The following is a 127,004-nucleotide window of genomic DNA, read 5'->3' as shown; positions in this document are numbered from 1 at the left end:
GTGACCCTTTTCTATTCAAAATCCTCAATACTAACCTCATACAAACTATGAGGAAATGGAAGAGGGAAGACTGTAGTTCCCTATTTTATGACACAACAGCACTGTGATAACTAAGCCAGACAGACACAAAATAAAACTTATGGACCACTACCCTTCATAGACATACACGCAAAATTATTTTTTAAAAAAATAGATGCTAAATCCAGCAACACAAAAGAGTAACACATCATGATCAAGTGGCATATATTACTAAGAATGCAAAGGTGGTTCAATATTACAAAAAAAAAAAAATTCCATGTAACTCAATAGCCTAAGAATAAACGTGTAAGGAAAATTGGGGGACAAGCAGGGAAAGTTAAAGGTCCTTGGTGAAGTTTTTGGCAAATAAAGAGTTAAATTCCTACTCATGAAAGTAGCTAAGAAAAACAGAGCTGAAAAGGCAGCCTGACTCACTTCATGCCATGACAAAATTCCCTCCTTCCTCCATCTTCAACTAAGCACAAAACAAACAAGTGGGAGGGGGTCTATATTATTTAAAAAAACCACATTCCCAGACTCTTATACATCGTTCCATATAAATATATATTTCTCACCATAGTAATACACTAAAATGCACATGTATCTTTTCACTAATTCAGCCTTGAATGTAACCCTGCTGTAAATCTCACAAGATAAGCACCTGCACAGCACAAAGAGCCCAAAGAAGTGCTTCTCCAAAAATATACCTGTAGGCAAGGGAAGGGCAGTGGCCAAATCAGGTGTCTCAGACCCTGCAACAGCCAGTCAAGTTGTAACAGTTCTCAAGGGGGAAGAGTCCCTTTCTTGCCTTATAAAAGTGGTAGAGAACAAAGACACCCCCACCCCACCCCACCCTGTGCCTGCTCTGGGCTCTCTCACACCTTTTTAGGTGGGTTTACAGTGTCCTAAGTCTTGTCATCTGAAAATAACTGTGTCCAGTACAAAGGAGATACTACAGGAATAAACACTGTTTATCTGACAAGTGATTGTGAAACTTCAAACCTGCATACCTTTTCTTAGTGATGAATATGGAAAATCAGCAGACGTTTTAATTTTTTAACATAAGTAGCTAGGATTACCATTTATTACCTGTTTAGATGTATTGACATTCATCCATACAAAAATGCATAGGTCAGCAGTGTTTTACAGTTTTGACAGTTTATATTACTTTTGACTTAAGAGGCATAAATGAAACTTTCATAGCACACATGAGGTAAATACTAGATACACACAACATTCAGATTTTGATATTCACTGATAGAACTGTGGGGGACCAGCGGCGGCTGAAAAGATAAGAAGCATGAAATATAAATGACCTTTATTTTGAGAATGTGAGGAGAGACACCCCCAATCCCCTGGGGTGCAGCATCTCCACCCCAGGGTCGGCAATCTCTCAGTGGAACACATGGAGTGAGGCACATAAGTAGCCTTGGTTTGGGGTGGAACCTAAGGGGGCATTACGGATGCACAGGTAGCCCATTGGTCTTTGTTTGGTGCCATAGGTAAATTCCTAAGGGTGGGGGGAGATAGGAGCTCTTTAGCTTTACTGGCTACAGTGTCCTGTCTGGGCCAAAACTCTTTCATATCCTGTCTTATGATTATTATTATGAAAAGGGGCAAAGATTTCTTTTAATTGCTTCCTGCTGGCAGAGGGAACTGTACTGGGGTCTAGGGGAGTTGACAAGATGATGGTTGATGCCCAGGTAGAAGCTGGTGCCAGGTGTTTTAGCCAGGACAACTTCAATGGTGAATGCACATATGTTAGACTGGAAAAACAAAGAGACAAGATGTTATGAGGAGGCATGGCACTGTCATATTTAAGGAACCAGATGGGTAAAAAGGAAAGGTGCTTTTGATTTAGACATATCATTATATCAGGACAACGTTGAGGTAGAAATATTTCCACGGTAAGGCAGAATTCTGAAAAATAAATGTGGGGTTAGGAGGAGTGAAGTTATGAGAGGTGATTATTCCCCCATCTGAAAACATAAAAGTTAAAAGGGTAGATAGGTAAGGCTTGTCTCTGGTATGCATGACATTGGAGTCTGTAGGAAATACTGTTAAGAGTCCTACTATAAAAGAATAAGAAATTAGAAACCAAATTGGATGACAGCCTGAGAGTCGTGGCTATGAGGCCTTGGTAAGGCAGAGATAAGTAGGCCACAGGATGGTTAGATCTAGGGCCTGAGTGACGCGAAACCAGAATGACAGTCTAGCAACTTTGACTGCTGTTGAGGTTACCAAGAATATCAGGTATGGGTTGCTGTAACCTGTTTGTAGTTCTTGGAATGATTTGCTGTAACAGAGCTTTAGCAAGTATATCAGCAGTTTACCTGGTTGTGGGAAAGGCTTTTATGTATCCTGAAAAAGTATAAACAAAGTGAGAAGACAAAATGTATCTGTCAGCCTTGACCAGGGTTGCCTGAGAAATTGGTGAATAAGAAAGGAAGGAGGTGGTCTTATATCACTGAGAAGAGGCTTACTAGCAATAACGGGTGTAAGCTGTTGAGGCCTCAGTGTGTCTAAGTCAGCCTGTATAAAAGGCATTTTAAGATTTAGGACTGGGACCTGCATGAAATAGGCCCTGTTTATAAATGACAAAGGTTGACCTTTAATACTTCCTGGAGGTTGAGGATTTAATATAGCAGCCTGAAAACCCAGGAAGAACTCTGTACATATGGCCTGTATGTCCACAAATATAGAGAATATCTTACCTGGGAGTTTTAGTGGGACTTGGACTCTGAGAAGGACACCTCTAAAGGGGGCTGTGGGCCCTGAGCCCTGTCAGTCTTCAGCAGCAAATTTCTGGCAGTGCTGGCATTTCCTGTGAGGGCTAGAAGTTAGAATGGCTTACCCACTCTCTGGTGGCTAGGACAGTCCAGTAGCCCTGGAGTAAGGTCTCAAAGAATGCCAGGATGGGGCACTCTCTTGCCCAGTGTCTTCTGCATTTGAGCATAGTCCATGGGGGATCCAGGCAGCTCCACCTTGTGTCAGTTTACCGGTCTCAGAACTCCAAGTGTCACAAGTGTTATGGTCATCTCTGTTGTTGAAAACACGAAAAGCCATATTAAGATCTCTATAAGGTTTGAAGGTCAAGTTTTGGCCTTTTGTTGTGAGATCTGGACTAAAGTAGAAGGTATCTGTAGAATTAAGTAAGTATGCAGGAGTTTAATATTGGCATTTCAGATCAGAGAGCAGGCTTCATCTGGATGGCATACCACTTTTTTCAAGGTGCCATGTGGCAGGCCATCATTTTACTGAAATTACATACTTGACAAAAAGGCTTTAGCTTGCCCTCCCTCTTTTAGAGTATAATCTCATTTTAACGGAAACATTTTGCAGCAAAGGTTTACCAATCTTATCAATAAATCTACCCAAACTGATCTAATACTGTCAATTTCTGCTTTTTAAACTTGTTATTTGCAGTACTATGAACCAAGACAAAATTTACAACCTCTCCAGCTTTTTACAACTTTTTATCTTCTTTTACATAAAATTTACATCCTCTCAAGCCTTTTATAATTTACTATATACCCTCAGGTTACCAGTCAATTACCTTTGTTTTTGCTTTTCAGACAAAATTAAAACTTTTAACAAAACCCTTGTCTGGGAACAAAGCTAGTGGTTCCCAGCAAAAGGAATTTATAATTATCTGGATCTAAAAGAAAATGTTTATCATGGCTGGAACACACACAAAAAAAAGGCAGAAGAAACAATCTGGACTTTATATCTGAAAATGCAAACAGCATCAGATCAGCTCTGTAGGATCTTCACTCTCTTGGGCAGGAAGTGGGCTGTGCCCACCCAGCAGGCCAGTGAGTACCTGGCGTGACTGCAGTTTGGAACCGAGTCTGGCATGTTGCAGAGCAAGTCCCCTTTGGACCTAGGCTTACTGTAGGTGCCAGAACATACTCTTCTCTGTTAATTGTGTCATTCATAGTCTGTTTTATAATTTGACTCTGCCCCTACCCAGCTTCCCAGAATGGTGCTCTTGTGAGAGGCGTGCTCATCTTCAAACCCCACACAGCAACAGGAATGTGCTTGAGTTTACACACCTGCTCCCTGGGGCCAGGCTGTGTGAAGAGGCCCCCCAAGTGGGACGGGCTGCTGGACTTCCAGCTCTGACATCCTGTGTGGAATAGCATGCCTTGCCCAGATCAGTGTCCCCAAGTGGTGGCTGTGATTTCTTTTCCCAGAGAACCAGATTATTTTTCTGAAAGTGACATATTTTAATCATGTTGATCACCTGTTTTACATCACATTGTTATTTTTTCTGATGATTTTAGAGTTAACATTGGAAGCATCTCAGAATAAACACACCTTTTTAGATGCATTTACAGTGTCTTAAGTCTTGTCATCTGAAAATAACTGTGTCCAGTACAAATGAGATACTGCAGGAATAAACGCTGTTTATCTGACAAGTGATTGTGAAATTTCAAGCCTGAGTACCTTTTCTTAGTGATGAGTATGGAAAATCAGCAGACGTTTTAATTTTTTTAATATCAATAGCTAGGATTGCCATTGATTTCCTGTTTAGATATACTGGCATTTATCCATACGAAAATGCGTAGGTCAGCAGTGTTTTACAGTTTTGACAGTTTACATTACTTTTGACTTAAGAGGCATAAATGAAACTTTCATAGCACACACGAGGTAACTACTAGATACACACAACATTGAGACTTTGATATTCACTATTTTAAACCCATGGTGCATAAGGGTGCACTGCTGGTTCCTGCCTGTGTGAAGCTTTGTCCTGGCCCTGGTCATGCTGTTCAGCATGTTTACCTCCAACTGAAGTGACAGTGGCCCATGTGCCTCAGAGTTCTGCTCCACTCTGGTGCCCGTAAGGCCCCTCTGCTCACTGGGTGGGTGCTGACCAAATGGGAGGGCCTGAAAGGATTCTTAGCCCACTTCAGCCTTGCCTTTCCTCTTGCCTGGATAAACGGCAACCACTACAGTGATTCAGTGCATGAACAACTGGCCTTAATAAGTTGCTTTTTTCCACTCAGTTCTTAAACTCTCAAGTGTCTGCCGATCCCCAGGCTCTGGGCTCCTCGGGGTGGGGTGAGAGCCATCCATATTGTCTCCACATGCCCTCTGAGGAGCATGTTACAGTCTCTGCACTGTGGGGTCCTCACTTCCTTTGGTTTGATGTTGCTGAGACCTAAAAACATAAGCTTGGAAACCCACTATTAAAATGTAGCCCAATGGCCATGTCATGCTCCTTCATTGCGGGCTGCAAGGCAGAGTGCAGGGCTGGTTCCTGCACAGCTGAACATGCAGGGTGGGGCGGGGGCAGCATGTGCTCAGCAGAGCTGGGGTGCAGACAGCGAGGTGTCAGAAGGTGAGCACACACCACTGGGCACCAGAACTTGCACTCCAGCAGGGGCAGCCAGCCCAGGGTGCACCCTTAGCAAGGCAAGGTAGCAGGGAATCTCAGGAGCAGCCAGGAGCTGACTTCTCAGGTCCTGAGGAGGCGCTGCTGAGGTGGGTTGCTTGGCCTGCTGGGCCTTGCCTACCCTGGCATCCTTGGCCACACGGGGGAGGAGTGGGTGAAGGCCGCTATGAGGACAGGCTGGCCATGACTGCTGGGACTTCTAGGGACCCTAGAGCTGGCTGCTGGATGGGAGGCAGGATGAAGTACCCATAGGGCTTTGCACAGAAGGGTAATTCTGAATAAAAATGTAAATTTACCCCAATTGATATGTTTTGAAAAAAATTTTTTTCCGTGCCTGCTTCCCGGTCGTACACTCTTTACAGGCTATGTAGAAGTGGAAGTGGATTTGTGTGTCCCAAAGAGGTTGACAGATCACATTCAGAGGGCGCATTGGTGATTCTGTGCTGCTGTGCTCGGGTTGAAGACGGCCATTGGTGTTGTTGGCATCCGTGGTCTCTTGACATGAATTGAGATGGAGGCTGGTGGATGGCATTCTTTTCCTGAAGGATTCCTACATCACCTTCGAGCTGAGTCTCCCTGACTTCAGAGGGCTCACCTTTCCAAATACTATCTCAGGCAGTGTGAATGTTTGTGTGTGTGTGTACATGAGGCAGAGGTCTGTATCACACCGAGAGAGCTTCCAGGCCAGGCTCTGGGCTCCCCAAGGTCATCTCGAAATGAAGGAAGGGAAAGGAGAGTGTCACAGTAATCCAAAGCTCAAGGGGCCTTGTATAATCACAGCTTTCCCTGGAGCCTAACCTTAACATTAAGTGTGCAGTTTACACTACTGTGCTCCACAAGTGTTTTCGATCAGAAATTTTTTTTTTGAGATAGTATGTCATTATGTAGTTTATTCAGGTCTAGACTCACTATGGTAGCGTAGGCAAGCCTTGAACTCACCTCTGCCTCAGCTTCCCAAGCTGGGATTACAGGTGTGTGCCACCACATCCAGCTTAGATCTCTTTTTAAACTCTTGGAAAAAACAACAGCAGAAGAAACATTGGTTCCCCACACCCAGCATTCCCATCAAATGCCACTAGGAAACCAAACAGAAAATAGCACGCTGTGTAGGTCTAGGGTTCATTGTGATTTTGTTTTATGCAAACAAACATAAATTTCTGTTGTTTACAAAAAGCGCCTCTGGGCCGGGGATTTATAGCTTAGTGGATAAGCTCTTGGCTGGCAAGCAGGAGGATGAGAGTTTGGTCCCTGGTACCAAAAAAAAAAAAAAAAAAAAAAAAAGTGCCTCCTATCATTAGAGATCAGATGGATTCTCACCCTTCCCTTTTGACATGAAAATAAGTCTCTGAAGCAAAAAGTAAAAGCAGTATTTTTTTTCTTTTTCTCTTTAGTATATTGTTTTATAGCTCAGAAGCAAGGCTTTGAGCATCTTATGGCCTAAGTTTGGAATCAGCTCACTATCTGATAAGTTGTAAACTATTTTCTAGGCTTGCTCTTAGGTCAGAAAACAAAGCAGTAAAATTGATTCAGAAAGCTCTTTTAAAAATTACTGTGCTTAGGGTTTGCAGAGCAAAGCCTCAGAATTGTGCAGACAGTGTAGTGACAGGTCCCTGAATGGTGTGGCAGGCCCACTTGCAGCTTCAGAGACGTCAGGGGTTGATGCTGACACCAACCTCGGAGCAGGACCAGCCAGGACAGAATGGAGCTCAGCCCACAGCTGCGCAGCTGACCGCAAGCAGGGTAGAGGCCTCACGCTCCTCAATCACTTTTTCTCAGGTTATGTTATTATATTCTTCCTATTTTTTGGTTCCTATTCCTTGAAAGTCAGTCTTAGGATATGAGAAAGAGAAGACATGCATTTTATACAGAAATTTACTTTTACAATCATGACACAACTTTACTTTTGTTATACTCCTTAATGCAATCACGGTAAAAGGAAAATAATAGAGCCTGAGGTCAAACGATTGTTGTTTCTATTGTAAACTCTCACTCTTGCGCCCAGCAGTCACCCGTGGGGTGGGGGATCACGGGCTTTCCCTGGAGTGATGCAGCCTGAAAGCCATGGCACCTCCTGTCCAGGGAGCCAGAGTTCCAACAGCTCTCACAGCAAGCAATGAGCCAGTGGAGGCTGAGAGTATTAACAAACAAGTTTTTATTAGCTATTACTACAAAGGACATCACATGGGGCAGGAGGGGATAAGGGGTGATGTTTGAATAAATAAGTAAGTGATAGTCTTTTCAACCAAGATGGGGCAGGAGGGGTAAAGCTTATAAATACCACTACTCTATTCAGCTGGCAGGCATGGAAATACATTTCTTACAGCATTTCCACAGGAAATGGTCATTTTTATGACATTGTGAATCATTTTACAGTTACCTATGCTATATTAACTAAAATAAAGGGATTACTATTACACATTTCAGTTGGAAGGTCACTTGAGCTTAAGAGGCAATTTTTAGAGAGAAAGATGAGTCTTCTGAATTGTTTGGCTCAAAAATATGCACTGCTCAAGGGAGCTTAATACTAAAAACCTACTAAAATGAACTTCCTTTTAAAATGAATTCCAAATCCAATAAACTTGGCCCTCTGAGTAGTGGGGCCATTAAGGGCTCTGCCTCAAGCCTGGGCAGGTTCCCGGCTGCTTGGCGGTGAGGCTGGGGCCTCTCTCAGCCCTGAGAGCTGAGGCTCCCCTGTGGTAGGCGGCGGTGGGTAGTCCTGGTGCCTGGCAGGAGGTGGTGGGTAGTCCTGGGGCCCAGCGGGCGGTGGTGGCATTCAAAGTGCAGGAATGAAATACTCTCGGGGGCCGAGCGGGCCTGGAGGCCTAAATGGCACAGGTCCCGGCAAGAACTGGCAGGTGTGCAGCGGCAGGTCGCGGCATCCAGGTTGGATGCCAGGCGCATACTCTCTTAAGCCCAGTGGTGGGCCCATGCAAGGGACTGGAAAGCAAGAGGGACACACGGACACGTACTGAGGAGCAGCCCAGGTCTGTTCAAAGCATTTCCCTTCCCCCAAACCAGGAAGCTGAGTGATGCACTGGACTTCACAGACAAGGAAAACTGAGGCTCAATATGGCTCAACCACAGCCTGACCCTCCCTTCTCCCAATGCCACACACCCGTGGCGGCCCGGGTGACCACCCTGGTGGGACTGGCACTTCGGCTCTGTGGGAAGGGCCCTTCTGGTCCAAGCAGTTCTGGAGGCTGCACTGGGCTCAGAGTGCTGGGCCTCGTGCTCCAAGTCTGGAGGGCTACAGCTGCCCATCAGGACAGGAAAAGAGAGAACAGGCTAGGTGGTGGTGCTAGCCCAAGTGTCCTACGGAACAGTGGCGCTGGCCTAGGAGGCATCGGCCCAGGCCCAAAGGGCCTGCAGAACGGTGGTGGCTGTGGCGGCCCATAGCCCACAGGGGGTGGCATGGGGCCTCGCAGGAATGGAGGCCCTGGATAGGCTGGGGGCCCCTTCGTGGTCATGCTCACCTGAGAACAGAAGTAGGCCCAGTTCCGAACTCGGCAGTGACACCGGGTGCCCATCCCGAGAGGAGTCAAGGGATCCCTGGACACTGCCTGCCCCCACGTGAGCAGCACATCACGTAGCTAGCATGGCCCCTGTCCCCACTTGTGTGCAGAGAGATGAGCTCCGGAGGTGCCAGCGGGGCACTGTGCCAGCTCATTGCACTCCTGCCAGCACAAGTGTGGCCCTGGGCACAACAGGGGCAACACAAGAGCTCCCGGGGTCCAGGGGTCCTGGGGGAAAACAAGGAGCTGCCTCAGCCAGTGGCACTGCACAGGGAAGGGCTGGCGGAGGCGCCTGTGCCTGGGCTGACAGGAAGGCAGGCCAGTGAGCTCTGACCATCGAAGGCAGCCCCATGCAGTGTGAAGGCTGCAGAGGCAGCAGCATCAGGACCCAGGAGGCCCATCAGCCTGGGCCACCTGGGGTAGGGTTCACAGGTCCCTAGAAGCAGCTTCCCACTCCTGGCAGAGCTGACGCCCACCTTATTCCAATCATTGCAAGGGGTCTGCCTAGCACAGACCCTGAGGACCCTCACAGCTGCTCCCAAAAAACAAGAACACACAAGTGTGGCGACGCACACCGGTCATCCTGCACTCGGGAGGCTGAAGCCGGAGGACTGCTAGGGAACTGCAGATCTGTTCTGGGTATTGTGAGGTCAAGGCCAGTTTGAGCTGCATAAGGAAACCCTGACTCAAAATAAGTACCAAACAAAAGACACAAGGCAGGGGCGTGAGGTGTGCTTTGCCCCAGCACTCAGCACACAGCCCGAGCCTTAGCAAAGGCCCGAGTTAGATGGTGACTGAGACAGTGGGGTCGCCATGCCCAGGCCAGCTGGAGAACAGAGGGGAAACCGAGAGCGCATGGAGCAGCGCGGGCGCAGGCACGAGCCCCAGGCTCACTTTGCTGTCATCCATGTCCTTTTTCCGGGAGGAGCCGCGGGAGCTGCTGTTGGCACGGGGCCAGGGCCGGGATCTGGGGGCAGAGAAGGCACTCAGAGGACTCTCCCAGGACGAGGACGAGGACAATAAGAGGCCACGGGCACGCCCTCAGAAGTGCCCTCGGGGACAGGGCAGAGCCCTGCGACTGGCCCTGGAGGGAGCAGAGGCTTGGCTGCCCTGACAGGCAGCTGTAAGGCCCGTGGGAGGCGGGACGCCAGGGAGCCCTCGCACAGAGCCAGCAGGGCCCCTGGCTCAGGGAGCAGGCATCAAGTAGGAGTGGGAGGGGGGGTCGAAGGAGACCTCTGAGCCTGCGGGGCTCCACCTGGTCAGCACTTCCCAGACTGGGGGAGCCGGGAAGGCTGTGCTGCGGCAGCCCCAGCCAGAGGGAGGCTGCTTTAGGTCTCAGGTTGTGGAGGAGGAAAACAGGGACCCAGAAGACTGAGCCCACACTCTGCAGCCATGCGCTTTGGTAGCAGCACAGGGAACCAGCAACACGCAGACCTGTCTAGCTTGGGAGCGGCCCCTGGTGGCCCGGAGGTGAGTGGTGAAGAAAGTGCGCCCACTCATTGAACATTGTGCAGAGAGGGAGAGGGCTACACCGCGGGCCTCCACCATGCCACAGCCAGAGGCAGTTGGGAGTGACCGGGTGGGCGACGGCACCCAGGACCCTGCTCCCGCACTGCAATCCAGGTGGCCCCGCACGCAACCCAGGGCTAAGTGAAAACCCGAGCCGGGAGTGCCCAGGTTCTGTACCAGAGCTCAGGGAACCGTGCCCAGGCAAGGCAGCATGGTATCCCTGAGTCCGGGCTGCGAGGCCCCGGAGAGGCTCACCGAAGTCGGCTCTCAGAATGTTGCAACGTGCAAAGATCAGGCTCACAGAGGGCAGCCTTATGGGGGGACTCTGCGCCTGGGGGAGGGGAGCACTCGCCACCGCTCATAGGGGATGGGCCAAAGAAGCCATTCTGGCTCAGGGGACCTGTGGCAACAACGCACGTGCTGGTTACCACTTCTCTGCAGTGGCTAAGTTCCCCAAGTCACACTCAGAAGGACAGAGTGCCCACCTCTGTAGCCCTCCTCTGTAGGGCGCATTCTGCACTCCAGGCCAGTCCTGCATGGGCTTGATGATCTCAGGCTCCTCGTGAAGCATGGCCAGCTTTTGGTTCATCTCTACTAGCCTGCACACAGAGTGGGGCGGTGGGTGACCCTGAGCGGACGGAAACGTGAGCGCCACCCGTCGCGCCAAGCACTGCTAACCTCTGCTGCAGGTTGGCGGCCTGCCGCTTCTCCTCTGCCATCAGGCACTCTGCATTGCGGGCTTTGAGCTGTGGAGACACGGGGGGGGGGCCAGCTCAGCACAGCGGCTGGGTGAAGCTGGAGATTTCAAGGCAAGGAGGAGGCTCTTACCCAATTCTCGTGGGCTTTTTTCTCGTAAGTGCCAAGCTGCAAGAGAACAGGGCAAGACTCAGGTTGAGGGACGAGTCACCGGGGCTGCAGCCCTCCATGACGTCTGTGTGGGGGATTAATGGATGCTGTCACCACAGCTCACTCTATTCCTTACCTGGTTTTTAAATGAGCACTCTGTTTTCTGTACGTTTTCCTCCATTTTCTGGATTCTGTGCCTAAAAATAATACTTAGCAGTTAGAATCAAATAAATTCTGAAACAATCTAACCATGTCTGACCTTTAAAGGCTTCATCATACAGAAACATTTCATAACGTGATGAGTGCAGCGTGAACCTTAGTTTCCTGATTTTTTATTTAATGCCTAGAGATTATGAGTTGATAACTTGTAAATTTCCTTAACTGTCCTTGCAATAACATTTGCAAAATAATCTGGCTAAGGGTACCTTCCCCATAAAGGTTTTCACTTCAGGGGCTGGGGATTTAGCTCAGCAGCATAAGCACCTGCCTTGCAAGCAGGCGGTCCTGAGTGTGATCCCCGGTACTGATAAAAAAAAAAAAAAAAGGTTTTCCCCTCAAATTATAGCCACAAGAAGTGACCCAAAATGCTGCCCTTGGTCTGTCGGGGTCCTGAGATTCTGGTGGGTGTGGACATGTGACAGAAGCAGGCCGCTTTCCTAAAAATGGGCACAGGACACATCTGCAAAGGAGCTTCGCTGTTAACAAACTTCTGTCTATTAATGTAGAACCCCTCCCCATGTGAGTTAAATACATTCCATTCTTGGACTGTTCATGTGCTTCTGTGCCCATCTCTTCTATGTAACAAAGCAACTCAGCCCAGTTCCTCTGTCTCGGACGCCACACTCTGTGGCCAGCACCACCTCCTCATCTGCAGGCGACAGCCGCTGGTCTCGCTGCTGCTGTTCAAATTCCTCCGGACTCAACTTCCTAGGAGAAAGGCAGCTGCCAGGGGCAAGCTCGACCCACAGGCCACTTCCCCACCCAGCAGCAGGCACAGGGTCTCAGGAGGGAAGTCAAGCTCCAGGCTCTGGGCCATTTGCTTGTGTTCTTATATTCTCTCACCTCTACGTGTAATTGTCTAATCAGCAAACAGAACAAGCTAAGAGCACAGCATGCGCCAAGCTCTAGCTGCCTGTGTGGGAGCTGAGTGTACCCTGAGGGAAGCCAGGATTGTCCAGCAGAGCTGCTGGGAAAGCAAAAGGCGGAGTCTACCTCCCCCCTTCCCCCCCATGCTGTCTGGGAAGAGCTGTTGCTCTAGACATATGCCATGATAAGCACACAAGCAAGGCCAAATGGGTGGACGGGAGCCTGTGGCCCCAGCCACAAAGCAAAATGTGGGCCCCAGAGGCCAGTGCTGCCCTCCTTCAACCCACACATTGAGGACAATGCCAAAGATGCTGAACTGAGCCCTCCAAAAATCCCTAGGCTTTAAGAAACAAGCAGTGGAGCTGAGGCTAGAGAGGCAGGGACGCTGGGCCGAACTGGTAGCTGGATGATGGTGATGGCGGACAGGCAGGAGCACCCTCAGGTCACCATCACAGGAAGCCAGCAGCACCCTGGGCACCAAGTTTCCTCTATGATCACCGCACATCGAAGCTGCTAGGGAATCAGAAGTGACAGGAATGGCCAGCATGAGACATGGGGCAAAAATCTCTCGGACTCACTTCTGCAGCTCCATCTCTCTCTGCTGGCACAGCTCGTTCAGGATCTCCACCTTCTGCTGCAGCATCTTGCACTCCTCTTCCAACCCGGCCTTGGCTGCCTGCAGCGTGCCACAGTCCTCATTCAGCTTCTTGATCTGGTCTGGGAGGTGAGACACATCACCAAGAGCACTGCCAAAGACACAGAACCAGGCTCCCAGCATCCCTGCCTCATCCATGCCAGTGCTCAGCCTGACCACCATGTGGTCAGGGACCTACCTTCCAGGTCACATTTGGCAGACAGGGAGGCTTTCAGCTTCACTTGCAGGAGTTTGAGATCCTCCTGAACCACAGATATTTTGGCTTGTGTCTGAAAATTGTGAGAGAGAGGCACAGGCTTGAAAGTGAGGCACAGTCAGGACTCGTGGGCCCCTGAGGAGCTCTGTGAAAGGACTTAACCTGGGAGGCGTCCATCAGCTGGTTCATGCGAGTCTTCAGCTTACTCTCCTCACCTACAAAGAGAACAAGTGTGGCTGTTTCTTCCTGTGCCGTTTCTAACACTGTTGTCTTGACTTCCACAAAACTAAACTAATGCTCATCAAACACTGTAAAGAAAAACAATTCACCAACAGAACTGACACACTGACTTTCATGACCACTGCGCCCTTAGATTTTGTGAGCTCTTGCCAAGACAGCATGCCACCTGGGCTGTGGGTGAGCAAGCCTAGCTCTGCCACACGATGGTCTAGGGGGAGCTGGCCGGCGTGGGACCCTGAGCACACCCTGCAGCTGGGGCGGTGCCCTGACCACTTTTCTCATCTCAGACCTTGCTGCTCTCCAGCCTCTGCCCTCACAGCCTGGGCTGTGGCTCCCCCATCCCCATACTCTAGGTGACCCTGGCCAAGGGCCTGAGAACCGCAGAACAGCAGAGGCCGTGAGTGTGGACACAAGTGTCATCTCCAGGAAGCTGAGAAAGTTTCTTCTCTGGCACAGAGGCCAACACAAAGGCAAAAGGCTCCAGCGTATACATCCGGTTCTCAAGGGGTGGAAAAGCAGCTTTCCCCGCTTGCCTGCTGCTTCTGCACCCCAGTGACCCAGACATAAGTATGAATTATTCAGATGTTGGGAGCCATTGAAGCCGGAAACCGACCACACGTGCAGGGCCAGGGCATGGCTGGCCCAAGAACAAAGAGCCCCTGGGGCTGCCATGTGAAAAAGCTGCCTCAGCCCAGAGAACACCAAGCCCCAAGTCAATCTGAACAGTAGGCTGCTAGGACAACAGGGTGTCACGTGACATTAAGTTGCTAAAAGATATAAATAAACGCCCCTGCAGTGAGGGGCCAGTTCCTTTCTTCCCATCAGGAGGGTTAAGGTCTCCACATGACCCCAGATTTGTCTGTCTATTTTCTCATCCTCTTGGGTCCTTCACACACAAGAATTGTAACCAACAAAGAAGGAAACTGGGGCCTCCTAGAAGAACCTAAAGAGTTGCATGAGTCGGTCAGGGCAAGAAGAAACTCAGCTGAGAAGCGGTATCCATGTATGGAATTAAAGACAAAAATGCTTAGGAGACTGAGGTAGAAAATTTGCTGTGGGTTTGAGGCCAGTGTGGGCTACACAGTGAGTTCAAGGCCAGCCACTACATAGAAACCTTGTCTAAAATAACAATAAAGAGAAGAAGACAAAAAAAAGAAGGGCCCTTGAAGGGCTGGGGATTTAGCTCAGTGGCACAAGCCCCTGCCTGGTGAGTGCATGGTCATGAGTTAGATCCCTGGTTTAAAAAAAAAAAAAAAAAGGGCCCTTGGGCCCTCCCACTTCTCCATTGGCCAATTCACCTGGCTCACATCTGCCTGGACCTGGACCCTCAGATTCTGATCCACTCTCCAAATGATTCAGCTCCATGATGCAGTTGGGCAGAGCCTAGCAGAGAAGCGAGCGGCAGTTAAGAGCCTCTCCATCCTCACAGTGGGTTTGTTTCCTGAGTGTTCACGAACAGGCTGGATCAGCACGGTAACTTACACCTATGCTATCATCCTTATTAGGTAGAGTGGCTTCCAGATCCCGCTGAGACTTCTCCAAGGTCCTGATTTGCTCGCTGAGTTCGGCATGCAACTTCTTCCAGTCTTCAACTTACTTCACATGCAAGGGTCCCTGTGGACTGAGGACTCCACAGGACCATGCAAGTGGGATGGGGAAGCAGGAGTCGTGTCCCTCCTTGTCCCATCGCGGAGGCTAAGACTTGGCTCAGGACCCCAGAGCCCGGCTTCCACCCTGAGCTGTCAAGGAAGCTGACCCCACCCATCAAGTCTTTCTGAAAAATGCCTGCTGACTCCAATGTCTGACTTCCAGATGGCACACGTGGGCATGTATTGCTGGTGCTTAACAAATTCCCACTGGCATGAACCACTGCAGGGCATGCAGGACTGTCCATACCACCTAATGGGACTATCCTGTGTGTCCCCCCGCAGGACATGTGTGTCCCATTCAAATGGGCGCTGCCGGCAGCTAGCCATGGGAATTCTGGCCTCATTGTGGGTGTGTTGAACCCAGATCCCTGATCTAACCTTCCAATGGCCAATGTGAGGCATTAACTATCAGAGGAGGCTTAGCAAAGCCATCCACTGTTTTAGGTAAAATTGGGGTTCAATGTGGTCTAGGGAAAAAAATCAGCTTAAAGAGCTGAGGGAGATCCTGCAGCAAAGATGGCAGATAGATAACAACTGGCTACTGAAGCTCCTTGAGATAGTCAACTTAGAATTGAACAAAATACAGAGTGGGGAGCCCCAAAGAGAGGGAGATGAATTCTCTCCTCCCAAGAAGAAATTAACATGACTTGCAAACCATCTGAGGCCCCGCTATGACTGGCTGATACTGTGACTTATCGGGGTCGCACTGCACCCTGCCAGGGTCCCGCCATGACTTACCAGGATCCTGCCATGCACTGCTGGGTCCTTCCGTGCCTTGCCTGGTCCCTGCCACGGCTTGCCAGGTTGCTGCCATGCCTTGCCAGGTCGCCACCACACCTTGCCGGGGTTCCACTACCACTGGCTTGGGTCCCGCCGCGACTTGCCAAGCCATTGGAGTTCCCGTCGTTTCGACTCACTGGAGGCACAGTTATATTGATATGGAGGGTCTGCAAGCTGAAAGGAGAGCTGAGTTGGCGGGGAACCTACATAGACCTGTGGTGAGTGACAGGAGTGGAGCCATTCCATAAATAGGGGGGCTCTGGCGGACGACATTCTGGGACCTGGCAGGACTGGCAAGTACAAGGGGCAGCAGTGACTTCAGTCAATTGTCCCCTTCCTGAATGGGATTGGTGGAGTGAGGTAGGCCTGGGTCATGTGAACCAGCTGAGACCCAATAAGTTATCTGAGGTCAAGTCCCTGTAGCGGTGTCGCACTCTAACCACACTGGCCCAGTGGGGCCTCGGAGGTTTGGCTGGTCTGGAGGGGCCATGCAAAGTAATACAGTAGTGCAGGCCACAGCAGCTTGACTGATCTGGAGGGGAGGGGCCAGCATACGCTGTCCCTGTCTGCAACTCACTAGCACACTGCAGTGTGAAGGGTCATCTAGCTAACGTGCTTCAGAAGAATTGTAACCAATAAAGAAGGAAACTAGGGCCTCCTGGAAGAAGCAAAAAAGATGGGAAGATGAAGCAACAACAAAAAGCCCCCAGGCCCCAACCCTGAGAACACTGACCCAGGACAGGTAAATACAAAGGAGAATGAGAACAGCAAACACGCAATATCAGACACAGCGCCAGCGGACATAAAGAGATATATTCAGGACCTCATAGACGAGTTCAAAAGTGAAACGTTTAGCCAAATAAAGCAAGATATAAGAAGATTAATAAAAGAGATACTAAGCACCCCTCAGGCAGACACAGACAGAAGAAGGGAGGAACTCAAACACAGGAGAGAACCATTTGATGAAGAATATAAAAAAATATAAAACACATGAAGCAGATTCAAAGAGATCACTAGGAAATTAAAAACTCTATGGAAAGATGGCAAATCAGCTTGAAAGAAACTAAGGATAGATTATCCAAACTGGAGGACAATTTTGCAATGTGGGAGTATGAAAGGGGAAACTTTTTTAAAATAACAAGGAAACAAGCAGTAACGATACAAAGGCTAGAAGATGCCAGAAGGATCTATAACCTGAGAATAAAGAATGTAAGTGAAGAAGCTGGGATACAAACAAAGGAACTACAAAGGTTATTCACAGAAATAATCAAGGAAAACTTCCCAAACATAGGAAAAGGAAATGATATTCTGATATATAAGGCATACAGAACTCTAGTCACCTACAACCAAAACAGAGCTACACCCAGGCATATAATAATCAAGATCCCAGAAATTCAATATAAGAACAGAATATTAAAAGCTGTTAGAGACAAGAAACAGATAACCTACAGAGGAAGGCCCATCAGAATAATGGCAGACTTCTCGACATAAACCATCAAGTCAAGAAGAGCCTGGAGCAGAATATTCCAAGCCTTGAAAGAAAATAACTTCCAACCCAGATTGATATACCCTGATAAACTGTCTCTAGAAATTAATGGAGAAACAAGATTCTTCCAAGACAAAGAGGAACTTGGGAAATTTGCAACCACCAATACAACTCTATAGAGAATACTCCAGGGCATTCTAGAAAGAGAAAAAAGTACTAGGACTCTAGGAACAGTGGCACAGAGGCCTCAATGAATAGAGCAGAAAACAGAAAGAAGAAGATAAGCAGACAATGGATGGCAAAAAAAAAGAGCAAAACAGAAATGAGGCAGACAAGATTCTATTCAAAACTCATATGCTTGATAGTATCAAGTCTGAGAGTAGGCAACTATACTGAAGATGACAAGACTCAATGAAACACTTTCTGGTTTGATAACTGCCAGTTTTTGAAGTTGTATACTGCATACAAAGTTGTGTTTTTATTAATACTGTTATGTACTGACATATTCAATCGTACTATGTCTGATGATATAGCCAGTTCTATGGGAGATAACAAGAGACAACACAGAAACTATGGTAGAATGATTTGTACAGTGGTCTTATTTTTTTTTTGTTTCATGTGTTTATAGGAATATGTTTTGTTTTGCCTTGCTTTGTTTTGTATTTCTCCCTCTAATATAGAAAGGATAGAAATACATGTTAAGACTCATGCATGTGTAGAAACTATAAACAGTTTATGAGAACTGAACATTTGACACATGATGAAATGAAGAAAAAGAGACACTAAAATACCCAGTGCTGATCCTGAAGTGTCATAATGTGAAACCCAGCAATAGTATTATTCTTTGTTCAGAGTGATATTAGCCTGCTTGGGTTTATTCAATATCAACATAATTGAAGAGATGGATAACTGCATGTATGTTTAAGTGTGTAGGGTTGATAACCATATTTCTAAGTTTCTGTTGGATAGTTGAACAGAACTGGTTGCAATCTCACTGTTTGAATCCCCACTTTATAAGCTCCACTTTACTATCTTCAATAACTATTTGTAAGGAGACAATCTGTAATCATCAACTAGTGATTTCTTACTGTTTATTTTTTTCTTTTAAATTATGTATTATTTCTACCCATTTTCTGTTTTGTTTAGTCTTTCTTTAAATAAAAAAAAAAGAGCTGAGGAAAAAAACTGAAATGAAGAGTTTCATGGTACCCTCAAGCTTTGGGGTGACCACACAACATAGTATGAAGAAATGTTCAAGCAAACCACGGAAAATGAACAGCTTTTCTTGTAGCATGAAAACAAAAAAGCCTCCAAAGGGCTGGAGATTTAGCTCAGCAGCATAAGTGCCTGCCCGCCAAGCACTGGGTCATGAGTTCAATCCCTGGCACCAAAAAAAAGCTCCAAAATCACTTTAAGCATTTTCTTGTATGAATGGTAAGAATGCTGGGTGTGGTGGATGCCTGTAATCCCAGCACTTGGGAGATTGAGGCAGGAGAGGAGAGTTTAAGGCCTGCCTGTGCTACAAAGTGAGTTCACAGCCAGCCTGAACTGCATAACAAAAGCCAGTCTCAAAAAGACAAAACCAAAACAAAACAACACAAAAAGAGTGTTTCTGGGGGAACAGAAAAATCTCGTGTGCAGAATTTCTCAATATTTATGACAATCCAGGCTCAAGGGGTGACCCTAACCCACCGTTCTTTTAACTGCAGGTTGTGTGTCATGACTTCCCGCCAAAGAGCATGGTGCACAAAGGGCTGAAAATGGGCAACTTACCAGGTCTGTGCTGAGCAAAGGACCAGGCCACACAGGAGGCGGGAAGCATGAGAACTCTCCTCACTACATTTCCACTTAGCGGATTTTAAAACTATTCGAAAGGCACAGAGTCTACTGTGAAATAAAACCAGTTTACACAGACTACTCAACTGGACCAGTTTCTTAGTGACTCTGTGTGTTCTGGAGGACTCAGCTATGAAATTGTCCAAGATTCAGGATCAAAGCCCTTCCCATGCCTATAAAAAGGTCCTACTGGGTTAGTACTAAAAATCCCACAAAATGGGTACAGGCATGTTCAGTTCTGCTATTCCTAATCTTAAGGAGTTAACAGCATGGGAACAGTTCAGCTAATTCACGAAATAGCTAAAAATACAACTGTAGTAACACGCAGCAGCAGAACTCACCAAATCCTGATTTTTCACATTTCGCTTGCTCTCACAGTTGAATATAACATGAAGAGTTTTGGCAACATCAGTCAGAAATTTATAGCTTTCTTCAAGCATCTTGCTTTCAGCCTACAAGAAAAGATATTAAAAGTAACAATATGTTTGTTTTGATCAATTCTATTATACCTGATGATATAGACAACTCAATTTGAAAATAGCAAGAGGCACAATGATAACCACTTTTGATCACCTGGTATTCTATTTTTGCATCACGTGCTATGCCCACCCTTCTGTTCTAACTGACTCTATTTTGCTTAGTCACATTTGTTTTTATTCTCTTCAAAAAAGTAATAAGAACCTTGAGAGTAATAAAACCCTAAATGTCTAATTGTTACTGTAAAAAAGAGAGGAGAGTAAAGGGGACCAAGGGATATAACCGCAGGTATGTTCGAGAGTGTAGGATGGAAAACCATATAACTGAGCTTTTGTTGGATCACTGAACGGAACTGTCTCCAATTCCACTGTATGAATGTTCACATTATATGCTTTAATTTAGTGATATGGACAACTGTTTCTGGGAAGATAATGTGTAGCCTGTTAACTGGTGATTTTGTACTGTATATTTTTTTTCTAGAAATACTGTATTATTTGTACCCTTTTACTGCATTGATTTTTTTATGTCCTTTCTTTTTTTTTCTTTTTTTTTTTCTTCTCTCTTTAAATAAAAAAAAAGTAAAAAGTAACAATACGCATTAAGGCTTGCTTTTGTTTTTAGACTATAATCCCAAAAACAGAAGGACTTTTACCTTGTATTTAATTGTTTGATGACAAGGAATTGATTTTTTTTCCTTGGTCTCCTGAATGAGCTTCTTATATTCCTCAATCTATGTAAAAAACACATTCAGAACTAAGTAACAGAAGTCACTGTGCTACTAAAACCTTGGTCCAAGGAAGCAAGCAGAGCATTCGCTTTATACATGATGGTGAGTAAGATCTGGAGGGCTCAGGGGAAATGATGAAGCGAGAACATAGGCCTTCAAAATACCATAATAACTGAGCTACACCACAGACACGCTAGAGGAGGGGCCGTGAAACAGGTTCTACCTTCTGTTTATAACTTGACATTTTTTGGACAAGTTCTGCATTGTCCTTTGTGGTATTCTTCAGCTTCTCAGCAATCTGCTGTTCAGTGACTATAAAAAGAGGAAAAAGCCAGTGTTAGGAGCACTAAATGGAACTGAGTTGCACAGTGTCTCAGCAGCAAGGACTCGTGTGAGGCTCCGTGAGAGACAGAGCTTCGCACAGCTATCTGCCTTTCCAGAGAGACCCGCAGCTAACAGCAACAGTGCACAGGACACTGTTAATCTTTAAGAAAACTATAGTAACACTTATTTTGATGAGATAGCAATTTACTGCAAATGCAGGAGATACAGTAAAGTGTTACATAGTTGGAGACACTCCCTTCACAAAAGGCACTTGTTCTCTGAAAATGGAATTACTTCAAATGAATGTCATTTGCAAAGAGAAATAGCATCTTCAGGCTACTGATCTACACTGCTGTCTCTCGAGCTCCTGTGCTGATAAACCTATAGGAACCGAGGTGTCCCTAGCACAGACACACTGTCCTCTCTCCACACCTGTGTGGTCCAGCCATGCTCGGTCTGCTCCATGTAAGCAGTCACCCCCCTGATCCCACATCTCCTATCTTAGACAGTACCATCATCCTCCCCGCTATACCATGGTAAGTAGCAACAGTAAAATGTGGAGCAGTTAGTAGTCAAATCAGACACCAAAGTCACTGTCTCCCCTAGCCTCCCAAACACCAACAGGAAGAGATTTACCTTGGTATATTCTCTCCTGGACCTAGAAGAGAAAGAGAGAATTAAATTTGATGTCAAACATTTGATTAAAAGAAATACATAGTTCCTAACACAAGTCAGGATCATAACCAAATGAAGTAACTGTTTGGTTCAGGATAAATCCATATAATTAAAAATGTATTATAAATAGCCTCTGATACAGAAGAACAGTAAGGAGTGTGTCTTACTTCACAGCTACACTCAGGTTTATGTGCCAGTACCAAGTGAACACCAAGCTTATGAGATGAGCCTTTGTCTTCAACAGTGAAATGCTTGTTTTTATAATATGCACATTATTGATTTACTTACTCAGAATTACTTGAAAATCCCGAACAGCAAGCATGCAAGTCTAGAAATGGTGACCATATGGAAGACTGGCGAGCGAGATTACCAGCATAACCTTTGCACTAAGATATGCCTCTCACTCACTGGAAGATATCTCAGAAACCCTATTTCAAGTGATCTATTGACTCCATTAAGAAGTAATCTAATACACCTCATCATCTGATATCCCCAGACCAAAAAAACAGTAATAAATCTAAGCAGAAGGGAAGATACCAGAATAACACAGAGAAATGACAGCTAATGGCTTCCAGGAAGAGCACAGACCCAGTTCTTCCTCCCAGTGACTTCTGGGGCCATAAATCCTAAACTGTAACTAATTAAATACCACAGCAGGGATCACTGCACTTCTCTGTAACACAGACTCTGTCTTTTCTTTCTGAGTGCTATTTAAAAAGTGTAGGACAGCAGAGCGCAGTGACCACGGGGGAGGCGGGGACAACTGTCCTCTCCAGGATCAGGAGTGGTGCCTCAGAGGCATGCGACCTCAGGAAGTGGGAGGAAGTGAGCCCAGGTGCAGGGTGTGAAGCTGCAGGGCTGAGCCTGAGAGCCCTGCTGGGGAGCAGCTGCAGGGGAGCAGAAGGAGGGGAGCAGGGGAAACAGCACGTTTTCACCCCCACACACTTCTGCTTACCCTTCCAGGTGTTCTTTCATGCAAGAAGCTGTTCAGTGAGATTCTAGAATTCCTTACAGGAATCTTTAATAAGGTGCTGTTTTAGGGTTGTTTTTGGTACCGGGGACAGGGCCTTCACAATGAACTACATTCTCAGCCTTCCCATTAATTCTTGAGACAGGCTCTTGGTAAGTGACCAAGTTTCTGAGGCTGGACTTAAACTTACAGTTCTCCTGCCTCAGCCTCCCTCTCTGTTGGGCGCAGGCGCTCAACATACTCCGCTCAGGACCAAGAGCCATGTCAGCTTCCGCAATGCGTTATGTCCCTCTCCAAATAAACTTCTCCGCGGCAACTAGTGATGTTTACTCCGTGGCAGCTTGTGATTGGCCACAGTCAGATAGGCAGCTTGTGATTGGCCACAGTCAGATATATAAGCCAGAACCCGCCTCAATAAAGCGGCAGTTACCTGTTACCCACAAGAGTGTCTCCTGTCTCATTGGGGGGCTGCGCCGGTCAACTGGTAGCCTGTACGGGGAACGCTGAGACCCTCTCTCCGACAGAACGGAGACAAGAACAGGTAAAACCGTCAAGCGCTGATAGCGGAGGCTACGCGGCGGGCGGGGGCTGACAGGTTAAACTGCTCAACGTTGGTAGCGGGGGCTACGCAACAGGCAGCGGGGGCTGCCGGGCCGGATAGCGGGGGCTATCGGGCAACCTTGGGCGGACGCGTCACAAGGGGCGTGGGGACTAAGCTGTCCCTGTTAAAAAAAAAAAAAAAGGAAATAAAAAGAAACTCTTGAAATTCCCGTTAACATGGGTAACAACACTGTTCAGCCGCTGTCAGTCGCTTTAAGCGACTTACTGAGAGAAAAGGGATTACAAATGAAATGAAAACAAATTCAAAACTTCCTCGATCAGGTCGATAAGGTAGCACCTTGGTTTGGTCCCACGGGGGTCTGTTACCATCCCCAGCTGGGATAAATTAGGGAGAGATCTTGACTTTGCAGCAGAAAATGGCCTCCTGGAGCCAGGAGTCAGACCCCTTTGGGCAGTAGTGAGGAGCTGCCTCGCAGACGCCTCTTGTCATGACCATATAAGGGCTGGCGCCATGGCGCTTGGTTACCATCAGGCAGAATCCTCCCGCGAGCAATCTCGTGAGCCCAGTGTCGCAGGCGAGGCGACCGCACCCAACCCAGAGAGTGAGGACTCGTCAGATAGTGAAAAGGAGGAAGAGGCACACAAAATGGCGGATGCAGCGGCCGCCGGAAAGGAGGAAGTTAGACACCCAAAGTCAGGCAAACTCAATTAACAGAATTGGTAACTATTTGCACCTGATCAACCTCAATTATCAACCTCAATTATCATTATAGAGGTCTTTAAGCAATACCCACAACCCTTTAACCTACTCTCAGACTCACATTATGTCATCAATGCCCTACAAGTGTTAGAGATCTCGGGCCCTATCAGGGAATCCTTTTTCTGTTGTTTGAAGCCACCACAAATATAACTTTTCTAAATTGCTCCACCGCAACCTGTTATATGTTACAATGTTGGGATAACACTACACTTTCAGCTGTCGTTATGCAGGTACCCCAGTTCGTACCGGTTCCAGTTATGGCAGACCCAGACGAGTTTCCTGTGATCCAGCTAGTGCACAATAAAAGAAATAGGCAGGAATAGGGGCTCTGGCTGCCATGGCTACACTTGCCACATTCGGCAGTCTACTTCTGCTCTGTCGGATTCGCAGACAAAGGAATAGGGACGAAGTATCAAACAAGCATTGCTGGCCGTGGAATCTGATCAAAGCCCGGCAGCATGGCTCGCCATGCTGTGATGCAGGTGTGGAGGAAAGCATCGCAGGGGGTGTCGTCCTTGGCCAGGAGACACCCCGGTCTCCAAGTCGATGAGCATGCAGGTTGGGCTCATAAAACAATACTCCCGCCCCCTCCAAAAGAGCACCAACGAGTAGTGAGGCACTGTCATGACTGCAGCGTGACACCTCACAAGGGGCACCGACCCCTGGAGACCCTGCGTCAGTTATAAAGAAAGGGGGAGATGTCGGGCACAGGCGCTCAACCTACTCCGCCCAGGACCAAGAGCCATGTCAGCTTCCGCAATGCGTTATGTCCCTCTCCAAATAAACTTCTCCGCGGCAACTAGTGATGTTTACTCTGTGGCAGCTTGTGATTGGCCACAGTCAGATAGGCAGCTTGTGATTGGCCACAGTCAGATATATAAGCCAGAACCCGCCTCAATAAAGCGGCAGTTACCTGTTACCCACAAGAGCATCTCCTGTCTCATTGGGGGGCTGCGCCGGTCACTCTCCACCAGAGCTGCAGGAATACACACACCACTATGCCTGATCTTGCCTTGACATTTCTACCATCTTACTGTATTTCTTGCCCTGTATGTTTCTACAACACAGTTTATCAACACCACAAGTCTGTTTCCACTTTTCCCACTTCACATTAAATTGTGAACTACCCAGGAACAAACTAAGCTAAGAGAAACCAACTGGAAACGCCATCTCGGTGCTATAACAGGAACAGATAAAATCTCAGCATGGAAGCTGGATCCTGCAACATTGAAAGCTGTGATTTCAATTTCCTGCTACCACTGCTGCATCCAAAGTGGCACTGCAGGGAGAGAGACATGCAAAAACTCTGAGAGTGGGAATCAGCAAAAGGAGTTGATAACAGGACTGGCAGGGTGCCCTGCATCCACCTGCAGTGAGTGAGCTGAATGGGCACCCTTCCATAGAGTAGGAGGCTTCAGCAAAGGGCAAACTGGGACCAGGCAGACTTGCCGGAACAGGATGTTGCATATTTAGTCGCATATTCTCCTCTGAAGCGGGATTGGTGGGGAGTGCCTGGCCTGGTGACACCGCTGACTAAGACCCAGTAGGCTAGCCCAAACCAGGTCCCAGTGCCTGGAGGTGCACCCTAGCAGTGAAGCCTGTGGTAGGTTGACCTGGAGGGGCGGGCCCTGCAGAGGCTCTTCAGGTCTGTGTCTCCCTACTACACTGCAGTGGGTGGGAACACCTAGCTGGTGCAATTCAAACAAACTGTAACAGACAAAGAGGGAAAAAAAAACCTGGGCCTCCTATATTTGCTTGTATGGAAGGAACAAAAAGTATGGGAAGAGGAAGCAACAAGAAAGCGTCCTCAGTCCCCAATCCTGAGAACACTGATCCAGGAAAGATGAACGCAAAGGAGAATGAGGAAAGAAAACATGCAATATCAGACACGGCACCAATAGACATAAAGCGATATCTCCGGAGCCTCATAGATGAGTGCAAAAGAGAAGTTTTTAACAAAATAAAGCAAGATATAAGTAGAATAATTAGAGAAATGCTAAGCACTGTCCAAGAAGAAACAGAGGGTGGACTGGAAGAACAGAAAAAAAGGGGAGAATTGTTTGATGGAGAAAATAGAGAAAACATAGAAAACATGAAGCAGGTTCAAAGAGATTACCAGGAAATAAAAAACTCTATTGAAAGCTGGCATAACAGCTTGAAAGAAATTAAGGATAGGTTACCCAAACTGGAGGGCAGATTTGTAATATGGGAGCATGAAATGAAAAGCTTTTTAAAAATAACAAGAAAACAAACAGCAATAATACAAAAGCTAGAAGATGACTAGAGGATCTATAACTTAAGAAGTAAGAACATAAAAGAAGAAGTAGGGACAAAAACAAATGGACTACAAAAACTATTCACAGAAATAATCAAAAAGAATTTCCCTAATTTAGCAAAAGGTCAAGATACTCAGATGTATGAGGCATACAGGACCCCAGTCACCTACAACCCAAACAGAGCTACACCCAGGCATATAATAATCAAAATTCCAGAAATCCAATATAAGAACAGAATGTTACAAGCTGTCAGAGACAAGAAACAGATCACTTACAAGGGAACACCCATCAGAATTACAGCAGACTTCTCGGCACAAACCATCAAATCATGAAGAGGGTGGGGGAAATTATTCAAGCTTTGAAAGATAATAATCTCCAGCCAAGATTGATATATCCTGCACACTGTCCCTAGAAATTGATGGAAAAACAAGGTGCTTCCAGGATAAAAAGGTAGCTCCACCAATTCAACTCTACAGAGAATACTACAGGATATTCTAAAAAAGGAAAATACCAAGATTCCAGAAACAGTGGCAGAGGCCACAATGAATGGAGCAGAAAGCAAAATGTAGAAGACAAACTGACAACAAATGACAGAAAAAGAGCTCAACAGAAATGAGGCAGAGAAGATTAGATTGTAGGAACAGCTATTTTGGAGAAAACAAGACATTATAATAGCTAGTGCTGATTTTATATCATCTTGTTTTGAAGTCCCATCAAGATTTTATTCTTCTGTCTCCATCGGCTTAACAGGTTGTATCTTATTGGATTTTATTATATGTGACAATATAAGCAAAAACTTTTGTAAACAAGGAGATTATATAGAAACCATTGTTCACTTTCTGATAGGTGGTTCTAAATACCCTGTAATACTGTCATTCTCTTGAATGGTTTTACATTGTCTTGATATGTTTGGTGCTGCAGTATACAAAGTTATACTCTAAGATTTCAAGGAAAGAAACACTATGGTAAATACTTTTATGTTAGGATATCTTGTGGTGAAACACTACTTTGCTTAAATGGTTATGCTTTGAACTGTGCTGTTTTGTTGTTATGCCCTCTTTTCTCTCAATCTCCTTTTTAGATTATTTAACTTTTCTTTTTTATCTTTTTAATTAAGGGAAAAATAAATAAAATATAGCAGGATATATTATACTAACCCATTTTGATTTCCTAGTAAGTTGATTTGAAACTCTGTATTGCCCTCACCATCTTGTTTTGACTCATTTTCCCCTATTCTGTTTTGCTTGATAGTACCAAGTTTGAAAGTATAGGCAACAACTATGAAGACAATAAGATTCATTATGGCACCCATTCTGGTTGACTATTATCTTCTTTTAAAGTCCTGTAATGTCTCCAATGTTTTGGTTTTATTCTTTACTGTTTTGCTCAATTTTATTATAAATGATGATATAGGCAATTCTTTTTAAGATAGCAAGTGGCAGTATGGTAACCATTGTTGATCACCTTGTATTTTGTTTTTACATTATGTATTATGTCCATCCTTTTGATTTGACTGACTCTGTTCTGTTATGTCACATTTGGTTTTACTCTCTTCAGAAAAAAGTAATAAGAACTGTGGGAGTAATAAAACCCAAAATGTGTAACTGTCATTGTACAAAAGAATGGAAAAGAAAGTGCTCTAAAGGATATAACTGCATATATATTTAAGTGTATAAGATAGATAACCATATTACTGAGTTTTGTTGGATCACTGAACACAACTGTTTGCAGTCTCACTGTTTGAAAGTCCACTTTATATGCTTTAATTTTGTAACTTGAATAACTATTTCTAAGATAACAATATGTAATCTATTAACTAGTGATCTCCTACTGTTTATTCTTTCTGAAATTCTGTATAACTTGTACCCTTTTCCTGTTTTTATTCTTTTCCTCTTTAGATAAAATTTTTAAAAAAAGAAATACACACAGCAATTATTCTGTTCTGTGGGTATAAATAAGGGCCAATGATAATAGAATGCTCGATGTATTCAGAAGTCAAAGAACAAGTTAATTCACTCACAGCAAGGACTGTCCTCCAGAAGAAAATGGCCAACGAAACGATTCCCAAACAGGCAGTGAACAACACAGGCTTCCAGGGGAGCCCATAAAAGTCAGGCCCGGGCTGCACATGCTCAGGCAAGGTAGCAGCCAGCTGAAAAGGGCGGGCACAAATAATGGAAACCTTAACAAAACTGGCAGAGCAATCACAAAGGATCATCACAGATACTCACAATCTCCTCTCAGTAGTCTAACCCAACTTCCAGGTGCCCTGATGAAACTGCGGGAAAGGGGATACCGGCAAGCTCGCGTTCTTGTCCGGTATGTGGTCTCTAAACTTAGGGAGTGAGTTGAGCCTATTTCCAGGTTGGCAACAGGCCCTTCTTCATCGCGGTGTCTCACACATGGCCAGAATGTGTCCGGATCATGCTTAGGTGAGCTGTTTTCTATTATTGCACACACACACACACACACACACACACACACGCACACGCACACGCACACACACACACACGCGCGCACACACACACACACACACACACACACACCCCACACATTGTAAATACATGACAGAAACGATCGGTTTATGCGGCTGCAAACAAAACCACAATGACAATGATCGCCACAAATCAGGCATCACTCCTCCAGGATGCTGTGTCTCAATTCACTGCACCCTTAGGCGCACACACAGGTGGCGGCGTGAACGAGGCTCCCAAGGCGATCGCTGCCTTCGCCCCAGGCCGCTTCCTCAGGACAGCCCGCCCCTCTGCCTTCCACACCCGCTCCTGCCTGCTGGTCGGGTACCTCTTCCGAGGGGACCCGCAGCCCGGCTCCCACCAGAGGGCGACCCGCGCCCCTCGCCCGGCCCTGGTTCCCGGCCTCACCCTCAGCAGCCGGGCTTCGAGGGCCGCGTACACACCTGCAGAGGCTGCAGCAGCTTGAGGATGACCGAGGACACGGTGACCGCGAGCCCAGTGGCTCACACCGCACCATCGCGAAGAACCACTCCCTGTGGATCAGGCTGGACCCGGCCAGAACCGGCTGTGGCAAGTGGTCCTTCCCAGAAGTGGCAGGGAGCAGGACTGCACAGCTACACCTTCCGCATCCTGCTGAGTTATGAGCCGTAAACCTCTGATGGGGAAGTCATCAGTGGATGAGATCTGAGGGTAGCAGAAAATGCCCCCGGACAGTCTGTTAGCTGCTTAGGTAAAAGTTCCTGTTCCAGTTCCTGTTACTACTGTCTCCTATAAACAGCTGGTCACTGTGATGCATACTGTAAAAACATATGATCAACATATGGCATTACAGCTGCCTTGTCCCCTCCATGTGAGCAGTGTCACCAGCTCAGTGTTCAAATACCCTCTAGATGAGGGGCACCCACCATTTGTCCATCACGTCATTATTCAGGGGTACACAACACATGTAGAAAGCCAGAAATCAGAACTAATTAATCAAAACTCACAGTCTCTAACTGCAGGAAAAAGGGCCTTTCTGAGACTACAGAGTTTAAAATGAAACCAAACAACTCAAACAAATAAAAGGGGAAAAAAGGCCCATTCTTCCTGAGAATTCCACTTCGGCACCTTTGTCTGCTACCACAGTCCCTGCCAACACTTTCCACACATCTACTGCCAGCCAGTTGAACTGGTTGCAGTTTGATCAGTCATTTCCTGTGCTTGTCCATGAACCCCTGCTCCAGATGGGCCCATCCTGGTCACATGACATCATCTAATGCCCACTTGAGATGACTGTCAGCAACTCCTTCTGAGTTACACATTTTGACAAGGGAAAAGTGGAGTGTCAGCCCTCATGAATGAGCTCCCATGATCTTTGCCAAAAATTGCCACATCTAGAAGCTATAAATCAGTCAAGTGTGTTTCAAGAACATCAAACAGGGAGAACAAGAAGCCCATCAATATGTCAAAAGTTACCAGAGTTACCCAGAAGCCTGGTATAAGTACTATGGACACTAAAAAATAATTTCCCTTTCTGATTGAGAGATAAAGGCTCTCAAAAGCTTCCATGTCTGTATTTGGTATCAATCTATGACTTTCGTGGTGATCCATATAACTGAGCTCCCTGCATTCAAAAGTCCCTTCTTTCAAAAATTCACCATCATAAGGGCTATGAGACCCTTGCTTCTTGTCTTTTATGCCAAGCACAACCTTGGAGCCTGGCATACCAAACATGAATTCTTATATCAGAGAGTCCTCTTACCATCTGAGAAGAGACCTCCTCATCAAATTAAAAGTGACCATCTCTTTGCAGCAAGCCAGTCAGCTTCTCTCTTTTTCAACCCCGCACTTTCTCCAGGAGGAAGCTGATGCTTGCATCAGCCTGAGGCAGATAACCATAATCCTGAAATTCTGAAAACTCTCCTTCCAGAGATAGAGATCAAAGACTCACCTCCCACCTGGACATCAACTCCACCACCACAACTCTGCACTGTGTTTCCCAACCCATTATACTCTTCTTGAAAATGAAAAGAAAAAAATAATGCCTTATAAAAATACCAACTCATCTGAATTCAATTGCTACAAAGGTTTGGGGAATTTCCCATTATTTTCAGGGAGGTTCTAGCAACATTCAAGCCACCAGCACCTTTTCCTTGAGATGGCCTGGCTCTCTGTCACTTCCAACACCATCATGGTTACCCAAGAATGAAAAAATAAATGAGGCTTCATGCATCTACAAGGTGGAACTGTTAAAATGAATCCCTCCTATAAAACCAGTTCAGGACCTCTGAGCTGCCAAATGCTACCATGATTGAATGTTTTCTTCTGTCTTCAGTTGGCTCCTGTCAGCCAACCCTTCTTCACCTTTAAATGGCAAGATCCCAGTTCTGAACTCAAATCTCAACTGGTCTGGACTGAACCTCCCAGGGTTCAAAAGCTTGTTTAGCCTCTTTGGAGAAGCCCTTACAGCCAACCTCACTAGTTTCCCAGCACAAAATATTCCTGCACTTATGATTAATGACACCCAAGGTGCCTGCGGGAAAGGCACTAAATCTCTGCTGTAATATCTGGCAGAAATTGATTACAAGAAAGAACCTCTACAAATTTCTTGGAGCTCTGGCTTCCATAGAATCTGGACCCTGGGTTTCACAAAAACAATGGTGCATATGCAGACTGTCAGCCCCTGTGAGTGCCCAGTGGCTCCCTGTGCAAATACCTGGATCAGATTGTAAGGGCTACTGCCCACCTTTGCCCGCACTCTAGCAGCCATATCCTTCTGATCAAAAAAGCTGACAAACTCATCTTAGGCCAAGACATGACTGCTCAGGTGCCACATGCTGCACTGAACCTCCTGAGTAACTGAGAACCACTTGATCCTGCCATGTACCTGCACACAGCGCTGGGACCACGAGACCACAACAGACAGGCACTGACTGACGAACCTCTTCTCAAGTGACCAGACTTAAACATGAATCCACTGACAGATGCTGAGGATATTCTGGCAGGCTAGACATGCAATGGTTGCCTTGGACAAAGATATTTTGGGCAAAGCTTCCCTGCTACTGTTTATACTTGCTGTTTGGAAATCTGTTACTGGCAACTTCAAACTTGCACTCAAAAGAGTTTAGTTCAGAGGCCTAAGTCCTTTCTGGAAATTTGATTGGCTGAAACATCAGTTCCAGCCAGAAAACCTTTACCCAGTACTCCTGGAAGATGCATCTTAATCAGAGCCAGAGCTGCCCCACCACAGGTTCTGCAAGCTCAAGTCACAATGCTGGCAGCTATATCATCTGTGTCATGAGCCCTGACCTCCAACGGATGGGCAGAGAGACTTAGTGCCCATCTGCATTCCTCAGTCTGACCTGAGGCATTCCCTATCTGAGCTGAGAGAGCAATAAGTTTGTAGGGTCCTGCTGAAAAAAAATCATCCCTAGATATGGCCTTGATCACTGGCAGCAACAATAGCCCTGCATTGGTAGCAGACATAACCAAATAGAAACTACACACAGCATACAGGCCACAAAGTTCTAACAAAGTTAAGAAACATAACCTTAGCCGGGTGTGGTGACACACGCCTGTAATCCCAGCACTTGAGAGGTTGAGGCAGGAGAATAGTTGCAAGTTCCAGCCCAGCCTGGGCTACAAACTGAGCTCAAGGCCAGCATGAACTGCATTGCGAGCCCCTATCTCAAACACACACACACACACACACACAAGAAACTTTACCCTACAGAAATAGCTTCATAAGTATTTAGCTAAAAGACATGTTATACCCAGAGACATGCTGTAGACACATGGAATCCACGTACATATTCATTACCTCTGCAACTTTCAGAAACCTAGCCTTAATCCACCATCCCAGAGTCCTGCTGAATTTCTGGAGAGTTTACCTGGACCAGATAGCTACTCTGAAGTGCACCCAAAAGAATCAACACACTCACATCCCTGCTCTGGTCACTCCAAACACTGACCAGGCCATGCACAACTGAAGCATGAAGCCACCATTCTCAGGATTGCTCCACACCTCCATGTATTAGTCGCCTTGACTTTTCTGCCTTTTCCGGCTGCTTACACCAGCCCTTGTTTTCATTGCAGACTGCATTTTTGCCTTAGCACTATGATCTTCAGAGAATAAGAAATAACCAGTAAAATTTTCCAATCTTGTGGAACTTGGCTATGGCCCATCCTGGGATCACTGATAACTCTAATGTTATTGCTTCTAGTTGGGACTTGTCTCAAAATATCACATGTAACACGCCCAGAAGAAATTTGTCAGGGAGACTAAAAGAGGGTAGAAATGTAGCAGGAAATGCCCTGCCCCGGCCATTCTATTAGTTGCCAAGGTACTATTTTCCTTTACACTTCTGTCACTAGTGTCTCCTGGAAAAGACAGTTCACTGGGATACATACTGTAAAAACTGATTAAATACAGCAAAATACTCTGCTTCTTGCTTGCAACCCCATAAAACCTCCTTCCCTGAACCTTTATCATCTGACATTATTTTTATTTTTTCAGTGTATCTTAATTATTATGTACACACCCATATACATATACTGTCCCTTTCATCTTCTCACATTAATGAGACAATCCGATGTTTACACATGGATGCCTGGTTAATTTCACTTATGAATATGGTCTGAAATTGCATCCATTTCCCTATAAAAGTCTCAAGTTTGTTCTTCCTCATGGCTGAGTAGTACTCCATTTTACAAAATTACATCTTTTTTTAAATCCATTTCTCAGTCGATAGGCATTTAGGTCATTTCCAAGATCTAGCTATTACAGAGGAGATTGAATGTATTCAGGGTGGGATGAGTAAGAGTGTTGATAGTGGACATGCTTATCTTGTTCATGATTTTAGAGAGATAGCTTTCAGGTATTGCCCATTTAGCATGATGTTAGCTGTTGATTTGTCATAGATGGCTCTTATCAAAATAAGTTAAAGACCATCTATTGTAATTTTCTGTAGGATTTTTTATTATGAATGGGTGCTGGACTTTGTCAAAAGCTTTTTCTGCATCTGTTGAGATGATCATATGGTTTTTGTCTTTGATTCTGTTAATATGCTGTATTAAGTTGTTGATTTCTGCATGTTGAACCAATCCTATGTCCCTGGGATGAATCTCACTTGATCATGGTGTATATAAACTTGATGATTTGCTGCATTCTGTTTGCCAGTATTTTATTGAGGATTTTTGGATGTATGTTCATCAGGGAAATTGGCCTGTAATTCTTTTTCTTAGTTAGATCTTTCTGTAGTTCTGGTAGCATGGTAATGCTTCCTTCCAGGAATGAATTTTGGAGTATTGCTTCATTTTCAATTTAATTAAAGAGACTGAGAAGCAGTGGTATTAATAGTTTTATAAATTTCTTATGGAACTCAGCAGTGAATCCCTCTGGGCCAGAATTTTTCTTTGTTGATAGACTTTTAATTACATTTTCAATTTCCTCTATTGATATTGGGTTATTTAGGATTTTCACATCTCCTTGATTCAGCATTAGTAATATGTATATAAGAATCTATTACTTCTGTATTTTTTTATTTAATTAGAATACAAGTTCTCCAAATAGGTGTAGATGACTTTCCGGATTTGTCAGGGTCCGCCATGATTTCACCCTTTTCATTCCTAATTCTGCATTTGAGTATTTTTTTTTCTTTTAATGATTTTGCCTGAAGGTTTTTCAATTTTATCTAATCTTTCAAAGGACAAATGCTTTGATTCATTGATTCTTTGTATTAATTTTTTGGTCTCCAACGTATTGATTTCTGCTGGATATTTTTGTTGTTGTTAGTTATTCTTTTTTTTTAACCATGGATTGAACTCATGACTTTGTTCTGGCCAGGTATATTGGGAACCCGCCCAAGAGTCTCAACTGTCAATCTCAAAAATATCATGAAAAAATAAAAAAACAAAACAGAGACAAGTATCATGTTCCAACAATGGCGGGGAAGCCAGTGTCCCTGGATCTGACCTCCCAACTCCCAAAACAGCCACTGTTTATTTTTCTGTAAAAACATAGGTGGGGCTAGCAGAGGATTATGATTCATCCCAAGTCTCCCCTCCAGAGGGTATAGATAATCTTATTTTAAAGCATTTGATCCCAGCATAATCCTCTGGTGATTTAAAAAGGCAGAGATGAACCAGGCATGGTGGTTCACGCCTGTAATCGCAGCACTCGGGAGGCTGAGGTGGGAGGATCCTTGCCAGTTTGAGACCAACCTGGGTACAAAGTCAGCTCAAAGCCAGCCTGAACTACATAGTGAGACCCCGTTTCAAAAAACAAAAAAATAAAAACATAAAAAATAAATAAAAATAAAAAGGCAGAGATGGATATTCTGCTTAGAACTATTTGTCCTTGAGTATAATTTTCAAATGACTTAAGAGGGCATAGATGATCTTGTGCTTGGAAGAGTCAATGTGAAATCTCAGGTGGGTGGTACCAATAATCCCAATTCTTCCTTTTATTTCCTACCGAGATATGCAAAACCAGTCACTGTGACTTTGTGATCCCCAAGAAGGTACTTTGTGGTCCCCAACAAGGTACGTACTATACCACTGAGCTATGTCCCTTCTCTGCTCTGATCTTTATGTTACTGCACAGTATGAGCTTTTGATTTAGCCTGCTTTTCTTTTTCTAGAAGTTTGAGGTCCACCATTATGCTGTGTATATGTGCTTGCTCTATTTTCACGATATGGTTGTTTACCACTATCACTATCAATTTCCCACTAAGGTTGTTTTCATAGTGTCCCATGAATTCAGATATGTTGTAATGTTATCACTCAACTGTAAAAATTTGTCTAATTTCTTCTTTAATTTCATCTGTGACCCATTGGTTGGTTGGTAAGGTGTTACTTAATTTCTATGTATTTATGAAGTTCTTGTGGTTTCTTTTCCCATGGATATCCAAATTCATTGCACTGTGCTCTAATAATGTTCTGGGAATGATCTGAATTCCTTTGCATTTACTTAAGCATGTTCTATCGGCCAGTATGTGGTCTGTTTTGGAGAATGTCCGATGTACAGCTGAGAAGGTATATTCTGATTGCGTGGGGTGGAACACTCTACAGACAACTACTAAATCCATTTGTTTGAAAGTTTGGCTCAGTTCTAATAATTCATTATTAATTTTATTATCTAGTTAATGTGTCTTTTTGTGACAGTGGGGTTGTGATATCTCCCAGTACAGTTGTATTTGGGTTTATTTGAATTCTTGTCTCTGTAATTATTTGTTTTATACCATTGGGTGCATTGGTATGAGTTGCATGTATACTTATGATTGGTATCCCTTCCTATTGGATTGTTCCCTTTATGAGGATATAGGAATTTTATTTATCTCTCTTAATCACTCTTGGCTTGCAATTCACTTTGTCTGCAGATAGAATATCTACACCTGCTTTTTTGTCTGTTCCTATCACATGGAGTATTGATTTTCATCCTTTGATTTTCAGTCTATGGATTTATTTTTGAATTCAATGTGTTTCTTGCAAGCAGCATAATGTTGAATCTGGCTTCTTGATCCATTATGCCAGTCTGTGCTTTTTGATTGGTCTATTGAGACTGTTAACATTGATAGTTGTAGCTGATATGTATTTATATGTATTCATTCTTGTTATTTTCCTATTGTCGGCTACCCCCTATTTTCTGTCCCACTAATTCTTAAGATTCCCTGATGGATTCGTTCTGTCATGACTCATGGAGCTGTAGCTCTTATTATCTCTCTCTATGTCCTTCAGAACACTTGGGAGTATGGACTGGTGGTTACAAATTTCCTCAGGTATTAAATGTCTTGAAAGTGTCTGATTTCTCCATCATATCTGAAAGATACTTTTGTAGGGTGCATCAGTCTGGATTATCAGTTGTTTTCTTTAGAGCTTGGATTACTTCATTGCAAGCTCTCCTTGACTTGAGAGTTTGTGCTGAGGAGTCATTTGTAATTCTGATGTGCTTTCCTTTACAGGTGATTTGTTTCTTTTACCCCCCAGCTTTTAAGCTTCTATTCTTGTGGTGAATTTTTGGAATGTTCACTATGATATGCCTGTCTATAGAATTTTTTTGACCATGCTAATTCGAGTTCCATATATGTTGTTTATCTGAATATCAAATTGTTTTTCTCTGCCAAAGAAGTTTTCAGCCATGAAGTCTATGAACATCTTTTAACATCATCTGTGTTACCTCTGGCTTTTTCATTTACTCCAACCAACCTTAAATTGTTCTGCTTTGCCTCATCTAGCAGCTACTGCATTGATTTCTGATGGCCCCTTGCTATTTTTGAGAAAATGTTTCTTTTCTTGATCACTACCTTGAAGCCTGTCTTTAATATCTGAGATCCTGTCCTCATATTGGCCCTATCTGCTTTTATACTTCCATTGCAATTCTTATTCTCCTGGATATCTGCGTAAATCTGTTTTATGGATTCCATTTGTTTCATATGTTTCTCTTCATTAGGTTCTTGAACCCATCTATTTTTTTGTTTGTATGTGCTCTGACATAACGAAGTATGGTCTTTATCTGAGCGATTATTTCTGATTTCATTTTTTCTAGAATGTCATTCAATTGCTTTGCTGTTATGACTTCATGGAGGTTTTTGGATTTGGGATTTGGCTTTTGATTTTCCCACATCATTGCCTCCTGGATTTGCTTTTGGTGAACCTGATGTCTGGAGTTGCATTCTGTTTAACTGTCTTCTCATTTTTCCCTTCTTTTTAAGTTTAATTTCTTAGGTGATGATTGTGAGTTGCCTATGGTGGGTTGCTTTATTGTTAATGTTTAAGTCCCTGGATGATGGCTACTTTCTGAGCTATCTTCCAGGTACAGCTGGTTTTTGGGTTTGAGTCTGTTGGAAGACCTCACCTCTTCAGTTTGTTGGAGAGGAGAAGCTGTTGCGTGTGTGGCCCAGTCCCTGGTCCTTCGGCACTGTGACACAGTATTTTCCATGAACCTTAGTCAATCTCAGTCATGGAATATAGGACGAACATTGTGAGCCAGTGCAGTCCCGCATGTCTGCTACTCCCCTCCACTGCTGTGTCTCTCTGCAGAGGCCCCTGGCATCACCGGCTGTCACAGTCACTCTTGGTCTGCAGATTTGTACTGCTCCTCTCATGCACTAAGTCCCATCTCTGGGAGAAGGCGCTGCTGGGCACTTCTGTGTTTGCTGCAGGGTCTCTCTGCGCTCTCTCCATGGCTTCAGTTACCACCTCAGATGTTTTCTGCTTCTTGTCTTCTTCATGATGCTATATTCCAGTATCTGGTGGTGACTCTCAGAGAGGCTGTTATTTCTGCTGGTAACTGCTCAGCTATCTTGGTCTCAACTCTGGTTCTTTGTTTGTTTGTTTGTTTGTTTTGTGCCTGACATTTAAAGGAAAAATTAATTCCCTGTCAGTATCTATCTAAACTTTTAAATATCAGTCTACAAATCAAGTGTGTCACTGTGGTATTTCTGCATGCCTTCAAATGAGAAGTCCTTCAAAGTAGGTGGCAGGGGAGACAGGGAGTTGCTGGGTGCGCCGGGCTAGCATCTAAGTCTCAGCTGCCTCAGGCTTCTAAGTAGTGGAACTCAGGCCTGGGGTGAGACGCTCACCTCCTAAGTAGGATCTTAACTCACATTCTGGAAAATCATTGAAGGAGACAGATTGAAAGGTAGGGGCAGATGGATCAGGCAGGGGGAGGACGCTGGGGAGAACAGGGCCAGGATTCCAGGTAGAGCAGCTGAGATAGGAGGCTCACCATACTTCAGATGGCCCGCACAGTTTCTGCCTCCGTGTGTGTCCGTGGGTGTGAGTGTTTGTATGCACACACGGGTGTGAGGCTGTGCTACTTGCTCATTATCTGAGTTCCAGCATTTCCAATATGATCGTAGGAGCAGCCAGGTATGACCGAACACACTGGGACTGCCAGGACCCTGGGAGGCTGAAGCTGGAGGATCCCAAGTTCACACTGAGGCTGGGCAATTTAGCAAATGAGGAAGAACTGGCCTTACAATACAGTTTTTCATTTCATATATCTCTCTGTCCGTGGGACAAAATTTTGCTTTGTAGTTTAGGCTCGCCCTGAATGTCTTCTATGCCTTAGGCTGCCAAGCAACTCAGTAATCCTGCCCCTCAGTATTGAGAGTGCTGGGATTAAAGGCGTGAGTCCACGCCCTGCAGTCTCAACCTTCAAGAAAAAGCCAGAGCCATTGGTGGTGCCAGCCAGTGAGCAGAAAGCTGAGGCAGGAGGATCCAAACTCCAGAGCTGTGGGCCCTCTGGCGCAGTTCCAGGTGATAGAGGGGACAGAAATAGAGCGCCCAAGCTGCTAGTCGTCAGAGAAGTGGTCCAGTTTGTGATCCGGAAAAGCGACAAAGGAATCCTGAGCGAGAAGGGAGGTGAAGACTGAGAAAAGTGTATTGAGAGACAGAGATCGAGCTCCTGAGAGAAGAGAGGGAACCTAAGAGTGGGTCGCCCAAGAGCCCCCTGGTCCAAGGACATTTCCCAGTACAAAGCTGAGAGGTGAATAGAGGGGGACAAGTTGGGTGCCAGGTGGGTCCGCTCTGGGCTCAGGGAAATGACAGGGAGCAGCGCTGGGGGAGGAGGGATGGGAAGGGGAGGCAGATCCCCAGGGAGAGAAGCAGCAGGCAGAGTTGGGTGCCTTGTTGCCTGGTCCCTCAAGTGCCCTGAGGGCCGAGCCTGTCTGACCTGCTGCCCTCCCTCCTCTGGGTCTCTGTATCCCCAGCTCAGCCATGGCGAGCAACGCTGGCCTGGGCGAAGGTGGACGCGCCTGGTGGACGCAGCCCCAGCACTTCTGCAAGCCGCTGGTCTTCTACGTGGACGCGGAACAGGAGGATCGTGTGTTTGGCGCAAGGGACAGGCACGGGGACAGCCAGCTTCGGCGCCTGGAGGAGCACAGCCACACGCTGATCCAGCTAGAGGCCTGGGCCACGCCAGACGGCCACACCCGCGTGACCGTTGTGGGGCCAGCGGGGGCGCGGCGCTGGCTGCTGTCATTGGTGCGCAGCCTGGGCAGTGGGGAGCCGGGGGCCCGAACCCGCGACCTTGCCATGCTGCGGCTGGTGCACAGCCGCCCACTCCACAGTGAAGACCTGGCCTCCACACCCTGGGAGGTGCCACTGCCCGCCGACCTGGCCCTGGCCATCATCCTGAGCAGGCCCGGGTCCCTGCTGATTCCTGGGGTCCTTCTGCTGCTGTGGATTGGCTGGATGTTCTGGAATCTCAGGTTCCCTGCAGCTGTGAGCAGGGCCCAACTCCCCCGTGGCAGAGCGGGCACCCAGAGAGAGGCACGGAGTGAGAGCCTGGCACCCGGATCCTCCTCTGACAGCTGCGGGACTGAGTGTGTGGCAAGAAGTCGGTCTGTGGGAGAACGGCCTGAGGTCCGAGACAACAACACCGAGAACATCAGCTACTGACCCAGGCCTGGGAGCAGCGAGGTGCTGCCTGGGCCCTGCAGTGAGCTGGAAGCCTGGCAAGTGCCTTGGGGACCTCCTCCCCTGGCTGAGGACCTGTTCAGGGCAGGGTGGCCCACAGTGAAGTGGGCGGTCAACATGTTGATGGGCTCAGTATGTGTCCACAGTCCTGCTGGTGAGGGTCCTCAAGGGTTGGAAGGGCTGGAGATTTAAACAAAACAAAACACAAACGTGACGTGTTGATGTCATGGATTATGTAACATGGAATTTATAAACAAAAAATGTAATCAAGTACTAGGGCTGTGGATTTGTGCCTAGGCTCTGTGTTCAATCTCCTTTATTGGGAGAAAATTAAAGAAATAAATACTGTAATTTAGTTCCACGGTTATCTCTTCACTTTTGTATCTATCTTAGTTATCTATTTCCATTGGAGACAGGGTTTCCTTTCAATTCAGGCTGGCACTGGCTCACCCTGGAGGCCAAGCGGGTCTCCCACTTCTCACAACCCTCCTACCTCGGCCTCCACACTGCTGCCTTTACAGGTCACCACAGTCACCGCCATGTCCGCCTCTTTCTTCCTTTGCACACAGGCTCTCGACATCCAGTGCGCTGGCCTGGACATTGTGGCCATGCTCTGGCCTCAGCCTCCCAGCGTGCGGGGAGTAGAGGCCAGCTCTGTCACTGCTGGCTGCTCACCTTTCCCTCTGTAGAGCCCCAACTGCTGGCCACCTGCTTGGACTTCCACAGCTTGCTCTGCTTCCATGAACATGAAGGTCCGCCCCACGCCCTGCAGTGCTCAGCTCTCCCCCAGGGGGCTGAGTAGGGAAGCCCCTTCTTTGAGCACACCCAGAGCCAAGAAAGGGAAAGATGGAAAGGCTGGCAGGGAGAGCTCTCACTGGCTTCAACTCACCAGCCTCCCCTGGCCTCCAGCACCCAGCAGTCCTTGGGCCTCAGCATCCCAGCGCTGGGGTGACACCCATCAGACACCTTGCCCTACTTGAGTGGGAGGAAAAATCATGCTTGGAGCTGGGCGTGCTGATCCAACCATGGAAACCCAGCTCTCAGAGGCTGAGGCAGGAGGAATTCGCTGTTTCAGGCCGGCATGGACTCCATAGTGACTTCCAGGCCAGCCTGAACTGCATAGCCAGAGCCTCTCTCAAAGGAAGAGCGCCATCAGCCGGGGGGTGGGGGGGCAGTGGGTAGGCGTGGGGAGAGCCACTGCTCTGGGTGTCCTGCCCTCCTCCAGCGTGTCTGCCATCTCCTTCAATCTCCCCACACGCACAGGAAACGCCCTCCATGAGGCTCTGGTTGCCTCAATACCTCTCAGGATTACCATTTCTTCTCTAGATTTCTCACCACACAGAACCAGGGAAGATGCAGACTTCTCCCCCGACCCCCATGGAATCTGTTGGTGCCCTTCCTGAAAGAAAAGCCATTTCAAGGCACATCAGTGAGAGGCATAGGCAAACTCAGACAATAAGTAAAAGACAGGCAGCGTGGTCCTTGCCTGTGATCCCAGCACTCCGAGAGGCTGAGGCAGCGTGGTCCTTGCCTGTGATCCCAGCACTCCGAGAGGCTGAGGTAAGAGGATCACTTTGAGTTCCCAGACAGCCTGATCTATATAGTGAGACCCTGTCTCAAAACACAAAAGAAAGTCCAACAACCAAATGGAGGAGCTGAGCCTTTTTGGATCTGGGGTCTGCTTGGTCCCTCTCAGTTCTGGGAGGCAGTCCCAGAGGATTTGTCATGATCTGAGGGCCAATTTGGTTTCTACACGGTGCACAGTCTTGCTCAGAGGTGCATTCTTGGTCTTCATTATTGGTGGATGTGGTGTGGGTGGGGGTGTGCTCCCATTTTGGGCTGAGCTCCTCATAGGCTGTTCTTTCAGACTTTGCTTTGTCTAGAATCCAAGAGAGTTCAGGACAATGAGTCAGGACTTCTAGGCAAAACGCCAAGGGACTGGGAGCTGGACATTGAAAGCTGACAATCAGGTGTCCCTGCAGACCCTGAAAATGACATCAGTTCCTTTCAGTGTTGAGAGGGGATGAAGGTAGACATTTTACGGCTAAGAGACCTGGGAAGGCAGGTTTGCCTTTACAGACCTTCACGCAGAGCCAAGCAAGAATGGGACCCATAGTCACTGTTTACTGTCTTCTGTTGTGGCACTGGGTATTAAATATGGGCTTCAAACCAACCTAAATCCCAACTGTTGTACTGTGTTTTGTTTCATTTTCCTAAGGCATTTTCTTGTTATGTAGTTCAGGCTGGCTTTGATCTATATAGCCTAGTTTGTCTTCAAATTTGTGTTGATCCCCTGCCTCAGCCTCCCAAGTGCTGGCATTACAGATGGGAGCCACCCCACCCATGTAAGGATGGGTTTTGCTGGCAATTTACCTCTCTTCATCCCCCCAGAGCTATTCCTTACTCACACTTCTCCAGGTGGAGTTCTCTGAGGCTTAGCTATTTAATTTGGAGATTTCCCAGATAACAGTGTCATTTGAATCAGCTGGATGTTTTAATCTAGAGTCTTAGTCTCCTCTGTGAGTTTATGGTTTCAGCAGGTCTCGCATTGGGCTTGAGAATTCACATTTCTGGTGCTATCGCCTGTGGCTGCTGCTGCTGGTCAGCAGATTGCACTTGGAGTATGCACGGGCCAGGAGCACATCTTAGGGGACATCAGGAAACAGGTTCTGGGACGTCCGTGTGTCAGTCTGGGCACTCTCTGAGGTCTCCAACAGGTGAAGGAGAGTCTACTGCCCCAGCTTTCTTCCCGGGGTCCACCCTTGGCGGGTCACGCCCTCAGTGCCTTTGGAGCATGGAAATTCATTCCCGTTTCCCTTTCCTGCTTCTTGGTTCTGCCTCCTCCCTCTGTGGATGTGGCTGTCCCCTCTCCTGAAGATGCATTCTCTCCAGACTGCAGAGTCCTGCTGTCTTCTGCTCTGCTCTCTTCTCTGAGAATCCACCCTGCAAATAAAAGTGAGCATATCTATGGGTTCCTGTTTCTCTGTCTCCCTGTCCTCAGTAACACACCAGGCTTTGCACATCTCCAGGACGCTGTTTTTGGTGGCAACAACCAAGAAACCAGCTTGATACAAAGAGGAAATGGTTTCATCTCACATCTGTCTCACTCCAGGGAGGAGTGACATGGTTCTCAGTCCCGTGTAGTGCTGTGTCTGAGGCAGCGCATGGAGACAGTTAAATATTTATTTTGCCCCTGCATCTGCAACTTGTGCAGGGCTGTTGGGGACAGCTCACTTCTGCCTTTGCTGTGGGAACTCAAGCCTGCAGATGGAGTTTTCGGGGCCTCCCAGTGGCTGCTTTGTCTTCCTGAAGCAGGTGGGTTCTGTTAGAGACTGGACAAGAACTCAATTCCAGTAGGACACGGAAGCAACTGTTAACCCATAATGATGACTCTTGTAGGCCCACTGATTCACATCAGATACATGCTCCTCATTAGAAGCAAGAAACCAGGACCATCTCATATTCGGAGAGGAAAGTTTTTATATCCAGATTTTGGGAGGTAGAGGCAGCGACAGGATTGCTGTGAATCCAAGGTCATTTTGGGGTGCATAGCAAGTGCTAGGCTGGCCTGGCCTCTTGGCTAACCACCAACTGCAAAACATCTCTGACCTCAATGGAAGGGAAACAAAATTCCTGCTCTGTCACATCTCTCGGTTAATGTGCTATAAAAATCTATCAAAATTCTGACTCAGTTGCACAGCTTTGCAAATTCCATCTGAACTGTGTCGCTGGTGCCAGCTAAAATAAAAGTGCTTCTTTTAAAAAAGACATCGTCTCGCACTGTTTTTCATCTTGGAGGCCTTTTTGGGGTACAACAAGAGCAAGACCCTGTCTCAAGAAATCAAATAAAATCCAGTTGTGGTGGCACATGTCTCAGGAGGCTGAGGCAGAAGGATCACCATGAGTTGCAGGTCAACCTGGCTTACAAACTGAGTTCAATGCCAGCCTAAACTGCTAGGGAAAGCCTATCTCAAAAAGACAAAATAAAATAAAATTTAAAAAATCAAATAAATAAAGAATTTTAACCAGACATGATAGCACACACCTGCAATCCCAGCACTGGGAAGGCTGAGGCAGGAGAATCACTGCAGTTTGAGGCCAGTGTGGTCTACGCAGTTAGAATTAATCTTTAAAAAAAAATTGAAAGCAGGTCAGGTCAAATGCTCCATTCTTAAATTACTATTAGTTTTTACTTTTAGTTTTGGTTTTTTGTTTGTTTTATTTTTGGTTTTCTAGAAAAGGTCTCTCTATGTAATGTAGGTTGACCTTGAATTCACTGTATAACCAAGGTTAGCCTCAAGCTCACAGGGATGCTCCTGCCTCAGCATCCCAAATTCTGGGATTACAGGCATGCACCCCACCCCACCCCAGCTTTAAATTTGCCTCTGAATATGAGCTGGTCCTAGTTTTCTGCTTCTAATAAAGAGAAAGTAGCTGATGTGACACAGAGGGCCTCCAAGGGCCATCCTAATGGGATGTCAGCTGCCTCCTGGTCCCACTGGGCTACTCGTCCTTGAGGAGTCTCAGAGAAAACCCACCTGCTGCAGGGAGAGTAAGCAGCCCCTCAGAGGCCCCGGCAAGTCCAGCCCCAGTCTCGCGTCCCCACAGCAAAGGGGGAAGTGAGCTGTCCCCGCCAGCCCTGCATACGTTGCAGATGCAGGGGCAAAATTAATACATTTGCTGCATAATCAGCCACAGCCCTAGCATGGGACAGCCCACCCTGCAGTGAGACAGATGGGAAATGAAACCATTTCCTCCTCTGGTCAAATGGGTTTTCTTGCTCGTTGCCACCAAAGAAGCCTCCTGGAGATGTGTGCAAAGGCTGGTGAGTTCCTGAGGACAGAGAGACACAGAAAGAGGAACCCACAGCTGTGCTATTTTTAGCAGGGTGGATTCTAGACTGTGAAAAGTGGAGCAGAGACAGCAGAGCTCTGGAGTTTGGAGAACTTGTGCACCTTCAGGTTAGGGGACAGCCACACCCACAGAGGGAGGGAGGCAGAAGCACAAACCAGTAAGGGGAAACAGGAGTGAAGTTCCTTGCACCGAAGGGGTTCAGGGCATTACCCTGTGAGGAGGGTACCCAGGAAGAAAGCCTGGGTGCCGGACTCTTCTTCACCTGCTGCAGACCTCAGAGGATGTCCAGATTGACACATGGAGGTCCCAGGACCTATTTGCTGATGTCCCCTAAGATGTGCTCCTGGCCCAGGTATTCTCCAAATGTGATCTGCTAACCACCAGCAGTCACACAGGAGATTGTGCCAGAAGCATGAATTCTGAAACCCCACCCAAAATCTGTTGAATCCATAAACTTGCAGAGACCAAGACTCTTTATTTTAAAATATCCGGGTGATTCTAAAGACACCATTATCTGAGAAATCACTAAATTAAATAGCTAAGCCTCAGAGAACTCCACCTAGAGAAGTGTGATTTAGGAATAGCTCTGGGAGGATGAAGAGGGTAAACTGCTAGCAAAACCAATCCTCAAATGGGTGGGGCAGCTCACATCTGTAATGCCAGCACTTGGGAGGCTGAGACAAGGGAATCAACACAAGCTTAAAGACAAACTGGGCTACATAGTTCAAAGCCAGCCTGAACTACATAGCAAGACTCTGCCTCAAAAAGCAAAAAAGAAAAAGAAATATCCAATTGCAGTGGGTAAAGCAGTGACATCGGGGTGTGGGAGGAGTAGGGGGACCCAGGGTTGTCCTCTAAGCAGATTGAACACAGCGCCTTGGCAAGGATTTACATTGCCAACACCTTTTTCCCTTTTTATAAATTTTATTTTGATTAATGAACAGTGCCAACACCTGATGACGACCCTCACTGGCAGGACTTCGGTACAGGTACAGAAGCCCTCAAGCATCTTCACCGCCCCACCCAACCCCACGCCACCCAGCACTGAACACTTGCTCAGTGTGGGACATGGTTTCCCAGGCACTCAGGCTGGCCTCCAGCTCGCTCTAGAACCCAGGCCACACCTCATAGTTCCCAGGCCTTGGACAAGGGGGCTCTTGGGGGACCCACTCTTAGGTTCGCTCTCCTTTCTCAGGAGCTCAGTCTCTTCTCTCTCTCTCAAGAGTTTTCTCACTCTTCACCTGTCTTCTTCCTAAGGATTCTTTCATAGCTTTGGGAGATCACGAACTTGGCTGCTTCTCTGAGGACTAGCTTCTTGGGTGCTCTATTTCGGACCGCTCTAGCAGGGGGCCCACAGCTGGACGGCTCAGCAGCTCTCCAGCTTAGCAGCTTTGTAGCTGGGCAGCACTGCAGCTCTGCCTCCTCCTGCTTCAGCCTCCTACTGGCTGGCCAACACCACCACCACTTCAGCTCCTTTTGAAAGGTTGGCCCTGCCAGGCATGGTGGCTCATGCTTTAATCCTAGCACTCTAGAGCCTGAGGAGACAGAGATTACTGAGTTTCAGGACAGCCAGGGATCCAGAGATTACTGAGTTTCAGGGCAGCCAGGGATCCAGAGGACTTTCAGGCCGAGCCTGAACTACAAAGCACAACACTGTCTCCCACAGACAGACAAACAGACACAGAGATGAGGCAAAGGAAAAGCTGTATTTGGAGGCTACATTGCCCAGGCTAGGCATGATTTGGGGACCTCCCGCTTCAGCCTCCAAAAGTGCTGGGAGTAGTAGTGTGTGCCATCACAGACGGCTCCTCCCAAGCACATTTTGGAAAAACCAGACCCAGAATAAGGGCAAACAGCAGCGCCTTGCAAATGGGCATGCACGCACTTGCGCACAGGCCACTAGAAATCCAGGGGGCGGTGCTGAGCTAGCCCTACCTGAGCTGATTGGCCTCCAGTGCTGGGCCTCTTCTCTTCTCCCCTCCTACAGCCCTGTGCCTCATGCCCCTGCCTGTGCCTCTTCCTCCTCTCCTACAATTCTGTTTCCAGAAGGAGGGTCCAGAAGCTATGCAGCAGCTTTGTGCAGTTCCAGCGCTTGGAAGCCTGAGGAAGGAGCATCCCTGACACATAGAAGCCAGCCTGCATTTCATAGTGAGTGACTTCGTGGCCAGCTGAAGTGCATAGCAAAGCTCTGTCTCAAAACATGAAGAAATCAATAAAATAAAATAAAATAAAGTAAAATAAAAAGTTGAGGATGCAGGTTGTCTTGAAGCCTGCGTTCAGTCCCCATTACTACAAAACTCAAAATAAGTGTGAGTCCAATCCCTGCTAGACTCTGCTTGAAGGCATGTCAAGGAGTTTCTGTCCTCTCATGTCTCTTAGCCCTAAAATGCCCAGCTCGTCTTGTCCCCTGTCAAGACCCAAAGGAACTGGCATCATTTTCAGGGTCTGCAGGGACAACTGACTGTCAGCTTTCACAGCTTCCCATTCCCACTGCCTAGGGCCCATGCCTCCAACCCTGAGTCTTTGCCCTAAACACCCTTGGATTCCAGCAAAAGCAAAGGCTCCTAGGCCAGCACTTGAGCAGCTCATCCCACAAGTGCGAGCACACACACACCTACCCCCCGACACACACACATCCAGCAAGGTTCAGGACCAAGAATGCACCTCCAAGCAAGATTGTTCAGCTCCTGGAAACCAAATCAGCCCTCAGACCATAAGAATTCCTCTGTACTTGGGCGACGGAACTGAGAGGCACCAAGCAGAGGCTACATCCAAAAAGACTCAGCTCCTCCATGTGGTTTTTGGCTTGGCTTTTCTGCTTTGGGCATGCACCACCATGCCTGACTCCTCCTTTCTGCTTTCTGCAGTGGTGCAGTGTGGATCTCTTTAGCAGAGGGCCTGAGCAGAGATATTTCACACCTGCTGAGACAACCACATGCTCCTACCTCAGGCTTGCAAATGCCTGGACTGCAGGCTCTGGCAGCCACACCCAGCTCCTGCATGGATTCTGCACCCTCTCTTTGGAAACAGCATTGCAGGAGAGGAGGGAGAGGCAGAGGCAGGTCCATGAGGCACATAAGGGAAGCAGGAGAGAAAAGGGCCAGGACTGGAGGCTGAGAAGCTCAGGTAGGGGGCTCCCCCAGCTCAGCACTGCCCACTGGATTTCTAGTTGCCTGTGCGCACCTACTCACAGGTGCAAGTCGCTGCTGCTTGCCCTTGCTCTGGGTCTGGCTTTTCTAAAATGTGCCTGGGAGGAGCCGTCTGTGATGGCACACACCACTACTCGTGGCACTCTGGGAGGCTGAAGCGGTAGGGTCCCCAATTCATGCCTAGCCTGGGCAATGTAGCAAATGATAAAGAAGTGGCCTCCAAATACAGTTTTTCACTTGACCCATCCTGCATCTGTCAGACTTGTCTGTGGGAGACAGTGCTATGCTTTGTAGTTCAGGCTTTGCCTGAAAGTCCTCTGTATCCTAGGCTGCCATGCAACTCAGTAATCCTGTGCCCTCAGTCTCCAGAGTGCTGGGATTAAAAGCATGAGTCAGCATGCCCGGTAGTGCCAACCTTTCTAAAGGAGCTGAAGCAGTGATGGTGTCAGCCAGCCAGCAGCAGGCTGAGGCAGGAGGAGCCAGAGCTGCAGAGCTGCCAAGCTACCAAGCTGCCAAGCTGCAGAGCTGGAGAGCTGCTGAGCTGTCCAGCTGTGGGCCCTCCTGGGAGGTTCCCAGTGATAGAGCAGACAGAAATAGAGCACCCAAACCACTAGTCCTCAGAGAAGCAGCTGAGTTTGTGATTCCTCAAAGGTACGAAGAAATCCTTACAGAGAAGGCAGGTGAAGAGTGAGAAAACTCCTAGAGACAGAGAGAGAGAGAGAGAGAAAGGGAGAGAGAGAGAGAGAACAGATCAGGCTTCTTAGAGAAGAGAGGGAACCTAAGAGTGGGTCACTAAAGAGCACTTTTTTCCAAGGACATTTCCTAATGCCAAGCTGAGAGGTGAGTAGAGCCTGGCGAGATGGGTGGCAGGTGGGTCCGCTCTGGGCTCAGGGAGATGGCAGGGAGAGGCGTTGTGGGAGGAGGGATGGGAAGGGGAGGGGGATCCTCAGGGAGAGAAGCAGCAGCGAGTTGGGTGTCCTGGGGGCCAAGCCTGTGTGACCTGCTGCGCTCCCTCCTCTGGGTCCGTCTCTCCCCAGCTCAGTCTGTGAGCCAGGCACCCATGGCAAGCAGCACTGGCTTGCAGCAAGGTGGATGTGCCTGTTGGAAGTGCATACAGCATTTCCGCAACCCGCTGTTCTTCTACTGGGACACGAAGCAGGAGTAGCAGGGTTTTGAGCCTGGAGGTGTACAGCCACATGCTGATCCAGCTGGAAGCCTGGGCCATGGTAGATGGGCACATCCATTTTCAAATTACCACCAGTCTAGGTGCTGTGAAGATGGGCATCTTGTGTGTTGCAAGTCTGCCCTTATAGCTGGAGGTGTGCAAGGAAGTGTTGAGTTGGCAATGAGTCCAGGGGGGTGGGGAGGACTCAGCTCCCTTGGGACTGTGGAGAGCCACTTGTTAAGACACATTTGAAGAGCTGGGATTGTCAGATGCCAATAGGCTGCACCTGCTGCTTTGTTTTTGAGGAAGGGTCTTTCCATTTAGCCCAGCCTGGCCTTGAACTCAGGGCAGTCTTCCTCCCTCAACTTCCTGACATTGCTGAGATTATAGGTGTGCACCAGTGCATCTGACTTTTAGTCACATCTTTTTGTTTTCATTCATTCCATCTTTTGAGATGAGGTCTCACTATGCAGTTCAAGGTGGTCTTGTACTCATAGCAATCCTCCTGTCGCTATGGGAGGCTGGGATTAGAGATGTGTACGTGTGTGCCTGGCTCTATTTATTCATTTAGTGATGTGGAGGTGCAAGCCAGGGTGTCATTCATGCCACACAAGTGTTCTACCACTAAACTGCTCATGCAGTGCTCCTAGTTTTGCAGAATAGTCGTAAGATTCTGCCCACCACAGAACCTCAATAAAATAAGTCACCTTTTGTTCCCAGTTTTTTTCTATTTTGTTTGGTGTACAGAGGATTTGATCCAGAGTGTTTGCACTGAGCTATATCACCATTCATTTCTTAATTTTTATTTTGAGACAAGGTCTCCCTAACTTGCAAAGTAGTCCAGGTTTGGCTCCAACTTTTTGATAGGTTTTTCCATGGTGCTGTAGAAAAGCAAGAGCAAAGAAAGCACAAAAGAAAAAGGCCTTTTTTGTGGACAAGGGACAGCTGGGGGAGAGTGCACGATTCCCAAGAGGGCAGACAAGAAGCTGAAAGCTTTTATTCAGTTTGACAGGCAATGGAGTTTGAAGGGGCAGGCAGTGTGTGGTTTTCACACAGGATTGTGGGAGTGTTACAACACATGAAAAAAGTGGGGAGGCCGGTTTTCTAGTTTGGAAGAAGCACCCTGAAGTCAGTGTTGGAGGGAGCTGCTGTCCAGTACCATGGTGGGCAGGCACCATGCTGAGGTTGGCAGTGCTTCACATGGGCAGAAATTTCTTTTGATCTTCCTGCCTCAGCTTCCCTGAACCCCAGGGTTTTACGTGGGTGCCATCAGGTCTGGTTTGGTGCCAGCTTTCAGTTCTAGGTTTGAAGAAGTCTCAAAAGCCAAAAGAAACAAAAATGCAAACATTTGAATTTTCTTGGGCTTGTACTCTTTTCAAAAAGAAAGTTCTCAACATCCAGATATTTTAAAGTGTAGCACTATCACACATGGTTTCATTAATGACATTCACTGCCACAGCCCTCGAAGTTCTAGATGCTCCCAGGGCGACACAGGTGAGAGTATCTAGAAAAAAGGGCAAGAGTCAGTATGCAGAGAACTGAGGCCACAGCGAACCCTCTCTTCTAATGGAAAGGAAGGAAGGAACAAGAGAGCTCCAATGGCTGCAGTACCTTTAGTAACAAAGTCGGGAGACTGACTATTGGCTGGAACCTCTCCACCTAAGAGATTACCCTCATGCCTCGTCTCAGGCACCAGTGTTCTTGAGATTGGAGCAGCTTATCCGTGTGATTTGCCTCAGGTGCTCTGATCTTGAGACCAGCCTTGCTCCAGCCCTGCCATGTTGGTGACTGATCATCAGCTGTTCCCCACAGCTCCCCGTTTTCTATTTTATACTTGTAAGTGACGGGAAGTTAGTTGAGGCTGGAGGAGCTGTGTTTGGAAAATCTGTAGATCTTTTTATTCTTATACATTTTTATTTTGAGTGAACTTGTTGAAGCTAAAGATTTCTAGTCCAAAGATTTTGAGTCCCTGCATTTAGTAATTTAACCTGGTACAGTCCGTTAATCCACAGCAGTAATCAGTGAGTAGTGTGGCTGGCAATTGTCACAAGGGATTAGTGATTTAAGTTTCTTTTTGGCATTGTTTTATACTTCTTGTGGTATTGTTTTTCCAAGACATTCAAGACCAAGTGAGAGTGAGACTTGTATTGATTACAATCAATCTCTTGTTATTTATCAAGGTCACTTAAGTTTCCTCAAGAATTACCTTGGTATCATGCACAGCACTTTCTAGGCCTTTTGTCACTGTCAGCCATCTGGATGAGTCATGGCCATTGGTTGACCAAGTTGCCTTCTGTGAAATCTTGAGAGAGCTTTCTCTCCTGGTGACTCTCTTTAGACATACTATACACCACAGATCTTTAACCTCTGTGGTCTTACATCTCCTTGATCAGGAGTTTGTAGTACTCACCAGAGTTTTAGGATGTTGCTGAAAAGGTTCCTTCTTGCCCTGTGCCCTTATAACCTCTGAGGGCTGGGGCCAAAATATTGGCTGCCCTCTTAGCCCATCTATCTTTCTAGTTTCTTGTCTCCATACCTTGGTTGAACATCCAGAAGAGCAGGTTAATGACATGGCATTTTGTAATGAGGACACAGCTTACTATTACTGTGTTATCTGAATATTAAGCACTTTAGAACATTACATACAGCATCACATTTTAAAAACCCTGGGTGTTCTAAAGGTTGAATCTCTTTAGAATGCTAACAGGCAACAGTTATATAATTTTTACCCAGAAAATTTAAAAATAAAACCATAGATGATAATGAAGCATGACAATCATGATGACATTTTTGTGACATACTTAAATTTCCTTTTGACATAGTATAGTTCTTTAATCAATCATCTCTATCATTAAAAAATTTAACTTAACTTGTAAACCTTTAATGGGATGTCACTGAAGAATTCTGTGACCTTGTCTGGACTAAGGCATCTCTAAAATATTGGCATATATATAATATATACATAATATAATTTTGTTGTTATTACTGACTGGTGACCTCATTTTGGACTGACATGAACTTCCTGTCGCAATTAATTGCAGCACAAAAGAAAGCAAATGTCTGAATCTGAAAGAAGATGTCTATCTCCACAAACAATCAAATTTTACATTTTTGAAGCCCAGTAGATCTAGAAGCATAAATAAATTTAATACACATAAGATTAATAACAATCAAATGTCATAGTCATATGGAAACCCTTGCATCAGAACACTTTTAAATCAAAAACTGTGTTGTCTAAATAATTTAAACATGACAAGGACCAATGTGAATCTATCACAATAAAATAGTTTAATATCAATTTTGGGCATATCTTCCATAAGGCTATGGAGATTACTGGGGTCTCCCATTAATGAACAAGCACTGGTTAATGTTACCAGGCAGCTGCTTTTTTATTCACCAGTTGGAGTGTTTTTCATTCATCTCTCCCCACCATGGTCTTAATTTGGGGGGAGGGTAATGGGGATCAAACAAATGACATCACACTTGCCAGACAGTTGCTGTACCTCTGGGCTATGTCCACAGCCCTAACTCTCTTAATTTTTGATACTTATGAAAACCCAGTCATAACTTAGTACATTATTTTTGAACAATGAGAGACTCTCAAGTTGAAATAAACAATATTATGTATTACATTAATATAATAAATTTTAGCATCATTTTGAACAGCAGGCAACCCAGGTGAGACGTGCTTTTTAAGTCTATAACTCAAAGTAAACTCTGATCAAATGCTCCAAAAATGCAAAAGAAAAGAAAATATAGTTGAGCTCAAATTAAAAAAAAAATATCTGCTCACAGGACAAAGAAACAAACATCATCCACAAACAATTTACTTACAATATCCAAGTACACTCAAATATATTTATGGGCAAATTAAATTATAACAGTCTTCTATAATTTTAGAAGTTTGTAATTATAAATAGACTAATTTTTAGGTCAGTTAGCAGAGAACTACTACAAGAAAATTTTATAGGAACAAAAAATTTCCAAAAATGATATATAATTTTATATCTTTTATTGTAACAGCAGATTCTGTTTATTGAAACAAAGCTTCTTCTGAGAGAGAGGCAGAAGGGATCATATCTTATTCTGTCTTAAGAACGCTGGCAATTTTCATCTCTCTTTCTTTTATGCCCCTTCCTAGTAGAAGGTTCTGCTGAAGGGATGAATAATGGCTGTGGTGCCCTTACTGCTTCAGCAAAGCAATCTTGGGCAGAAGGTCCCGCATGTCCACAGCTGGAACAAGAACCCTTGTCACTTTTCTGCTCAGCTGTGGAGGAATAGCCTGAGTGACAGCTGCTGCTGAGGCAGCTACTTGTTTGTACAAATGGCCAGCACTGGCGCAAATCTGAGTCATCTCAGACAGCGTAGCACATGTTTTATAGGCTCCTAAGGCCTCTTCACACCATTTGTTTGCATCGTTAAAGTTGAGTTGTTGAATAGTTAGTTGCTGATAATCCTCTCCCTAACCTGCAACAGGCATGTGGCAAAGTCCTGGAAGTGTTCATCAGGACTCTCGTGGATGGAGGCCAGATCAAGGTCACCCTTTGAAGGAAGTTCCCTCCAAGCCCTTGGGACAATGATTTCAACTTGTTCATATACTTGCAGTTTAAAAGTAATCTATTTACAGCGATAAAGTCACCTTCTCCAGGTAGCATATTTTTGTAAGTTGTGAGTAGTTTTGCTCATAGCCTGATTCATGCACAATTCCAAAAGCTTTTCCTTCCACAATAAATAATAAAATAAATAAGACTTAAACATGCTTTAGTGATTCCCTTCAATCATTTGGGGTCACAACTTGTCCTCTAAGTTCTATTAAACCTAAGGTAAAGGAGGCCATGGTTCCATAGGAAGCAGTAGCTTCTTCTAGGGTCTTAAAAGGTATGGCTTCATGGAACTGTGAGTTGCCCCAATTATTAGGGATCTGGAGTTCAGCAACAGGGCAGCCATGTTGAAATCCCTCCATGGATTCCCCTGCCCATCCAGCTGCTTTTAACGCCAATTGTAAGGGAGAAGGAGAAGACGATTCTACTCGATGAGAGGTAGAAATTTTGACTTGGGATACAAGACTTTTTGGAGCTGAAGAGGTAGAAGCTGCTGCTTGTGGTGCAGTTAGTGTTATCAGTTTTGCCTTGGGCAGCTGTGAAAGTGAAGCCACAGTGAAACACTCCTCTTGCAGGAAAAGATCTTGGCCGCCTCCCACCATGGCTCCTTCCTCATCTGTCTGAGCAAGGCTTTGAGCTCTATTGGTGGGCTGTTGCCTTCCTACTCCTCATCTGCTCAGGACTTGGATTCAAAACAGTGCCCTGGGAGAGAACCAGGCCTCGCCAGAAGGTGATCCCTGCCTGGAAACGATATCATTCTCATTGTCTCATTGGGTTAGGTTTATACTGGTTTATTTTGATTGGTTTTATTCTGTTTTATTTCCTTGGTTTTATCCTTTTTTAAAAAACGGTTAAAAAAAAATGGTGCTCTGACTTGGGGATGAAAATGTGCAGTGTATGTACCATTGCTGCCCCTGATTAAGTATTTTGAAATTTTGTCTTGGTTTATCCTTCTTCCTTTTTGCTCGAAATAAAATGGATTTGAAAATAATAAATAAAAGGACTAGGGAATACAGAGCTCATTGGTACTGCACTTACCTAAAATGCACTAGGCTGTGGGATAAAATCCTATACCAAATAACAAGCAAATAAACTCTAGCTTCTTAGAAAAATAAAATAAAACAGTGCTCTGAACAGAATCATCTGCGGTCATCTCAACAGGTGCACAGCTGCTGAGACACTCTCTAATCCAGTTCCACAAAAGAAAAGTATGGGAATTTACAGTAGAATAAGGATTTCTATAAAGAGCTGCTGTTTTTGAGAACCTACCTTTGTCATACTTAATATTTGATAAAATCAACATACCTCACTCTCTTTGGCCTCCCTATTTCTCTCTCTGTGGTTTCTTTGAGCCTATTTCTCTGCTTTTGGCTTATGTGGTCTATTTCTCTTTCTGTGCACACAGCTAGAAATCACCTCTTATCTATTATCTTATCTGTTTCCTTGTCCCTCAGTCCCTGTTGTGGCACTATTTTCTGGGTCTTCTTGTAGCTCTCAATGTTTCCAGGGTGAGGACTATAAGAGGATCTGAAAAAAGGACAAGAGTCAGTATACAGAAAATTGAGGTCATGTGGAGCCCTCTCTCCTGATGAGAAGGAAGAAAGGAAGGAAGGAAGGTAGGAGAGGAAGAAAGAAGAGGACTGAGGAGGAACAAGAGATCTCCAATGGTTGCAGAACATTCAGTTCTATGCTGGGCAGATTGAGCATCTTGTGGAACCTCTACACCTAAGAGCTTATCCACGTGGCTAGTCTCAGGCACCAGTGTTGTAGAGATTACAGCAGCTTATCCATGTGATTTGCCTCCAGTGTTCTGTTCTTGAGACCAGCCTTGCTCTAGCCCTGACCCATGTTCAGCTTTGGCCATTCCACATAATTCACTGGCACACATATGACTAAAGTAAACGGCGAGGATTGCCATGACCAATGTGACTTCTGAGGTCCTGAGGGTTAAGGACAGTGAGAGGATGAGAAAAACAAAGAAGAGACAAAGCTGGGGTCAGGTGGAGCCCCACTCCCTTGATGGGAGGAAAGGTACTGGCTCCTCCCTGCAGGGGTGTTTATATAAACCTTTTGGCAACTTCATGACACCCCATTGTCCTAGGAACCCACAGTTCAGATTTGGGGCTCGGTATTCTCTGGGCTGAAGCAGCTTCTTCACGTGGTTTACCCCAGGTGCTCTTTGTTCTTAGAATGATAATATTCCAACCTTGCAAATGTGGTCAATCTCCATCTTCAATGGCACCAAACAGAGTGTGTCTGAACGTAAAAAGCAAAAAGGCTCAGTGAGCAGAAGAAATCAACACTATCAGAAATCCTAGCAGTGTTGTCCAAGGTGCTGACTCCTAAGGAGCAGGCAGATTTCCCAGGGAATGGAGACTACCCATCCTTTGTCACAAAATATCTAACCATACATTTACTGCAGGTAATTTGTATTCTACCAAGTAAAACAAACAAATACCAGGTGGGCAAAAAAATATTGTCAATTATCACAGCAGTTGCTAAACAATATCCAGAGTGTGTGTGAGTTAGATGTGGCTTTCCACGTAGAGGCCCCAAATCAGCAGCATCCGAGTTACCCAACAACCTGTAAGAATGTGGGTAATGTCACTCAAAAAGGACAAAATGTGATGTTTAGGAGGCTATAAATAATCCACTCTTTGTATGTAGAAAAGCACAATATATAAGCCACTATACTGGACATTTCTATTAAAACTCCATGGGAAGGACAGGGGGACAGGGAAATAATTTTTCTAAAGTGTCCTAGGGGACAGAGAAGCGACAATCTTGAAAAAGGACAATCCAAGAAACAGGGGGAAAGCACAAGTGATTCCCAGTCAGGCATGGTGGGGGACACCTGTGATCCCAGTACTTGGTAAGGCTGAGAGGCAGGACGATCATTACAATTTCAAGACCAGCATGGCCTACAAACTGAGCTCAAGGCCAGCCTGAATTGCATAGCAAGACCGTGTTTCAAAACAACAAAAAAGAAGCAAATTCCAACTACAAAGACCCACATCCACTCAGCTACTGAGGTGTTGACCCTGGCCACTGACACCCACACACCTCCAGCAGGGCACTGTTAAAGGACTAAAAATTGGGTGTGTAGAATTTAGCTTGTGAGGTGGATAAGTCTTCCATTATGACCAAGGGGAGCCCACAAAGGCCCTGTGTGGTGCCCATCATGGAGTCCGTGGCTCCTACATTGACCTGGATGGGCTGTGTCTGGCGAGAAGGAGCAAGGACACCAGAATGGCCCAGCCACGGCTGGGGATTTAGCTCAGTGGCATAAATGCCTGCCTTGCAAGTGTGCAGTCGTGAGTTCGATCCCTGGTACTGATTTAAAAAACAAGATTGTGTTTAAAAAAAAGAATGCCCCAGCCAACATGCTGGGCAGAAAGCCAAGAATTACGTAGATCACTTACGTGGGAACTTCTTGTCCTGGAGCCGCTGCACAGCCCGGCTCAGCTTATTCTTGAGGTCCACGGTGGCCTGGCAGATGTCCTTCATCAGCTCGTCCCCCACCCTGGGAATGTAGACTGGCTTTGTGGAAATTTCTCGCAGTTTGGATGCTTTCTGGAACAGGCAGGGAGTTAAGGTAGGCAGCTCTGGGGAAGTCTGGGCCTGGCTCTGTCCTTTCCAACCCATAGCAACTCCTGGGACCCACAGGTGCTCAGGTCAAGGAGCCAGCTCAAGTTTTAGGCCTGATGTCACCAGGGCTTACAGGGCCCTTCCAACAACTCTGCCAGTCTGTGGCACAGAAACAGGTGAGACACGGGCCCCTGCTCTCCTCCAGTGATGTCTAGGACAGTGCAGGAACACAGGGCCCTCTGTAGCTTCCCTTGAGCAATTACCCCTGGGCCAGCACCCGGGCACATCACACAGGAAGGGCGGGTCTCACAGAAGGTCTCGGTTTTGAGCCTAACTGGGGTCCAGTCTCATGCAGAAGCTGGACCAGGAATCACTTCTCAGAGAACTCAGCCCTGGCATGGGCAGCATCATGCAGAGAGGAGAGAGGATTCCCCCACCCTGAACTCCCAGAAAAAGGACACTGGGTCTCTGGGGGTGGCAGCAGCCCCCGTAAGCCAGGTATGAGCTCCTCATGGGGCACTGCAGGAGGAAGCAGCAGGAGCCATGGATGGGCTTTTGGGCATCTGAAATGTCATCTAGCACCACAGTGAAGGCAGCAGGACATGATTTGGATAACAAGTGGCACAATAATGGGGCCCTAGGAAGATGGTAGCTGGCCCTGGACACAGGACAGGATCCACTGGGCAGAGGGCAGGGGGCCTGGATGCCTCAGGCCCACAGACGGTGTGTGCCTCCCACAGTTAGGGCACGGCATGGACCTGCAGGTACTGGAAAGAGACAAGGCTGCAGAAAAGGACCTGAGGCAAAGGTAAAGGCTGAGGCCTGGCACCAAGGTCCTCACAGGCAGGAAGACAGAAAGGGCAGAGCTCGAATGCTTCAGAAGGTACTTTCAGGGTCACACAGAGGGAGGACGGGAGGAGGAGGAGGAGGCTCATGGGAGGTGGCAGTCTAGGATGGCCCCACACTCCTGCCCCTCATGGGCCTAATCCCTCACCATGAGGACATGGGATGGCAGTGGGCGGGGGCATCGTTCCTGACTGGCTTACATTACTCTGCAAAGGGGAAGGAACACTGCAGGTAAAATCCAGACTCCATGTCAGCTGACTCTGAATGAGCCAACAGGTGATTTTCCCACAGGAGCCAGACTTAAACAAGTCAAACTGCTTCCACAGAGAGATGGAAAAACACTCTCCCCTTGGCTTCAGAAAATAAGCAGCCAGGTCCACAGAACACCTCAAGCAATGGCCAGCAAGAAAGTGTGTGTGTGTGGTAGGGCTGGATCCCACAATCCTAGGAACTGAATCGTGCCAAAAACCAGCTGAGCATAGAGGACAGGCCTGAAGTCGGAAACCAGCACAGTCTACCCAACTCTGAAACAGCCTTATAAGACCCCAGACACACAACCCAAGAAGCTGTGCCCTGATCCTGGGCCAGGGAGACAGAGAACACAGTTATGTTTTCCTAAGTCCCTCTAGGATCAGTTTTTGCACTGCACACAAAACTAATACAGTGTGCATATTGCTAGGCAGTTCAGGCTGATCTTGAACTCACAATATAGCCCAAGCTGGTCTTGAACTTGTAGTGATCCTCCTACCTCAGCCTTTCAAGTGCTGACATTATAGTCTGTGCCACCACACCCAGCTGATCAGGGATGCTTTTAATGCCTCCTCCAGTCCCAGGTCTGCGAGGACAGAAAGTACTCAGTAGCATGATCCTCAACACCCACCTCCACAAACTCGAACTTGTCCTTCTCAGCCAGGTTGAGCTCGAGCTCATCCTTTAGGATCTGGATCTCATTCCTCTTCTTGAGCAGAATGTGATAAGCACTGTCGAACTCACTGCTGACCCTCTTCTCCTCTTCCTTTATCTTGTGAATAGTGTTGGATTCGGAGGAGTCAATCAGCACCTTCATTTCCCGGTATTCCTGTGTCACCTGCTCAATCTTCCGGCCTACAGCATCCTAAAGGCCAAGGCAAGAGGGTTCCTGAGTGTCCAGGAGAGGGGGCCGAGGTCCTGCGGCTGAACTCAGTGGCAGCAGGGACTGCATGGTCACTGTGGCAGCCATGTGCAACACCCAATGAGAGAAACTGGAGGTCCTCCCTCTGCCCCCCAGGGATTCCAACCTCGGCATATGCTCTACCAAACCTCTCGGACCTCCTTAGAGACACAGCTCAAATATTCATAAGCAGCACTGGCTTTCATTTATTTATTTTATTTATTTTATTTTGTTTTCTGTGATAGGGTCTCACTACATAGTCCAGGCTGGCTTCGGACTCTTGGTGATCCTGCCTTCTTGCCTTCCTGAGTGCTGGGATCACGGGTATGACTAACACACCCTGTAGAAGCAACACTGCTTGAAAAACAAACTTCAAAACTGAGCAGGACATCTATCAACAGGAGACCGGAACAGAGATGGCACAGGGAGGCAGTAAGAGGATGAGACAACACACAGAATGGACGCATTCAGGAGAGGCTGCTTCAGGAGGAGAGGAGGGGGATGGGATGGGGGCGCAGTGCCAGAACTTTCCATGCCCTTTTCCCTGTGGTACTAGGGATTGCACTGGGCTGCGGACAGCCCCAGACCTCTTCTTACTGTTTTTGTGGTCTTTCTTTGTTTCTTTTACTTTTATTTTTTTGAGACTGTCTCACTACATAGCCCAGCCTGGCCTTGGACTTGCGGAGATCCTTCTGTCTCAGTCTCCCAGGAACTAGATTATAGGAATGCACCATCACACCCAGCTGAGACACTTTATTTTTTAAACTATAAGCTCTTCCTAAGTAATTATTTTATTAGGGGGTGGGAGTTGGATTTTTCAGACAGGGTCTCAATATGTAGTTCAGGCTGGCCTTGAACTCCCTAAGGATCCCAGGCTGGTCTACACAGCAGATTCTCATGCTTCAGCTGCACCTGGGTCTACAATGTGTCAAGACTGTATCTCCCTACCATCTCACTCCTGAAAGAATGGCCAGGATCAAGAAAACCGACAACAAATGCTGGAGAGGCTGTGGGGAAAAAGGAACTCTCCTGCACTGCTGGTGGGAGTGTAGACTGGTACAGCCTTTGTGGAGATCTGTCTGGAGATTTCTCAAAAAGTTGGGAATGGAAATCCCATTTATTCCAGCTATTCCACTTCTAGGCATATTCCCAGAAGAACTGAAAGCATCATACCACAGTGATATATGTGCACCTATGTTTATAGCAGCACAATTTGTAATCGCCAGATCTTGGAAACAACCCAAGTGCCCATCAACTGAGGAATGGATAAAAAAGTTGTGGTATTTCTATACAATGGAGTATTATTCAGCTATAAAGAAGGATCACATTGAGATATTTATCAATAAATGGGCGCAGCTTGAGACCATACTCATTAGTGAAATAAATCAATCTCGCATGTATGAATACCGAATAGTTTCCCTAATGTAAATAATGATTCAAATATATAAAAATATGTGGTAATCATGATTCTCCATTAGGTGGCCTTGAAGCCTTATAAAGTTTTCACGCATTAATTAGAAAGGCTTTATTCTGGGCTTCTTGATATGAAAATATTTGAAGCTAGAGTATATGAAGTTTTATCCAAATATTTCAAGGAAAAAGACACTATGGTAACTACTATTAAGTCAGGTTATAAGGTGGTGAAGTACTAGGTTGTTGAAACAGTCATGCTGTGACCTCTATTGTTATACTGTTATGTCCTGTTTTATCTCAATCTCCCCCTTATTGTTTCAAAAAAATTATTTAGTCATTTCTTATGTTTGTCTTAATTAAAGAAAAAATTCAAAAAAATTAGGATATATAAATAGTAACTCTTTTCGATTTCCTATTAACTTGTTTTGAAGTCCTGTAGTACTCCCATGATCTTGTTTTGACTGATTAGACTCTGTTCCATTCTATATGATAGTATCAAGTTTGAAGACATAGGCAACTACTTTGAAGACAATAAGATTCACTAAGATACCCATTCTGGTTTGACTATTGTCTTCTTTGGAAGTCCTGTAATGTTTACAATGCCTAAGTTTTATTGGTCTTGTTCTCTACTGTTTTGTCCAACTTTATAATATCTAATAAGATAGACAATTCTTTTTAAGGAAACAAGGGACAACGTTGATAACCATTGTTGATAAACTTGTACTCTGTTCTACACCATGTGCTATGTCTATCCTTGGTATTGACTGACAGCTTTGTTTTGCCATATTTGACTGTATTCTTCCCCCCCCCCAAAGAAAGTAATAAGCACTAAGGAGTAATAAAATCCAAGATGTGTAAATTTTGTTGTAAAAAAGAGAGGGAAAAAAAAAAGAAAAAGAGCTCTAAGGGATATAACAGCAAGTGTGTTTGGGGGTGTTAAATAGCTGACTTTATCAATGTTTTTGGAACATTGAACACAGCTGTTTGCAGTCTCCCTGTTTGAATGTCCACCTTGTGTTCTTTGATACTGTGATTTGAGGAACTATTTTCAAGAAGATAGTGTGTAATCTACTAGCAGGTGATTTCTTACTGTTATGTTTTTTTGTTTTGTTTTGTTTTGTTTTGTTTTGTTTTGTAGTTCTGTATTGCGTGTACCCTTACGCCGCTTTGGTTTGTTTTGTGTTTTTCTCTTTTTCCTCTTGAATAAAAAAAAAAAAAAAAAAAAGACTGTATCTCCCAAATACTGTGCAGCTAGGCTCTGGGGTCTGACTAAGCAAATCCCAATGCTGAGACACAGCCAGGAGTGACAGATGCAACACTATCACTTGTGCAAAAGGAAACTGCTAGTCAGGAGTGGTGTATGCTGTACTCCCAGCCCTCTGGGAGGCTGAGACAGGAAGATCAGGAGTTCTAGGCCAGCCTGGGCAATTCAATAACTTAGTGAAAACCTGACTCAAAATAGAAAATGTAAAAGGGGGGAAACTAAGCAACCAGCTCACCACCCTGGTACTTGTCCTTGATCCTACTGGTGTGTGGGCTGAGAATCAAACCCATCCTCCCCGCTTTCATTAGCAAATGGGAGTCAGAGATCTGAGCATCTCTTGGGATGTTGACCATATGCATATAGCAAACAAGAGGAATTTCCTTCTACTATCTCTTTGAAGGCAAATATTTTTATCACTGTTTTGCTTTGTTCTGATTAATAGTATTGCTCTGTTCAATATTGTTTCAATGAATTCTATAATGTTCTTGTTGTAGTCAGTGGTTGTACACAGAGTACCACTAGGATTAGCACATGGAGTTTATAATATTTTTATAATGGTCACCGGAAGTTAACACAGGAAAATGCAGTAAATCTATCCGCAACACCAAAGACATAGATTATTTAGTCAAGAGCCTAAACCTCACAGCACATGTCTCACATGAGTCCAGATAAAAATCCAGAGCTCGGGACAATGCCTCCACGAGTCCAACTAGAGGTCCAGATCCCACGAGAAGGACTCACCCCAGTCTGTTTTACGGATCCATGCCAAGAAGACCCAAGGGTCAGCGATGGAAGCAAGAAAGTCTATGCCAGCAGGACGAAGGAGCTGTGCTAGTGGGATGAGGGTTCTACACTGGAGCTGAGAAGTCACACTCACAACAAAGACCAGGGCTATCCTGAAAGGCACCACAGCTGTCCTCAGCAACACGGCGGCCCCGAGCTCCTCCGGCGACAAGCACAATGAGGTACGTGCCAGGAATCAGCGTGACGAGTTCATCCTGGAGACCAAGAAGCACGTGTCTTCCCCTCCGGAGCAAGGAAGCAATGCTCAATGTGAGGACCGAAGCTTCTCCAGGAGAACCAACAGCTCAAACGGCAACTTGTAGGAGAACCCACAACGTCTCCTTAACACCTCAACACTCAACACTCAACACCTCCCTTCTTTTCCTGTATTTATCCTGGCAACTTCCCTCAGGTGGAGCATCTTGACTCAATGCCATGCTGATGTAATCCAGCTGGCATTAAGTTGACCACCAGTTCTTAATCCATAACAGTTCTTTATTTCATTTATTGTTGCTATACCTGATGGGAAGAGCAACTATTATGAAGATAACATGATATACTATGGAACCTATTACCCTTATGCCAGTAACCTGCTGTGAGGTTCTGTACCAGTTTCACTACACAGTCTAAATTGGCTTTGTTCCATCTTGTTCTGTTGTGTTTTACTACATTCAAAATAATTTTTTAACATAAACTTATTTAAAAATAAAATTTTTTTAAATAAAAAATTAAAAGCGCTGGGGATGTAGCTCAGTGAGAAGGTCCTGGGTCCCATCCCCAGCACCACAAGGAAAAGAAGAAGGAGAAAGAAGAGGAAGACAAGGAAGAGGAGAGGAAAGGATAGAAGGAAGGAAAGATGGGAGCAGGAAGGTAGGTAGGAAGGAAGGAAATCATTGTTTTCCTTCTCACCTCCTTTTCACAGCTAGAACAAAGATGTAACACTGAGCCAGAAAAGAAACGCAGCCTGACACGACTGCTGCCATCTTGGTCATCACTTAGGGTCCACTTTCCAGGTCCCCCGGGCACACATCCCAAACCCCACAGGAGAAAGAGTCACTAAGCCGGCCAGCGAGTGTGTTATATGAGCCACTGAAGCCCGGACACATTAACAGGTATCAAGAAAGGCAGGCGCATGCCAGTTGGCCGTGGCCGCAGGTCCCTCCTGCTTTGATGCCACTCTCGACAGGTCTCTGTGCCAAGGTCCTGACACCTTGCACATTGTACAACCCTGATGGATCTGCCGCTTCCTTGATCCGCTGGCCTGTTTCCTTTGTGGTGAAGCTAGAAAACACCCAGCTTGAAACAAAAAGTGAAAGATATTGTGACATGGAGCAGGAGTATGACAAGAAGGAAGGGGGACTGGGTCCCTGAATGATCACGGGGAACACAGCCACCCCACCAGGCTGGGTGATTCTTGTGGGGGCTGTGCTGTCTCCATAAGCACAGTCATCTTCTATCTGGCTGCAGTCTCTGAATTGGGGGGCACTTATCTTTGTAGCAGTTTAACCAATTACATGTTCATCCCACCCTCTCATTCAGCCTCAAGATCCCCTTCAGAAAGGAGGTGAGATTCCACTGTGCGGAGGGAAAAACGAAGGCTCTGGACCTGCCCAGCTGACCACAGCACTAGAGCCTTACCCAGCAGGCATCCCTGAGTAAACCACAGCATGTTAAAAAAAATCCAAGCTTCTTTAAACTGAAGAGAATTCAGTATTATAAAAAATTTTGAAGCCAAGCTTGGTGGTGCATACCTATAATCCCAGATCTCAAGAGGCTGAATCAGGAAGACCACTGTGAGATCAAGGCCACACTGAGGACTACATAGCAAGATCCTGTCTCAAAAGACAGACAGAGAGAGAGAGAGAAAGAGAGAGAGACAGAGAGAGAGAGACAGAGAGAGAGAGAGACAGAGAGAGAGAGAGAGAGAGAAACAAAGGGGGAAAAAGTAAAAACCAAAAACAAATCCAGAAAACCATTTCCACCCTTACCCGAGAAGACTTCTGCCCAGTGTTTCCCTACACTTTCTGGAATGGTTAATGCTGACCTCTCAAAGACAAGTCCACAATCCAGAGCCTGTGATCTTAATGTCAGAGAGAATAAGAGTCTTTTGGTTGTTTGCTTTGGTTTTGTTTTTGAGACAACGTCTCACTATGTCGTCCAGGCTGACCTTGAACACACTACATAGTCCAGGCTGGTCTTGAACTCATGATGATGCCCCTACCTCAGCTTCCAAAGTGCTGGGATTACAGGTGATCAGCTAGAATAAGGGCCTTTGTAGAACTAACTAAATGGTCTTTAGGTGAGGCCGTCCTGATTATCCAGGTGGGTCCTCAATCCAAGGACATAAGAAGAGGTGCAGAAGGAGAGGAGGTGACCACTCAGAGATGGAGAAAGGGACTGACACAAGGCAGCTTCAGGCCAAGGAGCATGCAAGGCCCGGAAGCTGGAAGACCCGGGCAGAGGAAATGTGGCCCTACAACACCTTGGCTGGGGACTTCCGGCCTCCAGAACTGGGACAGAATCTAGATCTGTTCTTAGAAGCCACACAGTGTGCGGCAACTTCTCACAGCAGCCTTGGGAAACAACTGTGTGTCCTTTGCACAGACAGATGCATCCCCAGTGGGCATGAACTTTGGCCTCCTAATTCTGCCTCCTTCATAACTATAAGCATCTTTCTACATTACGGTAGTTTTGGGTGTTTTTGAGTCACAGTCTTGCTATGTAACCTAGGATGGCTTTGAACTCATGGTGATCTTCCCACCTCAGCTTCCCAAGTGCACCTACACGCCTAGCAAGGTTGGGTTTCCAGGCGGCTTTCAGTTTGGTCTGCAATGCATCTTCCTTGGGCACAGGGCCTTCCGCATGCTTTGGCTGGATCCCCTTCATTGCTGAAGCTTGGAGAGCCTCAGCTCCCTCCAGGTTCAGCCTTGTCTGTCTGGCTTGGAGGTTGAGGAGCTGTGGGGCAGGGAGGGCACTCACCTGAACTCTTTGCTTCCTGGCTTGCAGGTCCTCCAGTGCTAGGGATGTCTTGCTGATTTCACTGTTCATGATGCTGAGCTTCTGCCTCAGCTTGCTCTGTGGAGGAGGCAAACAGTAGTGAGATGCCCCTGCTGGGCTGGCCTAGCCCCACCCACACCACCCTTGAATCTTTCTCTCTGGTGTTCCTGATGCCCTGACTCTGAGGCTAAGTCAACAGCACAGGTGTCAGTGCCCTGGTCCACAGTTATTGCCAGCTGGTGTGCTGGTGGTGATTGTGCTCATCACTCCGCCTGTGACAGCTGCTGAAATCAAGGCACAGAGGACAGTGAGGTGTCTGCCTGCACCAGGACGGCTATTTCCACCATGGCAGACCCAGCCACGGGGACAACCCTTCCGCTGCACAGCAAGGCACCAGCCAGAAGCCCCAAAAGAAAAAGACGCAGGAGAAGGGGACCCTCTTAGACATGCCTGAATCCGGGACGCTTCTCCAGGGGCCATACAAATTCAGAAGAAGCTGGGAATCACTTCATCAGCCTCAGGAGGGCAGGGAGCAGAAATCAGGGCCCTGGACTCATCTGGCCACCCAAGGCTGGGACCTGCAAGCCCTGGAGGTAGGACGAGCCAGGCCACAGGGGCAAAGTCCAGCTGTGAATCTATTCGGTCCCACAGCTAAGGTGGCTCAGGCTCTTTTGGCTCCTAGCCAATCCAGAGACACAGGAAAATGAGGCAGGAAGTTAACATCATCCTGGGATTATTTCTCCAAGATGTCATGTCAAGCCGGGAGACAATAAGCCCAGCATTCTGGGAAGGTTAGGCATGAAGAGAGGTTCAAGCAACCTGGCAACTTAGGGACACGCTGTCTCTGCATTTAAAACTAATAATAATAAAGGGATCAAGGGCCATGGATGTAACTCATGTCCTGCTTTCAGTCCCCAGAAATAAACACACAAACACACACACACACACACAAAGTCTTATCAGTATTTGAAGCTCCAACATCCATGCTCCATGCTCTGTGCTGTGCAGAGAAATGAGAAGGGCAGTGCATTGTTTTCACATGCTTATTGTGTGCCAGGCATGGGCTTGGTGCCTTGTACATATTAATTTATTTAAAGCAAGCTAAGACCGATGCTGTGGGGATGAAATCTTCCAACCTTTACAGAAAAGAACACCACAGCACAGAGCAGCTAGGTGCCTTGTGTAAGACCATGGTGCTGTTTCCTGGCACAGCTAAGGTTCTAGTATTAATCCTGTAATCCCAGCACTCAGCAAGCTGAAGCAGGATGATTGCATGGGTTTAGGCCTGTCTGGGATACACAGTAAGTTCAAGGCCAGACTATAATGAGATCCCATTTCAAAAAGTAAAATTATAGCCATGTGACCAAACTCAACATGCTGGAAATTTCTAAGGAAAAAAGAGAAAGAAAGACATTTCCTCTCTCTAAGTAACTGGCTAACGTGTTCTGACCTTCCCTTCCACTTCTCTCCTTCTCCCCCTGTGCCAGAGACAATCAGGGCTGACCCTGACCTTGAATCTGCAGTTGAAGAAGCCACTAAGTCACGTGTCAGGGCTGAAAGCAGAGCCCAGGACCACAGGTCCTTGATCAGGAAAGCCCAAGTCACTGCTGAGGTTTCTGACTGGACTTCTGTGATGCTGCCTCTCCCCTCCAGCCCAACAGGGGGAACCCTGGTACAATGATTAGGAATCAGGAATGGTGACACCCAGAGCTGCTGCAGAGGCTGCAAGGAACAGAGGTCCTTCAGGTCCATGCAGGCCTCTCAGCCCAACAGGACTGAAACCCAAGAGGAAGAACCTGAGTGTCCCTCCAGGAGCCCAGGTGCCTTTCCCTGTCACTGAGCTGCATCCCAGCCCTTTCTAATTTTTTATTTTGAGACAGGGTCTCACTAAGTGGCTAAATTTCTACAGCTGGGCTTCATTTTGCAGTCAGTCTGCCTCAGCCTCCCAAAGGCCTGGAATTACAGAAATGTCCCCACACACCCAAGGTGTTGCCTTTTTATCAGTTTGAGAGCCAATTTAAGATTCAGGCCCCTGGTCCAATGATATAGCTCAGCTGCATAAACACCAGCCTGGCCAGTGCCAGGTCCTGAGTTCCATTCCCAGTACCAAAAAAAGATTCAGGGCCCCTCAGACTGAAGTCCTGGTAAAGCCCTGGATCCTGCCCTAGAAGTGCTTCCCCAGAGCCCCTAATCTCCCCCGCTAGAGGTGGGGTCCTCAATAAGGAAATGCAGGGTGAGACTGCAGGGACTCAATCAAAAGCCAAGCTCTATGGGGCAAAGCAGGGCTGCAGGTCCCAAAGGCTGGGCGGGTTCTCTCCTGGAACAGGCAGCAAAGATACAGTGAATGCTCCACTCTGCCAGGGATAATCAGGGCAGTAAAAGACATATTGGTATTAATCCCCCAAAATACACCCCTTCCCCTTGCACACACGTCTCCCCACATTCTTGCCACTTTCTGAAGGAGTTCTGAGTCCTCTTTCATGACTGTCTCCAGGTGCGCAGTCCTGGCTGCCTTGCTTCCGAATCTGTTCTCGGTGTTTACCTTTCACGGTTCTTTTAACTTTGGGGAAGGTCCAGAAGTCACACAGTGTCACATCTGGCAAGTAAGTTGGACGGAGATGCACTGCTGTCATGTTTTACAAGTCTGCCTTTCTGTTGGATGGCACTCAGCAGCAGCAACCACTGAATTTTGATCACACCTCACTAAGACACTGGTGAAAGAGGACTTCCAGAACTGCTCCAGAAAGTGGCAAAGGTGATGGGACAAGTGGGTGGGGGGGCAGTGGGTGGTGGCAATATTCTGAGGGGGATTAACAGCAATGTGTCTTTTGCCATAATAAAATGTTTGCACATTCATCCATTCACCACTTTTTTGGATCATGCTGTGTGTGCCCAAGTTGCGATGACCACAGAGCTCAAAGGACTTGCCCTGAAGTCCAGCTGTTGAGACCTCGGAGAAAAGTCTCAAGGAGCCCAACTCAGCCCCAGAGAGCCAGGAAGAATTGGACAGGCCAAGGCAGAGGGAGCAAGGCCTGCACCCTGGTCCTGGTACCACCGCCCAACACTGTGACCTCCCCCGGGCTTAAGTCTGCTGTGACAATACCCAGACCAGACTTTTGTCTCCCTGCTATGCTGGCTTTGGGGCTGGCTACACCTCTCCAGCCTCCACTTTGAACCCACAGGGAAAGTACGTGCCCCGAACCACCACAAGTATCCCCAGACCTCCAGACTCTTAGGACTCCAGCTAGCCCCCATCCTCCCTCTACTCAAGTCCCCGGGGCTGAATCCCATGCTCAAAGGCACACACCAGGCTGAGGGCACTATGGCACAAGAGCCCAGCTCTCCTCGGTTCCCATCTGGGTATTCCTGGGCTCTGCCTGCCCTCCCTGGCCACCACAACTCTTTGGCTCCACAAAGCCTTTTGCTCAAGAATGTCCCACGTTCTAGACTCTGGTTAGAAGTCAGCTCCATGAGGGGAAACTGCAGTGTCTGGGCCCCAGGGTTCCCTAGGCCATTTAGTGCATTAGCTCGGCTACATTAGCCTCTCTGAACCTCAGGAGCCATGAACTATGAAATGGAACTAATAGGAACCTCCTGAGTGGCACCAGGTTTTAAGGGGGCATGGAAGCCTAAACACCATCAGACAAGCACAGGCTTGGGGCAGGCAGCTTTACCTCAGTCCTACAAAATGAGCATGTGGGGAGCAGGCAATGGATGAGGTGGGGAAGACTACCTAATCTCCCCTCTGCTCTGTCAATGTGATGCCCATCCTCCCAGTGTCTCCCAGAGCCCACAGGAGGCCTGGAAGGAGGCTAATCTAGGCCAGCAGAGCCCTTCTCCCCAGAAGATCCCAAGCTGGCCTAGTGGTTCTGGAGCCCCCCCACCAGCCCTGGCTTACCTCCAGGTCAGCGCTGGCCTGGCTCAGGGTTACTGGTGAGCAGACCTTGTGCTCCACCAGGCAGCTCTGGCAAATGCACTTGCTGTGCTCAGGGCAAAAGAACTCCTGCAGATGGTAGTGCTGGGGGCATTTGTGGACATGCAGGTCAGGCATAGGGGTCTGTAGAGGGTGGTCCCGGAAGGCCGGGTCGTTGAGGTGCGGCTGCAGGTGCACAAGGCAGAAGGAGGCCATGCACTCCAGGCAGGTCATCACGGCCTTCTCCCTGGGGCACTGGTGGCAGGGCACCCAGTCCTGGTCCTGGACGCAGCCAGTTGGCTTCCTGTCACAGGCCTGCGCGTGCGCCTGATTGGCCTGCCTGAACTGCTCCACCACAGCGCACAGCACAGTGTTCTTGCGCAGCAGCGGGCGCGTGGTGTAGGAGGCGCGGCACTGGGGACACCGGTAGGGCTCGCCCTGGAAGGCCCAGGTCTCGTCCAGACACGACATGCAGAAGTTATGGCCGCATGGGATGGTGACCGGGTCCTTGAAGAGCTCCTTGCAGATGCAGCATGACAGCGCCTCGGACAGCGGACACAGCTCGGCCATGACAGCTCCTCGGACAGCAGACACAGACTCGCTCTAGGAATCCCAGTGGGACGCGCAGAGCAGCTGTGGAGAGCCAGAGACTGGCGACTGTCCTCAGCCCACACCTTGGAAATGAATCCCAGGGGGCGGGGCATTTAGGTAGTCACGTGGGGCAGAGCCACAGGGGCCTTCTCCTTGGTCACCTGCACAGCCTGCTAGCTGGCACTGGGGACCAGGACTGTGACCTGCACAGCCCTGAGCTCCCCTGGGTGAGGCAAGGCGGGGCGAGATGGGGTGGGGCGAGATCCTCAGCTCTGTGGCCCCTGGACTCCCAGACCTGCAGGCAATGCTTTCCTGTGGCCACTGCTTTCCTCCAATCTTAGTCTCCCCGAGGTCCTGGGTTGCTGGCCAGCAACACCAAGCCTGGTTTAGAACATTTCTATTTTGCTGGGATTTGGGGTCACTAAAGTTGAACAAATGTTCACTTTCTCTTACATACAACTTTGGAAATTAAACTCTTTTTTTCCTCAAAATTGTTTAGACGTATCTTTTATTTTGTTTTTGTAAGTTCTATTTTCCCCGCTCTGACCTAGGAGCAGGATTTGTGAACTGCAAGGAGAAAGCTTTTGGAGTGGGTTCCTTGGAATTTGCATTGGAGGACATCACCACAGGGTGATTAACAGACAGGAGCACAGAGCAAATGTCCTAGATTATGTACGACAGCTACTACTTCAGGAACACCTTCTGTGTGCTAGACCAGGCATGCATATTATTTCTTACTGTATCATTGCATCAGCTTTACATTTGAAGTCTCACAATATTTATAAGCAGGGCAGAAATTCCAGATCCACTCTGCTGAACTCAGCATCCTGACTCCTGGTCCCCCAAGTCCTGCCATGTGCTGAATTGAGGATTTAACCCGCCCTTTCGCAGCAGTCCTGGGTTCACTGACTCCATCGGGAAATGTCAGCTAAGCATGGACTTACTAGGCAGAGATTTAGGGCTCACTGAGGAGAGAAATGTGGATAATGAGAGAAAGGAGACCAGCTATAGTTCACAGCTGGGAGCCCCAACAGGACAGGCACAGCAGGGAGTGTTATGTTTTTGGCAGTGGAAATCTGAGGCATTTGATACTCTATAGCAGAAAAGCCAGCTCTGCCAAAAGTGTCTGGGCAAGGAGGCGGGACAAGATCCCAGCACATGAACAGGGCAGATCCCAAGGCCTGCACTGTGGACATCTCGGGAGAACTCCAGCAGGTTGCCGGTTTTCTATATGCAAGCGGAGATCTGACCTCAATCTGAAGAGTGGGTGGCACTGAAAGGACGGTCCAGGCTGAGGTTTGGCACTGTGCTCTCCTGCATGGTGGCCCCCCCTCACGCAGTAGGGTGTGCTTCTTTTCCAGCTTTTATTTGGCACAAACTCATTGTGCAGAGCCTGTTTCTTTTCCTATCTCTAATAAAACTTTGCTGCCATTTGTGATTTTCTTGACCAAGCCTTTTCTCAGCAACAAAAGAACCTAGAAATCATCTCAGGAAGGAGACCCCTGCACCCCAAAACCCGGTAACACAAAATCACCTGGGTGGTTTCAATGGTGGTGTAACGGGATAAGCAGTGTGTTCATAGGAGAGGGTGGAGTATTTGCAATCCAAAAGGGACTACAGGGACTCATTTCAAGGTGGAAGGGAACCACCAAGGCTTATTGTGTTCCAGGAAAAGAGAGAAAATAAACAAACTGGACTTGTGTGCTGACACTGTAGCTAGATTTGAATTCAAGATAACCCTCCTGCCTCTGCCTCCCAAGAGCTAGGATTACCAGGGCTGTGCAGCCCCCACCAGGTTTAGTGTGGACTTCTGACCTCCAGTCACTGGCCTGCAGCAGGCAGGGAGTTACCACTCCTGCTTCTTTCCTTTTCCTAGAAGCTGCTGGTTCCTGCAGGTGGGTGGTGGTGCCCAGCGCTGCTGATTACTGTCTGGCTGCCCACCAGACAGCAAAGCAAAACAAACTGCCAGCCCCACAGATGGGACTCCTGCTAACATCAGGAAGTACAAAACTGCAGAGACCACCCCTGGGGAAACAAATGCTGATGCTTTCTTTTTATTGACTTCACATACATTTCTATCCTTTCTTTTCTTTCTTTCTTTTTTTTTTTTTCTGTGAAAAGTGCTACATTTTATTCTGCACTTGAAAAAAATGTCAGTAACAACTCCTGATCTCCTAAAATTTAAAGCACACATGCAAATAACACTCAGCCCACTTTCTATGTGGTAAAAAAAGCATTCAAGTGAGGTGAAATGGTGCAGCCAGTAGGCGTGGTGGACTTTTGCTTTCTCTTCTCTTCATGTCTCTTCCCGTGTCATCTCTTTTCTTAATCAGAATCATTTCTTAGTCTTGCATACTGAAGGGAGCTGATACCAGGGAGAAAGAAGTGACTGCGGCCTCAGAGCACATCTTGTCACTTGGCTTGGGAACATGGATACTGGGAACCGATTGTAGTAGGCACAGTGTACAGGTTGAGTCATGCATTCTCCAACCACCACCACTGGGCACGTGGGCATCAGCGTGGGCCAGAGGACCCAGGAGTGGGACTCATTGGGCAGATCCAGAGTCAACTCCCCCTATATTTTTCTCTGCCTTAATTTCCTTGTCAAGCAGATGTGAACTTAGCTCCGTGACCTTTAACTGCCCTGGGAGCCAACTTTTATCTAAGAGCAGCAGGTCCAGATAAAGAGAGTACCACTCGCCACTTTACACTTCCCAAAGGCGAGGTCACAGTAAAGCCTGGGCACGGTCGTGAGTTCGATCCCCGGTACCGATAAAAATGAAAAAAGACCAAAAAAAAAAAAAAAAAAAAAGCCTGGGCACAGGTGCTCTGGGGAGGAGTCTTAGTCCTTCAAGTTGGAACCTTACTCTCAGGGACTCATGTGTTTACAAGGATGCGTGACTGTGAGACCATAAAAAGTCTATATGCTCTTTGGGTTTTGATCCCAGTTCCTGGCCCAGAGCTTTGAACTCCTTGAACACTCCAGAGCAATAAGAATGTCATTTCCTTGCCAATGAGATGGGGTGGAGAGGGAGGCCTTAAGAATGAGAGCCTGTGATCAAAGACCAAAGAGACCAAGGAATGATTAGAGCTTTAGAATTTCAAGCCCAAAGTACTGACCTTCGAAGAGAGAATTACTAGAGTTAAGTTAATCACCAGTGCTCATAGCTATGTAATGAAGCCGCCCTGTACATCATAGAAAGGGAATTTAGAAAGCTTCTATGTTGGTAAGTATATGCCCATCTCCACCTCCACTTACTTCCCCCTATGCATCTTTCCCTGGGGTCAATTCCTGAGTTATATCCATTATAACAAACAGACATAACAACAAGCTCCTTGAGTTTTGTGAGCTGCTCTACCATGTTACTGAATATGAATCAAGCTGAATGTGGGAACCTCCAGCTTTGTAGCTGTTATGCTAAATATATTGTGTCAATTTGGGAAGTCTAGAAGTTTAACAAAGTGACTCAGCAGCTGTACTTGGGGGAGAGGGGTTACAGAGGACAGACATTACCATCCTAGGATATTGTTCACTGTGTCAATTCGAGAAGGTCAGAAATTTAACCAAGTGACTCACAGGAGGCCTTAGTGTAACATCCTCAGCCTTTGCAAGAGGAGGGGCCAAAATGGTGTGAGGGCTATGCCCACCAAGGGGAACAGCCTGCTTACACTAAAAGGCAAATGAGGAGGGGCCTGATTGCTGGTCCTTCAGAGGAGCTCAGTGTTTGCCTTCAGCTTGGATGTCTCCTGGCTTCTGGCACAGACTACTCAGATCCCCTTTGGGATTCTCCAGCCTTCTGTCATAGACTTTTCAATGTTCCATGGAAGACCCATCAGCCTCCTGATGCGGACTGCCACGGGACACTGCAGTGAGCTCCAGCCCTTGAGTTGGACCCTTCAGGCTCCTGCATACAGACACCCTGTGCACTTACCCTCATCCAACTTTGGAGCTGACTATGGTAAGCCAATGTTGCAATTTCTTACACATTTGTGTATCTTGTGCTATATCGGTTTCTCTAGTAAACCTTGACTGATACAGTGGCCAAGCAGAGATGAGTGTGGGTACACTGGGTATGCAGGCCTGTCTCAGGTCATGTGGCACCAAGCCTTTGAACCTATGGCGTCTGCCAGGCACTCTCGGTAGCATCACAAGTGATTGGACTGTAGGATGCCCGTCTGGTATCTGGAGAGTTCCAAATTGGGTTGTTGATGTGGAAAAACACACACAACTGATTTCAGAATAATTGAGAGTAGAAATTGATCAGACGGATATATTCTGATGTCGGCCTGGAGGCTATTTAACCAATCCTTCAATTGCTGATTTGGCTCTCAAATTCTAAAAATATTCATACTGCTTCATCATCAGGGGCACTAGGAATGTCAAATTCACACATTTGCCCACTTTGCCATATTTTCCACATTCCTCCTTGGTTTCAGTTTCCAAGTCTTCATAGATCTCTCGTGCACCATCTATGTTCCTCAGTAGACCACTTCAGTAGGACACTTAAGTTTTGCAGTTAGTGGATTGGAATCTGACTTCTTTGATGCATCTTGAGACTCACCCTTCTCAGTGGCATCACCCACCATGATCTTGCCATCATGTTGCTGGTCTTCTGCACCAACAACGTGTTGCTCAGTCCCTCTCATGATTCCCTAGACCCTCACCTTCCGGGAAGCCATACTTCTGCGTGATTTCATGTGCTACTGTGCCATGCGTGTCGGCAAGGAAGCAGTTGCTGGGCCCAGCTGGAGATCTTAGCCGATCCTGTTTCTCATATACTGTAACAACCAGCTGCAGCTCCAGAGGTTTCTGGAGTGAAGGACCAGGAAAGGATGAGAAAATAAGGAAGAGACCAAACCTGCAGTCAGGTGCAGCCCTTTCTCCTGATGGGCGAAAAGGAACTCCTCAACCACGGCAGCATGTTTATTGATACACTCAGAGCGAGGATGTTGGGTTTAACCCTGCTGCCTAGCAACTTGTTTGCCTGGCTGGCCAGGGCCCTTTGCCTTGGAACAGCTTGTTTATGTGGTTCATTTTGGGCTCACTATGTTTGCAGGGCTGGCCTTGCTTTAGCCCCACAACTGTGATCAGTCTAGAGCATTAATGGCCAGGGGAGGTCACTTTTTTCACCTGCAACTGAGTCACCTTGTGCAGCTATCACCAGTTTCCATTCCTAGGTCATCAAGTAGAGACATCTTCTTCTTGGTTTGATGTTCCAAGTGAATTCTTCCATCAGAGAACTCAATGTTATCAAAAATGCCAGTGCTGAACTAATGAGGTTTAATGAGGCCATACAGCTGATATGATGGAACATGGTGGTGGCAGCTCAGAGCCCAGGTGCACACTGCTGAAAGCACCAGACTACAGGAGTCAGCGGTGGTGCCCACGCTCTGCTGAGTCTACAGGGTGCTCTGCCTCTTTTAGGTTCTTTTGAGACTGGGTCTCACTGTGTAGTTCAGGCTGGCCTTGAACTCGCCATGTATCTCAGGCTGGCCTGAAATTTACAGTGATCCTCCTGCCTCAGAGTGCTGGGATTACAGGCACCCAGACTGACACCTTTTTAGGGAACTAATATTAGTAGCATTAGTCCATTGTCTAAAAACTGACACAAGGCAAATAACAGAATTCTCAACCTGTCAGATGTCAGATGCGCCAAGTTCCTGCTCCCCAAAACCGACAAATGAATTCTAAGGAGCAACACAGGTTAAGAATAGGAAAATTGAGAGAAATAGAGCGAGCTCCTAAAGGAAAGGAGGGAGCCCAAAAGTGGTTGGCAAATGATCCCACTCCCCAAAGGAAGGTTCCTTTCTATTTTAAAGAAGATATAACCAAGGAAAAGAAAACCAATCAAAACAAACCAGTGTAAGTGATATAGAACTTCAAAAAGATAGGAAATGTTTACTGTAATGCTTCTTATTGTCTTCAAAAGAGCTGCAGATACCTTCAGACATAGTAAATATCAAACAGAACAGAATAGAATAGAGCCAATAAAAACAAAAACAATGAACACAATAAAGGACTTCAAAACAAGACAATAGTAAATCCATAATGCCTATCATAATGTATCTTGATATCTTTGAAATAGCCTCTCATACTACCCGATATAACAAAATCACACAAACATAATAGAAGAAAACCCAACCCAAAAGAAATTGATACAGAATTTCGTAACAAGAGAAAAGGGCATTAACAATGGCCACCATCCTCAGAAGGAGATTCCCCCAGATGCCACACTGCATACTGCTATCCTCTGAACAGATGATCTGACCACTGGCCCTAGACCTGCAAGGTCAGTGAAACACCAAACACCACAAGCATCAAACTGCATTTCACCTCAATGGCTATCATCACGGCCTGTGTTTTTCCAAATCAGCTGGTCACTTATGGGGTGGGGGAGGATTGGTTCTTCTCGTTTGCCAGCCTGCGTGCTAGGAGACGCTGGGGTCTGGCTGTCCTCCCACTGGCAGCATGGCACTGGTTCAGAGGGAGGGCTTCCTTCTTGGTGAGTCCTTGTTCTCTCTCCCTCACAGCCTACAAATGGTGCTGACTCACAGGGAAAGGCTTGGGTCTGGCTGTCCCCACACCGGCAGGGCCTTGTGCATAGCAATGGTTCGTGGGACAGGGGCCTTGCTTCTTGCTGAGTCCTTGTTCTCTGCCTGCACAGTCCATGAATGGCTCAAAGAAAGTTTTATCAAGTAAAATCACAAGGTGAATACACTGTGGGTCAAAACTATGATCAACCAATAAGATTACAATTAGATCCACCCAGGTAACCCTGATCCAATGGGAAGCAGGTCATGTAACAAGTTTCCATGGAGAGAACAAAGGCCTTTTTAGGAAGGGGTCGGTGGAGAGGAGGTGGTCTCCCACTTGGGTGACTGATGCCTAGAGTTTGTTGGACCAGGTGACACCAATTATCTTACCCCTGGGGAAGTACGAGGCTTAGTCCTTCCGTCTTAATTGGAGGACTGACTTTCGACAGATGCTCTTCCAGCCACAGCTGTAATGTGCTGTCACCCTCTGCACTGACTCCCTCGAGGTCCGAGTCCTGTCAGGCTGCCTACCATATGTGTACCTGACTTAGCTGTCTCAAATAAAACTGCACAGCGGGGCCAGAGCTGAGGGCACAAGTGCCTGCCTTGCAAGCACAAGGTCCTGAGTCTGATTCCTGGTCCCAAAAATAAGCAAATAAAACTGCATAGAAAATGATCATTTTTTAAATAAAAAAACTTTTACTTAAGCCTCAGTATTTAAAATCCACATGCTCACTCACAGGTGATCCATTGAGAAATGCTTTTCTAAGCAAAGTGCCTGATTCCCCTTAGACAGCCAACGGTGTACACATGGTCATTTTGATACAGGAGAAATGCAGCTCCCATCCTGCTAGCTGTTCGATGTGCTAAGTTTGTGTTCCCTCAATTGGAGGAATAAATCCCAAAGGACAAAGGAGGTTAAAAGTAGGAAAGTTTAGGGCCAGGGATTTAGTTCAGTGGCTCAAACCCTTGCCTGATAAGCACAAAGTCATGAGTTAGATCCCTGTCTTAAAAAAAAAAAACAAAAAGAGCAGTAGAGCTTTCCTGGGGAATAGGAATGGCTCCTGAGAGACAGGAGGGTCCTCAATGGGTCGCCCCCAAGGCCTTTTATCAGGAATAATTTATATAGCAAAGCCACAATGTGGGTTCAGTTATAATTCACCAATAAAGGGCTTTAGCTCAGTGGCTTAGGTGCCTGCCTTGCAAGCGGGCGGTCATGAATTCGATCACTGGTACCGATAAAAAAAATTAAAAATTTAAAAAAATATATAATTCACCAATAAGATTACAAGTATAGTTACTTAGCTGCTGTTGATCCAGTGGGGAAGCAGGACTCTTGACAAATTCATAGGGCTGGCATCCTTAACCTTGGTTTATCTAGCATCCCAAAATAGGAACATTGATGGGAAGGGGTGGGTCTGGATACTCTGGTCCACACACCTAGGTGTCTGATGCATATCTGGACTTAATGGGCTGGGTGCAACCGATGACACCTCTGTGTCACAAAATCCAGTGAATTACTTATTAATCAGTTAACAAAACTCCACAGCATTACAGAGACTCAGGTAGTGGAGACTGTTCTAAAACAAATGGAGGGGTTTTAGGAGAGGTGAGTCTTGATGGATGTCTTCGAGTAAGGACCTTTGCACAAAACTGCAGAGACCCTGAAGTACAGGATGTAAATGGGGGTGCACGGAGACAGATGCAAAGTGTCCTAGCCTTACCAAGTTCCATTCCAAACTCAAGTATCTGACTTAGATTCCTGTACATGGATAACAAACATGTCTCTCAGATCTCTGAGTGAGGGGAGTCCATGGCCCCAGCAACCAAACAATTCTTGGAGAGACTAAGGGTGGCATTCAAGCACTAGTGAGAGGCTTTGGGGGCTCAAGGCTGTATGCTTAAGAGGCTGCATACGGCTAGAAGATGAAGCTCTCAGTACATAGGTGCACCTTGTCCTGAGTGGTGGCTCCAAACTCACAAACTTACTTACCGACTGCAGGTGAAGGTCTCACTGCTACTTGCAGAGGGTGCTGGAGGCTCTGGTGCCTCTGTGCTTCTGAGCTCTCCGTCACAGATGCCATCCTGAATGCCCTAGGTCAGGACTGCCCTCAGCTTACAGTATGAGAAGTCACAAGATGTGCTCAGGTGACAAGTGTGGGTTTCACTCTTCAGTTTGGCAGGGAATTGCCATCAGCTTGAAAAGATGGACTCGAGAGAACGCACTCAGATAAATGGTGGCACATTACTCGACCTTTCCACACACTGTTCTGGACTTTAGATACAGAGCCTGTCCCACTGTAAGCTCACCACAGACTACAGTATCCACCACCTGAGGAACCACCCAGCAGGAGGTGACTGAGCTGGACCACTGCCCACTCATCACAGATGCGTTCCTGGAGTACCCAGAGAGCTGCCACAGCCCGAACCGGGTGAGCTCTGCCACGGTCAGCAGATCACTCCCGTGGGGATGCAGAGACTCAGGACTCACTCAGCCAACATTAAAGCCCACATCTGCTTTACACCTGTCACTCCACCCCAGTCAGTCCAGGGCAGCAGAAGGCGCCTCTGTGGTGCTGCATCATCCACTCACACTGGTGGGAGGCTGAAGCTGGAAGATCAAAAGTTCACCACTAGGGTAGGCAATCTGGCAATGTGCCATTTTGAGGGGGACTCCCCTCAAAATGTGTGTCTATCTGTCTGTTTGTCTGAGACAGTTGTGCTTTGTAGTTCAGGCTCGCCCTGAATCTGCTCTGTAGCCAGGCTGCCATGCAACTCAGTAATCCTGTCCCCTCAGTCTCCAGAGTGTTGGGATTCAAGGTGTGAGCTGTGCCAACCTTTCAAAAGGAGCTGAGGCAGTGGTGGTGTGGGCCAGCGAGCACAAGGATCCAGAGCTCTGGACCCCTTTCCCTGTACCAGACATTATGGCTGGTGGCGGTGAGTGGGCCGTGGACAAAGCCTGAGCACTTCCGCACCCCAGTGATCTTCTACATGAAGCAGAAGGAGCACGTGTTTGGGGGCAGAGACAGCAAACTTTGGCTCCTGGAGGAGCACAGCAACACGCTGATCTAGCTGGAGACCTAGTGCACAGTTGGGGCAGCAGAGAACCTGGGGACCTTCCCGAGGGCTTCGTGATGCTGCAGCTTGTGCACAGCCCTTCGATGAGCTCAGCAGACTTGGCTGTTGCTGGAGGCAGGGAGCCGCTGTCCAGAGACCTGGCGTGGGCAGCCTGAGGACTGTGATGCCCCTGCAGCTGCCTGCTGTTCTCCTGGTCTTATGCATGTTCTTCTCTGCCTTCTGTGGGAGTTTAGTGCACCCGTGGGCAGGGCTGGAGTCTGCTGCGGTCCAGTGGGCACCCAGTGAGAAGCAGAGAGTGGAGGCCTTGGATGGGGCGTGGATACCCCATCTAATAGCTCTGGGCCTGTGTGTGCAGGGAGAAATCTGCCCACAGGAGAACTGCCTGCTGCCCATGACACTGAGCACTCCAGCTACTGACTGAGGCCTGGGAGCCCTGTGGTACGGCCTGGGCCCTAGCGCAAGCTGGAGGTTGCTCAGGCGCCTGGGGGAACTCATCCCCTCGCTGAGGAAGTGCTCATTGTGGGGTGGGGAGCAGGGGTGAACATAACTAAGGTGCTATGTCCATGTATCAAGTCCTCCAGTGAGGACTTGGCATCACAGATGATTGAACACAGAATTCATCTTCTATGGTACCAGGAATTGAACTCTGGACCTTTCTCTATCCTGGCCCCACAGAGAATTTATAAACAAAAAATGTAATAAGGTGTTGGGAATGTCAATTCGGCCCAGTCTCTGTGTTCAGTCTCCAGTACTGGGAGACAATTAAAGAAATAATTGCCAATTCAGACACACTCATCTCACTTTTGTATATATCTTTTTATGTTGTTGTTTTTATTTTTTCACACAGGCTCTCACTCTATAATTCAGGCTGACGTTGAACTCACTATGTAGTCCAGGCGGACTCAAACTTTCACAACCCACCAGCCTCAGCCTCAGATGGCTGAGATTGCAGGCCTGCACCCCACACATCCACACAACCTCCTTTGTACTTGGTTCTCCCTTTTCTCGGGGTGTTCCCTCTCTTTCGCTACTGCTACTTTTGTCCCCTTAACCTGGCTGAAAGTGGAGCCGACCAGGTGGCTCCCCCCAGCAAGGCCACTGCCACCTGCTGTTTCTGGACCAGCTGCTCCCTCCCACCCCACCTCACTCCCGTGCCTCTGTGGGCCCTGCTGGGAGTCTGCCTGCCTCTGCTTGGGAAACATCGCTGTTAGCTCCAACCTTCAGTAAATGGGCCTTGAGGAACAACTCTGAGCCTTGTGGGGTTGGCACGCAGGGTCCAGAGCCCAACCTGGGGCCTGTGTTCTGCAGGGAACACACGGTGGGCATCTAAGGACTCACTGGGGGAGAGGTCCGTAAAGCAAATAAAGCCAGGCAGGAGTGTAGTGTGCATCGGGCCTACTGGCACTCTGGGAGGCTGAGGCAGGAGCGAGGCAAGACAAGAAATAAAAGGTTAGGTGGAGAGGAGACTAGAGGGAACACAGGTCAAACCCTGTTTTCAAGAAAGACTGCCTTCTCCCCAGACAGCAAAGCTGGGCAACTGCCTTTCAGCACACAACGGGTCTGCCAGCTCCCTTTAACTCTCCCCTGGGGTCTCTTCCACCAAGGGGACTCTGCTTTTGGCATTTGCCCTAGGGATCCCTCACCCAGGTCAGGCCACCCTCTCACCGTCTGAGACTGAGAGTGAGACAGACTCTAGATCACTGGTTTTCCACAGGTTTCCACCTCTCCAAACCCATAAAGGATTCCCAGTTTCCAACCATATGCTGTTTGTTTCCTTGTGCACCCACACCCTACTCTTATGTGTGCCCAGGATGCCCTCTAATGAGTCCTTCTCTGTCTCTTTCTTGGGACACATCCTCAAAATCGTTTTTCCTCAACGGTGATCAGTGCCCTCCACATATATTTGGAAAGGGGTGGGCTAAGGTGTTTATTTTAGCATCCGGGACACTCACACACAGCCTGTGACAGGAAGACGGAAAGTTCAAGTCTAGCCTGGTCCCTTAATGACTTAGCAGGAACCCCTGTCAAAATTCAAAGTAAAAAAAGCTGGGGGTGTGGGGTCTGTTGTGACAGCCCTGGCTTCACTCCCCAAATGGGGAAAAGCAGGAGTGTGATCGATGTGTGAGCTGGTTTAGCTGAGGTGTTCAGGGAAGACCTCTGATGGGGAAGTCATCAGTGGATGAGATCTGAAGGTAGTAGAAAATGCCCCCAGCCAGTCTGTTAGCTGCTCAGGTAACAGTTCCTGTTCCAGTTCCTGTTACTACTGTCTCCTATAAACAGCTGGTTACTGTGATGCATACTGGAAAAACATATGATCAATATATGGCATAACAGCTGCCTTGTCCCCTCCATGTGAGCAGTGTCACCAGTCAGCATTCAAATAGTCTCTCGCTGAGGAGCACCCACCATTTGTCCATCACATAATTGTTCAGGGGTACACAACACAGGTAGAAAGCCAGAAATGAGAACTAATTAGTCAAAATTCACAGTCTCTAACTGCAGGAAAAAGGGCCTTTCTGAGATTACAGAGTTTAAAATGAAACCAAACAACTCAAACAAATAAAAGGGGGAAAAAGGCCCATTCTTCCTGAGAATTCCACTTCGGCACCTTTGTCTGCTACCACAGTCCCTGCCAACACTTTCCACAGATCTGCTGCCAGCCAGTTGAACTGGTTGCAGTTTGATCAGTCATTACCTGCATTTGTCCATGAACCCCTGCTCCAGACGGGCCCATCCTGGTCACATGATGTCATCTAGTGCCCACTCGAGATGCCTGTCAGCAACTCCTTTTGAGTTCCACATTTTGACAAGGGAAAACTGGACTGTCAGCCCTCATGAATGAGCTTCCATGATCTTTCCTAAAAATTGCCACATCTAGAAGCTATAAACCAGTCAAGTGTGTTTCAAGAACATCAAACAGGGAGAACAAGAAGCCCATCAATATGTCAAAAGTTACCAGAGTTACCCAGAAGCCTGGTATAAGTACTATAAACACTACAAAATAATTTCCTATTCTGATTAAGAGATAAAGGCTCTCAAAAGCTTCCATGTCTGTATTTGGTATCAATCTATGACTTTTGTGGTGGTCCACAGAACTGAACTCCCTGCATTCAAAAGTCCCTTCTGTCAAAAATTCACCATCCCAAGGGCTACGACACCCTTGCTTCTTGTCTTTTATTCCAGGCACAACTTTGGAGCCTGGCATACCAAATATGAATTCTTATATCAGAGAGTCCTCTTATGAACTGAGAAGAGACCGCCTCTTCAAATTAAAAGTGACCAACTCTTTGCACCAAGCCAGTCAGCCTCTTTCTCTTTCTTCCCCAGGAGGAAGTTGGTACTTGCATCAGCCTGAGGCAGATAACCATAATCCTGAAATTCTGAAAACTCTCCTTCCAGAGATAGAGATCAAAGAATCACCTCACACCTGGACATCAACTCCACCACCACAACGCTGCACTGTGTTTCAAAACCCATTGTATTCTTCTTGAAAATGAAAAGAAAAAAATGATGCCTTATAAATATACCAGCTCATCTAAACTCAATTGCTACAAAGGTTTGGGAAATTCCCGTTATTTTCAGGGAGGTTCTCACAACAGCCAAGCCACCAGCACCTTTTCCTTGAGATGGCCTGGTTGTTTGTCTCTTCCAGCTCCAACATGGTTACCCAAGAATGAAAAAATAAATGAGGCTTCATGTTTCTAGACTGTTGAGCTGCTAAAATGGATCCCTCCTCCTGTAAAACCAGTTCAGGACCTCTGAGCTGCCAAATGCTACCATGATTGAATGTTTTCTTCTGTCTTGAGTTGGCTCCTGTCAGCGAACCCTTCTTCACCTTTAAATGGCAAGATCCCAGTTCTGAACACAAATCTCAACTGATCTGGACTGAACCTCCCAGGGGTTCAAAAGCTTGTTTAGCCTCTTTGGAGAAGCCCTTACAGCCAACCTCACTAGTTTCCCAGCACAAAATATCCCTTCACTTATGATTAATGACACCCAAGATGCCTGCGGGAAAGGCACTAAATCTCTGCTGTGATATCTGGCAGAAATTGATTACAAGAAAGAACCTCTACAAATTTCTTGGAGCTCTGGTTTCTATAGCATCTGGATCCTGAGTTTCACAGAAACAATGATGCATATGCAGACTGTCAGCCCTGTGAGTGCCCCGTGGGCTCCCTGTGCAAATACCTGGATCAGATTGCTAAGGGCTACTGCCTACCTTTGCCCACACTCTAGCAGCCACTAGCCTTCTGATCAAAAAAGCTGACAAACTCATCTTAGGCCAAGACATGACTGCTCAGGTGCCACATGCTGCACTGAACCTCCTGAGTAACTGAGAACCACTTGATCCTGCCATGTACCTGCACACAGCCCTGGGACCACCAGACCACAACAGACTGGCACTGACTGATGAACCTCTTCTCAAGTGACCAAACTTAAACATGAACCCCCTGACAGATGCTGAGTATATTCTCTTCATAGATGGAAGTATTTCTGTTAGGAATGGAATCTGGCAGGCTAGACATGCAATGGTTGCCTTGGACAAAGATATTTTGGGAAAAGCTTCCCTGCTACCATTTATTGTTGCTGTTTGGAAATCTGTCACTGGAAACATAGTTGCACTCAAAAGAGTTTAGGTCAGAGGCCTAAGTCCTTTCTGGAAATATGATTAACTGAAACATCAGCTCCAGCCAGAAAAACTTTACCCAGTACTCCTGGAAGATGCATCTTAATCAGAGCCAGAGCTGCCCCCACCACATGTTCTGCAAGCTTGAGTCACAATGTTGGCAGCTATATCATCTGTGTCATGAGCCCTGACCTCCAACAGATGGGCAGAGAGACTTATTGCCCATCTGCATTCCTCAGTCTGACCTGAGGCATTCCCTACATCAGCTGAGAGAGCAATAAGTTTGTAGGGTCCTGCTGGAAAAAAATCATCCCTAGATATGGCCTTGATCATTTGCAGCAACAATAGCCCAGCATTTGTAGCAGAGATAACCAAATAGAAACTACACACAGCATACAGGCCACAAAGTTCTAACACAGTTAAGAAACATAACCCTGCTGGGTGTGGTGAAGCATGCCTGTAATCCCAGCACTTGGGAGGCTGAGGCAGGAGAATTGTTGCAAGTTCCAGCCCAGCCTGGGCTACAAAATGAGCTCAAGGCCAGCCTAAACTGCATAGTGAAACCCTATCTCAAACACACACACACACACACACACACACACACACACACACACTCAAGAAACTTAACCCTACAGAAATAGCTTCATAAATATTTAGCTAAAAGACCTGCTATACCCAGAGACAAGCTGCAGACACATGGAATCCACATACATATTAACTACCTCTACAACTTTCAGAAACCCAGCCTTAATCCATCATCCCAGAGTCGTGAGAAATTTCTGGAGAGTTTACCTGGACCAGATAGCTACTCTGAAGTGCACCCAAAAGAATCAACACACTCACATTCCTACTCTGGTCACTCCAAACACTGACCAGGCCATGCACAACTGAAGCATGGGGACACCATTCTCAGGATTGCTCCACACCTCATGTATTAGTCCCCTTGACTTTTCTGCCTTTTCCAGCTGCTTACCCCAGTCCTTGCTTCCATTGCAGACTGCATTTTTGCCTTAGCACTATGATCTTCAGAGAATAAGAAATAACCAGTAAAATTTTCCAATCTTGTGGAACTTGGCTATGGCCCATCCTGGGATCACTGATAACTCTAGCGTTATTGCTTCTAGTTGGGCCTTGTCTCAAAATATCACATGTTACATGCCCAGAAGAAATTTGTCAGGGAGACTAAAAGAGGGTAGAAATGTAGCAGGAAATGCCCTGCCCCGGCCATTCTATTAGTTGCCAAGGTACTATTTTCCTTTACACTTCTGTCACTAGTGTCTCCTAGAAAAGACAGTTCACTGGGATACATACTGTAAAAACTAATTAAATACAGCAAAATACTCTGCTTCTTGCTTGCAACCCCATAAAGCTCCTTTCCTGAACCTTTATCATCTGACATTATTTTTTATTTTTTCAGTGTAAGTATCTTATTATGTACACACTCATATACATATACTGTCCCTTTCATCTTCTCACATTAATGACACAATCCGATGTTTACACATGGATGCCTGGTTAATTTCACTTATGAATATGGCCTGAAATTGTATCCATTTCCCTATAAAAGTCTCAAGTTTGTTCTTCCTTATGGCTGAGTAGTACTCCATTTTACAAAATTACATCTTTTTTTAAATCCATTTCTCAGTCGATGGGCATTTAGATCATTTCCAAGTTCTAGCTATTACAGAGGAGATCGTATGTATTCAGGATGGAATGGATAAGAGCGTAGATAGTGCACATACTTATCTTGTCCATGATTTTAGAGAGATAGCTTTCAGATGTTGCCCATTTAGCATGATTTAGCTGTCGATTTGTCATAGATGGCTCTTATCAGAGTGAGTTAAAGACCATCTATTCTAATTTTCTGTAGGATTTTTTTATTATAAATGGGTGCTGGACTTTGTCAAAAGCTTTTTCTGCATCTGTTGAGATGATCGTATGGTTTTTGTCTTTGATTCTGTTAATACGCTCATCAGGGAAATTGGCCTGAAATTCTCTTTCTTAGTTAGGTCTTTCTGTGGTTCTGGTAGCATGGTAATGCTTCCTTCCAGGAATGAATTTTGGAGTATTGCTTCATTTTCAATTTCATTAAAGAGACTGAGAAGCAGTGGTGTTAATCATTTTCCAAATTTCTTATAGAATTCAGCAGTAAATCCCTCTGGGCTGGAATTTTTCTTTGTTGATGTTGTAACCCACCCAAAAAGAAGGCCCCATGGGATGAAAAATGGGGCAAAACCCCTGAGATGGAAAAGGTGGGCAGAATGACATCGTTTTTAGGGAAAAGCGCTTTTATTTTAGCTGGCCCAGTGACACAGTGCAGATGGAATTTGTAAAGCTGTGCAACTGAGTTAGAGTTTTGACTGAATTTTATAGTTCATCTATGATTAGCTCATTGATCATTAAGTACATAGTGATGAGAAACAGAAATAAGGTGGTCCTTTGTTCCCCTTTGCTTGAGGTAAGAGACATTTCACAGTGAGTGGTTAGCCAATTCATAGCCCTTGGTCTGCCAATTCCAGGAACATTTGTCTCTCATAAAGGGAACAATGTCATTTGTCTCTTACAACGTTGATACAACGTCATTTGTCTCTTACAAGGGGGAACAAAGTTTTACATAGCACACAGGTTACTAAGGTGGCGGAAGGGGTGACGATGCATTATGGAACAGCATGACGATGCAGTCAGTTAATTTATAACAAATTTATAATAATGTGGTTGGTGCTCCAGGTACATGGTTACCAGGGCAACAAGCATAGAGCATAACAGTTGATAGGTTTTTAATTACATTTTCAATTTCCTGCATTGATATTGGATTATTTAGGATTTTCACATCTCCTTGATTCAGCTTTAGTAATTTCTATGTATTTAGGAATCTATTACTTCTGTGTTTTCCATTTAATTAGAATACAAGTTCTCCAAGTAGGTATAGATGATTTTCCGGATTTGCTAGAGTCTGCTGTGATTTCACCCTTTTCATTTCTAATTCTGCATTTGAGTATTTTTTTATTTTTCTTTTAATGAAGTTGGCTGAATGTTTTTCAATTTTATTTAATCTATCAAGGGACAAATGCTTTGCTTCATTGATTCTTTGTATTGATTTTTTAGTCTCCAACATATTGATTTCTGCTGGGTAGTATTGTTATTGTTGTTGTTGTTGTTATTTTTTCTTTTCTTTTTTTTTTAAACCATGAATTGAACTCTATGACTTTGTTCTGGCCAGATATATTGGGAACCCACGCAGGAGTCTCAGTGGGAATCTCAAGAATATCATGAAAAAAAAAAACCCACAGACAAGTATCATATTCCAACAATGGTGGGGAACCCAGTGTCCCTGGATCTGACCTCCCCACTCCCAAAACAGCCACTGTTTATTTTTCTATACAGAGATAGGTGGGGCTAGCAAAAGGTTACAATTCATCTAGAGACTCCACTCCAGAGGGTGTAGATAATCTTATGTTTAAAGCATTTGATCCCAGCATAATCCTCTGGTGATTTAAAAAGACAGAGATGAGCCAGGCGTGGTGGCTCACGCCTGTAATCCCAGCACTCTGGAGACTGAGGTGGGAGGATCCTTCAGAGTTGGAGACCAGCCTGGGCTACAAAGTGAGCTCAAGGCCAGCCTGAACTGCATAACAAGACCCTGTTTCAAAAAAAGGCCAAAAAATAATAATAATAAAAAGGCAGAATGATCTTATGCTTAGAACTATCTTGTCCTTGAGTATAATTTTCAAATGACTTAAAAAGGCATAGATGATCTTATGCTCGGAAGAGTCAATGGGAAATCTCAGGTGGGTGGTACCAATAATCCCATTTCTTGCTTTAATTTCCTACCAAAATACGCAAAACCAGTCACTGTGAATTGTGGTCCCCAACAAGGTACGTACTATGCCACTGAGGTTTGTCCTTTATCTGCTCTAATCTTTATGTTACTCCATAGTACGAGCTTTTGGTTTAGCCTGCTTTTCTTTTTCTAGAAGTTTGAGGTCCACCATTATGCTGTGTATATGTGCTTGCTCTATTTTCACGATATGATTATTTACTGCTATCACTATCAATTTCCCTCTAAGATTGTTTTCATTGTGTCCCATGAATTCAGCTGTGTTGTAATGTTATCACTCAACTGTAAAAATTTGTCTAATTTCTTCTTTAATTTCATCTGTGACCCACTGGTTGGTTGATAAGGTGTTACTGAATTTCTATGTGTTTATGAAGTTCTTGTGGTTTCTTTTCCCATGGATATCCAATTTCATTGCACTGTGCTCTAATAATGTTCTGGGAATGATCTGAATTCCTTTGCATTTACTTAAGCATGTTCTATCGGCCAGTATGTGCTCTGTTTTGGAGAATGTCCCATGTGCAGCTGAGAAGAAGGTGTAATCTGATTGTGTGGGGTGGAACACTCTACAGACAACTACGAAATCCATTTGTTCAAAATTTTGGCTCAGTTCTAATACTTCATTATTAATTTTATTATCTAGTTAATGTGTCTTTTTGTGACAGTGGGGTAGTGATATCTCCCACTACAGTTGTATTTGGGTTTATTTGAATTCTCGTCTCTGTAATTATTTGTTTTATACCGTTGGGTGCATTGGTATGAGTTGCATGTATACTTATGATTGGTATCCCTTCCTATTGGATTGTTCCCTTTATGAGGATATAGGCATTTTCTTTATCTCTCTTAATCACTCTTGGCTTGCAATTCACTTTGTCTGCAGATAGAATATCTACACCTGCTTTTTTGTCTGTTCCTGTCACATGGAGTGTTGTTTTTCATCCTTTGATTTTCGGTCTATGGATTTATTTTTGAATTCAATGTGTTTCTTGCAAGCAGCATAATGTTGAATCTTGCTTCTTGATCCATTATGCCGGTCTGTGCTTTTTGATTGGTCTATTGAGACGGTTAACATTGATAGTTGTAGCTGATATGTATTTATATGTATTCATTCTTATTATTTTCCTATTGTGGGCTACCCCCTATTTTCTGTCCCACTAATTCTTAAGATTCCCTGATGGATTCGTTCTGTCATGACTCATGGAGCTGTAGCTCTTATTATCTCTCTCCATGTCCTTCAGAACACTTGGGAGTGCAGACTGGTGGTTACAAATTTACTCAGGTAATGTATGTCTTAAAAGTGTCTGATTTCTCCATCATATCTAAAAGATACTTTTGTAGGGTGCATCAGTCTGGGTTATCAGTTGTTTTCTTTAGCGCTTGGATTACTTCATTGCAAGCTCTCCTTGACTTGAGAGTTTGTGCTGAGGAGTCATTGCTAATTCTGATGTGCTTTCCTTTACAGGTGATTTGTTTCTTTTACCCCACAGCTTTTAAGCTTCTATTCTTGTGGTGAATTTTTGGAATATTCACTATGATATGCCTGGCTATAGAATTTTTTTGATCATGCTAATTGGAGTTCTATATGGCTTGTTTATCTGAATGTCAAATTGTTTTTCTCTGCCAGGCAAGTTTTCAGCCATGACATCTGTGAACATTTTTTAACATCATCAGTGTTAGCTCTGGCTTTTTCATTGACTCCAAGCAACCTTAAATTATTCTTCTTTGTCTCCTCTAGCAGCTACTGCATTGATTTCTGATGGCCCCTTGCTCTTTTTGAGAAATGTTTCTTTTTTTGATCACTACCTTGTAGCCTGTCTTTAATATCTGAGATCCTGTCCTCATATTGGCCCTATCTGCTTTTATACTTCCATTGCAATTCTTATTCTCCTGGATATCTGCTTAAATCTGCTTTATGGATTGCATTTGTTTCATATGCTTCTCTTCATTAGGTTCTTGAACTCATCTATTTTTTTGTTTGTATGTGCTTGACATAACAAAGTATGGTCTTTATCTGAGCGATTATTTCTGATTTCATTTTTTCTAGAATGTCATTCAATTGCTTTGCTGTTATGACTTCATGGAGGTTTTTGGATTTGGGAGTTGGCTTTTGATTTTCCCACATCATTGGGTCCTGGATTTGCTTTTGATGAACCTGACGTCTGGAGTTGCATTCCGTTTAACTGTCTTCTCATTTTTTCCTTCTTTTTTAAGTTTAATTCCTTAGGTGATGCTTGTGAGTTGCCTATGGTGGGTTGCTTTATTGTTAATGTTTAGGTCCCTGGATGATGGCTATTTTCTGAGGTATCTTCCAGGTACAGCTGGGTTTTGGGTTTGAGTCTGTTGGAAGACCTCACCTCTTCAGTTTGTTGGAGACGAGAAGCTGTTGCTTGTGTGGCCCAGTCCCTGGTCCTTCGGCACTGTGCCACAGTATTTTCCATGAACTTTAGTCAATCTTAGTCATGGAATATAGGACGAACATTGTGAGCCAGTGCAGTCCCGCATGTCTGCTGCTCCCCTCCACTGCTGTGTCTCTCTGTAGAGGCCCCTGGGGTCACAGGCTATCAGTGTCACTCTTGGTCTGCAGATTTGTACTGCTCCTCTCATGAACTAAGTCCCATCTCTGGGAGAAGGCGCTGCTGGGCACCTCTGTGTTTGCTGCAGGGTCTCTCTGCGCTCTCTCCATGGCTTCAGTTACCACCTCAGATGTTTTCTGCTTCTTGTCTTCTTCATGATGCTATATTCCAGTGTCTGGTCGTGACTCTCAGAGAGGCTGTTATTTCTGCTGGTAACTGCTCAGCTATCTTCGTCTCATCTCTGGTTCTTTGTTTGTTTGTTTGTTTGTTTTGTGCCTGACATTTAAAGGAAAAATTAATTCCCTGTCAGTATCCATCTAAACTTTTAAAAATCAGTCTACAAATCAAGGGTGTCACTGTGGTATTTCTGCACGCCTTCAAATGAGAAATGCTTCAAAGTAGGTGGCAGGGGAGACAGGGAGGTGCTGGCTGCGCCGGGCTTGCATCTAAGTCTCAGCTGCCTCAGGCTTCTAAGTAGTGGAACTCAGGCCTGGGGTGAGATGCCCACCTCCTAAGTAGGATCTTAACTCACATCCTGGAAAATCATTGAAGGAGACAGATTGAAGGGTGTGGGGCAGATGGATCAGGCAGAGGCAGGACGCTGGGGAGAACAGGGCCAGGATTCCAGGTAGAGCAGCTGAGATAGGAGGCTCACCATACTTCAGATGGCCCGCACAGTTTCTTCCTCCGTGTGTGTCCGAGGGTGTGAGTGTTTGTATGCACACACGGGTGTGAGGCTGTGCTACTTGCTCATTATCTGAGTTCCAGCATTTCCAATATGATCGTAGGAGCAGCCAGGTATGACCTAACACACTGGGACTGCCGGGACCCTGGGAGGATGAAGCTGGAGGATCCCAAATTCACACTGAGGCTGGGCAATTTAGCAAATGAGGAAGAACTGGCCTTACAATACAGTTTTTCATTTCATATATCTCTCTGTCTGTGGGACACAATTTTACTTTGTAGTTTAGGCTCGCCCTGAATGTCTTCTATGGCTTAGGCTGCCAAGCAACTCAGTAATCCTGCCCCTCAGTATTGAGAGTGCTGGGATTAAAGGCGTGAGTCCCCGCCCTGCAGTCTCAAAAAAGCCAGAGCCATTGGTGGTGCCAGCCAGTGAGCAGAAAGCTGAGGCAGGAGGATCCAAACTCCAGAGCTGTGGGCCCTCTGGCAGGGTTCCAGGTGATAGAGTGGACAGAAATAGAGCGCTCAAGCTGCTAGTCCTCAGAGAAGCGGTCCAGTTTGTGATCCAGAAAAGCGACAAAGGAATCCTGAGAGAGAAGGGAGGTGAAGACTGAGAAAAGTGTATTGAGAGACAGAGATCGAGCTCCTGAGAGAAGAGAGGGGACCTAAGAGTGGGTCGGCCAAGAGCCCCCTGGTCCAAGGACATTTCCTAGTGCACAGCTGAGAGGTGAGTAGAGGTGTGGAGTTGGGTGCCAGGTGGGTCCGCTCTGGGCTCAGGGAGATGGCAGGGAGAGGCGCTGGGGGAGGAGGGATGGGAAGGGGAGGCAGATCCCCAGGGAGAGAAGCAGCAACCAGGGTTGGGTGCCTTGTTATCTGGTCCCTCAAGTGCCCTGAGGGCCAACCTGTCTGACCTGCCGACCTCCCTCCTCTGGGTTTCTGTCTCCCCAGCTCAGCCATGGCGAGCAACGCTGGCCTGGGCAAAGGTGGACACGCCTGGTGGACGCAGCCCCAGAACTTCTGCAAGCCGCTGGTCTTCTATGTGGACGCGGAACAGGAGGATCGTGTGTTTGGCGCAAGGGACAGACACGGGGACAGCCAACTTCGTCGCCTGGAGGAGCACAGCCACACGCTGATCCAGCTAGAGGCCTGGGCCACGCCAGACGGCCACACCCGCGTGACCGTGGTGGGGCCAGCGGGGGCGCGGCGCTGGCTGCTGGAGTTGGTGCGCAGCCTGGGAAGTGGGGAGCCGGGGGCCCGAACCCGCGGCCTGGCCATGCTGCGGCTGGTGCGCAGCCGCCCACTCCACAGTGAAGACCTGGCCTCCACAGCCTGGGAGGTGCCACTGCCCGCCGACCTGGCCCTGGCCATCATCCTGAGCAGGCCCAGGTCCCTGCTGATTCCTGGGGTCCTTCTGCTGCTGTGGATTGGCTGGATGTTCTGGCTTCTCAGGTTCCCTGCAGCTGTGAGCAGGGCCCGACTCCTCCGTGGCAGAGAGGGCACCGTGGGAGAGGCGCAGAGTGAGAGCCTGGCACCCGGATCCTCCTCTGACAGCTGCGGGACTGAGTGTGTGGCAAGAAGTCGGCCTGCGGGAGAACCGCCTGCGGTCCGAGACAACAACACCGAGAACACCAGCTACTGACCCAGGCCTGGGAGCAGCGAGGTGCTGCCTGGGCCCTGCAGTGAGCTGGAAGCCGGACAAGTGGCTGGGGGACCTCCTCCCCTGGCTGAGGACCTGTTCAGGGCAGGGTGGCCCACGGTGAAGTGGGCGGTCAACATGTTGATGGGCTCAGTATGTGTCCACAGTCCTGCTGGTGAGGGTCCTCAAGGGTTGGAAGGGCTGGAGATTTAAACAAAACAAAACACACACGTGACGTGTTGATGTCATGGATTATGTAACATGGAATTTATAAACAAAAAATGTAATCAAGTACTGGGGCTGTGGATTTGTGCCTAGGCTCTGTGTTCAATCTCCTTTATTGGGAGAAAATTAAAGAAATAAATACTGTAATTTAGTTCCACGGTTATCTCTTCACTTTTGTATCTATCTTAGTTATCTATTTCCATTGGAGACAAGGTTTCCTTTCAATTCAGGCTGGCACTGGCTCACCCTGGAGGCCAAGCGGGTCTCCCACTTCTCACAACCCTCCTACCTCGGCCTCCACACTGCTGCCTTTACAGGTCACCACAGTCACCGCCATGTCCGCCTCTTTCTTCCTTTGCACACAGGCTCTCGACATCCAGTGCGCTGGCCTGGACATTGTGGCCATGCTCTGGCCTCAGCCTCCCAGCGTGCGGGGAGTAGAGGCCAGCTCTGTCACTGCTGGCTGCTCACCTTTCCCTCTGTAGAGCCCCAATTGTTGGCCACCTGCTTGGACTTCCACAGCTTGCTCTGCTTCCATGAACATGAAGGTCCGCCCCACGCCCTGCAGTGCTCAGCTCTCCCCCAGGGGGCTGAGTAGGGAAGCCCCTTCTTTGAGCACACCCAGAGCCAAGAAAGGGAAAGATGGAAAGGCTGGCAGGGAGAGCTCTCACTGGCTTCAACTCACCAGCCTCCCCTGGCCTCCAGCACCCAGCAGTCCTTGGGCCTTAGCATCCAAGCGCTGGGGTGACACCCATCAGACAGCTTGCCCTGCTTGAGTGGGAGGAAAAATCATGCTTGGAGCTGGGCGTGCTGATCCAACCATGGAAACCCAGCTCTCAGAGGCTGAGGCAGGAGGAATTCGCTGTTTCAGGCCACCATGGACTCCATAGTGACTTCCAGGCTGACCTGAACTGCATAGCCAGAGCCTCTCTCAAAGGAAGAGCGCCATCGGCCGGGGGGGGGGGGGGCAGTGGGGAGAGCCACTGCTCTGGGTGTCCTGCCCTCCTCCAGCGTGTCTGCATCTCCTTTGGTCTCCCCACATGCACAGGAAACGCCCTCTATGAGGCTCTGGTTGCCTCAGTACCTCCCAAGATTACCATTTCTTCCCTAGATTTCTCACCACGCAGAACAGGGGAAGATGCAGACTTCTCCCTGCAACCCCCATGGAATCTGTTGGTGCCCTTCCTGAAAGAAAAGCCATTTCAGGGCACATCAGTGAGAAGCATAGGCAAAATCAGACAGTAAGTAAAAAGACAGGCAGCGTGGTCCTTGCCTGTGATCCCAGGACACTGAGAGGCTGAGGCAAGAGGATCACTTTGAGTTCCCAGACAGCCTGATCTACATAGTGAGACCCTGTCTCAAAACACAAAATAGAGTCCAACAATCAAATGGAGGAGCTGAGCCTTTTTGGATCTGGGGTCTGCTTGGTCCCTCTCAGTTCTGGGTTGCCAGTCCCAGAGGATTTGTCATGATCTGAGGGCCAATTTGGTTTCTACACGGTGCACAGTGTTGCTCAGAGGTGCATTCTTGGTCTTCATTATTTGTGGATGTGGTGTGGGTGGGGGTGTGCTCCCATTTTGGGCTGAGCTCCTCATAGGTTGTTCTTTCAGACTTTGCTTTGTCTAGAATCCAAGAGGGTTCAGGACAATGAGTCAGGACTTCTAGGCAAAACGCCAAGGGACTGGGAGCTGGACATTGAAAGCTGACAATCAGGTGTCCCTGCAGACCCTGAAAATGACATCAGTTCCTTTCAGTGTTGAGAGGGGATGAAGGTAGACATTTTATGGCTAAGAGACCTGGGAAGGCAGGTTCGCCTTACAGACCTTCACGCAGAGCCAAGCAAGGATCAGACCCATAGTCACTGTTTACTGTCTTCTGTTGTGGCACTGGGAATTAAATATGGGCTTCAAACCAACCTAAATCCCAACTGTTGTACTGTGTTTTGTTTCATTTTCCTGAGGCATTTTCTTGTTATGTAGTTCAGGCTGGCTTTGATCTGTATAACCTAGTTTGTCTTTAAATTTGTGTTGATCCCCCTGCCTCAGCCTCCCAAGTGCTGGCATTACAGATGGGAGCCGCTCCACCCATTTAAGGATTGGTTTTGCTGGCAATTGACCTCTCTTCATCCCCCCAGAGCTAATCCTAAATCACACTTCTCCAGGTGGAGTTCTCTGAGGCTTAGCTATTTAATTTGGAGATTTCCCAGATAACAGTGTCATTTGAATCAGCTGGATGTTTTAAACTAGCGTCTTAGTCTCCTCTGCGAATTTATGGATTCAGCAGGTCTCACTTGGAGCTTGAGAATTCACATTTCTGGTGCTATCGCCTGTGGCTGCTGCTGCTGGTCAGCAGATTGCACTTGGAGTATGCACGGGCCAAGAGCACATCTTAGGGGACATCAGGAAACAGGTTCTGGGACGTCCGTGTGTCAGTCTGGACACTCTCTGAGGTCTCCAGCAGGTGAAGGAGAATCTACAGCCCCAGCTTTCTTCCTGGGGTCCACCCTTGGCGGGTCACATCCTCAATGCCTTCAGAGCATGGAAATTCATTCCCATTTCCCTTTCCTGGTTCTTGGTTCTGCCTCCTCCCTCTGTGGATGTGGCTGTCCCCTCTCCTGAAGATGCATTCTCTCCAGACTGCAGAGTCCTGCTGTCTTCTGCTCTGCTCTCTTCTCTGAGAATCCACCCTGCAAATAAAAGTGAGCATGTCTGTGGGTTCCTGTTTCTCTGTTTCCCTGTCCTCAGTAACACACCAGGCTTTGCACATCTCCAGGACGCTGCTTTTGGTGGCAACAACCAAGAAAACCAGCTTGACACAAGGAGGAAATGGTTTCATCTCACATCTGTCTCACTCCGGGGAGGAGTGACATGGTTGTCAGTCCCGTGTAGTGCTGTGTCTGAGGCAGCACACGGAGACAGTTAAATATTTATTTTGCCCCTGCATCTGCAACGTGTGCAGGGCTGGTGGGGACAGCTCACTTCTGCTTTTGCTGTGGGAACTCAAGCCTGGGGATGGAGTTGGTAGGGCCTCCCGGTGGCTGCTTGTTCTCCCTGCAGCAGGTGGGTTCTGTCTGAGACTGGACAAGAACCCAGTTCCAGTAGGACACAGAAGCAACTGTCATCCCATGGTGATGACTCTTGGAGGCCCACTGGGTCACATCAGCTATATTGTCCTTATTAGAAGTAAGAAACCAGGACTATCTCATATTCAGAGAGGAAAGTTTTTAAATCCAGCATTTGTGAGGTAGAAGCAGGATTACTGTGAATCCAAGGTCAGTCTGGCATGCACAGTAAGTTCTAGGCTGGCCTGGGCTGTACAACGAGGCCCTGTCTCACAGCAACAACAAAAAGTACAAAAGGAACTGCCATCAGCCAGCTGACCTGATCTTCTTGCGTCATGTAACTCATGTTCCCACGTCCTCTCCTAGGCACGATGATGGTCTGCTGGAAGTCGTCGGAGTGTACGGGTCTTTCCACTGCGCTCAGATTCAAGTGAAGCTGGCAAACCCTTTCCGCATAGGACAGGCACACATAGTGTGGGTAGGTAGCTTGCGAAGCCCTTCCTCACAGGGGTTTGTGGTCCTTGCTGTGGGTTACCCTGCAACAGGGGCTTACAGGGTGGGGAGGAAACAGGAGAGGAGGTCCTCAATCCAGCTGAAGAAACAAAGTGTCCACTGAAAATGAATCCCTAGACAACTCGTGAATTAGGATGTATTCAGATTGCTTTTGTACAGTCAAAATGCATGGTGGGCTCGGTGGCACACTCCTGTCATCCCGGCAGTCAGAAGGCTGAGGCAAGAGTGTTGTCATTAGACTTCCAGGCTAACCTGAGATTCATAGTGAATTCAAACCCAGCCTTGAGAGATCCTGTCTTCAAAAAACAACCAATAAGTACACAAATGCAGCAGGGTTAGGAGCGCACAGCCGACACCAGCAAAGCCCTCTCTGAACGTTCCTGGGCTGCCCTTCTTCTAATACTCGTTTCCTGCCCCCAGCTGATCTTGAAGTGCTCCATGATGCCAATGCAGGTGGATGGGGAGCCGTGGGCCCAGGGGCCGTGCACTGTCACCATAACGCACAAGACACATGCTTTGATGCTTTATTTCTCTGGAGAACAGACGGATGATGACATCTCCAGTGCCTCGGATCAAGAGGATGGAAGGGAAGCTGAATACACAGCTGAAGACCCGCAAGTTTAGTGTACTGTCCACACAAACCAGAGCTACACGCTCATCCGGAAGAGGAATCCTGTACCAGCTGTTCATTCTTCACTCCCCCCACTCCACCCGCCCACTGCAGCTTCACTGGAATCTGAGCGCAGTGGAAAGGCCCGCACACTCCAACGACTTGCAGCAGACCATCATCGTGGGTGGGAGAGGACGTGGGAACATGAGTTACATGACGCAAGAAGATCAGGTCAGCCAGCTGACGCCAGTTCCTTTTGCTCGGGGGTGGGAAGATCCTTTCTCTTGTCACTTTTAATGTGGTGGCGCCATGCCATGTTAAAAGCCAGTTTGCTCATTGTGAAAGAAAATGGTTCCTTTTAACCAGCATGGTTTACGCTGGGCATCCTGTAGCAGTGGCCGCTGAAGATTTACGGTGCCCCAGACCAGTGGATCCTTACATCTGACTTCCAGAAAACCCCTGGAGGAGGAGTCCAAGGGAAAAGTGAAACTTAAAATGTTTAAAGCTTCCAGTTTTCTTTTCATGGTGCTGTAGGTTAAACACAGAGACCTGTGGGTTTTAGGTAAGGGCTGTACACTGAGCTATACCCCAGACCCAGGATCTTTTTCTATATCAAAAGAGATCCACATAGGTGAACTGTTCTAAAATAATATTAGGAGCACTTTGAATAGAAAGTTACTGGTTCCAAACAATCAGATACTTTCTCAAAGTCAAAGGTGAGTCATGTTTTCAAGGTTCAGTAATCTTGCCATACTTTGGAATACAGAGAGTAGTCTTTTATGTCTGAAGTACTTGACAAAATATCCCCTTGGGGAAGGTAAGTGGACAGAAGCCTCTGATAAAATGTTTCTATCATATTTATTTTAAAGTGAAAAAGAGATCTATATTTTTAATTTGTTCATTATTTATTGTGGTATAAGACTTGTGTTCAGTGTTTACACTGGTATTATATAGCTTTATTTAGTAAGTTAAATTGGTCACACAAATGGTGCAACTGCTACTCCCCACCAGACAGTTACATCCTGACTCAGTTCCCCTGACAGATGCATTACCAAGGTGTCCTCACTCCTCAGGGTGCAGGGAGGGCATGAAAAGTACTGACACCTACTGCTTTTGGAAGACTACAAGCTATGTTTCTCTTCTGTTTGACCCTGGATTGCTGAATGCTTCTTGGAGGCTGGTTCCGTGGCCTTCCACTAGAGGGCGCACTGCTACCGGTGTCAGCAGGCAGCCCTGTCCCTGCAGCCTGGCACACCCAGGGGGTCTGCCCTGGAGCTTTTCTGACAGATGGCCCCTTTGTGAGCTTGGTGGCTTTCACGATGAAATTACTGTAATCTCTGGGAGATGACAGTGTAACCTCCAAAACACCATGAGCCTCTTTGAAGGGTTCGTTATGAAGCTGTCACCCACAAATTGGCATAAACTCCAAATGTGAGTCACCTCAGGCTGTAAATGTGTGCCGTTCCCAGTGCATCATATAGGATGCTTTTAGTTTGCTCGATTAGCCCCTTCCAGATCTCCACAGAAGATGCTAACGGCCAGGGTTTGACAGGCTTTGTTCCCAAGTCTGTTTTCAGCTGATTCCTGCTCGCAGAAGTGGTGGAAGAGTTTTTGTCCATTTTCTTTCATGAGATGATCATGTTTTGAGCATAGTGAGATTTATCCTTTAATTCATAATCAAAATAGTTACAAATACCATATTTCATAAATACAGCATCATATCGGCTTTGCTGTGGGCTGTACTATGCCCAAAACTTGTAGTGCTAATTAATTGCAGTAGGAACAAAGTAAGTAGTTTGGGAAGTAAGAACTCAACCGAAAACGACATAGGTTTTTTTAACTGCTGAAACTACTCTAACCACAGTGTTACACTGGATTTAGGACAGGTTAGTGTACAATGCCTTCATTTATTTAAACAAATTGATTTTTCAGTTGTAATTTGGTGAAGTATTTTCTTTTCCTACTGGCCTTTCATGAAGTTTTTCTGCTGCCTTATTCAATCAGACCTAATTTTTCTGTAGGAAAATTATGTCAGATTCTGTGTCATAAAACATGATATTATCTTGTTTCAGCAAAATTCGTCTACCTTTTTAGGTACTATTTACCTAGCATTTCTGATAAATATACAGGCATGTGCCTTGTTTAAATGAATACAATATTTACGACTTCATGTTCTCAAGTTATATATTAGGGTAGTAATTGTTTATATTACCAGGGATCCTATACATTATAAGATGATTTATTGTAAAAGTTTTCCATTCAAAATTGTCTTGATATTAAGTAACGTCTACAGATTCCCAGGAAGGACTATAAGAAGTAAATCTTATTTGCTATGTTTCCACATTTCTCTCATCTTTAACTGCCCTAATATATTCCTAACTCCTATAACTTAGTGGCTTAAATAGTGAAAACCTGGCAGCTCGTTAGGTGATAAGAAATTTTTTCAGTGCTAGAAGTCAAGTGGCCTTGTGTTTTACAACACAAGGTGTCTATTAAGATGACATAGTTTAAGCATATTAGAGGGTTTTTTGCAACTACTTACTCTGTGTCCATTGTTTATAAAAATTTTAGAGTCAAAATTATTTGTCTTTATCCTTTTGGTGTGTCAAAAACATGCACTTGCTTTTCGAATTACATTTGTCTACTTATGCTTATAAACTCAGAAAATTGCAGTCTTTTTTACACTGTAACAATGAATACTACCAGCATGTAAAAGAAAAATAATTTGCATTTGTAATGTAAACTAAAATTGTAGCTAATGTATGTAATGTGTGTAAATATTTAATTTTCCCTAACCAAGAAACTTTAGTGGTTATTGTAATTTAGAGATTAAAACGCACCTGAATGCGTAATTAGGACAAAACAGTCAGTACAATAGGTGACGGATTAAGGCAGCTTTCCTTCAAAATGATAATAATGAAGGAAAAAAGCAGCTGTTTGCAGTAGAAATACTACTTTGTTTTTAAAGTTTATCCAATTTAGGGCAGTGGAAATGTTAGATTTTTTTTTTAAGAGCAAAAATATTTATTGAGAGAAAGAAAGCCTCTGTCTGTGATAGAGAAAGATGGAAGGGTTCCTAGGTGGGTTGCATAGATTTATTTTTTAAATCTAGAAATTTAAAAAAAAAATTTTGTTCTGTCCCATTGAACCAAAGGTAAACAGCAACAAGTCAGGAAAAGTGCAGTTTTGCTTTTAAAACGTGCGCCTCTGCCTCCCCGATACCTGCCAGAGGACTGTCTCCTCTGCGCAGCGTTGGAAGCCGGCGGCCAGCTGGGCAGGGTGGGGCACTCGCCTGTTATTCCCACACTCTGAGGCTGCTGCGAGTTTGACCCAGCCAGGACCCCGTGTCCAAAAACCAAACAAACAAACAAAAAGCACCACGTAGGCTGGTGGCGGAGCCCAGCTCTGCCTCTGGAGAGGATACGCAGGAGTTCCGGTTTGTGTTAATAGGCGCCCAGGCCATTCTGCTGCACGCTTAAATCCAAATTGGAAAGCCGATGGTGTGGCCAGGAGAATGCCTTGCACAGAGATTCAGTTAATCGGATGCTCAGGTCGGTCTTCCCTCTCTCTGCCAGCTGCTGTCTCCCCCACAACTGTCCTTCAGTCTTTTCATCCAAATTAATGTATTTGCTGTTGTGCAAAAACTGGTAGCTGCAGTTTGTGCGTGGAACTGGAATCTAGTCTGCTCATGGTGAGGAGCTGCTTTGGGGCTCAAAGAGGGGGACCCCAAGGGATCACACAAAGGGGTGTGAGCTGGGAGGCTCTACCCCGCCTCCCTCTGGCCCTGCAGCCCATGGGTGCCAGGTGCAGCTCAAGATTGCAGCAGCTAAAACACTTCCTCCATTTGAAAGTGACTCTACTCCTTTTGAGTTTGTTGTTGTTTGCTTTTGTTTCTGAAACAGAGTCTTACTATATAGTCCAGGCTGGCCTTGAACTCACGGTGTAGCTCAGGCTGGCTGAGAACTCTGGGTGATCCTCCTGCCTCAGCCTTCCAAGTGCTGCGATTACAGGTGTGAGCCACCTTGGCAGGCTACCTCTACTATTTCTTTGAAAGGGTTCGGGAGCCACTACTTTAATGACTCTTGTCACCTGTTTGATTTTCTGTTGATTTTACATTTGCAGACACCTCGTGTTCATTGTTGAAAAAACTACTCTAGAAGTCTCAGTGCTGCTTGGAATGTGGCCACTTGACCACTGCACAGGTTTTAAGGGCATTTTGTTGCAGACTAAAGCAGCACCCTTAGGCTCTTTTCCTATTTATAATTTTAGTGTAGAAGTGACCTGTGTATTTAACTGATTTTTATGTAAATACATATTTAGTCCAGTAGTGCTGACAGTATAGTCAGTGAATGAGGCTTGCAGGTCTCATAAAGGTACATTCCAAGATTCTGGGGAGAGGACTTTGAAAGTCTGCACTAATACATAATTTGGTGGGACTGAATGCTGCCCTTGGAGACAGAGGCCAGCGGGCACCAAGGGCTCGGCAGCCACCTGAGGGCACTTCTGTGGAAGGCAGAGTGCGCTGAACAGGAAAGGAGCTGCCCTCTCGAGGACTTCCGTCCTGTACTTTTTGGTGATTGGTGAATCTTGAGAAGGGACAACTGGAAAGTGAGATGGTTTCCTTACTCCTCAGGCAGTGTCCAGGCAAGTGGACAGCCTGAAGGATGAGCAGAGTGGCTGAGACCAGTCCCAAGACACTCATCGTCGTCACAGTTGGAAGAGGCTTCTGGGAACCTTGGGCTTCGTGTTCACTTCCCAGCTGCACACACGAGCGCCCCAGGAGCACTGCGGTCAGAGTGCGCCAGGGTCGGGATCCTTTCCTGTGAGCCCAGCACGGCTTGCTCAGTCCCTCGGCTCGGCTCCCGGCTCTCCAGAGGCTGCAGCCGGAGCTCTGCACCATGCGACGACTCCGCCTGAGTGGCCGCTGCCTCCTGTGGCCCCCAGCTCTGGCCACTGTGCTCGCAGCCCCGCTTTACCCCGCGTCCATCGCTTTCCTCATGCTGGGTCTGTGTTGTGGTCACTGCCTGTACACAGAACTGCGGGTCGAAGCCCTGGATATGTTGAAGGTGTTTACTTATTTTTAATAAAATTGAAAGTGCAGCACTCAAAGCATACGGCCCTGTGTTGTTGTCTAGCCCCGCTGAGAGAAAATAAAGAGCTCGGGTCATTTCCCCAGTGGTCCTTGGTGCACAGCAGTGCCCCATAGCCTGGAGCACCACTGTGCACAGGTTAGGAAAAACGCACCTCCTCATTTTTGCACATGGTGCCTGGCATAGCTGGACAGAAAATGGAGTGAAATCAGTCAGTGCGGAAAGAGGTGGAAGCCCCAGTGCCCTCTCTGGCAGGCGTCGGGCAGGTCGATTGCTCTGCCTGTGCCTCAGTTGTCCTGCACCAAAGCACAGTGTGTTCCCCTGGGGATGCAGCCTCAGTGGCCTGCAGGAGCTGGCAGGTAAAGGCAGGCGCTGAGGGCCTGGGAACCAGACTGTGCTACCTGGGGACCCTGCCCAGCACCCAGAGAGCTGATTTTTGTAGGGGGAAAAAAGACTTTTTATACAAATTGTACGCTGGACATGGTGGCATGTGGCTATGATCCCACCACACAAGAGGCCAAGGCAGGAGGATTGATGTGAGTTTGAGGCCATCCTGGCCTACACAGTGAGTTCAAAACCAGTCTCAACTACACAGGAAGACCCTTTCTCAAAAAAAAAAGTTTCTTTACTAATGTACTGGACCCTTGGCTCATACACTGGATGCTTTTACTTTAGTGTAACTTTTTATCAGTAGTACTAGAGATTGACCTCTGGGATCCTGTGCCGTTGAGCTTCCCACAGCCATTTTTATCCTATGTGACGAGGTTCTACCAAGTTGCCCAGGCTGGCATCAAAGCTTTGTCCTCCTCCAGCCTCAGCAGTCCACACAACAGGGACTGCAGATGTGCTGGAACACACACAGCTGAGCTCTGCTTAAACACAGCCACTTCCTGTAGAGGGCAGGAGCCTCTCTGCAGTGACTTTCCCTTCCTTATTAATGAGGAAGCTCTCAATAAATGATGCAAGAGCCCTGCTTTAAGTACAGATCATCGGTTAGTGCCAAAGCTCACCTCAAGGCCATGACTCAGGCAGGTGCAATCCGAGAGAGAGGCCAAGAGATAAGAGCAGGGAGAGCCCATTATTTCAAGATCAGCAGGATATCATGTCACCTGGAATACACCAACAGAACCATATGGCCGGGACTCGGTGGCATGGCGTTTATAGAACATCTGACAATGAGTCGATTTCACGTCAAGCAGTCCCCTCACAGACCCAACTGAGCACACAGCACAGACACAATTTCTGCTTTCCCAATACATGTGCCGCGATGGAGAATGGTTAATGACATTCCAGCATCGGATGGGTTTGTAGTTCCCTTCCTTTCTCCCCCTCTGAGATGCTCCATCCTCTGCATAGGCCAGGCTTTCTGGCCTCTGTTAGGTCACAAGCTGCCCCGTAAGGGGTTGGCTACAGCTATCACTGCCTCCTCACTCTCCCCTCCTCCACGCTGGCAGCTTAGCATTGGAGGACAGGACTTTGGCTCCAGCTCCAGGGATGAACAATTAAGAATCAGTAATCCAAGTGCTGCGGTCCACACCCATCACCCAACTGCTAGGGGTAAGGCAGAAGGAGCTCAAGTTCAAGGCCAACGGGGCATTTTCGAAAGACCCTATCTTAAACTATAAAGGGCTGGGGATAGAGCTAAGCAGGAGGCCCTTGGGGCTCCATCCTCACCACTGGGAAAAAATAAAACAACCTGAACACAAGACACCAGTCCTAGCTGGACATGGCAGGCATGGTGGTACCACCTGGTGCTGCACTCGCCCAGCTGGCTACGTTTACCTGCCTCTGGTTTCTATTCTGAGTCAGCCACAAGCCCACAGGGAGCTTAGTAACCAGGTGTGGATGAGCTGGTGGCAGAGAAACACTTCAGGGAAAAGGAAAGTGATACTGAGCCTGTGCTCCAAGGAAATGCCGACCTGGAAAATTCAAAGAACGTCATACCATGGGGAGACACCGTGAAGCCAAGGCTGACGTGGGCAGTGAATAGGGAAGTAGCGAACGGGCGAATTTGAGTCTTCAGGGCCAACATGTGTCAGCCTGAAGCCTGTGAACTCCGGGCAGCTGGGTATAAAATGCCATTTGCAGCTGGGCTCTGAGGAACAGCAGCTGAGCTTGGTTTTAGACACAGGACTGTGAAGTGGCACAGGGACACACAGGTAGAACTGCTAGGGTGGCACAGCAAGGGGTTGCTTGAGGAAGAGCCGGCGCAATGATGTATTACTTGCAATCCCAGCTCTGGGAGGCTGAGACAGGAGAACTACGGAGAGTTCAAGGCCACCCTGAACTACACAGCAAGACTGTGGTCTCAGAAAACAAAACATTAGGAGCAGCTCGGACATAGGCTGCAGGGGGTTAGACACAGGAAGTCCAGTTCAACAGAGCAGAAACAGAGGTGGAAATGAGCCATTCATGAGGAAGACTGGCAGGCAGAGATGCAGACAGACACCTACAGGGTAGAGTTCCACGGGCTCTCAAGATTTGGAGCCTTAGGTGGATGAATTTGTTCAGTATTTATTGTTCATACTCTGCGGGTAATGGAAATAGGGAGTCAAGCTCACTCACACATGCTTAGCCCAGGCCAAACCCTGAGTCAGGAAAGTCAGAAGGACCTTTTGTAAAATGCAATGATTATTAGCAGCTGAGGATGAGCGTCAGTGGCAGAGCACCTGCCTATATGTATGACTCCTAGGTTTGATCCCCAGTACCAGAAAACAATATTTTTAGTAAATTTAATTTTTCTATAGACAGCAAAAGGCATAACCCCAGAGGTACCAGGTCCCACGATTTTGTCTCACACACTGAAAATCACACCTGCAAAGCAAAAGAGGCCTGGTGTCTGCAGCACGACTGGGGTGGCCCAGGTCTGAGGAGCTGACCCTGTGCCCTGATGTGAGGTGGCCCGAGTGGGGAGCCCTCAGGGCATGAGACACCATCCTGTGACAGCCACTGGGCATGGCAAACATGAAACACCACAGCTGCTTCCAGCCCTGCCTGCCTTGTACAGCAAAGGATCCCAGGGCATCCTGACAGGGTCCAGAGAAGCAGAAACCCTGAGACTACTGCCCATGTGGAGCTGGGCTCTGAGCTTAGCAGGTTGGCGTGGTCTCAGACACAGGACTGTGGACCGGCCTGGGCACATTCAGGGAGACAGGATTGATTGTGTTAATTGTGGAGGGGGTGCTAGGACTGGGTGTACAAGTGACAGTGTGTGGTCCTAAGCTCTGGTCTTGGCTGTGTAACTCAGTGTGTGCTGTAGTGCCCACAGCTGTGCCACAAACTACCTGAAAACGTAGGCATGAAAATAGCATTTGTTGTGCAAACCCATGTTTATAGGAGGACAATTCATAATAGCTAAACCTGATGAAGCAGCCCATATGCCCATCAGCAGATGACTACATAAAGAAACCTGGAATGGTAAGGAGAACTACTCTGCCAACATAGGACACATGGGTCATTTGCAGGTAAATGATGCACCTTGGAACCATAATTTTTTGCTTTTGTTTTAGATAGAGTACCTCTATATAGTCCAAGCTGGCCTCAGACTACTGAGGATCCTCCTGTGTCAGCCTCACAAGTGCTAGGATTACTGATACGGACTACCCTAGGTAAAGCCATAATGTTAAGTAAAATAAATCAGACATGAGCTTAAATATCACATGGCATGGTTTCTTTCTTCCTTTCTTTCTTTCTTTCTTTCTTTCTTTCTTTCTTGCTTTCTTTCTTTTTTTTTTTTTTAACAAGGTCTCACTATGAGGTTACGGCTGGCCTTGAACTCACTACCTAGCCCAGAGGCTGGCCTCGAATTTTTGACCATCTTCTGCCTCAGCCTCCCAAGTGCTAGGATTACAGACCTGTACCACCACGTCCTGCTGAACATATTCAATATGTAAGAGCCACATTTCTCTTTCTGAGAATCCCAAAATGTAAAGAACAAAATAAAAGCAGGGTAATAGGAAGTAGGCAGATAAGTCTTTCTTAAATGAGAGAGAGAAGAAGAAAAGATGGGGGAGGTAAAGGGAAAAAAGAGGTAGGGACGAAAAGGAGTAACAAGGTCTTCTGTGTGCAAACCAAACCACACAAGGACAGAGACCCACACTGCAAACGTGCACCAATGGAAAGAGAAGTTCTACTAAGCCAGAGATAAATAAAACAATAGCGCCGTATTGGTTCTTTTCTGAGTTTGCAGTCTGGGAAGTGCACTTTTCAATGAGTCTCCTGCAGCTCAGAGGCTTGGGGGGGTGAGCAGGGGCTGCCACTCGCTGCCCACTCTCCAGCAGGGAACCTCAGAGGCTACATGTCACTTCCACTGGATCTGCATGCCAAGCCAGTGACCAAGCTGCCCTGCTGGCCTGCCCTGCACGGCCAGGTGCTGGAAGTGCATGTGGGCCCCGCAGCTGTGCGCTGCTCCCCTGTGTGCTGGGATCACAGGCCCACACCCTGAGCCTGTTTCCTTATCTATAAGAGGAGATATGAAGGAAGCACTAAGTTAAGAAGCTACCCATCAAAGGCGTGTGTAGGGAGACACCTGAAATTCCAGCTACTCAGGACAGGGTGATCCAGAGTTTAAACCCAACCTGGACTATCTAGCAAGACCCTGTCTCCAAAAATTTTTGAAAAAGATAAAAAGAAGCTGGCTGTGGAAGCACATACCTGTAATCCCAGCACTCAGCACGCTGAGGCAGAAGGATCACTGTGAACTCTAACACCAGCCTTAACTATATTTACCAAAACTGTCTTAAAAACTAAATGTTATTTTGTTAAAGAAGCATTTATTTGGCTTGACATTTTAAGAATTTAGTTTCTGAGCTGCGCATGGCAGTACACACCTATAACCCTGGCACTCAGGGCATTGGGGCAAAAGGATCACTTTGAGTTCAAGGCCAGCCTAGACACATAAAGAGTTCAGGGCCAGCCTGAACTACGAAAGACTGCCAAAAGAAATAAATAAAATAATTAATTCTTTAAAAATTTAGTTTCTGGGAGTGCGGCTGTGGCTACTGCTGCAGCTGGAGGTGGCGGTGGTGGTGCTTTGGAGGCAGCCATGGCAAAGCAGTATGACTCATTGTGATGCCCCTTTTGTGATGAGGTGACCAGATACAAGAAGCTTGCCAAGGTCAGCTAAGGAACCTTCAGGGAGGTGTTTAAAGCCAAGCACCGCCAGACCGGTGGCATTGAAGAAGGTACTGATGGAGAACAAGAAGGAAGGGTTCCTATCACCGCCTTGCGGGAGATCAAGATCCTTCAGCTTCTCAAACATGAGAATGTGGTCAACTTGACTGAGATTTGTCAAACCAAAGCTTCCCTGTATAACCGCTACCATGGCAGCATATATTTGGTGTTCAACTTCTGCGAGCATGACCTTGTGGGGCTGCTGAGCAACGTCCTAGTCAAGTTTACACTGTCTGAGATCAAGAAGGTGATGCAGATGCTGCTCAACGGCCTCTACTACATCCACAGGAACAAGATTCTGCGCAGGGACATGAAGGCTGCCAACGTGTTCATCACTTGTGCTGGGGTCCTGAAGCTGACAGACTTCGGGCTGGCCCGGGCCTTCAGCCTGGCCAAAAGCAGCCAGCCCAACCGCTACACCAACTGTGTGGTGACGTTCTGGTACTGGCCCCCAGAGCTGCTGCTCGGGCAGCAGGACTACGGTCCCCCCATTGACCTATGGAGTGCAGAGTGCATCATGGCCAAGATGTGGACCTGCAGTCCCATCATGCTGGGCAACACGGAGCAGCACCAGCTCGCCCTCATCAGCCAGCTCTGTGGCTCCATCACGCCGGAGGTGTGGCCGAATGTGGACAAGTACGAGCTGTTTGAGAAGCTGGACCTGGTCAAGGGCCAGAAGTGCATGGTGAGGACAGGCTGAAGGCCTACGTGTGCAACCCCTACGCGCTGGACCTCATTGACAAGCTGCTGGTCCTGGATCCCGCACAGCGTATAGACATCGACAACGCCCTCAACCACGACTTCTTCTGGTCTGACCCCGTGCCCTCGGACTCAAGGGCATGCTGTCCACCCACCTGACGTCCACGTTTGAGTACCTGGCACCGCCGTGCCAGAAGGGCAGCCAGATCACACAGCAGAACACCAACCAGAGCGGCATCCTGGCCACCACCAACCAGAAGGAGTTCAAGCACGTGTTGTGATGGCTGGGCCGCCAGTCCTGGGGCGCCCTTTTACTTTCTCTTCTGCTGTGGGACCAGATTTGTGGAGGCCGCAGTGCGTTTTGTTCTTTTCCACGTTTTGTTTAACCCCTTGCCTGGGCACCAGAAGCAGCCAGCAGAGCAGACCAGCAGCGCCTCGGCCAAATGGCAGGGGGATGCAGGGTGCAGTTCCCCCTGCCCGGAGGATCTGCATTCACCTTAGGATGGGAAGTGGGGCTGGAGGGGTTCCCCAAGTGGTGACTTCCTAAGGGGCCTGTGGGACAGGAGGAGGGGCAGGTCCCTCACTGATGCTGTCGCCTCTGCAGGCCTCCTTGGGATGGTGAGGGAAGAGAGGGAATCCGAGCCAGCCCTGGGAGCCTCTTGCCACTGGCCTCCACCCCAGCAGCACCAGGGCCTGTGAGAACTCTTGGTTTCTTCAGTAGGAGAATTTTATCATGTTTTTTGCCTCAGTTTTTCAGAGACATTCCTGGATGAAGTCTGCTCGGTTATTAAAAGTTGACTCCTTTTTTTTTTTTTTTTCAGTAAAAAAAAAAAAAAAAATAGGGGCTGGGGATTTAGCTCAGAGGCATAAGCGCCTGCCTTGCAAGCAGGCAGTCGTGAGTTCGATTCCTGGTATTGATAAAATGGAAAAAGACAAAAAAAAAAAAAAATTAGTTTCGTAAAGTCAGGCATGGTGGCAAACAGCTGTAATCCCAGCCCTCAAAATGACCAGGCTGGAAGATGACTGTAAACTCAAGGCTAGACTGGCCTGCATAGTGACACCCTGCCTTAATAAATAAAAATTTAAAAATAATTTTTAAAAAACTGGACATGATAGCACAGGCCTGTAATTTTAGCACTTAGGAGACAGAGGCAAGAGGATCGCCATGAGTTCAAGGCCAGTTTGGACCACGGAGCTGTTATGCTCTATATTACTGCTCTAATAACCATGTACCTGGAACACCGACCACATTGTTATAAATTAGTTATAAATTAACTGAGATGTCACCATACTGTTCTGTATGCGTCATCACCCTAGTAACCTGTTTGCTGTGTCAACCATGGTTCCCTTTGTGAGAGACAAATGATGCTGTGCTAACCTTTGTTCGCTTTGTGAGAAATAAATATTCCTGGAATTAGCAGACCAAGGGCTGTAACTTAAGAAAAAAAAGAGGGGCTAACCACCAACTGCAAAACATCTCTGACCTCAAGCAAAGGGAAACAAAAGCCTTCCTAATTCCTGCTCTGTCATAGCACTCGGTTAATGTGCAATAAAAATCTGTCAAAATTCTGACTCAGTTGCACAGCTTTGCAAATTCCATCAGCACTGTGTCGCTGGTGCCAGCTAAAATAAAAGTGCTTCTTTTAAAAAAGACATCGTCTCGCCCTGTTTTTCATCTTGGAGGCCTTTTTGGGGTACAACAAGAGCAAGACCCTGTCTCAAGAAATCAAATAAAATCCAGTTGTGGTGGCACATGTCTCAGGAGGCTGAGGCAGAAGGATCACCATGAGTTGCAGGTCAACCTGGCTTACAAACTGAGTTCAACGCCAGCCTAAACTGCTAGGGAAAGCCTATCTCAAAAAGACAAATAAAATAAAATTTAAAAAATCAAATAAATAAAGAATTTTAACCAGACATGATAGCACACACCTGTAATCCCAGCACTGGGAAGGCTGAGGCAGGAGAATCACTGCAGTTTGAGGCCAGCCTGGTCTACATAGTTAGAATTAGTTAGAATTAGTCTCAAAAAAAAAAAATTGAAAGCAGTTTAGATAAATTGTCCATTCTGAAATTATTACTTTTTACTTTTAGTTTTGGGTTTTTGTTTTGTTTTGCTTTGTTTTTGGTTTTTGAGAAAAGGTCTCTCTATGTAATATAGGTTGACCTTGAATTCATTGTATAACCAAGGTTAGCCTCAAGCTCATAGCGATGCTCCTGCCTCAGCATCCCAAATTCTGGTATTACAGGCATGCACCCCACCCCACCCCAGCTTTAAATTAGCCTCTGAATATGAGCTGGTCCTAGTTTCCTGCTTCTAATAAAGAGAAAGTAGCTGATGTGACACAGAGGGCCTCCAAGGGCCATCCTAATGGGATGTCAGCTGCCTCCTGGTCCCACTGGGCTACTCGTCCTTGAGGAGTCTCAGATAAAGCCCACCTGCTGCAGGGAGAGTAAGCAGCCCCTCAGAGGCCCCAGCAACTCCAGCCACAGACTTGAGTCCCCACAGCAAAGGCAGAAGTGAGCTGTCCCCGCCAGCCCTGCATACCTTACAGATGCAGGGGCAAAATTAATACATTTGCTGCATAATCAGCCACAGTCTACAAACCACCCTGCAGTGAGACAGATGGGAAATGAAACCAGTTCCTCCTCTGGTCAAATGGGTTTTCTTGCTCATTGCCACCAAAGCAGCATCCTGGAGATGTGTGCAAAGGTGGTGAGTTCCTGAGGACAGAGAGACACAGAAAGAGGAACCCACAGCTGTGCTATTTTTAGCAGGGTGGATTCTAGACTGTGAAAAGTGGAGCAGAGACAGCAGGGCTCTGGAGTTTGGAGAACATGTGCACCTTCAGGTTAGGGGACAGCCACGCCCACAGAGGGAGGGAGGCAGAAGCACAAACCAGGAAGGGGAAACAGGAGTGAAGTTCCTTGCACCAAAGGGGTTCAGGGCATTACCTTGTGAGGAGGGGACCCCAGGAAGAAAGCCTGGGTGCCGGACTCTTCTTCACCTGCTGCAGACCTCAGAGGATGCCCATATTGACACATGGAAGTCCCAGGACCTGTTTGCTGATGTCCCCTAAGATGTGCTCCTGGTCCATGTAGTCTCCAAATGTGATCTGCTAACCACCAGCAGCAGTCACACAGGAGATCGTGCCAGAAGCATGAATTCTCAAACCCCACCCAAGATCTGTTGATTCCATAAACTTGCAGAGACCAAGACTCTTTATTTTAAAATATCCGGGTGATTCTAAAGACACCATTATCTGAGAAATCACCAAATTAAATAGCTAAGCCTCAGAGACGTCCACCTGGAGAAATGTGATTTAGGAATAGCTCTGGGAGGATGAAGAGCTGTAAACTGCCAGCAAAACCAATCCTCAAATGGGTGGGGCGGCTCCCATCTGTAATGCCAGCACTTGGGAGGCTGAGACGGGATCAACACAAGCTTAAAGACAAACCGGGCTACATAGTTCAAAGCCAGCCTGAACTACATAGCAAGACTCTGCCTCAAAAAGCAAAAAAGAAAAAGAAATATCCAATTGCAGTGGGTAAAGCGGTGACATCGGTGTGTGGGAGGAGTAGGAGGACCGAGGGTTGTCCTCTAAGCAGATTGAACACAGCGCCTTGGCACGGATTTACATTGCCAACACCTTTTTCCCCTTTTACAAATTTTATTTTGATTAGTGAACGGTGCCAACACATGATGACGACCCCCCCTGGCAGGACTTCGGTACAGGTACAGAAGCCCTCAAGCATCTTCACTGCCCCACTCAACCCTGTGCCACCCTGCACTGAACACTTGCTCAGTGTGGGACACGGTTTCCCAGGCACACAGGCTGGTCTCCAGCTCTCTCTAGAACCCAGGCCACACCTCATAACTCCCAGGCCTCGGGCAGTAGTTGGTGTCCTCTCAGTAGCTGGCGTTCCTGGGTGCCCTGGTGGCAGGAAGCAGGTGTTTGCCTGGCAGGCAGACATCTCTAAGCACAGCTGGGCCAGCAGCTGCGAGAAGGAAGATGGTGGTGCAGGTTGCGTGTCTGTCCGGCTTCCACTGGGTGCCTGTGTCTCGCGGGGCGCCCAGTGGACCCCAGGGCAGTGGGCCCTGCTCACAGGCGCAAGGAGCCCCAGAAGGCAAAAGGGCTGATCCACAGGAGGGGGAAGAGCACTGGCAACCGCATGCTGCAGGGCACCCTGAGGACGATGGGCAGGGCCAGGTGGGCGTGAAGGGGCTGTGCACAGGCTCTAGCAGTCAGGTCGCCTGGGTGGAGCAGGCGGCTGCACACACCCCGCAGTATGGTCAGGCCGCGGGTTCGGGCCCCGGTTCCCCGCTGCCCAGGCTGCGCACCAACTCCAGCAGCCAGCGCCGCGCCCCCGCCGGCCCCACCACACTCACTGGGTTGTGGCCGTCCTCGGTGGCCCAGGTCTCCAGCTGGATCAGCCTGTGGCTGTGCTGCTCCAGGCGCCAAAGCTGGCCATCCCTGTGAGCCTTCCTTGCGCCGAACACGCGCTCCACGTCCCTGCTCCACGTCCACGTAGAAGACCAACGGCTTGCAGAAGTGCTCGGGCCGTGTTCACCAGGCGCGTCCACCTTCGCCCAGGCCAGCCAGCGCTGCTAGCCATGGCTGCCGGGGTCACGGACAGCTGAGCTGGGGAGAGAAGCTGGGTAGGCAGTCAGACAGGTTTCATCCTGCAGGCAGTAGGGACTGAGGAAGAACATGCAGTTCAATAGCAGCTAGACTGGGCCTACCTGTCTTCCCCAAAGAAAAACAGTAAATGGAGGAGAATACTAAAATTGGTATCACCTGGTCCCATGAAGTCTAGATAAACATCAGTCACTGAAATGCATAGCCCAACCCCTTGCTTGTGTCCTGCTTTGCCATTGGATCAATAATACCTAAGAAACTATACCTGGGATCTCATTGGTTGACCATAGTTTCGCCCCACACTGTACCTACCTCTTGATTCTGTACTCACCTCTAGATCTTGCTCTATAAAATTTCCTTTGACAAGTGGACTCTTTGCACTGCACTTTCGGGTCCCCTCCTGTCCTCAGGAGTTTGATCTCAATCAAACGTTCCTACTCTTCACCTCTGTTGTTCCTTGGAGTTCAGTCTTCAGTTTTTTTGAAACTAGAAACTCCACCTATCTGTCTTCTAGCAGGGTGTTCTTCTGCTTTCCCCTGTATCACTGGGACTGGGGGAAATGGCCCAGAGCTCTGGAGCCTTCAGCCTCAGCCTTCAAGTGTCCTAGCACCCAGCACTACTGCATCAGCTCCTTTTTAAGGATTGACAGCTGGGTGTGGTGGCTCATGCCTTCAATCCCAGCACTCTGGAAACTGAGGGGAGAAGACCCTTGAGTTGCAGGCCAGCCTGGGCTACACACTGAGTTCCAGTCTAGCATGAACTACAAACCAAAGCTTTGTTTCAAAATAAATAACTTTTAAGTCTCCCTACCAACCTTGCTTGCCCTGTCTAGATGGGAATTTGTCTTGTGATTCTCCCCCTCAGCCTCCAGAGCCCTAGGATTATAGGCCTGTGCCAGGGTACCTGCCCCTCCCAGAATCATCCAGTCACCAGCCTCTCACCCACCCAGGAAATCCAGTAACCCAGCTCCTCAAATGGAGTCCTTTTGTAAAAAATTGTTTCCTCGGTTAAGCTCATGAGTAAGGCAGCTACAGTAACTAAATCAAGGGCTTGAGAAAGAGTGGGTGAGCAGCCCTGTTGGTAAGAATTAAAATAAGAATTTACAGTAAACTAGGACTTTGGATAAAGAGTGAACTGCCTGGGGTAGCAGGGAATGAAGCCCACTCCTCACTAATCAGAGATGCAGCCTGCCCTTGCTAAACTCCTGAGTTCTGAGCCATTTAAAATGCAAAAATAATGTTTTGGGTTTTTAATCCTTCTTTTTGAAAATCCCAGTTTCTGTGGTGGTGCCTTTGGGGCTGCTGAGGCAAGGGGATCACTGTAATTTGAGACCAGCCTGAGCTATGCAGTGAGCTCCAGGCCAACCTGAACTACCATAGCAAGACTATCTCAAGAAGACACAAAGTAAATAAATAAGTGAAATCCCAGTTTCCTTTAACCCTGTGTTGAAGAACTGGGTTCGAAGCCTGAGCTGTAATTGGCCATTGTAAATCCACACAGCACCCTGTGCCAGGTGGCCACTAAAAGACCAAGTAATTCCTGTGATCTGCTGATTTGTGAGTCACCACTCAGCCCTGCTCCCAGGCCCCTAGGAGCTATTGTTTATTTCTGATAAGATCTCCTATCCTCTTTTGGTTCTCAATTTAATTTCTTGATGTTTACAGAACCATGAGCTCAGAACCTGTTTTCCCCTACTTCTTAAATCTGCCGGGTTCATGTGACCTGTTACTGGGCCCAATCTGAGAGGGTCCTGATGCTGAAACTTTAACCCACCCTTTTGTAGTAGTTCTAGGTTCACTGACTCCCACTGGGACCTGTCAGTGAGAAGCAAGGGATTTACTAGGCAGCGAGGTAGGCAGCACTCAAGAGTGAAATGTAGACACCAAGTGAAAGGAGAGGCATTGCAGTTTGGAATTGGTAATGTTTTCGTGTTTTGGGCAGTGGTAATCTTGGAATCTAATACTCTGTAGTATTGGCCTTTAGTAATAAAGCAGGAAAGTAGGGCGTGGCTAAAGCGATCTAGGAAAGGAGGCGGGACAAGATCCCAGCACATGCGCATGTAGCAGTTCCCAAGACCTGCACCATGGAAGTCTCGCGAGAACTCCAGCAGGTTCTCTATAAGAGAGTGGAATTCTGACCTCAGCCTGAAGAGTGGGTGACAGAGGAAGGACGGTCCAGGCTAAGGTTTGGCCGCGTGCTCCCTCTTACCTGGTGGCCCACCTTCACTCTGTAGGGTGTGCTTTTTTCCTTTGGCCCAAACTTGTTGTGCAGAGCCCGTTTCTTTTCCTATCTCTAATACAATTTTGCTGCCCTTTACGATTGTCTTGACCAAGTCTTTGCTCAGGACCAAAAGAGCCTAGAAATCACATCCAGAAGGAGACCTTTGCACCCCAAAACCCGGTAACATGAGATCATCTGGATGGTTTCAATGGTGGTCTAATGGGATAAGCGGTCTGTTCACAGGAGAGGGTGGACTGTTTGCAATCCAAAAGAGACTGCCAGGACTCATTTCCAGGTGGAAGGGAACCACCGAGGCTTATTGTGTTCCAGGAAAAGAGAGAAAATAGACAAATAAGCTGGGCTTGTGTGCTGACACTGTAGCTAGATTTGAACTCAGGATAACTCTCCTGCCTCTGCCTCCCAAGAGCTAGGATTACCATGGCTGTGCAGCCCCCCACCAGGTTTAGTGTGGATTTCCGGCCTCCAGCCACTGGCCTGCCTCAGGCAGGGAGTTACCACTCCTTGCTTCTTTCCTTTTCCTAGAAGCTGCTGGTTCCTGCAGGTGGGTGGTGGTGCCCAGCGCTGCTGATTACTCTCTGGTTGCCATCCAGACAGCTGACAAACACATGTCCCCACTTGCCACTGTTAGAACTTTTTTTTTTTTTTTTGTCTTTTTCCTTTGGGGGATCGAACCCACGACTGCCTGCTTGCAAGGCAGGCGCTTATGCCGCTGAGCTAAATCCCCAGCCCCCTTGCCACGTTAGAGTTTGTTCAAAAACATCTTCCTTGAGGACACCTAAACCCAGAATGAAATACTGTTCCTCATTCATGAGTCACGAGAAACAGACAAGAAGCGAAACAGAAACTGCCCAGCCCAACAGATGGGACTCCTGTTTATAGCACCGAAGTATAAAACTACAGAGAGCACAGCTGGGGAAACAAATACGGATGCTTTTTGTTTTCCTCACTTAGATTTTTTTTTTTTTTTTGAGACAGGGTATCACTATGTCATTCAGGCTGTCCTTGAACTCACCAAGTAGCCCAGCCTGGCCTGAAATTTACTGTGATCCTCCTGCCTCAGCCTCATGAGTGCTAGAATTACATGCATGCACAACCGTGGCTGGCTATTCACTTATTTTTTGAAAGCTTTGTTTTGAACTTTCAAGCAGTTTATACACACCTTCTGAATACATGACAGTTGGCAAAATAACTTGCATCATTCCTTGGTTGTTGAAGGTTTCTGCAATGTATGCCAAATAAACCTTCCAAACGTGATATAAAAATATGTGCCCTAAACCCAGCAGGGTGGCAAATGCCTGTAATCCCAGCAGTTGAGAGGCTGAGCCAGGAGTATTGGGAGTTTGAGACTAGCTTGGGACATAAAGTGAGCTCAAGGCCAGCCTGAATTGCACAGTGAGACCCTGTCTCAAAGAGAGAAAAAATAAAAACCATATGCCCTGGCTGATGTGAAGGCATTTTACAGCTTGACTTTAGAAGTTTATCCCAGAACTCAGGTACCAGGCCTTTATTCATTCAGTAATAAACTGTGACGTTGTGAACCAAGTTGTTGCATCTATTTTAAAAAGTAACCCAAATGTCACATTTGAGAATTGGTTCTGAGTTACTCATTGATGTGACATTTGCTAAAATACACCAGTTGACCAGCACAGGAACTATTCACAAGAACAAAGAGATTTCTGGAAAAAGGTTTCAAATTCACAATAGAGAAATGTATAGTACAATCTTTGGATTTCAGAAAGACTCCAGTATGGTGAAAAATACCACAGTATGGATACTGTCAATTTTACACCATGGTGATAAGACTGACAGTGAGCTGGGTGTGGTGGCGCGTCCCTGAAATCACAGCACTTAGGAGACTGAGGCAGGAGGATCCTGTGAGTGCAAGGTCAGCCTGTGCTACACAGTGAGTTCCAAGCTAGCCTGGAACACATTATAGCAAAGTAAAATAAAGTCGTACTTTTTTTTCTTGAGACAAGGACTTGATACACAGTTCAGGCCAGCCTTGAACCCACCATGAAGTCCAGGGTGGCCTATAACTCACAGTGATCCTCCTTCTTCAATGTCTCCCATGCTGGGATTATGGGCATAAACCACCACAAAATAATATTTATGCCTTCAACATTTCACCATGATGATAATACTGATAGTAAAGCCTGTTGGTGGTGCACGCCTGTTATCCCAGCACCCACAGGGCTAAGACAGGAGCATCCAGGAGTTCAAGGTGAGCCAATGCTACCTAGTGAGTTCAAGATTAACCCAGACTACCTAGGAAAATCTTGTCACAAAGTAACAGACAAATGAAAAAAAGATTGTTAGTGAATACTCAAACAGTAAGTCAGAGATGGTCACATTTTACAACTAAACAAAAGGCAAAGTAGATGTTGCAGCAACTATGATGTCTCTCGAAACACAAAGCATTGCCCAATGATTGGGTTTTACTCAATCTTAAAAATGTCAGGCATAGAGAGTTTCATAATTTACAAAAAAAAACCCAGAAAATATCATGAAGAAATTTTCTTAGAGGAATGGGACTGCAACTGATAAATGATCAATTATAACAGAAAAACAATATGTATCTGCCCAAAGAACTCAGCAAATTCTGGTGCAGAGTGGTGAAAACATACATGAAACATCACAAGAACCTCTGAAAAAGACAGGAAGACCAGCAAGATGTCAAGTATGTCCCTCCAAAGAAGAAAGAAAACAAACTACATGAGCTATCAGTGCAAGCAGCAGTTGTGTTCGGAACACGCTGTTCTCCTGTGTGAAACTATCATAGCTGTGTTAACTGAGGGAAAGATGGCTTTTATGGTAGAATTTTATTTGTATGCTCATTGTAGCTCACGTCGGAATATATGTCTGTTGTTATTTTTTAGACTTACTAAGCAAACAAACAGTTGATGTAGACAGAACAGGAAGAGAGGTGACCTGCCTGGGAAGTACAATGTCCTGACTTCAATTCCCAGTACCAAAAAAAAGTGAGGAACAGAAAATGTTGATGTTTATTCTACATACATATTGCATAGTAAAAATGTAATATTTTATTATATTCATATCTGACTTTCCTGTTAAGTGCATAGTGTTTAAGATTCATAAAATTGTTTTAAGACTCATAAAATTAAAATTAATTTGCCAAAAGAAATATTCCTAAAAATTAACATGAAGTTACATGCCCTTTCTAGAATTTAATGTGATGCCCCATGTTAATGTTCTTAGTCCTACATGAATTTCATTGCCCAAAGGTCCTTGGTCGATATTGAATTCCTTGGCTATGAAGATGTAACTCAAAGAACTTTTTTTTTCTTTTTTCTTTTTTTTTTTTTTTTTTTTTTTTTTTTGTCTTTTTGAGACAGGGTCTCCCTTTGCAGTTCAGGCTGACCTTGAACTCACTTTGTAGCCCAGGCTGGTCTCGAACTCGCAAGATCCTCCTGCCTCAGCCTCCCGAGTGCTGGGATTACAGGCATGAGCCACCACACCCGCCTCAAAGAACTTTTCTATGATTGTATTTTGGGGCAATGATCTTATAGGCGTAGCTGCAGAGCCTGTCCTCAGCCTGTCCCACCCAGCACCCCTGGGAAAGAACTTGATTGCTTGCTGGGCCTGAATTTCCTTAGGAACATGGAGTCACACCTCAGAGCTTTAAGAGATTATTTCTCCCAAATGAGATTTTGAGGCATTGATGATTAGACATCTCAGGCTAGAATCCTGTTTTACTGTTATTGTTATTGTTTGGTTTGGTTTGGTTTTTCTTTTTAAGGGGATAGCGTCTCACTGTGCAGTTCAGGCGGGCCTGGAACTCACTGTGTACCCCAGCTTGGACTTGAGCTTGAAGCAGTCCTCCAGCCTCAGTCTCTGATGCTGGGATTCCCGCATGAGCCACTATGCCTGGCTCCTGAGAAGCATTTGGACCCTCATCATAGACTAAGCATGTCAGGATACCTCAGTGACACCCGTGAGCAGATGCATCAGGCAGAGGCAGGAAGTAGGAGAAAACAGAGACACAACTCCAGTAGAAGATCTTATAGGGATTTGGGGTTCACTGCAGTTCTGATTGGCCCATTCCATTTGGTTTGGGGGTTGAGTGACTCGCTGCCCATTATCTGAGTTCTACTTTTACAAGATATTCCTGGGACCACAGGGAGGGTGTCCCAGTTTGGGCACAGATGGCTGGGCTCTGGGAGCGCCCTCCACGCACTGAGCCATGTATATGCAGACACCTGCCCCATGGCAGCCCCCAGCCCTCCCTGCAGTGCCCTTAATGCAGTCCACAGAGGAAGAGGCAGAGTCAGCGGCAGCACTGTTCCCATGCAGAGTCGTCCAGAAAGAGGAGGAAAAGCTCAGAGCAGGGACCACCGGCTGCACTCCGGGTTTAATTAGATCATGTTTGCAAATAGCAAGGCAGCTAAATCAATTAAAGAAAACTTCCCAAAGAACTCCTATTATGGATATTTTCTTTTCTTGATCACCTTGCCTTGTATCACTGTGCTCAGGTTTCAAGGGCCTGGAATGTCCTTGCTCTGGATGACAGCAAATTGACCCAGCTGATGTCTAGAGGTTTGCTGAGGGCCAGGTAGTGCAGCATATTTTAAAACTATGCGGAAGAGAGTTTTTATGAAAGGGAACGTTTCATGGGTGTCTTGGAGTAAGAGATGATGAATGAAGGACCTTTGCGCAAAACTGTAGAGACCCTGAGGAACAGAATCTAAATGGGAATGCACAGAAGAGATGCAAACTGTCCTAGCCTTGGTAAATTCCATTCCAAACTCAAGCATCTGACTTGGCTTCCTGTACACAGATAACAAATATGTCTCTCAGATCTCTGAGTGAGGGGGGTCCACAGCTCCAGCAACGAAACAATTCTTAGGGTGACCAACGAACAAAGGGTGGCATTCAAGCACTACTGAGAGGCTGCAGGAGCTCAAGGCCATATTCCTAAAAGGCGGCACATGGCTAGAAGATGAAGCTCTCAGTACATAGATGCACCTCGTCCTGAGTGGTGGTTCTGAACTTGCAGACTTGTTTATATGAGGATCTCACTGCTACATGCCGAGGGTCCCAGTAGCTGCAATGCCTCTGTGCCTCTGAGTACTCAGTGTCACAGATGCCACCCTGAATGCCCTAGATCAGGACTGCACTGGGCTTAGAATATTAGAAGTTGCAAGATGTGCTCAGGTGACAAGTTTGGGTTTCACTCATCAGTTTGCAGGGAATTGCCATGAACTTGCACTCAGATAAATGGTGGCACATTACTCCAGCTGTCCACATAGTGTCCTGGACTTCGGATATTGAGCCTGTCCCACTGTGAGCTCACCACAGACTACAGCATCCGCCACCTGGGGAGCCACTCAGCAGGAGATGAGTGAGCTGGACCCCTGCCCGATCACCACAGACACGTTTCTGGAGCAACCAGAGAGCTGCCACAGCCCGGAGCCAGGTAAGCTCCGCCACAGTTTGCAGATCACTCCTGCAGGGGTCCAGAGACTCAGGACTTACTCAGCCAACATTAAAGTCCACATCTGCTTCGCACCTGTCACTCCACCCCAGTCAGTCCAGGGCAGCAGAAGGCACTTCTGCGGATGCTGCATCATCCAGTCACACTGGTGGGAGGCTGAAGCAGGAAGATGAAAGTTTACAAGTAGGACAGGCAATCTGGCAACATGGGGAGAATCCCCTCAAAATGTGTATCTGTCTATCGGTCTGTTTCTCTGAGAAGTGTTTTGCTTTGTAGTTCAGGTCAGCCCTGAATCTCCTCTGTGGCTCGGGCTGCCCTGCAACTCAGTAATCCTGTCCCCTCAGTCTCCAGAGTGATGGGATTAAAGGCGTGAGCCACCACACCCTGCAGTGCCAACCTTTAAAAAGGAGTCGCGTCAGTGGGGGTGTGGGCCAAGGAGCAGAAGGCTGAGGCAGGAGGCTCCAGAGCTGCAGAACATTTCTTCCAGTCCCAGAAATCATGGAGGGAATTGCTGGAGGCCATGGACCCGCCTGGTGGACCCAGCCCGAGCACTTCCGCAGACCGCTGGTCTTCTACATGGACGCAGAGCTGGAGGAGCGCCTGTTTGGCGGCAGGGACAGCGACCTTCGGCGCCTGGAGGAGCACAGCCACACGCTGATCCAGTTGGAGGCCTGGGCCACGGCGGATGGCCACACCCGCGTGACCGTGGTGGGGCCCCTGGGGGCGCAGCGCTGGCTGCAGGAGCTGGTGCGCAGCCTGGGCAGCCGGGAGCCAGGCAGCCTGGCCCGGGGCCTCCTGATGCTGCAGCGTGTGCGCAGCCGCCCGCTGAGCTTGGCAGATCTGGATGCGGCAGGACGCGGGGAGCCACCACCAGGGGACCTGGCCCGGGCAGCCTGAGCACAGTGATCGCCCTGCAGCTGCCTCCAGTTCTCCTGGTCTTATGGATTTGCTGCTGTGCCTGCTGGGGGAGCTTCGTGTCCATCTGGGCCCAGGGCCCGACTCCCCCAAGTCCTAGTGGGCGCCCAGTGAGAGGCATAGAGTGGGAGCCAGGGACGGAGTGGACCAGGATCCTCCCTCTTGCAGCTGCGGGCCCACGTGTGTGGGGAGACTGTCCGCAGGGGGAACCGCCTGCTCCCTGCAACACCACCACCGAGGACACCAGCTATTGACTGAGGTCTGGAAGCTGTGAGTTGTGGCCCGATCTCTAAAGTGAGATGGAGGCCAGCTTGAGCACCGGACCTGTTCAGTGCGGGACACATTTGGGTGCTGAACATGGTTAGGGTGTTAAGTACATGTTCCCGTTCTCCAATGAGGGTAATCATCATGTGTTGGCTTCACTGATTATTGAACATAGAATTCATTTTCTTTCGTACTGGGAATTTAACTCGACCTCTCCATCCCCAGCCCAATATGGAATTTATAAACAAAAAAAATGTAATAAACTATTGGGTATGTTGGTTCTCATCAAGGCTCTGTATTCAATCTCCAGTATTAGGAGTGAATTAAATAAATGCCACAATCCTCTCTTCACTCTTTTTGTCTTTTTGAGATAGGGTCTTGCTATGCAGCCCAGGCTGGCCTCAAATTCAATGATCTTCCTGCCTCACCCTCCTGAGTACTGGGATTATAGGCGTGCACCACCACGCCCGGTGCTCTCTTCACTCTTGCACATATCTTTTTTGTTGTTTGTTTTTTGAGAGAGGGTCTTTCTCTATAATTAAAATTGGTGCTGAACTCACTGTGTAAACCAGACTGGCCTCAGACTTGTCAAAACCCTCCAGAGTGCTGGGAGTACAGGTCAGCGTCACCACGTCACTGGCTCTTTCTTTTGAGACAGGGTATTACCATGTACTTACGCTGACCTGGAAATTGTGATCTTCCGGCCTCTGCTTCTTAGGGCTGGGATTGCAGGCCTGCACTCCACACCCAACCTCCTCTGTACTTTGGTTCTCCCCTTTCTAGGGGTGTTCCCTTCCTTCCCCCGCTGCTACTTTTGCCCCCTTGACCCACGTAAAAGTGGAGCCATGCAGGTGGCTCCCCCCAGCAAGGCCACTGCCACCTGCTGTTTCTGGACCAGCTGCTCCCTCCCACCGCACCCCACTCCCCAGCCTCTGTGGGCCCTGCTGGGAGTCTGCCTGCCTCTGCTTGGGAAACACCACTGTTGACTCCAACCTTCAGCAAATGGTCCTTGAGGAACAACTCTGAGCCTTGTGGGGTTGGCATTCAGGGTCCACAGCCCCACCTGGGGCCTGTGTTCTGCAGGGAGCACACACGGTGGGCATCTAAGGACTCACTGGGGGAGAGGTCTGTAAAGCAAATGAAGCTGGGCAGGAGTGTAGTGTGCATTGGGCTTACTGGCACACTGGGAGGCTGAGGCAGGAGAGGCAGGACAGGAAATAAAAGGAGAGGTGGAGATGAGACCAGAGGGAAAGCAGTTCAAAACTTGTTTTCAAGAAAGACTGCCTTCTCCCCAGACAGCAAACCTGGGCAACTCCCTTTCAGCACACAACGGGTCTGCCAGCTCCCTTTAACTCTTCCCCGGGCCTCTTCCGCTGAGGAAGGGACTGTGCTTTTGGCATTTGCCCTAGGGATCCCTCACCCAGGTCAGGCCACCCTCTCTCACCCTCCACGACTGAGAGTGAGACAGACTCTAGATCACTGGTTTTCCATAGGTTTCCACCTCTCGAAACCCATAAAGGATTCCCAGTTCCCAACGGTAGCCTGCCTGCTGCCTTGAACACCCACACCCTACTCTTGTGTGTGCCCGGGATCCCCCTCTAATGAGTCCTTCTCTGTCTCTTTTTCTGGGGACGCATCCTGAAAATTCTTTTTCCTCTATAACAATCCGTATTTATTTGGAAAGGGGTGGGCTAAGGTGCTTGTTTCAGCCTTGGGTACTCTCACACCCAGCCTATGATAGGAAGATGGAAAATTCAAGCCCAACCTGGTCCCTTAATGACTTAGCAGGAACCCCTATCAAAATTAAAAGTAAAAAAAGCTGAGGGTGTGGGGTCTGGTGTGACAGCCCTGGCTTCACTCCCCACACGGGGAAAATGACGAGTGTGATCGATGTGTGAGCTGGTTTAGCTGGTGTTCAGGGCAGTCATCAGTGGATGAGATCTGAGTGTAGCAGAAAACACCCCCCAGCCAGTCTGTTAGCTGCTCAGGTAGAAGTTTCTGTTCCAGTTCTTGTTACCACTGTCTCCTAGAAACAGCTGGTCACTGTGATGCCCGGGTCGTCACTGTGATGCACATTGTAAAAATCAAAGACAGTCAAGTACTCTACTTCTTGCTTACAATCCCATAAACACTTGCCTCCCTTAGCCTTTGGGACCTGACATTTAAAGAGACAACTGACTCCCTGTCTATGCCCATCTGAAGTTAAATGAATCAGCCTATAACTCATGGGTGTCATGTCAGTACTTCTGCTTGCTGTTGCATCTGGCGCATTGGCTGAGAAGACCAGCTGTGCGGACCTCTTTGGTTACCTGTTGCAACCAGCTGCAACTCTAGATGTTCCTGGGGGGAAGGCCAGAAAGAGGATGAAAAAATAAAGAAAAAAGATAAGCCTGGGTTCAGTCCCTAGGACTACAAAACCAAAAACCACTATGGGTCAGATCCCTGCTCAGCTCTGCTTGAAGGGAGCGTCTGTCCTCCCAGATCTCTTAGCCCTAAAATGCCCAGCCCGTCTCGATCCCTTTCAAGACCCAAAAGGAACTGGCATCATTTTCAGGGTCTGCAGGGACAGCTGACCATCAGCTTTCACAACTTCCCATTCCCGCTCCCTTGGGCCCATGCCTCCAATCCTAAGTCTTTGCCTTCAACACCCTTGGATTCTAGCAATAGCAAAGGCTCCTAGGCCAGCCCTTGAGCAGCTTACCCCACAAGTGTGAGGACGCCCACCCCCACACACACACATCCAGCAAGAATCAGGACCAAGAATGCATCTCCAAGCAAGATTGTCCCCTCCTGGAAACCAAATCGGCCCACAGACCGTAAAATTCCTCTGTACCTGGGTGACCAGAACTGACAGGCACCAAGCAGACCCCAGCTCCTCCATGTGGTTATTGGATTTTCTTTTGTGTTTTGAGACAGAGTCTCACTATGTAGTGCAGGCTGGCCAGGAACTCAGTGATTCTCTTGACTCAGCCTCTCGGGATGCTGAGATCACAGGCAAGGACCACTCTGCCTGGCTTTTTACCTACTTTCTGATTTTGCCTATGCCTCTCACTGATGTGCCCTGAAATGGCTTTTCTTTCAGGAAGGGCACCAACAGATTCCATGGGGGATGGGGGGAGAAGTCTGCATCTCCCCCTGTACTGTGTGGTGAGAAATCTAGGCAAGAAATGGTAATCCTGGGAGGTACTGAGGCAACCAGAGACTCATAGAGGACGTTTCCTATGCGTGCAGGGAGATTGAAGGAGATGCAGACAAGCTGGAGGAGGGCAGGACACCCAGAGCAGTGGCTATCCCCACGCCTACCCATCCCATCCCCCCCCCCCCCCCCCGCGCGTGCAAATGGTGCTCTTTCTTTGAGAGAGGCTCTGGCTATGCAGTTCAGGTCGGCCTGGAAGTCAGTATGGAGTCCATGCCGACCTGAGAATTCCTCCTGCCTCAGCCTCTGAGAGATGGGTTTCCATGGTTGGATCAGCATGCCCAACTCCAATCATGATTTTTCCTCCCACTCAAGCAGGGCAAGGTGTGTCTGATGGATGTCACCCCAGCACTTGGATGCTGAGACCCAAGGGCTGCTGGGAGCTGGAGGCCAGGGGAAGCTGGTGAATTGAAGCCAGTAAGAGCTCTCCCTGCCAGCCTTCCAATCTTTCCCTTTCTTGGCTCTGGGTGTGCTCAAAGAAGGGGCTTCCCAACTCAGCCCCCTGGGGGAGGACTGAGCATTGCTGGGCGTGGGACGGAACCCTCATGCTCCTGGAAGCAGAGCAAGCAGGTGGCCAGCAGCTGGGGCTCTATAGGGGAAAAGGTGAGCAGCCAGCAGTTTCAGAGCTGGCCTCTACTCCCCGCACGCTGGGAGGCTGAGACCAGAGAATGGCCACAATGTCCAGGCCAGCCGGACTAATTGTCGGTGTGCAAAGGAAGAAAGAGGCGGACATGGCGGGGACGGTGGTGCTGGCCTGTAAAGGCAGCAGTGTGGAGGCCGAGGTAGGAGGGTTGTGAGAAGTGGGAGAGCAGCCTGGGTTCCGGGGTGACTGCAAGGCCAGCCTGAAATGCAAAGGAGACTCTGTCTCCAATAGAAAACAAGGAAGAAAGGTAGAAAGATAAATACAGATAGACACAAAAGTGCGGAGATGAAGGTGGGAGAGAATTAGACCATTTATTTCTTGAATTGTCTCCCAGTACTGCAGATTGAGGGCAGAGCCCAGGCACAGCTGGACATCCCCAATACAGTGTTATTCCATTTCCTGGTTCTAACTTGCAGGTTACATAATCTGCAATGCCAACACACGGTGAGGACCCTCACTGGCAGGTCTTGGTACACACAGAGAACCCCTCAAGCATCTTCACCGCTCCACCCCACTGCAGTAAACACTTGCTCAGTGTGGGGACCAGGTCCCCTGGGCCCTCAGGCAGGCCTCCAGCTTGCTTTAGGGCTCAGGCTGCACCTCAGGGCTCCCAGGCCACAGTCAGTAGCTGGGGTCATGGCGGGCAGCAGGAGGTTCTCCTGCGGGCAGACGTCTCTTAGCACAGTCGGGCCCACAGGTGTGAGGCGGAGGATCTGGGCCCATGCCGCATGGCCAGCTCCCACTGGGTGCCTGTGTCTTGCGGGGCGCCCAGTGGACCCCAGGGCAGTCGGGCCCTGCTCACAGGCGCAAGGAGCCCCAGAAGGCAGAGCGGCTGATCCACAGGAGGGAGAAGAGCGCAGGCAGCCTCAGGCTGCAGGGCACCCTGAGGACGATGGGCAGGGCCAGGTGGGCGTGCAGGGGCTGCTCCCAGGCTGCAGCAGTCAGGTCGCCTGGGTGGAGCGGGCGGCTGCGCACCAGCTGCAGCGTGGCAAGGCCGCGGGTTCGGGCCCCCGGCTCCCCGCTGCCCAGGCTGCGCACCAACTCCAGCAGCCAGCGCCGCGCCCCCGCCGGCCCCACCACGCTCACGCGGGTGTGGCCCTCTGGCATGGCCCAGGCCTCCAGCTGGATCAGCGTGTGGCTGTGCTCCTCC

General features: G+C 47.3%; 3 protein-coding genes, 1 long non-coding RNA gene and 3 pseudogenes across 4 annotated transcripts; 5 read left to right on the top strand and 2 right to left on the bottom strand.

Annotated features, from left to right (window-relative positions):
• Window positions 1-9,714: 9,714 nt before the first annotated feature.
• On the bottom strand, window positions 9,715-28,975 carry LOC100730265 (transport and Golgi organization protein 1 homolog). Its single transcript, XM_063249760.1, is given in 22 exon segments — window positions 9,715-9,898; window positions 10,015-10,111; window positions 10,696-10,762; window positions 10,764-10,840; window positions 10,915-11,039; window positions 11,119-11,186; window positions 11,269-11,304; window positions 11,423-11,483; window positions 11,652-11,672; window positions 12,130-12,213; window positions 12,951-13,089; window positions 13,206-13,296; window positions 13,386-13,438; window positions 14,726-14,846; window positions 14,946-15,055; window positions 15,969-16,059; window positions 20,344-20,421; window positions 20,642-20,730; window positions 21,379-21,400; window positions 28,005-28,136; window positions 28,867-28,919; window positions 28,966-28,975. Coding segments are annotated over 22 exon segments (1,809 nt in total).
• A 23,177-nt stretch (window positions 28,976-52,152) lies between these two features.
• On the bottom strand, window positions 52,153-70,222 carry LOC100729716 (E3 ubiquitin/ISG15 ligase TRIM25-like). Its single transcript, XM_063251276.1, has 5 exons — window positions 69,567-70,222; window positions 65,651-65,746; window positions 58,942-59,175; window positions 57,050-57,200; window positions 52,153-55,883 (listed from the first exon to the last, which is right to left on the bottom strand). Exons 1-5 carry the CDS (start codon window positions 70,149-70,151, stop codon window positions 55,813-55,815), a joined length of 1,137 nt encoding a protein of 378 aa, XP_063107346.1. The 5' UTR covers window positions 70,152-70,222; the 3' UTR covers window positions 52,153-55,812.
• Window positions 70,223-70,419: 197 nt separating this feature from the next.
• Window positions 70,420-79,778, top strand: LOC100729441 (F-box/LRR-repeat protein 20-like; annotated as a pseudogene).
• A 20,724-nt stretch (window positions 79,779-100,502) lies between these two features.
• LOC134476524 (uncharacterized) lies at window positions 100,503-102,654 on the top strand. Its single transcript, XR_010048256.1, has 2 exons — window positions 100,503-101,096; window positions 102,179-102,654. It is a non-coding gene; the product is annotated as an uncharacterized LOC134476524 (long non-coding RNA).
• A 5,025-nt stretch (window positions 102,655-107,679) lies between these two features.
• LOC100728876 (cyclin-dependent kinase 9-like) lies at window positions 107,680-108,787 on the top strand (annotated as a pseudogene).
• A 10,977-nt stretch (window positions 108,788-119,764) lies between these two features.
• On the top strand, window positions 119,765-121,088 carry LOC100728601 (F-box/LRR-repeat protein 20-like; annotated as a pseudogene).
• A 246-nt stretch (window positions 121,089-121,334) lies between these two features.
• On the top strand, window positions 121,335-121,733 carry LOC100728318 (KH homology domain-containing protein 1-like). The gene has a single exon (XM_063249758.1). It carries the CDS (start codon window positions 121,335-121,337, stop codon window positions 121,731-121,733), a length of 399 nt encoding a protein of 132 aa, XP_063105828.1.
• Window positions 121,734-127,004: the final 5,271 nt, after the last annotated feature.

Source organism: Cavia porcellus, unplaced genomic scaffold, assembly GCF_034190915.1.
Source record: "Cavia porcellus strain 051 isolate PalLab524CR breed Dunkin Hartley unplaced genomic scaffold, mCavPor4.1 scaffold_6, whole genome shotgun sequence".
Taxonomy (NCBI): Eukaryota; Metazoa; Chordata; class Mammalia; order Rodentia; family Caviidae; genus Cavia; species Cavia porcellus.
Note: the sequence above shows the minus strand (reverse complement) of the source record. Positions and strands in the feature narration are given on the sequence as shown.

Coding starts and splice junctions, on each gene's coding strand:
- LOC100729716 (XM_063251276.1), bottom strand. CDS start 70,151: ATGGCCGAGCTGTGTCCGCTGTCCGAGGCGCTGTCATGCTGCATCTGC. Junction 65,747..69,566: donor AGGCCAGCGCTGACCTGGAG/GTAAGCCAGGGC, acceptor CCTCCTCCACAG/AGCAAGCTGAGGCAGAAGCT. Junction 59,176..65,650: donor CCAGGAAGCAAAGAGTTCAG/GTGAGTGCCCTC, acceptor CTTGGCCTTTAG/GATGCTGTAGGCCGGAAGAT.
- LOC100728318 (XM_063249758.1), top strand. CDS start 121,335: ATGGAGGGAATTGCTGGAGGCCATGGACCCGCCTGGTGGACCCAGCCC.